General features: G+C 49.6%; 10 protein-coding genes across 25 annotated transcripts; 3 read left to right on the plus strand and 7 right to left on the minus strand.

Annotated features, from left to right (window-relative positions):
• Nucleotides 1–12,750: 12,750 nt before the first annotated feature.
• C1qtnf12 (C1q and TNF related 12) lies at nucleotides 12,751–20,584 on the minus strand. Of its 3 annotated transcripts, none has more exons than XM_055615307.1 (8): nucleotides 16,645–20,584; nucleotides 14,713–14,829; nucleotides 14,478–14,598; nucleotides 14,244–14,395; nucleotides 13,685–13,793; nucleotides 13,424–13,514; nucleotides 13,209–13,287; nucleotides 12,772–12,946 (listed from the first exon to the last, which is right to left on the minus strand). In XM_055615307.1, exons 1-8 carry the CDS (start codon nucleotides 16,801–16,803, stop codon nucleotides 12,848–12,850), a joined length of 927 nt encoding a protein of 308 aa, XP_055471282.1. In that variant the 5' UTR covers nucleotides 16,804–20,584; the 3' UTR covers nucleotides 12,772–12,847. The 3 variants fall into 3 exon arrangements, with proteins under 3 accessions (XP_055471283.1, XP_055471282.1, XP_055471281.1); XM_055615306.1 differs by having other exon boundaries at nucleotides 13,673–13,793; XM_055615308.1 differs by lacking the exons at nucleotides 13,209–13,287; nucleotides 13,685–13,793 and having other exon boundaries at nucleotides 12,751–12,946.
• A 358-nt stretch (nucleotides 20,585–20,942) lies between these two features.
• On the minus strand, nucleotides 20,943–34,240 carry Ube2j2 (ubiquitin conjugating enzyme E2 J2). Of its 6 annotated transcripts, none has more exons than XM_055615248.1 (8): nucleotides 33,909–34,240; nucleotides 31,765–31,930; nucleotides 29,129–29,259; nucleotides 26,883–26,923; nucleotides 23,440–23,542; nucleotides 23,211–23,334; nucleotides 22,291–22,371; nucleotides 20,943–21,571 (listed from the first exon to the last, which is right to left on the minus strand). In XM_055615248.1, the coding sequence occupies exons 3-8, from the start codon at nucleotides 29,257–29,259 to the stop codon at nucleotides 21,287–21,289; spliced, it is 765 nt and encodes a 254-aa protein (XP_055471223.1). In that variant the 5' UTR covers nucleotides 31,765–31,930; nucleotides 33,909–34,240; the 3' UTR covers nucleotides 20,943–21,286. The 6 variants fall into 6 exon arrangements, with proteins under 6 accessions (XP_055471223.1, XP_055471219.1, XP_055471218.1 ...); XM_055615244.1 differs by having other exon boundaries at nucleotides 23,216–23,354; nucleotides 34,068–34,235; XM_055615243.1 differs by having other exon boundaries at nucleotides 23,216–23,354; nucleotides 33,909–34,235.
• Nucleotides 34,241–53,464: 19,224 nt separating this feature from the next.
• Acap3 (ArfGAP with coiled-coil, ankyrin repeat and PH domains 3) lies at nucleotides 53,465–67,731 on the minus strand. Its single transcript, XM_055615041.1, has 24 exons — nucleotides 67,561–67,731; nucleotides 63,814–63,871; nucleotides 63,162–63,281; nucleotides 62,921–62,974; nucleotides 61,719–61,777; nucleotides 60,998–61,181; nucleotides 60,616–60,660; nucleotides 60,434–60,529; nucleotides 60,261–60,335; nucleotides 59,545–59,556; nucleotides 58,806–58,918; nucleotides 58,667–58,718; nucleotides 58,378–58,478; nucleotides 58,194–58,305; nucleotides 57,748–57,956; nucleotides 57,589–57,658; nucleotides 57,385–57,479; nucleotides 57,106–57,308; nucleotides 56,787–56,894; nucleotides 55,759–55,857; nucleotides 55,452–55,672; nucleotides 55,189–55,298; nucleotides 55,002–55,112; nucleotides 53,465–54,926 (listed from the first exon to the last, which is right to left on the minus strand). The coding sequence occupies exons 1-24, from the start codon at nucleotides 67,605–67,607 to the stop codon at nucleotides 54,779–54,781; spliced, it is 2,502 nt and encodes an 833-aa protein (XP_055471016.1). The 5' UTR covers nucleotides 67,608–67,731; the 3' UTR covers nucleotides 53,465–54,778.
• Nucleotides 67,732–67,881: 150 nt separating this feature from the next.
• Nucleotides 67,882–71,232, plus strand: Pusl1 (pseudouridine synthase like 1). The gene is made up of 8 exons (XM_055615044.1): nucleotides 67,882–68,405; nucleotides 68,633–68,690; nucleotides 68,821–69,008; nucleotides 69,204–69,353; nucleotides 69,434–69,604; nucleotides 70,374–70,428; nucleotides 70,499–70,661; nucleotides 70,910–71,232. Exons 1-8 carry the CDS (start codon nucleotides 68,329–68,331, stop codon nucleotides 70,948–70,950), a joined length of 903 nt encoding a protein of 300 aa, XP_055471019.1. The 5' UTR covers nucleotides 67,882–68,328; the 3' UTR covers nucleotides 70,951–71,232.
• A 4-nt stretch (nucleotides 71,233–71,236) lies between these two features.
• On the minus strand, nucleotides 71,237–86,472 carry Ints11 (integrator complex subunit 11). Of its 2 annotated transcripts, none has more exons than XM_055615043.1 (17): nucleotides 86,326–86,472; nucleotides 83,981–84,078; nucleotides 83,498–83,571; nucleotides 80,764–80,992; nucleotides 74,776–74,874; nucleotides 74,664–74,698; nucleotides 74,255–74,393; nucleotides 73,812–73,876; nucleotides 73,158–73,347; nucleotides 72,931–73,014; nucleotides 72,567–72,656; nucleotides 72,321–72,483; nucleotides 72,126–72,233; nucleotides 71,984–72,045; nucleotides 71,768–71,910; nucleotides 71,597–71,699; nucleotides 71,237–71,480 (listed from the first exon to the last, which is right to left on the minus strand). In XM_055615043.1, exons 1-17 carry the CDS (start codon nucleotides 86,351–86,353, stop codon nucleotides 71,415–71,417), a joined length of 1,776 nt encoding a protein of 591 aa, XP_055471018.1. In that variant the 5' UTR covers nucleotides 86,354–86,472; the 3' UTR covers nucleotides 71,237–71,414. The 2 variants fall into 2 exon arrangements, with proteins under 2 accessions (XP_055471018.1, XP_055471017.1); XM_055615042.1 differs by having other exon boundaries at nucleotides 71,570–71,699.
• A 113-nt stretch (nucleotides 86,473–86,585) lies between these two features.
• Nucleotides 86,586–90,108, plus strand: Cptp (ceramide-1-phosphate transfer protein). 3 transcript variants are annotated; one of them, XM_055615046.1, is made up of 4 exons: nucleotides 86,586–86,871; nucleotides 87,033–87,260; nucleotides 89,000–89,134; nucleotides 89,360–90,108. In XM_055615046.1, the coding sequence occupies exons 3-4, from the start codon at nucleotides 89,013–89,015 to the stop codon at nucleotides 89,886–89,888; spliced, it is 651 nt and encodes a 216-aa protein (XP_055471021.1). In that variant the 5' UTR covers nucleotides 86,586–86,871; nucleotides 87,033–87,260; nucleotides 89,000–89,012; the 3' UTR covers nucleotides 89,889–90,108. The 3 variants fall into 3 exon arrangements, with proteins under 3 accessions (XP_055471021.1, XP_055471020.1, XP_055471022.1); XM_055615045.1 differs by lacking the exon at nucleotides 87,033–87,260; XM_055615047.1 differs by lacking the exons at nucleotides 86,586–86,871; nucleotides 87,033–87,260 and adding an exon at nucleotides 87,267–87,441.
• Nucleotides 90,109–93,024: 2,916 nt separating this feature from the next.
• On the plus strand, nucleotides 93,025–96,150 carry Tas1r3 (taste 1 receptor member 3). Its single transcript, XM_055615048.1, has 6 exons — nucleotides 93,025–93,215; nucleotides 93,328–93,628; nucleotides 93,711–94,514; nucleotides 94,640–94,837; nucleotides 94,940–95,060; nucleotides 95,189–96,150. Exons 1-6 carry the CDS (start codon nucleotides 93,025–93,027, stop codon nucleotides 96,148–96,150), a joined length of 2,577 nt encoding a protein of 858 aa, XP_055471023.1.
• An 833-nt stretch (nucleotides 96,151–96,983) lies between these two features.
• Dvl1 (dishevelled segment polarity protein 1) lies at nucleotides 96,984–107,816 on the minus strand. Of its 5 annotated transcripts, XM_055615054.1 has the most exons (16): nucleotides 107,344–107,816; nucleotides 102,773–102,842; nucleotides 102,494–102,615; nucleotides 102,170–102,273; nucleotides 101,800–101,938; nucleotides 101,574–101,667; nucleotides 101,434–101,503; nucleotides 101,208–101,347; nucleotides 101,054–101,130; nucleotides 100,909–100,976; nucleotides 100,648–100,800; nucleotides 100,011–100,142; nucleotides 99,745–99,912; nucleotides 99,458–99,664; nucleotides 98,699–98,737; nucleotides 98,208–98,273 (listed from the first exon to the last, which is right to left on the minus strand). In XM_055615054.1, exons 1-15 carry the CDS (start codon nucleotides 107,511–107,513, stop codon nucleotides 98,727–98,729), a joined length of 1,725 nt encoding a protein of 574 aa, XP_055471029.1. In that variant the 5' UTR covers nucleotides 107,514–107,816; the 3' UTR covers nucleotides 98,208–98,273; nucleotides 98,699–98,726. The 5 variants fall into 5 exon arrangements, with proteins under 5 accessions (XP_055471026.1, XP_055471028.1, XP_055471027.1 ...); XM_055615051.1 differs by lacking the exon at nucleotides 98,699–98,737 and having other exon boundaries at nucleotides 96,984–98,273; nucleotides 101,800–101,935; nucleotides 107,344–107,815; XM_055615053.1 differs by lacking the exon at nucleotides 98,699–98,737 and having other exon boundaries at nucleotides 96,984–98,273; nucleotides 100,723–100,800; nucleotides 107,344–107,815.
• Nucleotides 107,817–111,183: 3,367 nt separating this feature from the next.
• Mxra8 (matrix remodeling associated 8) lies at nucleotides 111,184–115,786 on the minus strand. 2 transcript variants are annotated; one of them, XM_055615055.1, is made up of 10 exons: nucleotides 115,319–115,786; nucleotides 114,407–114,427; nucleotides 113,994–114,296; nucleotides 113,675–113,776; nucleotides 113,105–113,575; nucleotides 112,532–112,690; nucleotides 112,413–112,452; nucleotides 112,265–112,341; nucleotides 112,109–112,189; nucleotides 111,184–111,922 (listed from the first exon to the last, which is right to left on the minus strand). In XM_055615055.1, exons 1-10 carry the CDS (start codon nucleotides 115,524–115,526, stop codon nucleotides 111,897–111,899), a joined length of 1,488 nt encoding a protein of 495 aa, XP_055471030.1. In that variant the 5' UTR covers nucleotides 115,527–115,786; the 3' UTR covers nucleotides 111,184–111,896. The 2 variants fall into 2 exon arrangements, with proteins under 2 accessions (XP_055471030.1, XP_055471031.1); XM_055615056.1 differs by having other exon boundaries at nucleotides 113,994–114,089; nucleotides 115,319–115,784.
• Nucleotides 115,787–131,200: 15,414 nt separating this feature from the next.
• On the minus strand, nucleotides 131,201–132,741 carry Aurkaip1 (aurora kinase A interacting protein 1). The gene is made up of 4 exons (XM_055615181.1): nucleotides 132,591–132,741; nucleotides 132,242–132,326; nucleotides 131,635–132,083; nucleotides 131,201–131,546 (listed from the first exon to the last, which is right to left on the minus strand). The coding sequence occupies exons 2-4, from the start codon at nucleotides 132,291–132,293 to the stop codon at nucleotides 131,445–131,447; spliced, it is 603 nt and encodes a 200-aa protein (XP_055471156.1). The 5' UTR covers nucleotides 132,294–132,326; nucleotides 132,591–132,741; the 3' UTR covers nucleotides 131,201–131,444.
• Nucleotides 132,742–136,520: the final 3,779 nt, after the last annotated feature.

The raw sequence follows: 136,520 nt of genomic DNA on the forward strand, positions 1-136,520 counted from the left end.
AGAGTAGGGATGTGGGGAGAGGCCAGAGGTGTCAGGGGCCAGAGATGTCATCATAAAAGGAACAATTGTCTGTGGTCAGGACAACATCCATGGCAGTGAGGAGTTTTCAGTATCAGGGATGACCCCCATCTAGGAACACAGTCATTCGAGGGGAATACTCAAAGATATGAAGGGGCCATTGAATGTATGGGTGGGTCTCTCACTGGCAGTGTTGAGGGTTGCCCCAGGGGAAAGTTTAAAGAAGGGCAGATCTGCAGTCTTTAGCCCAATGATAACCTTTGCAGCATTGAGAGCATGGAGTGTGGGGATGGGGGCATGAGGCTCCCCTTGGGCAGGAGCAGTGGTAATGGCCCGGCTGGCCACACCCTCAGCATGATTTTGAGAAGGTTGTCTGTCAATAGCCAGGATCTGCAAAGAGGCCATAAGAGCCTCGAAGGGTGTTATCATGGGCTTAGTATCTTAGGCGGCAGTGATCCACTTATGAGTTTCTTCATTTCGGATGGCCGTGATGGCATTGTGGGCTGCAGTGGAGACTCCTTCTCAAGCAAGTTGTTGAATCAGAGCCTCTCTAGCTGGACAAGGAGGGGTTACATCAGTCCACTGACTCCATTACAAGAGTAAGGAAGTCAGTAAACCCTCTGGGGGTCTAAGCTAAGGGGATGAGAGGTGCTGGAGCCACTACGCAGACACCGGGAGTTGGATGAACACATTTTGAGGGTGAGTGTATGCAGACTCATTTATTCTGGAAGAGAGAACAGGTTCTATAGTTTGGGATGATCAATCAGGTTCCTCCATACCATCTCTGGGCCTGCCATTGGTTGTTCGTCTCTTGGCAAACTTTCCAATGTCAGGTCATTACTCTTGATCCGACTACTTCCATAGTCACGTCAGCAGAAGCTACCCCAGGCTGTGAGCCCTAATGGCTCTTTGCTGGGGATGGTCATACCAGGGGAGGCAGAAATAAGAATGTCCTGAGATTTACTGGCCAGTCTATCAGTGATACCCAGGTCCCAGTACAAGACCCTGTGTCAAAAACCAGGCAAGGTGGTCAGCTCCTGAGGAATACTCAAAGTTGATATTTATTTAGCCTCCACACATGTGTGTGCACACACACACACACAACAACAACAACAGAACCCCACACTTACTGTTGCTAGCTATTCAGGATGTTGTGTGATACTATTCCTAGGGAGATAGCTATTCACCCCAGAAAAACAACCAGAACTGGTGACAGACCAAAGTGAAATACACCCCCAAAATCTAATTTGGTGAACCAGTGAGTTACTGGGGTTGATTGCAAGGAATATGAGTGAGGGGTTATTTACAGAATCAGAAATCATTCCAAAGCAGCTGCCTCACCAACAGCTCACCTCAGCATGGGGGACACCTTATGAAAGCTGAAAATCTGAAGCATACTGCAAAACTTAGAGGTAGTTTAACAGGTTGGACAGTGTCTTCCAGGCATAGTTAATCTGAGGGCCACTCCCCCAGCCCCCAGCTCAGTTGGTCCCTGCCTCTTTATCTCTTCTAGGTGGCTCAGCTCGTCTGAGAATGATTTTCAGCAGTCCTTATACCTTACATATGTTTGGGGAAGGAAATCTGGTCAGAGGGACTTCCTAAAGCTTTGGAGTTGTTAACTTCCAGGGGTTGTTAACCAGGTTCCTTGCAAGTTGCCATGTTTTATCTCTCTCCAAAATATCCTGTATTTTAAAGAGCTTCCTTCCAAGATGGACTGCTTTAAATGTATAGAGAGAATCTATAATGGAAGTTTTGGTTTCTTTGTGTGCTATGTAAATATGCTTTTGTTTTAATCAAAAGTGTGGGATTTTAGTTGGGCTATAGTTTGTTCACACCTGTTAATTGTCACGTTTGGGGTGTGATCTTTGCCTGCTGGTAATGGACTTCCATATGCCACATAGAGAGGGGCGTGGTCTAGGACTCTGAGAGTACAAGTATGAAGCAGAGAAGGAGACCTTGTGGCGTTCAGTGGAGCGTTCAGTATGGTGTTCAGTGTTGGCGTGAGGCAGGGAGCAATTTGGAGAGACCAGAGACCAGAGATGGTGCAGCCATTTGGAATAGACAGATGGAGAGAAATGCTTCAGGTGCAGCATCGTGGAGGAGCCTGCTGGCTGCATCTACAGCTGAAGGAAATCGGCATACAGCCCTAAAAGAACCCCGTGACCCTAACTAGCTGGGAGAAGTAAAGGGGTCTGGGACCCCTCTTCTCACTAACTTTTCTCTCTCCTACTTAAGGTTGGGGGGTTGGTGGAAGGGAGGTAGAGGCCTAAACACCCCAAATAAAGTAGAGTTTTAAGGAAGAGCGCCACCGCTGGCTCTCCATACAAGAATCTCTTGTGTACAGTATGGAAGCACCACCCATCAATAAAAAGCTGATGGCCTATTAGCTGAGGCAGGAAATAGGTGGTGGGAGTTCCAGCAGAGGGAGATGAACTCTGGGAGGGAGGGGAGATTTGCCCTGGATTCTGAGGAAGACGGATACACGAAACTGAGGGGAGGTAACCATCCATGTGGCACACAGACTAGAATAAACAGGTAATATAAGTTATGAGTTAGTAGGGGAATCAGCCAAACCTCATCACTTAGGCATTTATTCGTAAATAATAAAACCTCAGAATCATTATTTCAGGAACTGGAGCAGGGGCTGTGTAAAAGCTGCAATTACATAAATGAGGAGAAACTGCAACTTAACACAGGGATAACATGTAAGCTGAGCCAGGGAGACAGCCAGTAAAAGTGCCAGCCATACAAGCCTAACAACCACCAGAACCCAAGCAGGAAGACAGATGTGGTAGTGCACATTTGTAACTGTGTCACGCTATAGCAAAAATGGAGGTCCTTAAGTGACCTATCTCTTAAGCTTTATTGTACACACAGGAGTGAGTTGTCAACAGGAAAATTTTTACTACGTTTTGCTGTCCCTGTCATAGTACTAGCCACAATCTCTTAAGACAAAATGTTACATACCTAGGAGATCATGGTTATCTGATTTAAGGTGGCCTGTCTTAGTGTTCTATTGTGTGACAAAACATCATGACCAGCCAGGCCTGGTGGCACATGCCTTTAATCCCAGCACTTAGGAGGCAGAGGCAGGCAAATCTCTGTGAGTTTGAAGCCAGCCTGGTCTACAGAGCCAGTCCAGGACAGCCAGGGCTACACAGAGAAACCTGGTCTCAGAAACAAAACAACAGCAATAAAAACAAAACAAAACAAACAAACAAAACCCCACCATGGCAAAGGACAAAAAAAGCATTTGGAGGAGGTCTTGCTTAAAGTCCTATTGTGTACTACCCCCCAAGAAAGCAGGAACAGTGGGTATTGTGGTTTGAATGCTCCTCCCTAAAAAACCTTGTATTTGGCCAGGTGGTGGTGATCCCAGCACTGAGGAGGCAGAGGCAGATGGATCTCTGTGTTTGAGGACAGTCTGGTCTACAGAGTGGCCAGGACAGCCAGGGCTACACAGCAAAACCATGGAAGGAAGGAAGAAAGGAAGGAAGGGAGGGAGGGAGGGGGGAGGGAAGGAGGAAAGGAGGAAGGGAGGAAGGGGAAGGGAGGGAGGAGAGGGAAGGGAGGAAGGGAGGAAAGAAGGATACTCATATTTAAATGCTTAGTCACCAGAGGATGGGCTTTGAGGTTTCAAAAGCTCATACAAGGCCAAAAGTCTCTCCCCAGCCTACAGATCAGGATGTGCAGTTCTCAGCTACCTCTTCAGCACACATTCACCTACACGTCACCATGCTCCCGACCATGATGCTAATGGATGAGCCTCTGATGCCGTAAGCCAGTCCCATTACATGCTTTCTTTTATAAGAGTTGACTTGGTCATGGTGTCTTTTCAGAGCAATAGAACGTGACTAAGACAGACTTCCTTTGGATTTTAAAATTCTAGATGGATGCCCCCAACTATGGGTAGCACTTTTCTCCTAGATCTAGTGTCACTCATCTGTGGTAACTGGGCCCACGCCATCATGTTGCAGGGCTCTACCGACATGCCAGTGCTTAGTGTAAAAAGTCCAAGCTCACTTCAGATTTTGAAAACCCACCAAGATCCAGTTCTCCCACAGCCCTTGAAGTGGGTCTCAGAAGTTCATGTAGGCGCGGCTGTGCAGTGCAGCTCTGTGACAGGTCAAGTGTCCCAAGTGCTTCCCACTCCAAGTGCCATACCATGGTGCCCAAGAGGAAGGTTAGCACGGATGGACTGGTGAAGGTGGAACACAGGCACAGCCCCATGAGGCTGTCAGCCAAGCCCATCCCTGCCAAGGTGGACACAAAGCTGAAAAATGTAAATCTTCAGACAAAAAAAAAAAAAAAGGCAAAAAAGGGAAGAGGGGAGCACAGGGCAAGCAGGCTGACGTGGCTGACCAGCAAACTACAAATCTGCCTGAAGAAAATGAAGAGACAGAAAATCAGAGGTCAGCCCCTGAAGTGGAAGAGAAAGAAGAAAAATCCCACAAACCATCCATCATGTCTGTCAGTGGTCCCTGCCCTCCCTTCTTGTGCAATACAGAACAACTATTAGTCAACTATTTTGTAAATGTAAGTTGTTTTAGTAGTAGCTCTAGAAACAGTTTTGGGGTTTTGTTTTGTTTGTTTTTTTGTTTGTTTGTTTTGTTTTTTGAGATGAGATAGGGTTTTTCTGTGTAGCCCTGGCTGTCCTGGACTCACTTTATAGACCAGGTTGGCCTCAAACTCACAGAGATCTGCCTGATTCTGAGTGCTGGGATTACAGGCGTGTGCCACTTCGCCCAGCTAGAGATATGTAGGCAGAAATTTCTGGCTCTAGTCATCCTACGTCAGACCACAAGTCTCAGATACAAATTTGCTAACAATGCCCAGGGTGGAGTTACACAGAATTAGGGGCTTTGCCATTTTTCTATTTTCTAGGTTCCCCATAGGAACAAAGGGAAGCCCATGAACACAGTCCAGCAAAAGCAATTTTCCTGGGTTTGGAAGGGGCTCAGCTCTATCTCCCTAACTTCCTCTAACACACTATCCAGTGGGCCACCATCGCTATCCCATAAAGTAAGGCATCAAGTGATGTGTCTTGAAGCTATAACTGCCTGCCTATGGCCCCAGATGTTATTGAGCAGTTTTTCATGGGGAGTAAAGAAAGTCCTTAGCGAATATGTATTGTTTGACATGGGCTTAGACATGTCAAAAACCCCAAGGCTTCAGACCCATGGGAAAATAAGCCTCCCCCTGAACTCCCATCCCAAGGGTGAAGCTCAGAGGCATGGCAAAGACTTACTCATGTGTGTATGTTGATAGTGTGTACAGACAATGTCCACCATAGCGTTTCCCCTGAGTGCTTACGGCCGAAAGGTTGCTCTACCATGGAGACTACTCCTACTGAGATTAGCTAAACCTACTTCCTTAATGCTGAGTTGTAGTGTGCGGCCACATCGGCTTCATACTGTAAATGCCATGGGTAGCAACTGCCTCTCTGAGGCCAGGCCTGGTGTGACAGCAGGCCATGTGAGCCTGAATCAAGCTCTGCCTCTCCACTAGGCCAGGCCCTGACCAAGCTCAGTGACCCAAAGAGAAGGAAACCTGAGACCTAGCTACTCCCCTCCTGTGCTGTCTGGGAGTGCTGGGCTGATCCAGCCTTTACTATGGACCATTCACAGCCTCCCACTTACTATCCTGGGAGGAAATGGTGGTCAGTGACCACCCTTGTGGTCTCTGTGGTGGTGGCAGGTCAGTCTTGACCCCCAGCATACTGAATGGGCTGTCTTCCAGCCCTGTCAGCCCTGCACTAGAGAAAGAATCCTGAATTATGCCCTATAAATGCTTTGAAGAGTCAGGCATCTGTGCATCCTGTGGCAGTGGCAGAGACAGGCCTATGGCAGCAAATTCCATTACCTCTTGGCCACTAGGGACTATCTAGAAAGGCCAAGGGATGGCCAGGGCTTGCCTGGGATTGAATGGTTGTTTGGGATACTTCAGTGGCAGAAATGGAGTTTGCTTCTTGTTTACTCCAGTTCTGGCTGCCACCTCCTATCACCGAGTCTCAGCAGGGTTGCTGTAGGGATGTGGGTGCAGGAGAAGCCGGAGTTTTGCCAGGGCTGGGCTCCATGCATGCATGCTGGCTGTTGCAAAACTGATGTTATCTCCTGGAATAACTTGTGAGTCACTGCCCCAGAGCATGGGGCTGTGCCCCAAATCCTTTCAAACAAAGACCCTTTGTTCCCGTCCAGGCACACCACAAGACACATAGGCAGAGAGACGTGCCAATAGAGGCAGCCAGCACAGGTAAAAATCAAGGCTATTTTTTCATACCTGAGTGTTTCTCAGCCCACCTGCCTCAGTTCTCAGAACTAGGCTATGAGAGATCTGGGCTGGCTGCAGGAGGCCCCAGCAGTAAGGTCCTTGGAAGGAGTAGAGCCATGAGGTCTTAGAGCCCAGAGTGGCCTCACTTGGTTGCCCAGGGGCAGACTGGCCAAGCCCAGTCAGTGAGCAGTGGTTCCAGGACACAGAACCTTGTGTTCTGCTCTAAGCTACAGACAGCCGTGGATTCTTCAGCTTGTCTGAAGCCAGTGCCATGGGGGCAAGACAGAGTGCACACTAGGCTTCCACTGCAACACAGGACTCTCTTCCCAGGCTAGGAACCCCTTTGGGGCTGAGAAGCCCCTTTCCCTTGACCTCTTTACCCACTTTTTCCACCCAGGGAGCCTCAGCTGCCAGGGATGTACTCACAGTAAGCTCATGCCAGGCCATGAGAAACCATATATCCCACCCTGGAGTTACTTGCTTGCTGCAGCAGCACTAATGCCACTGGGTGTTTCCGGCACCAAGTACAAGAACTATATCCACTCCTGAGTTTGGTCACTTACTTATGGAGAGCTCCAGTCAGCTGGACACTTAGCCCATGCCTCTTTCTGGATGCAGAGATCCCTGGAGACACAGATACCCTTCCCCTCCACTACAAACAAACGTGCACATTCAGGGTGCCTCGGTGGGAACATAGTAGGACACACCCACAGGCTCTTGACATCAGCTATATAGACATTAAGTTGCCCATATTGGAACTCAAGTAAACACAGATGGAGAAGCATCTCCAAAACCAGCCTCTACACACTAGCCAGGCACTCCTGGTTTTCTGCAGAATGTGTAGTCTGGGTATGATATACTGCTTGAGAACTCAGGGGCCCTAGAAGGGGACAGGAAACCCTTAGAGCAGACCCACTCAAAAGTCAAGACTACCTGGCTATAGTCTAAGGCCCCATGTATAGGCCAGCATGAACAGGCTTCTATATGTTGAACTCCCAAAGGGGAGCACAGGGTGGGTACATGTGGGGACTAGCACTGGCAAAGCTACACAGCACCAAAAATGGAGGTCTTGGAGGCTTGGCCCCTGTCCCTGCCTATTCCTTCCATCTCCTAGCTTGAGATGCACCCTAAAAGGTCTCTCCAGCCATTCCGGGCATGAAAACCACATTCTTGTTAGTGCTCAATCCCAGGACAGGGTGCCAAGGATTCCAATGGATCAATCTCTGACTGAATACTACAGCACACCCCCAACACCAAAGCAGACATTGCTTCTAGGAGGGGATGACCAGGTCTAACCAGGTGAGGGCCTAAAACCAAACTCAGGAAGGATTTTGGATCAAGTATTTCCATGTTGGATATGGCCTTCCAGGACAGTCAGGAGGTCTTGGCCATGGTTATACCCTACCTACCTCCAAGCCCTAGCCTGGCAGGCAGAAGGGTCAGGCTGACCCTGCTAGGAAGTCAACCTAGCAAAAGGGTTAGCAAGGCCAGCCAGCACCTTCAGCTGCCATAAAACAAGGGCTTGGGATCAGGAGCCAAACCAAGGCTGTCCAGCACTGCCAGTGCTTTCTCTGTCTCCAGCCAAGAACAGCAAGTATCTAGACCACTTCATAAACCAGCTTCAAAATGGGATGGTGTAGAAGAAACTTGCCTTCCCCTGAGGTCTCCCCACTCTTGGGATCCTCAAGCTAGCTGCCACCTGAATACTAGCAAGTCCAGCCTGTCTGCCTTCCGTAGCATGCCATGCTTAGGCTAGGTTAGCCATGCCAGGTGTCCTTCATGAACATATGGGGCATCAGAGCCTATGACCATGTGAGACTTGAGAAAACCACATGGTACAGCTGAGAACAAGCGAAAAGCCTGGCTGCTTTTCTTTTGGGCAGGTTGCATGGGTTTTTCTGTATCTGTGACCTGGACCCTCAGTTGGAACCTTCCACTCCACCCTAGACGCCCACTCCCTTGCTCCTGGGCCCCTAGCCACTAGGGCTCATCTGGAGACAGCACATTCCAAGGAAATTACATCTAAGTGGCTAATGACCTCCGATTAGGGGCAGGACGGGGAGGAAGAGCAGACAGACAGATGCAGGTAGAGTCAGGCACCCAGACAAGGCCCACCCTGATCTTGGCTATCTGCCCAGGCATTGCTCTGCCCCTGACCATGGTGTCTCCTCATCTCTCATCTCCTCATCTCCATCTGTCACTTTGTGGGGCCCTAAGTCCCATTCTCTGAGTCTCCAATCTTGGGGATTATAGCCCCTACAGCAGCCAATAAGACTGAGACCAAAGAACAAAGCTGAGAGACCCTTACCATGGGCAAGGAGGCCCTATATGTGGCTCGGGAGTCTGGTGGTACTGCCCACCATACTGGGTGGCTGGCTTCTAGCCTCAGCCCAATCTGCACAGGGTAATGCTGTCACTAGTAGAGCAGAGGAATCACGGGGCCGTGCAGAGAGAGCCCCGAAAATCCTAGTGAGGGTTGTTTATGGATCTGCAGGTGTAGACATTCAAGACATACTTCCGTGCCACCCCCTTCCTAGACCCTGCTCTGCCTTCTCATGGAAGCTTGGCCTTAATATCTCCACTGATAGGTCCTGAAAAGTTACCCCATATGTAAACTACTTTCCCTGCTATAGCGGGTGGAGGCCCTGGTCCCCCTGGGGTAAGAGTCCATTGATGCCACAGCCAAGGGGCCGGAGTGCTAGAAGGACCTGAGAGCTGCAGACCCAGTCCAGTAGGTAGGCTGCCCAACAAGGGTGTGGGGGCAGAAAGGGAGGCGGGGTCCCTAAGTGTGGATTTTAAAATCTGGCCTGGACTCTCTGTCAAGACCTCAGTAATTGGCAAGTGGGAAGCCAGTTACTCCTTCTTTGGGCTCCCTTTTATTTACTCAGTAGGGACCATGGTATGCTCCATATGGACCCTAGTAGGCTTTTCACCATCCCCCATTTAAAGTAGCTGACATTAAAGCTGCAGCCAAGTGAAATGCAGACCTCTCCAGACAGCCCCAGCCCCTGACGCCACAGTGGGGGCTGCGGGGGTGTCCAGAAGAAAGGTGGAGATGGGTCAGCGGCCAAGCTTACTACTACACAGACTGGCGCCACTCACACTAGCTCAGCGACTAGCTTGGTTGACCTGCCTCATTGCCCAGCAAGACCCTAGCGAGGAGCCCTCCTATGGCACCTCAAGGAGGGTCAAGGTTTTGGGTGAGGTAACAGCCCACATACTTTGGCCTCTTCCAGTTTCTACTGCCTCAGCTTACACACTGCCCACAGGCCTATGAGCAGACTCCTCACCTCTCTGCTGTATATTTCCCTTTGGGAGATCATTCCAGGGCAAGGGAGACCCCTGCTCAATCTTGAAAACAGAATTCTAAAGGCCTGTTGTGGTGAAAGAAGTCAGAGGTGTTGAGAAAGCTTACCAACACCTTTTGATGGCCCAGGTACCATCTAGAGATGGAATCTTAGCTCAGACGGCTGGGACATCCTTACGCTAATTTACATTCTTTGATTCAAGTTTGCCAAATAGTGTAGGGTTAGAGGGGTCTCACATTAGCCACTGCTCCTACCTTGAGGACTGCAGCGGATGGGCCAATAGGGCTACTCCACCCATCCTCTGATCTTTGGGGAGTGGTGGCCATTACTGAGGAAGGTAGCAAGAAGGGGAACTCCTGCCTCAGCCTGGGCAGGCTTCCCTAGCCTAAATCTTATCTCGCCACACCTTGGCCTGAAGGTGTTCTTCAGCTTGGCACAGCTGCCTAAGAAGTGGGCAGTCTTGTTTATTGCTCATATACACTTGAGCCCCCTTCTGGGACCCCTACTCACAGGGGACAGGCCTCACAGGGGCCCTGTGCTGACCAGTTTTGTTTGTTTGTTTTGTCAACTTGACACAAGCTAGAGTTATCTGGAAGGTGAGAACCTCAACTGAGAAAATGCCTCCAGAAGACTGGCCCGGCCATGTGTGGTGGCACACGCCTTTAATCTCAACACTTGGGAGGCAGAGGCAGGTGGATCTCTGAGTCTGAGACCTTGTCTGGTCTACACAATGAGTCCCATGACACTCAAGAGCTACAGAGTGAGATACTGTTTCAAACAACCCAACACAAAACCAAACCAACCAAACAAAAAGGCCTGTAATCTGTGGCATATTCTCCTGATTAATGATTGATGTGAGATGGCCCAGCTCACTGTGGGCAGTGTCATCCCTGGGAAAGTGGTTCTGGGCTGCATAAGAGTGGATTGACAGCCAGACGAGATGGCGCATGCCTATGATCCCAGCACTCTGGGAGGCAGAGGCAGGCAGATCACTGTGAGTTTGAGGCCAACCTGGTCTATAAAGTTGGTCCAGGACACAGAGAAACCCAGTCTTGAAACCTGCGACCCCGACCCCTCCCCCAAAAAAGTGGGCTGAGCTGGGCATAGTGGCATACATCTTTTAATTCCAACACTCAGGGGTCAGATCTCTCTGAGTTCAAGGCCAGCTTGGGCTGCACAAAGAGTTCTAGGACAGGTCAGTCAGGACTATAGAAAGATCCTGCCCAAAGGAAAAAAGAAAAGAGGGGTGGGGAGAGGAAGAGGGGGAGAGAGAGAGAGAGAGATGCAGGCTGGGCAAGCCACAAGGAGCATTTCTCTGTGGCCTCTGCTTCACTTTCTGCCTCCACGTTTCTGCCTTGAGTTCCTGCCCCAACTTCCCTTTGGTGATGGAATGTGATCTGAGAATTGTAAGCTGAAATAAACCATTTCCTCCCCAAGTTTTTGATTATGTTTTATGATAGCAATAGAAGCCCCGAGACAGAAATTGGTACCAGGAGTAGAATATTACTGTGACAGACCTGACCATGTGCTTTGGGGAGGATTGTGAAAGGATTTTGGAGCGTGGGGCTAGAAAAGCCATTGAGTGCTCGGAACTTAATGAGCTATCATAACTTACAAAATAATGCAGAGCAGAAGAGAAGATGAAGGCCTTGTTTGTGAAGTTTCAGGGGGATGTTTGAGTGTCCCTTAAATCCTATTATCAGGGCTATTTGTTATTTTGAATTAAGAATCTGTGGTTCTGGTCAGCTAGGGCTGAAGAATTGGCTGTTATTGACAAGAGAGTAGAACCACTAAATTGAAATCTTGGCTGGGGATGAAGAGTCAGATGAAGACTCATGGTGATGATGAGACCAACGTCACTGGGTCTCAGAAAGACTGAACCAACCAAAGAGCTTGCATGGGCCAGATCTAGACCCCTACACATGTGTAACAGATGTGCAGCATGGTCAGCATGTGGGTCAGTGGGAGAGGATGTGTTTAGTCTTGCTGTGACAAGAAGGGCCAGGGTGGGTTAGTATCCCTTAGTGGCCCCTTCTCTGAGAAGAAGGGAGAGTGGCAGGAGGGCAAGACTGGGAGAAGAGGGGAGAAGAAAGCGAAGGGGCTGGGATCAGGCTGTAAGGTGATTAAAACAAACAAACAAACAAACAAACAAACACATACATACATACATACATACATACATACATACATACATACATACAAAAAAGGAAGAAAAAAAAGAAAGGGGAGAAAGAGACAACCATTATTGAGGGAAAATCTTCTGGAAAGCATTTTCTCAGGGTCAGCACCTAGAATCTATTATTTAGAAAATAGCCAAGGCTGAACCTTATACTAGCAGCTGAACTTGGTAATATGTAGGAGGTTTCCCCAGGTGATACTGATTTTGAAGGCATGAAGGGTCACGGAAAGCAACAAGATCTGACACTCTGAGACCAGTAGAGGCCATTGATGATGGTACAGACTCAGCTGTGGTAAAAGCTGCACAACTAATAGGGCTGTGGAGAGAAGTTGAGGACCAAAGAGAGCCCAGCATTTTGGAGATGCCTGTACCATAGGATAATCACCAAGGACAGCAAGACGTGTGGAAGCCATCCTGCATGTGCTGTGATGGCAAAACCACAGAAGTGGAACTGACCCCAGACACAAAGCACTCAACTTTTTATACTCTTGGACTTTGGTTTTGCTTTGATTGTGACTGTACCCTGGTTCTTTTCTCTTGAAATAATAATTATTTAACTTGTTTTTTGATTTTACAGAAACCCACAGGTATGAGGTCTTGGCTATTTTAGAGAACTTTTGAACTTTAAAAGAGACTTTGGATTTTTGTTTTGTTTTTCGAGACAGGGTTTCTGTTGGCTGTCCTGGAACTCACTGTAGAGACCAAGCTGGCCTCAAACTCAGAGATCTGCCTGCCTCTGCCTCAGGGTTGACTCAGTCCCCAGCAGGTAGAGAAACCATTTTCCTGGTTCCCTGCTCCTTCCCTTACTGGCTGGAAGTCTATCTGGAGACCTTGTGAGAGGACTTCATTCTGCTCTGGGATCATGTGGACAGTCTTCTGCTTGCTGTGCATCTTTGTTCAAATCTTGGCCACTCAGTTGCCACTTCTACCAACACAATAACCACATAGCACTCAAGAGAGATGGAGAAGTCTAGAGCTCTTTATTGCCATGAAAACTATTAACTGGAGAACAGTCCTTCCCAGCTCCTCTAAGAAGCATGGTGTTGGTTCCTCAATCATTTCTTCAGCTCCTCTACGTACCCAAAAGCAGTCCAGAGAAGCTGGAGCTGGTCTGGATGGTGAGGACTGTCCCAGAACTGTTGTCCACAAACACGGAGACATACTGTCCAGACTAAAGGCATCACACAGTGAGCATTATCATTAGTGGGTGGCCCCAATGTAGAAGCCTACCCACCCACAGGGATAGCATTTGCAGCCAGTACGCCCCAACAGTTGATACACTGTCCACACAGATCTAAAAACATCCTGATCAGGCAGCACCCTCCTAGGTACAAGGGTTCAGAGGTCCTGAGCAACTATTTACACTAGGCCGTGAGGCCCTCCCACACTAGAGAAACCCACCCACCTGTTGCCTGAGCCTGTAATACCCTTACCTGTAGCTGCAGCAGCCCCTGAACCTGCACTGTGAAGACCCTGCTGTTGCTCTCCAGGCCTGAGACAGCCTCCAGGGACCTGGGCACAGCACCACAGGACGACAGTGTTGAGGCCGCCTGGCCCATGGTGCCCAGACACCCCTCAGGTGGCTACTTATGATCTCAGTCCAAGGACAAACCCCAGAGGACTGTGGCAGGCAGCAGGACTCACTCACGTGTGGCGATGACACAGGGACTCAATACAGATGAGGACACGGACTGTGTCCCGGGTACGCAACCGGCCTCTGCCCTGCAGTTCACTATGGTCTGTGGAGAAAGCAGCAGGTACGGGGGCTTTAGGACACTGCCCAGAACAGGCTCAAGTGTCTGCCAGGGCTGAGGGTAGTTAGCCCCAAGCAAAGTAGATGGCATCTCTGAGGTACAACCTCAAGGGATAACCTACCCACCACCCATATGGCACATACATGCTGGCTCACCCACGTGCAGGCTGGCAGAAAACTGGAAGATGGCAGAGACTGGGGCTGTGAATCGGCCCAAGGCCAGGCTCAGGCCAGACCCCCGCAGGAAGGCACCCTGGGTAGTAGGCTGTGAAGATTAGGAGGTGACTGGCTGGATTCGGGCCTGGACCCTCACCACATACACTCTAGCCAAGAGAGGTATCCATAGACCAACCCCAAACAGGTTTTTCATGAGCCTCATTTTTTTTTTTTTTTTTGTGGAAAGGACAGGGCTTACCTATGTGCCTGCATCCAAGGGCGACCTAGGGCAAAGATGCCAGGTTCCCGTGGGTGGACAGGACCCTAAAAGCTACCATAGGGGATGGCAATTCTAGGCCCCATTTTTGTTTTAGTATAAGGTGAGACACACCAGAGCTCCTAACAAAGGCTGGCCCTTACCCTCTACAAATAGTATCTCTAGGGCCCAATGGAGGCATGTGTCTTGCAACTGTCTTGCCAATAAGGACCACCCCTTTATCCTGTCCCCTTGGTATATAAGCACAAAGGATAGATTATTTTGGCTTGTGTCCTCACTCACGGCCTGGAATCCTTTCAGTTCCACCAGTGTCTTCTTGTCCACTAGCACAGGGCCTTTCAAACGGCAGTGGAAGGCCTCAACCACCAGCCGATGGCTGCGTTCCTGGGGTGACAATATGTCCAGTGGCCCAGAGAATCGAAGTTCTGTCGCCTCTGTGGGGAAAGCCACTTGGAGTCAGGCCCCTGAACGCTTTCTGGGCTTCTGAAAGAGGCTGGGTGCAGGGTACAATCTTACCTTTCAGCATCTCCTGAAATTCCTGCAACAAGGCCTCTGGGGTGACTTCCACACCAGGGGAACCAGGGGGGCCGGGAGGGCCAGGAGGGCCTGGGGGCCCTGGGAGACCTGAGAGGCCTCGCTGGAAGAGGTAAAAGAAAGTGAATCTGAGTAGGAGCTTCAGTCACCCTCTTCCCTAGGCTCAGAAGCTGAAAACAACCCCTAAGAGCTGGTCCCACACAGCTCAGGGCCTCACCGAATTCTTGTCTCGGCCACGACACCGTTTTCTTGAGGGCCCATCATCTGGCCGGCGGACAAAGTTCAGCCATGTCATGTGGGCATCTGAGAGGTCAGGTCCAGAGGCCTCTGCTGTCTGGAAAGCCAGAGAAGCAAGGCTAATATACTGACCACCAGGCCCCTGGCCTCTGTCCTAGTATACCCCATAGATACATGTGAACTTCTGGTTAGTGGGAAATTCAGGTACACAGTAAAATGTCACAGGGATAGCTCATGGCCCAAAGGGACAATCCCCGGTGATCAGAACCTATTATGTCCCCATGGGTGTGTGTGCTGGGGATTGGGGAGGGAACAGGCAAGGTGAGGTCTGGGGCCTCGTGAAAGCAAGAACCTGATACTAAAGCACCTTGGACCTTTGTGAAAATGACCTTATTCCTCTGGTCCTGCTCCCATGAAAGTATAATGGACTCATGGGGAAAACCTGATTTAGCCTTAAATGAGCCAAAGTTGGCTGTAGATACATGGATATGGCTGGTAGAGTATGCCTGGTAAGGGCCAAGCCTGTCTCTGGGGACAATTAGGATGGGGTGATGGGAGGTATCAGGTTGGCAGTATGCGGAATGGATAGGAGTATAGCAGCCACTAGCCTAGCTATGACCGTCTGGTTGTTTCAAGATGCTTGCTCCTGCCTTCACTGACCATAGTAAGCCAAGGGTCCCAGCACAAGGTCAGTCCTGAATGGATACTGGAGCTCCTAATCGGAAACAAGGATGCTCTCCTCCAGACAGGTCATTGAGCTAGGAAGGACTGGCAAAACTGCTTCCCGCCTGGGTCCTACCCAGAGACAGACACAATTTTGGTACATCTGAATGTACCAAAATTCTCCACCCAGTATCTATCTGTTTGAGTCCTTAGCACTGAGGGCACCAGACACAGCTGAGCCAAGGACAAAGGCTGCAGGGAGATGTAGAGCAAGACTACCCCAGCATTAAGAGCAGGAACACCTGGAGAGTAAGTTCATAGAAGCCCTACCCCTGCTAACATCTTCCCAAACTGTCTGAAAAGACAACCTAGGCAGGACACCATTCAACTGGGTGGGCACCACTGACCTTCCCTAGCACCTCAGGAGGATTACTCGGGATCCAACACTTGCAGGATCTCCCACTATGAGTGGTCATGCTCTCCCTTCTGCCTGCCCAGGAACCAGCCCACAGCTTACATTCCCTCGGCTCCACTCATTCTATCTATCAGGAAAATGGGACCTCACATCGCTTGAGGTGGATTGATTTGGGCTGAGAGGCAACTAAGCTGGCCGATGCAGTGACAGGCTACAAAGGAGAGATGCAAAGGTCAAAGGTTCAGAGCCGGGGGGGGGGGGGGGGGGGGTCCTGTTTGGAAAACAGTTGCTTCCCTTCCTGTCCTGGGGACCCCTAGAATGGCTTTAAGACAAGTGACTGGGAGAGATTTCTGTCTCTGGAGGACTCTTAACAGGGTACTCGACATGCAAGATGCCACAGTAGATGAGACTACCACAGGGCCCCTGGAAAGCACAGGAGTCAGGCTAGTCAGATGATTGCCTGCTTCAGGAGTTGTCGTACACAGAATGACACAGTCATTCACCAGTCTGCCCAAAGTCCTTCCCCACCTAAAATAGCAAGTATACCCAGTGGCATCAGACTGCTGAAAAGCACACTGAGGCTTCAAACGGTTAGCTGTTGCCCCACCAGGAGTACTGCTTCTTCTCAGACCCAGCAGGCATGGCAGAGGGAAACTCCCCCAACAGGTCAGGCCCTGTCCTGGCGGCAGCAAACTCCACAAAAAAAAAGTAATTAAGGTCTCAGGCAGTTTGACCGGGAAATAGGGGAACAGAGCCGTCGGGGCAGGAAGACCCTCTGAGCTTGGAGGCTGTGCCTCGCATTGCGCTCGCACACGCTCCCCGGCCGGCGCATACCTTGAAGGAGCCCAGCAATCCCTCGTGGTTGGAGGTTGTAATATTGGAGGGCTCCACACGCGCAGCCGGCTGCCAAGGCTTCTTGTGTTCCTGCCGTGCCCCGACTCCAGTAATCTGCAGCCAGAAAAGAGCTGCAGCAGCCCAGGTCCAGACCCACATGGCTCAGTCTCCGCAAGCAGAGGCTTAGGGACAGGACCTCCGGCCAGTGTTCTCATGGGGGCGGCGGCATTCAGAGCCCCTGCGCGGGGGCGAGGCCCAGGGATGAGCCCAGCCGCCGCTGGCGCCAAGTCTACAGGGCGAGCCAGAGTGCAGCAAAGAGCTGCTGTCTTCGCCGGCCTCCCCTCCTGCTCAGTGCCCTTGCAGGCAACCCCCTCCTCCCGCCACTAATTGAGCCCTCCCTCCTTCCTAGGCCTCTCAGGCTCCAAGGGGAGGACTCACCAGGAGCCCTTCCATCTCCTGGAAGGTAAGGCGGGGCGGGGCGGGGTGGGGCGGGACCCCTATGACCTTGGATTTCGCTTTCTAAGGAGTAGGGAGGAGCTGGGAGACATCTTCCCTGCCCCAACAGCCCCTAGTCTCTTCTCAGCAGAATTCCTGTTAGTTAAGCTGGAGGTAGGGGGTGGAGGCTGTTAACACCAACTCTCTGTGGTATCTTTCATACCTACACCTTCAGGGCAGTGAATCCCAAGTGATTCATTCCACGTTAGGAAGCTGTGTACAAATCTCTCAGACCTTCCCACACACCTCATTCCGGCCCAGAAGCAGGTCCCAACCTCAGCCCCCAACACAGGGCACTGGAAAAGTAGAACATCTTCATCACTTGGTTGCTGGAACCCCCTTCCCCCACACACACCAGCGATCCTCCTCTGCTTACATGAAGTCTGCCAAGCTAACCTCTTTGAAAACAGGAGAGCATGGAGAGGCTGGCGGTCTATCTACTCTTCAACAGGCACAGGGCCAACTCCTACATTCTACCCTCCTCTACTGTCAGTCTCCTGGACCTGCCTCCTATGAGTTTACAACAGGCCCAAGCTACACAGCGAGGAGGAGTTTGCTGACCAATATAACTTTCCCCTCCAGTACCCGGGATACGGTGGCAAGACCTTTCCCCCAGAGAAAGGGCCTGAATCACCTTCAGGCTGCAAGTTGGTTAGCTGAGGCCAAGCCAATGAATACCCTGGGCTCAGTGACTATGAGGTAGTGGCCCTTCTGAGACTAGGCCAGGGCTCCCAATAGCCAGATGATCTCCAACTAGTAAATGCTGTGGCTAAGAACAGCCAGCCAGTGGTTCCAACTGTTCTATAAATGTTCAGGAGCTGCATCCCCGACACACACTGGATCCAGTGGATATGGGTCCTTGGTAAACAAAAGAGAATATTCTAGAATCGAGCCCCCTCAACTCCCACACCAGAAGAGTGAAAGGTGGCCAAGCAAGCCATCCCAGCTTTAGGCCACATCCAGTCAGAGAAGCCTAACAAAGCTGGAATGGGGGAAAATGTAAGGGAAGTGCCCATTCCTCTTGTTCCTGGCTCCCACCCAAGCAAACTGTCCTCTCCAGCAGACCTGACTCTTGGGAGTGTTTCACACAGTTGTCAAGGCCTCAAGTGCTCATGTCTTTGTCCTTGTTTACTGGTGAGAGCACTCTGTCCCAGCATTTGGCCCCTGATGGCGACCTGTACTCAACTAATATACAATATGTATATTATATACATGGTGTGTCAAAAGACAACCTCTATGCCCCAAGTTCAAGACGCAGGGTTGCATCAACCCAGAGCCCGCCTTTACACAGATGCAGCATGTGTTCCTCTGTCTACCTCTATCCTGGCGGTCTAACCTTCTTAGGTGTCTGGTAATGGGTTTTCCCAGCTCTGTCTTGCACTTCGTAAGCAGGCAGGCTAGGAGGCTAGACTTGGCCTGTCACAGGGAGAGACTCAAGTTACCAGTTTTCCAGCTTCACCATCTCTCTGCCACAAACAACCTGAAAAATAATCAAAGGTATCCGACTTTGGTTCACAAGAACCCTGACCACGCTGACCAAGGCAGCTCCCAGGAAAATCAGGTCCAACATCTATCTGGCTCCCATTCCCTAAGCCCTGGAGAAAACAGTTTCACAGGACCCTACTGGCTTACTATGCAAGGAGACTCCTCCCTCTCACTTACTCTATAATGAAATTCACAAGGCCAAAATCCCAGCACCTAGGAGGCAGACAGAGGAGAATTCAAGGCCAGCCCCAGCTAAATAGTAAGTTCAGGCTAGCCTGAGCTACATGAGGCCCTGTTTTTAAAAAAAAAATCCCAAAGGCAAAGGCTACCTGGGAGCTGTTTTGTCTCAGGAGAGGAACAAGAAGTGGCAGAGATGGAGAAATTTCCTTCCAAGGTGTTCCTTTCTTTAAATAACAATAAAAGCCAGGAGGTGGTGGTGTCTTTAATCCCAGCATTCCAGAGAAGAGGCAGATGTATCTCTGAGTTTGAGGCCAGCCTGGTCTATAGATCGAGTTCCAGAACAGCCAAGGCTACACACAGATACCCTGTCTTGAAGAACAAACAACAGAATATGAGCTTTGGGAAGGAAGCTCTAATGAAGGGCAGTCTAGCATCCCAACTGCCCTCTCAGCGACTTCTCCCAAGAAGGGCAACACACAAAGTCAAGCATGCTTGATCCAGTCAAAAAACAGTTACCTTTTCTTTGGGGTTAATACAAGTACTGTGGGTACTAAGCACTCAAAGGAGCTGGAAGAGGGGAGGAGTACTGGGGCTAACCTGGCAAGCCATCTCAGCTGCTAAACTAAGTGCGACACCGTGTGGTCAGACAGCAGGCTGGTTTTTTACTTGTACCTTAAGAACAAGCACTTCGTAAGATTTTCTTTCTTTCTGAGCTCTTAAAGAGTTGAGATTTCCGGTGGGAAGTGGTGACATACACCTTGAATCCCGGCCCTTGGGAGGCAGAGGCAGGGGGCTGAGTTGAGGACAGCCTGGTCTACAAAGAGTTCCAGGACAGCCAGGGATATACAGAGAAAGCCTGTCTTGAAACCCCCTACCTCCCCAAAGGGGGCAGCATGAAAGAGTTGAGATTTCACAGAGAACACTCTAAACCTGGTAACATTCTGTCTTAAGAGAACTTCAGGAAACAAGAATTTGGAACTAAGGCTAAACAGTTACCTAAATGCAACAGACCACTCCTGGACCAGGGAAGAACTAATGTCTGGTGCCAGAAGGCATGAGTGTGAAGGGCTGACACCTCTAGGTCCAAAGTGGCACAGGCCCAGCCATGGGTTGTCAAGCCACCTTTTGGCAGCATACCCTCCCCTAGGCATGACCCTTGCTCACAGCCTAGCAGGGAAGGATATTAACACAGACAGCATGGTGTTTAAGAACAAAGGTATTCATAATTAAAGACTTTTCAGAAGAAGACTACACGGTTGATACTAGTTGTAAATCACAGAGCTAAACTGAGGATGATCACACACTGCCCTTCAGCCTTAACACTGCTCTCTGAAACAAGGCTAGTTTAGAAGCCTCTTGCCAACACGGTATCACTGCCTCCCCCTGGTGCTTTACAGATGTCAGCTTTCCCAAACAACTACTGCAGCTACTTTAAACGCAAACACTAAAATGGTGACGGCTGTAAGGGAGTAAAGCACCGAAAAACTTGAGAACTTGCCAGATTAGATGATTAAACCTCATGTGTGTTCTGGGCAATTTCCCTTCCCATAATCTGTAGCAATCACCATCTCACACAGGTCACCCGGAAAGGATGGTATAGGCCTACCTTAAGACAAACAAAAGACCTTGGAGAAGCCTCAAAATACAAAGACCCAGTCCACTGGGACTTGAGGTCTCTGCTGTCCACCAACACAGAAGGAATGCAGGTTTCTGGCCAACTAGACATAAGGAATTCACTAGGCACCCAGGGATCCTGCTTCTCTATCACTCAAAGGAGGTGGAAAAGGGAAGAGGGATTAGGCTGACAGCAATTCCAGGGATATCCCCCTCCCCAACCCCCACCCCGGCAAAGCCTTCACTGAAGTCTTCACCCACTGTTCTAAGTGTAATACTATGAGGCCAGAGAGCAAGTTCACTCTTCCACCTTAACAAAAAAACAAACAAAAACTAGAATAAGCACTTCCTAGAAGTATTTTCTCTCATTCATAAGCACAGTTTTACAATGAGGCCCAATCAGTCCTCTTCTAGACACCCCCTTTACAGGTGTTAGCAGCTAGCCCACTCAGCCCACTGGAGGTTTGCAGCACTGGCCCCACCATGAGGACTTCAGGTCCTCCACTAAGAACACACACAGAATATCTGATAGGCATTAAAGTTTTATATTTTTAAGTGACCAAATCTAATAAAATGAAAAACAACAAAAACAAAAAAACAGCTTTACTAAACAGGTCCGAGAGACAACACAGGAGATAAGCAATAAAACCAAAGCGTGAGTGACCTTGTCCACGTCAGCCTCAAGAGGAAGAACCTCCAATCTCCTCCAAATCACAATTTTGGTTTTTGCTTTCTTTTTAAGGTTTTTAAAAAGTGAAGCCTAGGAGTCCAGCAGGCCACCCGTGCTCAGCAGCATGTCCATCGTGCCTGCATCAAGCTCTGGCCCCTGCGTCCCTCAGCAGCAACTGTAGGTTGTGGCCCTCGAGCCTCATTCCTGTGCTATGCTTCTCAGCACGTACTTGACCGTGTAGGCAAAGGCTGCAAACCCAACTATAACAAACAAGTTCGCCAGAGCGCCGCCCAGGAGTCCATGATGCCTGTTGGCCTGAGGGAGCCCAGCAAGGTTTGGGCCGGCAGCAGGTGCATGCCCATTGAGGAGCTGGATCCCGTTCTGGCCACGGTGCATCTCCCCATCAGGAACCACGTCTGGCAAGGGAAGATTCTGGGGCCTGTTACTTAGTTCATCTTGTGCTTTCTGTTTCTGTTTAATTTCCTGAGAGAAAAACACAAAAACCCTCAGTTGTCTTAACAAACCTGTTTCTTTGGGAACAGAACACCCAGAGCTACCATCCAGAACACAGTTCTCCATTCCCCTGCATCCCCTAACCCAAGAGGATAGCTCTTCATTCCACTTGACAGGTGAAGAAACCAAGCAAGATGTCAAAATTACTATTCTGTGCCTGAGCCAAGCGGCATCAACGAGCCGTCAAGGACTACACTACTGTCCAGCCTGGTGCTTCTGTCCACTGTCATGGTCTCAACTCCAGCTCAGAACAGGGAACACTTGTGGCTAGTGGCACAGTACATGCCCAGCCCTTGCTGTAGGAGGCAACTAACGTATCTCCTGGCCACTGCTGGTGGAACCCTTGAGGGATGGCCACTGATTGGCAAGCTTCATGCCTCTGCAAGGACAGACTCTGTCCCTAACACTTGGACATGTTCCTCAGAGCCTCCCCCAGCCCTGGGCTCTGTCTTGCACTGTAGAGTCCTGGAGAAGAGTCATCTCTGTCACCCAATAGTGTGTGTCCATCTAGAGACATGCCCAGTACAGAGCCCTCTATGTCTTCCAGGAGGGCCTGCAATCCCTCTACAGCATCTTCAGGAACATAACGATAGGCACACAAACACAGTTTCTCCTTGGAAATAATCAAATCTCAAAGTGTTTTTAACATAAGGGAAGACAAAACTAAGTTCCAACTTTTGCTTTCTTACCTCCACAACTTCAGGAAATAATTCACAAAAGACTTTATCTTTTAAATTAAACACTAAACTCTGTGCTGCCAGCTGTCTTTTCTAGGAAGAAAGAGAAGGGAAATATCAGTCAGAAAGCTAATTTTGGTTTTTTGTTTTTGTTTTTTTGAGACAGGGCTTCTCTATGTAGTCCTGGCTGCCCTGGAACTCACTCTGTAGACTAGGCTGTCCTCAAATTCAGAGATCCCCCTGCCTCTGCCTCCTGAGTGTTGAGATTAAAGGCATGTGCCACCACTGGCCAGCTAATTTTATTTTATTTTTTAATTCTAAAAAGACACAGGTAGATATGGTGGTACACACCTGTAATCCCAGCATACAGGGGGCTGAGATAAGAGAGTCAATGCCAGCCTGCCCTACACAGTGAATTCCAGACCACCCTAATCGTGAAATCCTAATAGCAAAACAAAATCTCAAATCTCAAAACAGACTCCTGTAAAGTCAATGATTATAGAAAGCACCTAAAATGCTTCCTCTTCTCAAATTAGTCTTATGAGGGCTTATGTTTTTGTTATCAATTAATATTAAACATGATTCCTACATAAACACTAAGGAAATAAAACATGCAGGGAACAGATGTTGTGTGCCCCCTCCTCAAGCCTTACAAAGTCTCCTGAGGAGTACAGGAGTGTCAGTGATGCTTAGCAAAGACAAAAGCAGAGTTGGAGACAGGATGTACAGTGAGGTCAAGAGCAGTATTCTGAGGCAGCCAAAGCAGACAGATTCTATAATGCGGCCAGGAACAGGGAACTGGTTGGTGGGAGACCCACACAGCCTCCACCTGCTCAACAGAAAAGCTGTCTCATGTCTCAGGACAGAATCAGCCCAGGATGAAAGGTTGGAGGCCACGGTGCCACAAGGCCCCGGGCGAGGCGCTGCCACACCTCACCGTGAAGTCCGATGTCTCTATGCTGCCCAGGGTGGGACCCTTTTCCACCATGAAGCTCAGGAGCCCTGTTAGAATGGTGGAGACAGACCACGCTGGATTCCATGTGTCTGGGTGGAAATCTGTGATGGAGAGACACAGCCTGAAAGAAAGTGACTTTATGAGCAAGAATGCACATTTCTCATGACCACAGATAGCTCAAAGCATTACATCATCTGGAAGCTTACCTTGTGTTGCATTTAAATCTTCCATTGGGGGTTATCATGTAAATACTAGGAGGCTTAAATGGAAATTCTCTGGGAAAAATTAGTTTTCCATGATAATAGCCACCTACATTAAAAGGAAAATAGTCTTATTAGCCTTATCTACATCCAATGCAACTTCCCAACTTCTCACCTCCCACCAAACTCGCCTAATTTTTAGCTGGCTTCCCAAACCCGTGCTGTCCCACTGCCCTCTCCCTGTGCTGGCTCACAGGCTTAACACATTACTAATGTTATTCTCCAGGGCTCACGCTACTCCAAGACCAGTTCCTGACTCCCCATCTATTACACCTATGCACACAGGAATCTGTAACTATCATTTGCCCCACTATGGCTACAAAACATCCCTTCTCTCTCCCAACAATTCTTGTTCCTCCCTTACTGAGAAATGAGTGGTCAGAAGGCAAGTTGCTATGATCCCTGCCTCTTCCACTACTTTATTTGGCTCCTAGAAAATATATTCCTGGCACTAGCATTTGTCTGCAGGAATGAAAAATAGGAAGCATCCACTTGTATTTCCAAGAAAAGGTCAGAGAATGGATGTCAGGCATGAGCTTGGTTAAAGAGGATCTATATGGAACCTACCGTGCAAATTAGGTAAGAGAACGAGCTAGTGGACATCAGTTAGCTATCTGCGCTAAAGAGCACATAAATGAGGGCTGGAGACGGGTCAGCAATCAGGAGCTAGCTCTGCAACACAAGTCAGTTTGGAGTCTAGAGCCCACGCAACAAGACGGCTACGGTTCCATGCATGCCTCAGCTCCAGCTGCAGGTGATGGAGACAGCTGGATTGCTAGAACCTGCTAGCTGCTAGTCTAGCAGAAAAATAAGAGCTCCAGGTTCAGGGAGACACTGCCTCAATGGAACAGAAGACCCAACACCCTCATCTCACTTCCTCACATAAGTGCATACTAGCATACATATGTATATCCACACACACTAAAATGTGATTCTTTGTGTATAAATAGACACTATTTGTTGATTGGTTATTCTGTGAATTAGACCTAAAGCCTTGCACATGCTAAGCAAGTACTGTACCACTGAGCTACACCCCTAACTTAAATACTCAGTGTTTATGGATAACCAAAGGTCTCACCCTCAAAGCATGAGGATGTACCAGAGTAATACTTTTACCAAAAAGATCACAGCAAGACGACCCAACCCCCCTGAAATCAAAGTACAGCACTTGCCATGGGACACAGTTAACAAAAGTTCCTCTACAAGCCCACCCAGTAAGAGCACAGAGGGATGGGCCACAAGCATAAAGTCTAGGAAGAGAAACTCAGAGAACACAGCAGAATTATAGAAGCCCAGACATTTCTAGACAATCTTGTCAGGTTATGCTTCCTTACTGATGGCTTGTGCTTTGTGAACATAAACTGGCCTGGTGATATGGCACTGTTTCTGTTCCACATTATGCTTCATAATCTAGTTTCCTGAACCACTGCTTGGTCCTCACTGTTACAGTCACACAATATATGGCTCTTCCACATAATTCTCATTTCATGTAAATTTTAGAGTAAGCCTTAACATTCATAAAACACAAACAGGATCACATTAAATTCACAATGTAAATTTTTAGCAAATTTTTCATAGGAAGTCAATTTTGAACTCTTGGGATGGGGTATGGCCAAGAGCACTGCAAATAGTAAAGAGCTCAGGACAAAGATGTGGAGTAGCAGAGGAGCCACCAGAAACGTGGAAGGGCCAGAATACCTCAAACACAAAGAAGAAAGAGTTCATCAACAATGTAGTCATCAACAGCAACATATACCAGAGGACAAGAAACTGAGGAAAGCTCTTGGCCAAGACAAGGATCCCTTTTACACCCTGGGAGAATGCTGTCTGCAGCTACCAAAGGTTAGCCCATTGAGTAGGGACTGCTGAGGAGAGGCAGTAAAGAGGAGATGACAAGGGTTGAGTAAACTGGCAGCCTAACAGACAGTACCCACAGAGAACTACATAAAAGAGGGTAAGGAGATGGAAGAACAGGAGGTACCAGCATTGACAGCTAACACACAAGAGTTAAGGGTTAGAAAACTGCCTAGGTAGAAGCACAGTGGCAAGGCCAGGGCTGAGTTGGCAATATCCAGTAATCTCCAAAGCTCTGCTCATACATCCTTCAGGGCTACCCTCTTTTCTCCCTGTGACCAGCCCATACCCACATCAACAAACCTTGGTTGGACTGGTGCTAGGAGAGGTCTTGTCATAGAATGCTTAAGTGCTATTTACTTTAAAATTTAAAAGCTGGAAAGATAGTTCAGCAGTTAAGAGTACCTGCTCTTTTTGCAGAGGATCTGGGGTTTGGTTCCAAGCACCCATAAGGTTGTTGGTTTAACTCTAGTTACAGGGGATCTAACCCTGTACTGACCTCTACAAGCTCCTGCATACACATGCAGGTGCCACATACATATACTTACCTATGTGTGCATACATAACTATACACAAAGATTTAAAAATTAAAAACAAATAGCAAAACTAAAATGACTTCAAAATTCAAAGTAGTACCCATAGTATCCCACTAGAAATAACATGACTCATTTCTATATATTCAAGCATGTCAAACACATCAAGTGTTCATGTGTGTGTGTGTGTGTGTGTGTGTGTGTGTGTGTGTGTGTGTGTACACACACACACACACACACACACACACTGTTTAGAAGCCTATCTGTCATATCTGTTAGGAACTGAACAAAAGAAATTTCAAGGACTCCTCAAGACACATGGCCTATATGCCTCCCTCATTTCACCCACAGCCTGCTGTTATCGGCCTCAGGCAAATTCTGGTGTCAGCACTATCCTTTAATCCCAGCATTTGGGAGGCAGAGCCAGGTGGATCTCTATGAGTTTGAGGCCAGCCTGGTCTACAGAGTGAGCTCCAGGACAGCCAGGGCTACACAGAAAAACAAACAAACAAACAAGAAACAGAAGAATGCTTTACAATTCATTTCAATTAGTTTTCCCCCAAGGCTGGAGAGATGGCTCAGCAGTGAAAAGCACTTCCTGATCTTCCAAGAGGACCCAGATTTAATTCCCAGAAATTACATGGTAGATCACAATCATCTAGAACTCCAGCCTCTGACCTCCTCTTCTGTGGGCACCAGGCATAAAGGTGGTACAACAGACATATATGCAAGCAAACACCCATACACATTAAAACACACACACACACACACACACACACACACACACACACACACACTCTTACTACCTGCAACCAACATGAGGCTGAGGAAATGCAGATGGTTACAAACAATCCAACAAAACCAAAATGAGTAAACATTTCTAGGACTTAGAAAAATATTAGGATGAGATTCAAGTAACTATTATTTAACTACTATATAATCAAACTAGAAAGACTATTATTTAGATTGATAGGAATGATTTAGATTTTTTTTTCTACTAACCTTCATAAGGAGTCATCTCAGGGCCTCGGACAACATAATGCCTGAGAGAGAGAGGGAGAGGGGGAGGGGAGGAGGAGAGAGGGAGAGGGAGAGAAGAGAGATTATTTGATCTGTGTAGTGAGAATTTTGGTTTCTTTTAAAAAAGAAAAAACAAAAATATTATAATTATGTTTTCATTTTAATCCCAGGTGTAGGGATTATGTGGCTGCTTTGTAGCAACTATGATTTGCCTTGTGTTCTAGCAGAGGCATGATTTTGCCAGCTGCCAATAGTTTTTGCAATTATGTGATGTTTGGAATTCTGGGGACTTTTGAGAGGATATATAAATGCTAGAATCCCCAAGAGGTAGGCTGTTGGTTGCTGTTGGTTGAAATTTGCTTAAGGAGTCGTGCAAAAAGAAACAAGAACTTAGATACCCTGATGGGAAAGATCGAACTTGCCCCAAGAAACTCAAAGCCCCTCATCAGCAGGAAGCAGTCTCACAGTAACGTAGCCCCCTTTTGGATCCCTCATTGTATTCAGGGATCTCTTTTTCTTTCCTATTTTTTCTCTCTTATCTAGTGTTAGGGGGTTGAAAGAATGGAAGAAAAAGGGTAGGGGAGGGTGGAAGAAAGAAGAACCCACAAAGTAGCTAACACTAGCCACAGATCTGTGTACCATGAATTCTCTAAATCAAAACTCTCACATTGATACTCTCAGCCTGACACTGCTGTTTGAGGGCAATACCCACCACCCTAAGCAAGAAGAGGACAAACACACATCACGGTTCATGCTGAACCCTTCTTTCCTAGGACTTTGGTGTTTTAGTGAGTGGCAGGCACTAATGGCCACCAAGTGTCTGTTGAGCTTCTTCAGTGACTTGTCACATGTGCTGTCTAAGTTCACTGTTACGGAGCTAAGTGTACTTTGAGCAAATGCCCGGAGCCAGGTATCCAGATGCTTCTGTCCACATTCCCAAGGACTTCACCTCATACACCTCTTCCCTTCCTTGTTCTTTTGGTTTTTTGCTCTAACAAACCTTAAGTGAGAGCTGGTAAGATGGAATAGTGGGTACAGGCACATACTGCCAATCTGATGACCTGAGTTCAAGTGCCAGGATTCCATACGGTAAAGAAGAGAACTGACTCCTTTTGACCTCCACATATATACAGAGTGGCCCGTGTGTACCCATACCACAAACACAATAAATGCAATAAAACAAACTGCTTTAATTTAAATCTCAAGCAAATCCTTTCTAGCACATAAGCACGTCAGAGTAAACTTAGAGAGCTCTAACCAGCACGTGAAGAGGAGTTCCACACACAACAAAGATATTCCCACAAACTAGGTAAGAAGCAAACCATCAATGAAACTTGTTCCCCTATCAGCCAACTCTCACCTAGGGACCACATGATTTTTACTCCTGGAACAGGGTTGGTTCTAGTGCCACCGAAGAGGATCCTCACACATTTCTTTTATCAACAATATCCAATCTGCAAAATACTTAACTCAGAAAACAAATTTTCTCTGTATTTGGAAAATTCTAAAAGTATTGAAGTTTTTTTGTTTTGTTTTGTTTTGTTTTTAAGATCAAATCCATCAGAGCAATCGAAATGTCTTAAAAAACAAAAACAAAACAAAACAAAAAACAGAGCCTCACAACACAGTTCTAGCTGACCTGGAACACAAGAGACCCACCAGCCCTTTCTGTTTTTTTTTTTCAGACAGGGTTTCTCCGTTCTATGTGTGGTGTAGTTTTGGCTGTTATGGACTGTAGACCAGGCTGGCCTTGAACTCAGAGATTCAAAGATCAGCCTGCCTCTGCCTCCCCATGTGCTGGGATTACAGATGTATGCTACCATACTCAGCGACTCCACACTCTTAACACAGCAAAAGAGCTTCCATGAAATAAATGTTTTCCAAAGGCTCTATCACTGTCAGCTCAAGAGTTAGGAGCACTTGGCCTAGGGTGCTAATTCCTAAGGTCAGGAATTAATGTCAAGACTTTGCCACCAATGTCCCCTAGACAGCTAAACTCCCAGTGTTAGGAAACAACCTGCAGTCTAACCCTAATGCACACAAGAACACCTGAGAAGCTTACAATGAGAGCTACCCCAGAAGATTTCTCCTTTTAGCCCTAAACCAAGGAAAGCAGCACTCTAGTTACTAGACTGCCTCTGCCATGACCAGGCCCCACCAGCTAGACCACTACCAAATCTGCAAGAGAGTGACTATGATGTAGAGTGAGCAGGAATGCAGAATCTTACCACTCAAGAATATTTGAAGGCAGGGGCTCCGCACAGATGTAAGGCACCGGGTCTTTCTTAATTCGAAGGTAGTCCTGTTTCAACCTTTGTGTTGCTGTTGTTGGAGCTCTCTTATTGCTGTTATTGCTCATCTATTTAAAAAAAAAAAAAAAAAAGCATCTTTATTTTTCAGAGAACAGGAGACACATGCTTTTCTTACTATAAACAACTTCAGCAGATAAATACCTCTGCTTTCCTTTCTGCAGCCTCCCAACCATCAAGTCAGTCCCTCAGCTCTCTTCTTCTATGTGTCCCTACCACCACCACCACCTTCATTTATGCAACACGACACCAAGGGCCTAACACAGACAAAAGGTAAAAAGAACCACGCACCTCCACTGCTGTGCTCAAAGAGTTTACATGGGACACTTCATTCAAGTGGGACCTGAGCAGGCATGCTGAAGTCAGCTTGAACCAGCTCCAAAGAGCAACTATACACAATTTCTAACTCTGTTCAGCAACACCTCAATGACAGATGTTTTACAACAGAAAATTAGTGAGTACCACAGCACTTCTCCCAGCCCAGGAAGTCTGTTATACATTTATCATTGGTCACAAGAACAGCAGCAGAGGTGGAGACAATGTGAAGTTAAAGAAATGAGAACTTTCAGAGATCTAGATACATGTACTAGGCAGAGGATAAAGCATGTTTAGGGGACCACATTGGCCACCATGTCAGGCAGGAGCAGAAAGAAAGAAAAGAAAGAAAAGAAAAGAAAAGGAAAGAAAGAAAGAAAGAAAGAAAGAAAGAAAGAAAGAAAGAAAGAAAAAAAAAAAAAAAAAAGAGCAGCCTGAGAGGCAAGGCCAAACTTCCAGAATCCCAAGAGTTTTAGGCCACTGTGGGGCCTCAATATAGGGTAGCCTTGAAAGATACATACATGGAATGAAAACATGACAATGCTGAAGAGAAGGGACTAGGGCTTTTTCAGTAAGCAGGTTAAAAGTGCTTGCCAGACAAGACTAATGAAAAGAGTTTGAGCCTCACAACCCACACAGAGGAAGGAAAAGAATTAATTGTTGCAAGTTGTCCTCTGACCTTCACACACATGCCCACAGACATGCACACTCATGCACAAACACACATGTATCCATACACACTAAATATAACTTTAAAACTTTTCAAGAGAAGAGACCAACTGGATGTGGTGGTGTACATCTTTAATCACAGCATTTGGGAGACAGGCAGATCTGAGTTTGAGGCCAGCCCAGTCTATAATGAGACTGCCTCAAAAAGAGAGAGGAGATTAATCAGGGACTCAGATCTCTCAGCTATACTCTAGAAAATGAGAAAAAGGCAGTGATGCAGGGAACAGGGCTCCCACCACCACTGATGTCAGAAGGGCCCCTACCTGTTCTTTTTTCTCATAATTTAAAACAGAGACACACACACACACACACACACACACAAATTCTACAACCAGACTAGTGAGTCTAAAATACGACTGAGGGGCTGGCTATTTGGGGATATACAAATTAGAGAGGAGAGGACAGGCTGGTGGGATGGCTTAGTGGGTAAAGATACTTGTTAACAAGTGTGGTAACCTGAATTCAAGTCCCAAGATCCATATGACAGAAGGAGAGAGAACTGAATATCACAAGCTGTTCTCTGACCTCTATGCACATGCACTGGCACATACCTCCCCATTGCTAAAAATAAATACATTTAAATTTAAATGTACACACATACATACATACACACATACATACATATATATATATTTAAATCTATGACAGAGTAGTTTAGACACGGGCAGTCACAAACGGCCATACCTTGTGACACTGAAAGCCCAGATCTGCCCACTGCAGCCTCTTCCCGCTATCACTTGGCTACTCTATCCCTACTAACCTGTCTCACACAGTGCTGTCTGCTCACTTTAACCATGATTCTAGACATCAGCAAATATCACTAATCTTCCAGACTAGATAAACCTGCCTTATCCTAGCCTTTATATGAATTATTTCCAGCAGACAGCCACAAGTTCTTTCACTCTCTTCAATACTTGCTTATACATACTGTTTGAGAATTAACAACTTTTAACCCTTTGGCCTGAGTAATTTCTTGGTAGATACCATCACCACAGACTGCATATCTGCTTCCTCTACCAGTACTGAAACCTCAGGACAACCAGGACTTGGTATGTGCTTCCTCTTCACTCTCAGGGCCTACAGTGGAAATGGCTCAGCCAGGGTATCTACCACAATCAGTCTCAAAAAAACATGCCCATGTGGCTTCTCAATTGGAGGGGATGAGTGAGCCACAATCCATGCATTACTTATTCACTTCCTTCCAATCCCAATAATCATAACGCAAGAACATCCAATCTCTTCACACTTCATCTTATGTACTAAAGTCAATGCAGTTTAAAAGACAATTCCCTACCAAAGACAGCAGATAAATGACAACAGCTTTTTTTATCTGCCAATCCCTTCCTAGCCCAATTTGGACTGGTGGAGAATACACTGACATCCCTCCCTTCCTATTCTGAGCTCCATCTATCAGGGGCTTCCCTGATTTTCCTAGTCCAGTGCCTCCTTTTCTGTCCTTCACAACCACACCAACCCAACCCCCGTGGTCTAAGAGTATAGCGCACAAGAACCTTTCTGGCAGAATCAAGAAGGGCTTTTGCCTGATGCTTCCAAGAATGCTCACACCAGGAACAAGGTTACAGTCCAGCATGGCCAAGAAATGCTTCCAGAAAGCATTGTCCCCAAGTTCTTGGCTTCAGAAGCCATGTGAGCCAGAGAGCTCAACTTGCCCAGCACCTAGTAAGAAACAAAGCAATATCCAATGATCCACAAGCAAAACCACAAAACTTGTTGTTTCTCTTATGTTCACCCCTGAAGTTAAATATTCCAACATGCAAAAAAAAAAAAAAAAATTGTAACTCCAACACAACTGTATTTGGGTTTAGCTAAGTGACCAGCTGGGATATATAATCAAAGTTACACACACACAGAAAATCAGCAGTTAGTTGTAACACCGTTGGTTAAGTGCTTGCCTAGCATGCATGAAGCCCTGGGTTTGATCCCTGGCACCACAGAAGCAGAGCATGGTGGTGCATATTTGTAACTCCAGTAGGTAGAGACAAAAGATCATAGTTCAAAGTCATCCTAAGCTAAGAGCCTAATAACCTGGAATACATCTTTCTGACTTAAAAAAAAGGTCCAGTTTTGTGGCAGCCTTTAATCCTGGCACTTGAGAGAGAGAGACAGAGACAGGCAAATCTCTGTGACTTCAAGGCTAAGGTCCAAGACAGAGCTACACAGAGAAACCCTGTCTCAAAAAACAAACGAACAAAATAACAATCTCACCTAGTCAGTCACAGGGCAAAAGCCCCTCTCATAATTGCTTTTAATATTTTTTTTGAGACAAGGTATCACTGCACAGCCCTGGCTGTCCTGGAATTCAAATTCAGACTGGCCTCAAACTCACAGATTCTCCTGCCTCTGCCTCCCAAGTGCTGATATTAAAGGCATCCAACACTATGACAAGCTTTGCTTTAACTTTTTTCCTTTCAGCACTAGAAATTAAACCTAGAGCCTCACACATGGTAGGTGTTCTATCACTAAGCTGCATCTCCAGCCTCAAACTCGCTGTTAAATACATAAAAATCATATTTCTAATTCAACTACCCAGTTGCTCTAACTGCCCTTCCTTTACCTCACTCAGAACAGCAATTTTTTTTTTTTTTTTTATGAAGTGAAAAAAAAATTTTTTTTTTTTTTACAAGTGAAAGGAAGCAGCCCATCACTAGCAGAATCTTTCATCACTGTGCCAAGGTGGTAGTTCCTTTTCTTTTGGACATCACTCTCCCACACCGGTTTAGACAGGTCAGGTGACAGTGTGGGGTAAGACCTTAGCCTGACTGATAAGAGTCCTTGACACATCCAAGGCCAGGATTTTCAGGAGTTTTACCTTCTCCAGGATTACTTCACAGTTGGAGGAAGCCAGAGGCTCATAAGGGCAGCCACAACACGACTTTCTCACACACACCTGAGAATGGAGCTGACACTGAGTTCAGGAACACCATGATATGCAGACTAATGATTCCAAGTTCTTAGACCTAGCTCTGCCTGAAGTTCATACACAGGACTGTCCAATTAAATACAATCCTAAAATTCTTTTTTTCCTGAAGCTAAATTACCATTACACAGAGCTGGAATGAATAAAGCTTTGTACCACTACTTACAAAAAGGCATATTTTATGCACTTGTTAGCTGACAATGAACTATGGCCTAGTCCTCTGTCTGGATCCGATAAAATGTTGGAAACTTGACTTGGGTTAAACATATACCTACTAAGTGATGTACACTGAAAAGGAAGTGAGGTCATTGGTTGGGAGCCTGCAGTTAGTAAAGATGAATAATCATCTGCCGTCCTCACTGCGCTCCCCAAAAAGGGCAGGGTCTTGTTCGGGGCCCAAGTCCCACTCTTCCTGTCAAATGTTCTATTACCCCCAAGGGCATAACTGTGGACACGCTCGTTTCTGTTGCGGTTTATTAAGTAGCCTAAGTTTCTAACTGCTCAGGATGAGAGGGGGGCAGTCAACGGCTGCTACCCCACAACACAAACTCACCCGATACGGTTTTAAAGATCAACCCTGGCTCCTTCTGGAAGTATTTCAAGCGCACCAACCAACAGGCCTCCTCGCGGGAGATTCTGCCGCTTAGCAAACCAAATCTTTACCCTGCCCAAAGGACCAACCCCAGCCAGGAACCCCAAGCGCCCGCAGTAACCGACCTCGGGTCCGCGCAGGGACGCTCCGGGTCGGGGCACAGCCGGCGACGTAACGAACGGGGTCCGGACGTGCGGAGTCCCGGAGTCCCCGCCCGCCGCTGAGGCCGGCTCCGGCGGGGCGAACGAGCGGCCCAAGGCCCCGCGCAGCCCGCGAGCGCTCACCTCTCCCTGAGGCCGCCGCCGCGTTCAGGCTCGCCGTGGTCGAGGCCGGAGCAGGGTGCGGAAGAGTGGGGCCCGCGCCGTGAGCCGAACCCGCGCTGGGACTGAGCCCACCGCACCCGCCGCAGCGTCTCCACTGCTACCGCCGTTCAGGTTCCAAGATGGCCGTTCAGGGGCTGGCCTAGGCAGCGCTTCCGCTTCCGGTGCGCTGCTTGCGGGTGGAAGCACTTCTCCAGGAAGCTTGTCTCTACTTTCGGTCCCAAGGTGTCTGGTCTATGTGGGTGTAGTTGCGTCCCGCTACTGCGCAAATGGCAGCTGGCGCGTGCGCGCTGGAGAATAGCTCCGAGGGCGTCGTGCCTCCTGTCTGACCTTTCTAGGACGCTCCGAGACTGAATACTGATTTCTCCACGATTTAGGACCATCGCCGACCACCTTCTGGCCCAGGATCCACTCTTGTTTGCTCTGCTCTTAACGCGAGGGTTCCGGACCTGGAGGAGGGGGTCATTAAGCCCGCCCTCGCTGCCCCTCTAGCCATGAAGACCCCGAGTATAGCACAAGTGATGAGCATGGGCATATGCCGCTCTCCAACCCCGCGACAGCCCCCAGACCCTGGGGACAGCCGTTCTTTTTTTAAAAATAGTTTCTGTGTTTCTGGACCAAGTTTTCCACCCGGTTCATGAATACCATCATTATGCTCTAAGAAGGGTTTTCCTCTCCCACGGCTTCCTTTCTGGCCCCGGGGAGGGGAGGGGAGGCATCACCGCTTGGTCACTTGACCAGACCATCTGGCTGAGGCTGAGACAGGACACTGCCAGTGGGGATGCTCTGGGGTACTAATTTGGATCCTGACAGCTGGAGAAGCTGGCTGAGGAGGCTGATTCCATACTCACACTCCCCTCTCTCTCTCTCTCTCTCTCTCTCTCTCTCTCTCTCTCTCTCTGTCTGTCAGATACACACACACACACACACACACACGCGCGCGCGCCCATGCCCTTGACCCATCGCCTTCCCTTTTCATTTGCCTGTGCGCTCAGTGTGTATAGGCTCCTGGAAGCTGCATGTGGCAAGTGTCAGTGTTCTGGGTTACATTGGATGATGGAAGAAAGGGAGACACTGCGAATGAATTTAGGCTTCTCAGCATCTGGGGGATCAGCCTCTGCAGGACTGAACCCCGAATCTATTTTGCAGAGCCTGTTTATTGTTACACAAAAGGCACTTGTGGCAAGTCGATTTGTACTTACCAAAATCTTATCTGATCTAGGAGTTGTCTGAAGGAACCATTACCTAAGCAGTTCTCAGTCATAAGAAACTACTTGGTTTGCCAGGTCAATCTCAGGACTAAATCCTTTTGAAGAGCAACCCCATAAACCTCAGATAACAACCATTCACTATTTACAACAGGCTTCTTCAAAGCCTTGGTACCATCACTCTGGAATTCATGCCAGATACAATGGCTCTACTAAACTTGCCACAGGCAAGTGTTGGGGCTCCACCTTGCGTGGCAAATAGGACTGGGATCTGGACAAGAGAAGACCTAGACAGTCTCACATCCTCTACGGTCACTTTAGAGGCACCTGGAGACTGAACCAAGAGGGGCTTAGAGTGTCCCAGGCTACTCCAGGGAAGAGGTATGCATCATTATTCACAGCCCAATACAAAATTATACATGGCCCAAAAGAAGCCTTCACTGGTTTGTTTGGTTCTTGCAAAGACTGACTTTAGCTGTAAATAGAATAGTATCAAATTCAGAAGTCAGACAAATATTAATTGAATTGTTAGCCTTTGAAATGTTAATTCAAGGGCTAGAGAGATGGCTCAGTGGTTAAGGGCACTGTCTGCACACTAGAGAAATCGCATCCCATATTTACAGATTATTATAAAAAGCTTCTATAGAGTTACTAGAAAGACAGCTAGTTTCCAGCGGGAACAGCTTTTGTGACTGCTGGTCAGCTCATCCCTGTGCGTGCAACCCTGACCAGTATTGAACCAGATGACACCCTGTTGGGATCAGTGAGCAGGCATCTCTACGGCCAGCTCCAAGGGACCTGACAAACCAGTTATCAGGCATTTGTGAAGCCACCAAGAAGACCACCTGCTGACCACCTGGAACCACCTGCGCATGCCCTGGGTCACCTTATAAGAGAACTCCTGGAGCTCCTCCTCTCTCTCTTTCTCTTCGGCCTCATCTCTCTGCGACCCTCTTTCCCTTCCCCTATAAACCTCCCATGTGGAACCGGTCTCGTGGTGTGATTTGTGAACCGTCGTGTAACCCTCACAGCCGCATGTTTCCTAACATTGGTGCATTTTGGCTGGGATAGGTTCCCTCCAGCGGGCACACTGAGTGGGAAGTGCCGGCACCCTGCCGGGGCTGCTGGAGACCTATTTTGCTCCAAATCCACCCGAGATCTCCACTTTCCGGCTATCAGATTGCTACCAAGGCATGCAACACCGGCTGGATTGGTGAGTTTCCCTGTTGGTCAGCATAAACCAAGGGAAGAGTGACCGTTGAGAGTCCAGCACCTTCTCACTGCTCTTTGAAGCAGGGGAGCCCCCAACCACGGCCTTTACTGGCTATGGTTGATCCCTATTGCTAGACCTCCATCTCTATTAGGGCCTCAGTTTCATCTGGAGTTTTCCCAGTCGCACACAGTCTCTTCTCCCTTCCTCTCGCTTGTGGGAAGACCTAGCTGGGCAGCCGTGCGCCCCGGACCCTGGCCAAAAGCTGACGAACTATTGGATCAGGTAGCACCTCTTGCACCCGGCTCCCTCGCCTCCCAATGGGGCACACCCAAATGTCCGTCCCTCCAGTGTCCCCACTGGGATGTCTTCTGGAGAATTTTAAGACTTTACGTTTGGAACCACAGTTAAAAGCTTCTAAACTCATACGCCTCTGTAATAAGACTTGGTCTACATACTCTTTAGGTAAGGGTCCAAATTGGCCTATTAACGGCATGTTAAATACCAATATTTTACGGGATCTTCTTAATTATTGTCAGCAATCTGGTAAATGGAAGTAGGTACCCTACATTCAAGTTTTCTCTCTTCACTCTAAACTTCCTCCCTGCTCTTCCTGTTCTCCTACTCAACTTCTCCTGAACATAAAATCTCAACATGAGGAGTTCTCTACCTTTGACCCAGCGGATGAAGCTCCACCCCCCCACCCCCGCCCTCAACCTCCAGTTTCTCTGGAATCCTCACAACCTCTGGCGTCTTCCCCCTCCCCTTCTACTCCCTCCTCTTCTCCTTCAGTTTCTCCAAAACCCTCGCTCCCTTCTCCAGCAGTATCTTCTCCAGACTATCCTAGTCGCCTCACTCTGGCACCCACTTTCACCCCACCAACTATCAGCCCACCCACAACCCGTTCGCATTCTATAGCAAAGACCAGTCCCTCTACTCAGCATAAGCCAGCCCCTATCCTTCCTTTGTGGGAAGTAGCAGGTATAGATGGCTTAATTAGGGTGCACGTTCCCTTCTCATTAACTGAACTTTCTCAAGTAAAAAAGAGATTAGGATTCTATACCTCTAATCCTTCTACTTTCATTAAAGAATTTCAATATCTCACTCAATCTTATAGTCTTACCTTCCATGATATTTATATGATCCTTACCAATAACCTATTACCTGAGGAACGCAGGCGAGTTTGGGAACAGGCTAGAAAGCATGCAGATGAGGTTCACCAAACAAATACTTAACACCCTGTCGGAACCAGGATCCACAGTGGAATTACAATACTCCCGGAGGCATTTTAGCCAGAGATCAATTCGCAACCTGCCTTCTGGCTAGTCTCTGCAAGGCTGCCCTTAAGCCAGTTAATTATGAAAAGCTCCAGGAGGTCATTCAGGACAAAAATGAAAACCCGTCTCAATTCCTAGAGCGCCTTACAAAGGCTCTCTTACAACACACTAATCTAGACCCTGAAAGTACAGAGGGCAGACAACTCCTGATGACCTATTTCTTCACCCAAAGTTACCCCAACATCAGGGCTAAGCTTAAATCCTTGGAGAAGGGACCTCTGACTCCTCAGAAGTCTTAGCGCTGGCCTTTAAGGTGTTCCACGGGAGAGATGAAAAAGCCCGCAGACAAAAATACCAAATGCTGGCGGAGGCCATCCGACCAGCCTCAGCCACTACCTAGGCTCCCTTGCCTTCTAAGGCTCAAGGACCACCGGGTCCCTGTTTCACATGTGGTCAAACGAGTCATTGGGCCCGGGGTTGTCCCACGCAGAGACCACCATGCCCCTGCCCCCAAATGTGGTCAGAAGGATCACTGGGCCAGGGCTTGCCCTAACCCCTGAAAGCCACTGGGGCCATGTCCAAAATGCCACTAAGAGGGACATTGGGGTTGATTGCCACCCTTTCTCCCATGATATCACTCCCAGATCGCCCTCCGGCCAATATCCTAGGCCTGGCTACATACAACTGAGGGTGCCTCTGTTCCCTCGACCCGACCACTGTCACCACTGACAGGGAACCTGTTAGGAAACGTGCGAGTGTGAAGATTACACTCGGGTTACACGTGGGTTCACAAATCACGCCACAAGATTGGTTCCACCTGGGAGGTTTACTAGGGGAAGGGGGAGAAGGGAGCAGAGACAGAGAAAGGAAGAGAGAGAGAGAGAGGAGAAGAGGGAGAGGAGAGAGAGAATCAGGGAGCAGAAGAGGAAGAAGAGAGAGGGGGGAGGGTTCCAGTTCTCTTATAGGGTGATCAAGGGCATGCGCAGGTAATTCCAGGTGGTCAGGGTGTCTTCACAAATGCCTGATAACCGGTCTATCAAGTCCCTTGGAGCTGGCCATAGAAGTGCCTGCTTACTGATCCCAACAGAACCACGGGTAATTATCATGGTATCAGGGCGGGCCATCTCCTTCCTTGTGGACACCAGAGCCACTTACTCAGTCCTAAGGGAGTACTGGGGATCAACCTCTCCTGTTAGTTCCTCTATTGTTGGGGTAGGGGGACAGCCTTGCCAGCCTTGCCAGACTCCACCACTTAATTGTATTTTTAGGGGAGTTCCTTTGACTCATTCCTTTTCAGTAATGCCAGCCTGTCCAGTCCCCTAATGGGAAGGGACTTTTTAGCCAAAGTAGGAGCCTGTACTCCACCCATGCGCTTGACCCCAAGCTCGCCAGCATCCTCTCTCCTCCTCCTCCTAGCCACCTCACCTACCAGTTCTAGCACGTAACTTCCCTTACCAGCCTCTCAAGTGGACCCCCAAGTCTGGGATATCCAAACCCCTCTGTGGCTAGGCACCATTCCCCTGTAACCATTTAGCTACGGGACCCCACCCAGTATATTGTTCAGGCTCAATACCCTCTTCCTCTTAAGAGTCTTAGGGGACTTAAGCCTATTATCTCTGACCTTCTAAGAAAAAAACTCCTCCGCCCCACTTCCTCTCCTTTTAACACCCCCATCCTCTCGGTTAAAAAGCCCAATGGAACCTTTCACCTGGTTCAGGATCCAGCTACTAAATTCTGCAGTCGTTCCTCTCCACCCCGTGGTAGCTAACCCATACACCCTCCTCTCCACCATCCCCTCAGGCACTTCCCATTTCTCAGTTCTGGACCTCAAGGATGCATTTTTCTCTATTCCCTTAGACGCCCAGTCACAAAATATCTTTGCCTTCACCCGGACTGACCCTGACACCCTGGTCTCTACTCAGCTTACCTGGTCTGTTTTACTTCAGGGATTCTGGGACAGCCCACACCTTTTTGGCCAGGCCCTAGCCTCTGATGACTCTCCTTATCTCTCCCTAAATCTAAACTTACACAGTATGTAGATGACCTTCTCCCCTGCAGCCCCTCCCTACAAGTTAGCCAAACTAACACTTCTGCTCTCCTAAATTTCCTATCCAGCAGGGGCTATCGGGTCTCACTCTCCAAGGTCCAGTTATCCACTTCTGAGGTCACTTACCTGGGCCTAACAATAACCCCAACCCACAAGGGCATCACCCTAGACAGAAAAGCCCTAATACAGTCTCTGGAAGTTCCCTCTAATAAAGAAGAAATCTTATCGTTTCTGGGAACGGCCGGTTTCTTAAGGTCCTGAGTCCCCTCCTTTTCCCTTCTTGCCCGCCCCTTATATGAGGCAGCCTTAGGTCCTTTGCATGAACCCCTTCTAAAACCTGTTACAAAGCCCTTTCGGAGGCTCCAACAGGCTCTTCTTGAGGCCCCAGCCTTACATCTTCCAGACCTAACCTGTCCCTTCTCCCTCTATGTAACAGAAAAAGAGGGATATGACCTTGGAGCCCTAGGCCACCAATTGGGACCCTCCTTTGCACCCGTAGCATATCTATCAAAAAAATTAGACCTGACAATCCAGGGATGGGCCCCTGTATTCGTGCCCTAGTGACTGCAGAGCTCCTTATTTGAGAATCAAAAAAACTAACTTTCGGGTCACCTATTACTGTCTTCTCTTCTCACAATCTGTCTCACCTTTTAACATACAAAGGCTTACAAACTTTACCTCCTTCCAGGGTTCTTTCCCTCCAGGTGTAGCTAATAGAAGACTCTACCCTCATTTTCCAACCGTGCCCACCTCTTAATATTTCAAGCCTTCTTCCTCGACCTAACTCTGACTATTCCCCATCTCACTCTTGCACTGAAACTTTAGAGGAACTATTGCCCCACCCCTCACACATACTGGAGGGCACATTGCCTCATGCTACCTATACCTGGTACACAGATGGCAGCTCCTTTGTACACGAGGGAGCTCGAAAAGCAGGTTATGCCATAATGTCGGATACTGAAGTGGTTGAGGCACAAGCCCTCCCTGGCCACACCACTAATCAACAGGCCGAACTAATAGCTCTTACCCGAGCTTTCCAATTAGCCCAGGACAATCCCTTAATACTTATACAGACTCTAAATATGCTTTTCATATTCTTCTCTCCCATGCTGCCATCTGGAGAGAGTGTGGGTTGCTTACAGCAAAGGGAGGATCAGTAACCAATGCAGGCCAAATTATGGCCGCGCTAGAAGCTTCCCACCTTCCCACAGCCATTGGAATAATCCACTGCCGGTCCCACCGGACGGACATTCCGTAGTTTCCAAAGGGAATAGCCGGGCTGACGAGGCAGCTAAGGCTGCGGTCCTAAAAGGCCCAGATTCCTCCCTCCCACCACAAAATATCCTTACACTACAACCCACATCTCCCCTGCCCTCTCCTGACGCTCATCAGATCCTGTCCTATCTACACCAGCTCTTTCAGTCAAGCTTGCCTAACTTCGTCAGAGCTCACCTGCAGCCTACCTCCGAGGACTTGCGCTTCCTAAGGACCATTATTGCTTCTTGTAAGATCTGCCAGACCTCAGATCCCAACTCAGGATATCATAGCCCCCCTTTTCCTACCCACCAGGCTAGAGGCTCTCTCCCTGGGACTGACTGGAAACTTGATTTTACCCACATGCTAGAAGTCAAACGTGTCTGGTACCTCCTGGTCTTGGTGGACACATTTTCGGGATGGGTGGAGGCTTTTCCTACTACTAACAAAAGAGCTCAGACAGTTTCTGATCTCCTTCTCCGTGAGATTATCCCACATTTTGGAATTTCTACCTCCCTTCAGTCAGATAATGGCCCTGAGTTCACTTCTCAGATTTCTCAAACCTTATCTAAAGCCCTTAACGTTCCTTGGTATTTTCATATCCCATACCGTCCTCAGTCTTCAGTAAAGATAGAACGAATTAAACGATCCCTAAAGAACATTCTCGTTAAACTATCACAAGAGCTTCACCTTGATTGGGTAAAACTCCTCCCTCTGGCTCTTTTCAGGCTGTGAGCTCTCCCCCAAAAACCTCTGTCTATTTCACCTTTTGATCTCATGTATGGGAGACCGGTCCTAACTCCTGGTCTTTCAGCTAAATCCTCTCCTCTCCCTGACTACCTACTTACTCCCTTACTCTGTCATCTCCGTTCCCTTCTATGGGTCTTTACCGACCACTATTTACCACGGCCACACACTAACCCCTGTCCATCTCTTATTAACATTGGGGACCAGGTCCTTCTCTCCCCTCCAAACCAAAGTACCCCAACTCTTTCTCCTAAATGGCAGGGCCCTTTCAAGGTGATTCTTGTGACCCCCACAGCTGCTAAACTTGAGGGCTTCCCTCACTGGATTCATCTATCCCAGCATAAGCCTTTCACCCCCTCTCCTTGAGCTAATGCCCCTTCCTACATATCAACTCCAACAGGACCTTGCTCCCTCAAGCTCCAAAAGACGCCAAGATCAACCACCCTGTCTCCAGTTCCAGAAGAATGAGGCCTCACCACAGGAGTGGTGTTCGACCCTACTGGGTTGGATATGTATTTTTCCTCCTCTCCTTCTTGCCTATTTCTGTTAAAGGTAATCCCTACGTATGGAGATTTGAGGTTCAAGAAACCATCATTGATAATAAACAATTTCTCCAAATAGGGTCAACAAATTGTTCTATGGGAGGCTGTTGGGAGACGATTGAAATAGCTATCGCCCCCACTTCTATCCCTCCCCTCTTATTTGATAGAATTTTTGTTTGCTTTCTCTTTGATCAAACAAAGGATTATTGCAAAAAATGGCCGGACAGGTATGGAGGCTGCCCATACTGGTCTTGCCAAATCCACTCACCAGCACAGAAGAAGCTCCTTCACCTGTATAAAAAGACCCTCTACTTATACATCCAAGACCCGTGGGATGCCAGATGGAAAGCAGGCATCGTTGGAAAACTCTACCGCCGCTACACACCTGATCTACCGATAAGTACTATCCATATCCAGAGAAAATATGTCCCAATTACCCAAAATCTGGGAATGGGAGAAGTAGAAAAGATAATTAAACACTCCTCTAAGGTCAATACCTCTCTAACATCCCCTCTTATGAATAACACAAACCTGTCATTTCATCTTCTACTCCAGACTCTGACCGTGGCCTACAAGCTCCTTAATGTGACCCAACCGGGCCATTTTAAAGCTTGCTGGCTGTGTGTTCCACAGGGGACCAAGTCAGAGGTACCACTGACAGCCTCTGCAGTGACTGTCAAGCAACCTTACCTCACCATTTACTAACTGCCCCGACTCTACTGTTGCCACAACCCCCTACCTTTCTCATATCACCCTCTTTGGCGTGGCAAGCTGTTTCAAGGCATCCGGGACACACTCTGTAGGAATGCTAAGTTCCCTAGACTGTAATAAAACTGTAATCCTCGATACCTCATCTCAACCCTAATGCCCTACTGCTAATAATATCTCGATTCTTTGTGGCACTCAGGTCTACCGTCGTCTGCCTGCTCGTTGGTCAGGAGTTTGTGCTCTGGTACTCCTCTTCCCTGAGCTGGGGGTGATAAACGAAAGAGAGCCCCTACCAATCCCGGTCATGGACTCAAAAGCTGCCCAGCAGAAGAGAGAAATTCAAATCCTACCCCTGCTGCAGGAATCACGGCAGCTCTAGGGACTGGAACAGCAGACTAGCCACCTCACTAACTTTGTATTATCAGCTTTCTTCCCAGTTCATCCAGGACCTTCAGAAAGTGGCTCAGACAATACCAACCCTCCAAGGACAGATTGACTGACTGGCAGCAGTAGTACTTCAAAACCAATGTGGATTGGATCTCCTCACAGCTGAAGAAGGTGGCCTTTGCCTCTTCCTCCAGGAGGAATGCTGTTTTTATGTCAATCAGTCGGGTATAGTAAAGGACAAAATCCAACAACTCCAGACAGATTTACAAAGACGAAAGGAAGAGCTTGAGGCCTCTAGCTCTTGGGCCTTTCAGAATCCCATATGGAAATGGATTCTGCCCCTTGTCTCACCTCTCATGGTAGTCTTTCTGCTTTTGCTTTTTGCACCCTGCTTAATTAACTTCCTCTCTACATTCTTCCAACAACAAATGCAAAAAAATCTCTAACCAAACCATTAATCAGTTACTCCTACAAGATTATCAACCTCGGCCCACAGAGCCAGATGACTATGACCCCGATGGTGGGGACCAGCTATACCCCAAGGATAACGCTCCTAATCAGCAGGAAGTAGCTTGAAGAGCAAAAGTCGTCCCTGTGCCCTTCCCCCACCATCACCCCTTCCTGGCTTCTCACTTTTTAACGAAACAAAAAGGGAGGAATGTTGGGATCAGTAAGCAGGCCAGCTCCAAGGGACCTGACAAACCGGTTATCAGGCATTTGTGAAGCCACCAAAAAGACCACCTGCTGATCCCCTGGAACCACCTGCACATGCCCTGGTCACCTCATATGAGAACTCCTGGAGCCCTTTCCCTCTCTCTCTTTCTCTTCCGTCTCTCTGTGACCCCCTCTCCCTTCCCCTAATAAACCTCCCACGTGGAATGGTCTCGTGGTGTGATTTGTGAACCATCATGTAACCCTCACAGCCGCATGTTTCCTAGCACATCCTAATTATGGATATTGAATTTATTGGTGAATTGGCAACTGGGGACTCTTCATAAAGCAAAAAAGGAGTCCACCAACATTTGCCTGTTGGCTTCTATTGCAAACACTTTCTATATATGGAGAACAAATATTCTGTCTTTGAAAAAAATCTGGATATTTTACCAGGCATGGGGAACCTTATACTCTGTCATTGTCAACCACCCTATGGTCATAAAGGTGCCCTTACAATGGTGGATTGGATCCACTGGAAGGCAGAGTCCTTTGCAAACTTAGCCATGGAAGGAAAGGTATTACAATGGAGCTGGCACCTATTTGAATTCCTTTGTGACCAGGATGTGGTAGCAAAGGGGTTTGTGCCTTCCTGCTCAGTTGCCTAAACTGCTCAACTCTCCCCTAAGAGAGGCACCTAATGAAGTGTGGGGATGGATAGAATGGTCACAACATTTGGCTTATGTGGTTTACTGATGGATTATCAATTACTGATGAAACCAAAACTAACGGAAAACAGCAGCCTATAGTCCAGGGGATGGACTGGCCAGTACTGAGGAAGGAACCACAAAATCAGCATAGCACTGTTGGCCATGAGACAAACAACTAGAAAAGTAAAAGGAAAATCTCTTCTCCAATTCATGGTACGTGTGCAATGGTATAGCTAAATGGTCATCAAAATGGAAAACCACCAGCTGGCAGGAAAATGACAAAGATACCATGGGAGGCATGAATGGAAATGGCAACACCCAGTAAAATTTAGCAAAGACATCAAGCTATGTAGCTCATACCGGCAAGACAGACAAAACATCTGAAAATAATGAAATCATGAACAAATTGACATCATGTTTAATTAAGACTAGAATATTAAAATTTTCCAGGGAACAAATTCAGAATAAATCAGAAAGAATGATAGATTATACACTCTAAAAACATGAACGTTTACCCCTAACTCTGAAAAAAAAAGGGGGGGGGGAGGGAATGGAGAACCAAATTAAACCAGGACAACTCTGAGAATAACTACTATAAGGAATCCACAGCTGGCCAGTGGTTCACACCTTTAATCCCAGCACCTGGGAAGCACACACAGTTAATCCTAACAACTGGCAGAGGCAGGCACATAAGAATTACATCGGTTTAAATTTAAAAGCCCCTTGCAAAAGGCTGAAATTCAAAGTGAGTATCCTTTGTGACCTAAAAATAAACACACTTAAACCTTGAATTTACAAATAAGGAGAATGCAGACTATAGGTACATTTATCCACACATACTAAGATATATTTAGTTTCAAATTTTCAAAAAAAATTTTTTTTAATTTCAATTGAAAGATGACAAAAGACATTTTGCCCGAGGGAAGATATAACCTGCCAAAAAAGGAATCCCACAGAGTCAGGGTTGGGGCAAGGTTTTGTTTTTATCTTTCCAGGAGAATAAAAGCATCCAATTAAGGAATCCAGACATCACTGGACCAGTGAAACATCTGAAGAAAAATAATAGATCATCAAGAGAGAATATCCTCTCAAAAAGAGTAAATTAGCAAAGTGGTATCGATTATCTCCAGGTGACTAGCCTGAAATCCCAGCTCGGAGGCCCAGACTAGTGCCAGCACCCAGGCCACACTAGACAACCAGCTAGACATGAAGCTGGCCAGCTCACAACGGATTCCTGTGCTTCCGGGCACCGCTGCACACCAGGCTGGGAAGGATAGAGTGGAGCCAGAATGAGTGAGTCACTGGATCCTGGTCCAGAAGGGAGTGTGTGTGTGTGTGTGTGTGTGTGTGTGTGTGTGTGTGTGTGTGTGTGTGTGTGTGTGTTGGTGGGGGGGCTTTCTCTTGGAGCGTCCAGGCACTGGAGAGTGTAGGCACCAGCCAACGGCACGGAGTCCAGCCAAGCAGGGCAGGTCGGGGTCCCCAGTCTGGCAGTGTAAGTCCAAAGAGAGGAAAGCCTTTTCCAAAGCAGCTCTTCAAGTATTACAGCCTTTTAGCTCGGAGCTCTCACAGAGAAACAGCAACTCTGGTAAAGCAGTTGTGTCAGTTTTGGGGTGATCAGGGGCTATGTGAACCTAGGGTGAATTCACATCATTGGTTACGGCTGGGATGCTGACAGTGCTTTATTTACATGGAATGGAATTCCAGGCGCCGTGCCTCATGTCTATTCCGAGAATTTCGGAGGTAGGTGATCGAGACTACGTGCGCTAGGGCGTCCTGGCACAGAATAGGGAGGGAGCGAGCCTTACCCAAGCTGATCTCAAGACTGCGATTTCTGGGGTTTAGACAGTCTCCACCTCGCTCTAGCTCCACGCTGGCTTCCCCGTTTGCATAGTCCCTGCGCCTCACAGATTCCCCAATGCTTGTCTCTGCTGCCCTCTACAGACATAAGTGGCAAAAGATCTTTTTGTGGTCCCAATTCAGTTAAAAATTAAAACTGGTTTCGGGGTTGGAACATGGCTCTCCTTTTCTAAACTTGTTAAAGAAAAACCCAAAATCTCTGTCTCATATCAAAAGAGCTATCTGGTATGGGATAGAGGAAAACAAAAAGTAAAGGACTATTTTATCACCACTAATCTCATAATCTTTTGGTTTTCATTTGACTCCCTAAAACTTTTCTCTCGTTTGTTTGTTTGTTTGTTTGTGACAGGGTTTCTCTGTGTAACAGTTCTGGCTGTCCTAAAACTTACTCTGTAGTCAATGCATGGTCTCTGCAGAAATACCAAGAAGAACCCGCTCCAGTCTAGGCCCAGGAACCTCAGATAAACCAGCCCTGTCTCTCCCTACCAGGAATCTTGTGTGCTTCACATAAGCTGCCTAAGACTTTCCCAGGGTGCACCTTGGGTTGTACCCAGGTTTGAAGAATCCTGGGGGAAGAACCGAGCCTGGAGTCCTATGAAATGCTGGGTACCTGTAGCCCCAAGGCATCCCTGTCCTTGGACTGAGTGGACACTGCCCGTTCCTAGTTCCTGATTACCTTTGTGGCTGGATACCTATAAGGCCTGGGGTGGAAGTAAATGGAGTGTCTTTTCTGAGACGGCAGAGGGCCTGTACTAAGAGGGTCCAGGAACATATATTTGTCCTTTCTCCCTCCCTCTCTCTCTCTCTCCCATTCACCACATTTTTTTTTTCCAAGACGGGTTTTTCTGTGTAGCCTTGGCTGGCCAGCCTTGGCTGGCCTACACTTTGTAGACCAGGCTGGCCTCAAACTAACAGCGATTCTCCTGCCTCTGCCTTCCTGAATGCTGGATTAAAGGCCTGCACCACCGCACCAGGGTATGTGTATGTGTATTTTCCCTGAAACACCATATATTTGAATGTCTGTGCACCGTGTGCCTGCCTTATGCCTGTGGAATCCAGAAACACAGTGGATCACCTAGAACTGGAGTTAAAATTGGTTGTAAGCGACTATATAGGTGCTGGCTCCTCTGAAAGCTTAGCCAGGGCTCTTAACCACTGAGTCATCTCTCCAGCCCCTTTCCATATTTTTCAGCATGTAGTGAGTAGTGACCACAGGGCCGGTGTATCAGTAACTGGAGACACCCTTACCCTACCCCCAGCTCCCCTTCACAGAACCAGGAGCACCTGGGGAAGCAAGTGTGAAACAGGCCAGGAAGAAGGATGAACCGCTTACTCTGGGGCCTGGATCAGGGTAAAACAGAAAGCTGACCCTCTTTGTGCCTTCTCTGCACTCCAGTGTCCCATGAGGGTTTCCCAGGAGGAAGTGAGGAGGGCTAAAGAGAGGACAGTGTTTCTTCATTCTTTTTTTTTCACTCTTTTGTTCTTTCAACTCTTCGTGGTTTTCTTTCTTTCTTCTTATATTCCTTCCTTCCTTCTTTCCTTCTTTCCTTCCTTTTTCCAGCCCCAGCAACACTTGGAGATTAGAGTTGTCCTAGTTCAGACAACTTAGCCCAGGCTCTTCCTCTTCTGCCGCTAGATGTAACATAGCAACAAGCCCATTCCCATTCCTCCAAAGGAACAGTGCTCAGATGTGGAAAGACTCCACAGGGCCTGTGCTGTGTCTGGGAGTCCCTCACCAGCCATATTAAATAGTACTATTTCTGAACCTCAGGCTTGAAGAGTGCCTTAGTCATGTTTTACACTTAAGGAAACGGGCTCAGAAAGGTTGAATCATTTTGGGAAGACTGCAAAGCTGGTGAGTGACAAACTGTGATTCCCAAACTGATTGGCTATTCTACTTCAGCCTAACTTCCTTCTCCTGGGCTGTCATCAGTGGCTGCTGCCTGCTTCCAGGGGGCTGGTGACCTCATTCATTTAGGCAGTCAGAGTTCAGCTGGATGTAGTGCGAGTGGGCACTTTCTCATTCCGTCTAACCCAGGTCCTTAGAACTGATTAGTCAGGAATGCAGAATCTGTCCTAGGAAAGGGATGGTAAGGCTTGTGCTCACCTCTCAAACCAAGCTAGAAGGTGGGGTAAGAATAGTTGGTCATTCTAAGGCATGTAAGGCTCCTCAGAAGAGACAAAAATAGGGGTTCTGGCATCTGACTAGCCTGTTTTTGGTTTTACACATCAACTACCTGATTTGGTCTCTGAATGTGGAGTGGGATCTTGGTGTGTGTGTGGCTTTCATGTGTGCTTTAGCATGCCCCAGTGGATAGTATGACTGATGCACTAGAGAGGGTGACTCCCCACCCACTCAGGGCACCTGGTACCATCTGCACACCCAGGCCCCAGGTTGTTCCTACAATTAGTTCCCATCCCAGCAGCTGTGTGGCTGATCTCAAGGAACACCTGTGTTCTGGGAGAGGCGGGCCCACCCAGTGTCTCTCAACCACAAACACCTGTGGTTAGTGCTGCTCCAAGAGCCAAGCAGATGGAGATAGAGCAGAAGTCCCTTCTAGCTTAGTGGAAGCTCTGAGCTTCAGAGGCTCCCAAGTGGGTCCTAGTCAAAAACAGGTCTCTTTCCCCTCCAAAACCTGCTACGTTATCACCAAAACTAGGGAAAGTTTCTTCTGCTAGGCTCAGGGTGAAAAGGCTCAACTGGAAGGATCCTATATCTCTGCCTCCCCAAGAATTCCCCTTCTTTGGCCAGAGCAGGTGAGGCTACTGCCACCCCAGCTGGGCCCCTTCCCTCTCACCCGGCCGACTCCCAGTGGCCTGTTATAAAGAGAAGGCTTTCCAGTCAGCCTCAGGGCACCTCCTGGTTTATGACCCGCTAGAGTTGTCACCATCTCCGTTGCCCACCACACTCTCAGCAGAGGAATGGAGGCATCTGAGCAAGAGCCCACCTTCAAGGTACTAAGACGTGAGTGCATGAGCTCTGCTTTCAGAGCTGGCTCCTGGGTTTGAATGGGGATCTCTTCAAGATAGTCTGGGCAGGGTGTTTTTTTAGATCTGCTGGTCTAAGGTGGCAATTAGCATGTCTCCCCTGATGGGATATAGTACATGTTGGATTGAACCTCAAAAAACATTTCAGATGGGCTATAGCATTGGCTCAGTGGTTAAGAACATGTATTGTTCTCGCAGAGGACCTGGGTTCAACTCCCAGCATCCACAACAGGCAGCTTACAACTGCTTGTATACTCCAGCTTCAAGGGATGTCCCTAACCTCAGGCACATGCACAGATATAGACATACACACATGTACATGTAAAAAATACTAAAATACTAAAAATACGACACCAGACACTGTGTGGCGGGCTAGCACCACTGTATGTCCAGGTGCCACACATGCTGTGTAGGATGCCCAAGCGTAAACTATGCATATTGGCCACACCATGAATACACGAAACCAGGCAAGAAAGAGCACAGCACGCCTGTACTCACGTCTGCCCCACGGCTCTCAGGATCTGGGATTTTCATTTTCTTCTGTGTTGATGCCACCGTTGGCAGCAGCATCTGTGGGAGGCTGCTTCGGGGCCTCCAGCCTTGGCTGGCAGCTTGTTAGAGCAGTGTCGGAGCTTCCCAGGCATCATGGCAGTGTCCATTAGTGCAAATTCGTCCCATCTGTCACTCTATGTGACATGAACCCAGGTCAGTGAGAGTCTGGGAGTTGTCAACCTTAGGTATGAGCTCCCCAACATTTCTGTCAGCCTGGAATATCTCACTGGGTGCGGTCTTAGATGATACCTTATGATCCCATTTCTCCCAACACCACTACCTAGTCAGGACTTCTCAGAGCTCTCAGCTTCCTCCTGAAGGAACAGCCAGACAATACTGGGAGGCCAGGGTTATGAAGGGAAAGGGAACTTTATAGGTCAGTCTGAGCTGGGTTGCAACTGTAGGGTGTTGCAGGATATTTGATCCCATTGTGAACCTCAAGATTGTGAACTGTAAAAACATGTTTATTACCCAGGCTCGGTGGTGTAATCCCAGCACTCTGAGAGGCAGAGGCAGGAGGATCTCTGTGAGTTCAAGGCTAGCCTGGTCTAAAAAGTGAGTCCAGGACAGTCAATGCTACACAGAGAAACCTGTCTCAAAACAAAACAACAACAAAAACAAATAGATAAACCTACCTGTTTCTTGTTTGGTGTGGCTTAGCCCTAGCATATATCTTTAATCCAATAACTTTATTTTTATTGTAAACAGGTGATTATGGTGTGGCTCAGCCTTAACACACACCTTTAATCCAAGAACTTTCTATACACAGGATTCCATAACGCTAACCATAGGTCAAGAAGTGGAGCAAGTAACCAACTGACAGGAATTAACAGAAAGCAGGGACATGAGAAAAGGGTATTTAAGATGGCATGGAGAAGAAGGAGCTCTTGGTTTTTTGGGTTTTTCCTTTGGAACATGAGCTGAGGTCACCTGGGTGCTTTCTCTGCCTCTCTGAGCTAGCAAGTTTTCACCTCAGCGTCTGGTTTCCGAGTCTTCTTTGGTAATATCAAACGATTTGGAATTTTCGTTTTTTTAAAACAACAGTAAAGCACCTCAGGAGGAAGGACCAAGTAAAATTCCAGGTTAGGAGTGGATATGAGGCTGCCAAAAGGGCAGGTGGCCCTGGAAATGACCAGGCTGGGAGCCTGACCTCAACTCTGAAGTCATGAGAGTGCAGAGGCTCAGATCCTAATTCAAAACTTCTCTCTCAAGTTGAGAAGGGGGATGGGCTGCTGTTCTCATTTGAACACATAGGGACACTGAAGCCACACAGTGCTGGATCACCCTGTTCTGTGCCATGGGAAACTCCACAAAACTCTCCACAGGAATATTGACCATGTCTCCAGGCCAAACCTCATTTGCCAACATGTGGAAGTACTTGATGCCTTTGCCTGGGAGAACTTCTATGCTCTCCACACATTCAACTTTAGCGGAAGCTGGGACACCCTCTTTGCTGAAGTCCCTAACCATAAACTCCACTTCCAGTTGGACCATGGAATTTGTCTGCAGCAGCTGAGTCATCTGGGCAGCCAGTAAAAAGTGGGCTTCAGACTGGTCAGTTCTGAGACTCAGAGAGGTGAGGAGCTGGTGAGCTGCTGCCCCTGCGAAGGCGTTTCTGGCAGGGACAATGGGCTGTAGCTGACCTAACCATGTGTAAGAGCATCGGTGGCAACTGCCTCTCCTGGGCCTGCTCCTCAGGCATGCCAGCTGCAGGGTATTGCTTTTACCACTTGGACATTTTGGCTGGGAAGATAAGTCACCAGAGACATGCTGACTACTCTGTTTTGTCCTGTCACTATGACCGGATTGCCAAGGTGTGTAAACAGGGCAGAACTAGTGGGCTGATCGCCTTCTTGTAATGGAAGTTTTGGTTTCTTTGTATGTTATATAAATATGTTTTTGTTCTAATTCCAAGTGTGGGATTTTAGTTGGGCTATAGTTTGTCACACCTGTTAACTGTCACATGTGGGGCATGATCTTTGCCAGCTGGTAATGGCCTTCTACATGCTGCATGGAGAGGGGCGTGGTCCAGGACTCAGAGAATATAAATATGAGAGCTGAGAAAGAGAAAGGGTGGCATTCAGTGTTGGAGTGTGGTGTGTAGCAGCTTGGAGAGACCAGAGACCAGAGATGGTGTTGCAGTTTGGAGCAGACAGATGGAGAGAAATGCTGGCCCAACTGAACTAACCAGAGCAGAGCCATCCAACCCCTCAGCCTATTTTCGGCTCCCTAGTTGCCCAGAGCGGGCCAGACGAGAAATTTGAGGGCCCAGGATGCATTCAGAAACCAAGTATTTCCAACACACCAGGGACTCTTTTTACCTACCTACCTCACCAGGTGGTGATCCCTTGGATTGAGGGGGATCCCAAGACAGGGCTGAGAAGTATCCCCTCTCTACACCCCTAAACTCTGGATATGAGCATGTGTCCATTCATGTTCATGCATCTAGAGGTACTAGTGGAGCCTGTGTGGTGTCACATTTGTCTGCCTGTGCATGTCACACTCACATACAAATATACGCACATCAGACAGAGCCTGCATTGGCTTTGAGGAAGCCCTATGTAAGCAGGGGTAAAAAAGTAAATCCAGGCCAGACATCTACTGACCTTGGGCTACTCTGCAAATAAAATCAGCCATTCCATATATATGTACATACATGTGTGTCCCCAATCGCCTACATCAGGGTGAGCTACAGACCTCAGAATGCACCTCAGCACCACCCTGGAGCAGAGCACAGCAGACACACTGCAGGTGAGGACACTGGGTGCAGATCAGGGACACGAATGGAACCCGTTGTTTGTTTGTTTTTTGAGACAGGATTTCTCTGTGTAGCCTGGGCTATCCTTGACTAGCTTTGTAGACTAGGCTGGCCTCAAATTCACAGAGATCGGCCTGCCTCTGCCTCTGCCTCCCGAAGTGCCGGGATTACAGGCATGTATCACTGTGTCCAGTTTGAGCTCCAGCTATTCTGATAGTGTTCATCTGTATCCTCACCAAGGGATACAGTCTAATTCAGAGAAAGGCAGAGAGGAGAGGCCAGCGAACAGGGGTTAAGGGTGTCAGGTGTCAGTTTTTCTCAAAGCATCAGGCCCCTGTTGCTTGTTTGGGATATAGCCTCCTTGGAAGGGACAATGTTGGGACTCTGCTTCCAGCTGCTCCCAGACAAACTTCCAGCTGAGACAGAGCCAAGCAAGGCTTGGTACGGCAATGAGCAGGCCGTGGGTGCAAGCGGCAGAGATTTATTAAGTGAGTGTGATCAGGGCAGGAAGGAGTGGGGTCCTGCCAGCCCAAAGGTGGCAGGGTAGGTGGTGGACAGAGCTCAAGCAGGAAGAAGCTGATTCTGCTTTTTAGGGCCACAGTCATGAAGCAAGGGAGTCAGAGGCCCTGACCCAGTGCCTACCTTACTGCCCATGGATGCTCCAGGGCAGTGTTTGCATAGTGACCAGCTGAGAGCCCTTGACCTAACCAAGGGCCCCATAGTATGCAGAGGGGGCCAGCCTCTATCCTGGGACTCCTCCAGAAAAAGAGAAATTGAAGGCATTTGTGGGCCCTCCCCCCCAAATAAGGGACCACTGGACCTATCAGAGGCCCAGCCCAAGGAGTAAAGCCTGGAGGCAGAGCAGGGCGGATCTATGTGGGCCTCCCCAGCAGCAGGCAGAGCTGGGATCAGGATGGTCCTTGAGCGTCCACAGAAAAAAGACGCAGACAAAGTCAGAATGAGGTCATTGTAGAAAATCCTCTCAGTCAGTAACAAAGAACATTGGGCATGGGGTGGAAAGTACCAGTTGCTTTAGGCATGGACTCTGGCCCAGGTAAACCAGGCAGTGCCTCTGGAGGAGGCAAGGACAGACTAGGGCCCTCAGGCACATGGACCCAAGTGGCCAGCCACATAGCCTTGGGACGCCGGCGTCCAGCCTGGGTGGAAGACCTGGGCCAAAGTTCCACCTCCCAGCACCATCAAAGCCCAACCCGGATGCTGGGGTCACTGAGCGAGGTACTCAGGTTGATTCCCTGGGTGGGCTGCCACTCCTGCCAGGGAAGGGGCTGGTGGCCAGCCACCAGCCCCAGGCTGGAGGAAGGGCTCTGGGGATATGTAGGAGGACCTAGCTAGCAGGTCAGTGTTCTGGGGTAGTAAACATCGGGGCACAAGGTGAAATAGGCCCTGAGGGCAGAGGGGCACAAGGTGACATGGACCACAAGAGTACTTTGTGCCATGAACAGCCCAGACCCCTGAAGGACCACCTGAAGGTGACATGAGGGGCACCCGATGCCCCCAAATGTGGGGCTTCAAAAGATTCAGTGCTTGGGTCCCTGTCCTCTGGCTCAGCATCGAAGTGGCCAGAAGGAGAGAAGCACAAGAGAGTAGGGACTCCAGCCAGAAACACCAGGGTACTGGGCTGTTAGGGTGGGCCCACAGTTGTCACAGGCAGGTCTGTGGCTAGATGAGGGGCTAGGGTCTTCAGGGACATGCAGGGTTTCTGGGCCGGGTAGGCTGGGGTCAGAGTAGGGATCCCTCAGCTGCCCGGCCAGCCAGGCCCTAGCTTTCCTCCAGATGGAGGCCAATGAAGTCCTGGATGCACCTGCGGTATTGCAGCTCTGTAGGACTGCTGCCTGGCAGGGGGCCTGGCTGACCAGGGGGTGCCTCAGCTTCTCTCATCTCCTCAGCCATGCGGGCCAAGCGAAGCCTGGGGGAGGGGAACAGTGTAAGGTGGCTCTGTCCCCACATAGGCCCTACACCCCCAGAACCCTGCTTGACTCACAATGTGACAATGTCAGCATTCGCTGCCTGGACTGCGATGGCCAATGGGTCCTGCTGCTCCTGGTCCAGGGCATGCTGGTCAGCCCCCCGCTTCAGGAATAGACAGACCTGGCTGGGGAGTGGAGGAGCTTATTGAGATGGGTGGAAGGTGAGGGGCTGGTAGCACAAGAGAGACCCACAGAACTCACCCAGTGTGGCCCAGGAGTGTGGCATGGTGCAAGGGTGCCCGGCCAAGGCTGTCTCTTTGGTTCACATCAGCTCCATTTTGCAGAAGGAACTCACAGACAATCAAGGAACCCTGGAGATCCACAGAAATCAGACTGAACACTGTACTCTGACCTCCTGCCATGAGCACCCCCAAACAGGATCAAGCCTGGTCTGTATCTAGGACAGCAGAATGCACATGCAGACATGCAGTCTTGCTCTTCACATAGGTCCCGCCTGTGCTCACCCCCAGCACGGCCTGCACTAGCGGCGTCTTGCCCTCATCTGCTGCATCAGCCCAGTTGACTTCCGCTCCATGGGCCAGCGCTGCAGCCAGGGCAGGGAGGTCCCGAGCACGTGCTGCCTGGTGTGCCAGTAGCCCAGGGTGCAGCTCACGCACGTCTGCCAGGCTCCAGGCCTCTGCTTCTCCATCTACCTCACTGCTGGATTCCTCAGACTCAGCACCCTCTGTGGGAGGGGGAAGGGCAGGGAGCTGACACCCTCAAGGGTGCTGGGATGATGAGCTAGGTGGAGACAGAGAGGCACACACCCACCTTCCTCAGTGACGCTGTCCACCACAGAGCCTGTGCTGAAGGCCAGAACATCTGAACTGCCATCAGAGCTACCCCCCAGACCACTGTCACTGCTTAGACCTAGAGGACCACAAGAGAGTGAACCCTCAGCTTTGGGGTCCCAGAGCACAGGGGAGAAGCCGAAGCCCCACCCGCCCTCTAGTGGACTCTTCTCTCCAGGGGCAGGACTAGCCCTGTACTAGGGAACACCATGGAGAGCGCTGCCTAGGCTGAAAGGAGAGAAAACCAAACAATAGCCCCCCCTGTTCAGTACAACACAGAGTGGCCCCTCCCAGCCCTCTAGGCTTTAGAGCCAGGTCTTCACCCTGAAGTCACAGCCCAGGCAACAAGGGAAGAAGCTGTAGAGCCTGGCTTAAGGTGGTATCCAGCGCCCTCTGCTGTTACCACTCAAGTCCCATTAATGCAGGCACATGCAATTGCTCCTTACGCATACTTCTGTGTGCTCGCAGTTCACACGCTACACTCCCTGAGAGAGGGTCTTACAAATGTACCCAGGATGGCTTTGAATCCATTACAATCCTCCTACCTCAGTGTCTGAGTGCTGGGGTTATAGGTGTAAACCACCATGCCCAGCTTCCACACATTACGCTTGACAGTTGTGTGGTCAGCCTGAAATTGGTGGTCAAGATAACTCTAGCCCAGATGCTTCCTAATGCTGCGATCCTTTAGTACAATTCCTCATGTTGTGGGGACCCCCAACTATAAAAATATTTCATTGCTACTTCATAATTGTAATTTCGCTACTGTTATAAATTGTAATGTAAAAAATCTGACATGCAACCCCTGGAGGGGTCGCGACCCACAGGTTGAGAACGTCTGCTCTCTAAACACTGGTGGCATCACCACCCTGCCCAGTCTCTTCAAGTTCTTGAGCTAGTGTCATGCACATTTGTATGGAGGAGCCTCAACTGTTCCTCTTGTGTTACTTTGGCTGGGGGTGGAGTATGTCCCTTGAGGGACACAGTGTGGGAAAATCTCCCAGGACTCACTGCGTGGACCAGCCCCAGCAGCCCCCGCATCAAAATAGGAGAACAGGGAATCCAGCTCATCAGGGCAGAAGAGAGAGTCTCGGCGGAATTTTCGCTCCACAGTGCCAGCTGCAAGGGATAGGACGCACGTTCAGATGGTGAAACTGAGGGGATGGGGAATGCCACAGGTCATGCCAGGACAGGCAGAGCCCTGCCTCCATCCTACCCAACCCCAGCACAACACTGGGGGTTTGGTGGCTCTTCCCAGGGCTGCGCTGAGCCTGTCCCCAGACCTGCCCAGGTACACGAGCTCAGGTGCAGCTGCTGGCAGACCTCCCACCTGAGGACAAAGCAGCGACGGAGGGCAGGACAGGCTCGAGCCGGACCTTGCGGCGGGTAGTTGGGGCATGGGGGGAGCTGTGAGGGCGCTGGCACTTCTGTGCTCTCCAACGTCTTGGGGCTTCTCGGGCTGGTGCAGAGGCCAATTTTCGCAGAAACTTCTTTTCAACGTATTTGTCTTTAATCCATGCCTCTTTGTCCTGCCTGGATTGGAGGTGGACATGAGACTGTGCCCACAGGCTGGGGCTCCCATGGCCAAGCTGGCTGCCTACCATCTCACCTGGAGCTACTGGCTGTGGGCTTTCTAATGCCTGGGCCCTCACACTGGGCCTCATAGATCTGGTTCATGGTGCTATTTCCAAGCTCACACATCAGCTGTGGGGCACAGTGTATGTGGGTGTTAGTTCAAGTTCAAAGACCTAAATCCCACCCCTGATTCCTTGGGGCTCCAATGGGCCTTGTCATCAAGAGCCCTTTCACACACCTTTAGCAGCTCTGGCTCCCAGGAGTCCAGTGTCAGGGACCGCACCTTAGAGCAGTGGACACCCAAGCTCCTGGACAGAAAGAGGAGAGAAACGGACCAAGGTATTGGTCTATTCAGAATCCCAACCAGCCCTCTCCAGCCAGAGTCAAGAAGGTCTACCTGTGGATGCCCGAGCACTCAATACAGAGCAGCACACCCAGGTTGATGCTGGCCCAGCGGGGGTCTGACTGGCCACAGTCGCCACACTGGCTGTTGCCGGCCACACTCTGCACACGCTGCAGCACGCTCTCGCCCTTGACTCCACGTTCCCGAGAGTCCGTGGTGGAATCAATGCTACTTGTTGATGGTGACGCTGTCCGGTCCAGCCTCTGGTGGACGGTGTGAGGAACCACTCAGCCCTTCAGGAGCTTGTTTCAACTCCCCAAAGATCCCCAGTTAGAAGGATCAGTACAGGCTAGGGCCCTCAAACACAAATCTGCATGCATGTGTACCTGCAAGCACTGCACACACACATATGTACAAACTGCCTGCACAAGCACGAATGCAGCCCACAGGAGCTGTTTTTGAGGTACATATACTCATGTGGAAGGAGAGAAGCAGTGCACCTCACTATAGCAGCTGTCTGGACTTTCCCGGTAAGCAGAGGCGATGCTAGCCTGCACAGCTTGAACCCAAGCCTGTCGAAGCTTCTCAGAGTCAGCCTGCAGCATACAGCTCCTGTAGGGAGGGCCTGGTCAGCCTGGATAAGCAGGGCTTTCCTCAACCCTTCCTGGGGCCAGGCCTCCTCACTTGGTAGGTGATACAACTTCAAAGCAGAACCTCCGTTCAATGTCCTCACATGGCTTCACAGAGCACAAGCGAAGGTCGTCCACCACCACAGTCAGTACGTCCTGTGGGCAGTACACGCTCACCACTCTCATGCCCACTTCCTCCTTTACCTTAGACCCAAGCTACGTGTTTCTAATTCCCTTTGATGTCTGTCTGTGTCCCCAGCCCTGTGCCAACACTCTGTAAGCAGCCCAACCCATAATCTAAATGAGGAGGGGTCTGGCCAAAGGTGACCCTCTCCCCAGCATACCTTGAGTTTCTTCTGGTAGACTAGCTGGCTGTTCTGAATGGAGAACCATCGTCTGGGTAAGGAAAATGGAAGACAGGGGTCAGGCAGAGCTGGCTCCACATCCGCTTTGCCCTCAGCCCTGCCTGAGGAAGACCCTTACCGGTTCCATGTCTTGAAGGCATTGCTGGCTCTCTTAAAGAGGTAGCCCTCCATTACTACCCCACTCGGTGCATCCACATCAAACTCCACTTTTGGCTCATCATAGGAAAAGTCCTAAGGAGGACAGAGCTGGCCCTTGGGGAGTGCCCATCCTTGAAGGAACCCATGCCCTCCCAGGCTTACCCCAAACAAAAGCTAAGGTAAGGTGCATGCTCAGGGAACCTCTGCCCACCACAACCATTTCCTGACCAAGCAAGGCCCTTGTCCAAAGACACTGTGGGAAGATCCCTGGTGTTTACAGCTGGTCCTGAGTACTCCAGCCCCCTCTACTAGGCTTGCAGGAACAAGCAGGCTATGATTAGGAAGGAAGCTGAACTCCCTCCCCCCACCCCCCTGCCATCCTGAATGTTTCATGCATTTTGCCAGCTGGACCTTTTCCAGCTGCCTGACAGAGCTCCATTCAGAAGCCAGGGAGCCTTGGGTGTCCTGTGTGTCCTGTTGTCTGACAGGCCAGGCCAGGCCAGCAGAGGGATGACCTTATCACCTGCTCTCAGCCTGAGCAGGGGAAGGAAGATACAGCTGCCACCACTCCTGTAGTGGGACTGGCTAGATTCATCTTGCTGGTGCCAGCAACTGGCCTACAGGCTCCTCCCAAAGTGCAGCAGGAGCACTGAGGTAGGGAGGTGTCCTCGGTGCTGAAAGGGAGGGTCTGCAGACAACCGAGAGTGTAGCTCTCTTACCTGCAGCAGGGTCTGAGGTCCAAGCAAGAGGGAAAAGAGAAAAGAGAGAGGCAGTGAATGACAGCTCTGCTCCTAAACACTGCCAGATTCTTTTATCCCATCTTCAGCCAATCTCTGCTCCAGGCAGGGAGGGTAGATGGGACCACTGTCCAGCATTCAGCAAAGGCCCCAGAAAGAGCCCACAACTAGTTATAGAGGCACCTCACAACCAATGAGGTTGTGAGAACCAATAAGGCAATGGTTCTCAACCTGTGGGTCATGACCCCTCAAGTCACTTATCAGATATGTTGCCTATCATATATTTACAATTTAGAACAAAATCATAGTTATAAAGTAGCAACAGAATAATTGTGTGGTTGGGAGGCACTACAACATGAAGAACTGTATTCAAGTGTTGCAGCATTAGCAAGGCTGAGAACCACTGCTCTAAGGAGTGAGGTTCAGGCTCCAGCTGTAACCCTTCCATAGATCAGGCTCACTGTATTTATGCCCTTAAAGATAGGGCTCTTCCTTCTGCTGTATATCAAGAGTAGAGCAGATTCAGATGGCAATTGCTGCAAGGCCTAATGGGTAGGAAGTGGACAGTTTTGGGAAGAAGGGCAGCACTGTGGTGTGTCCTTGGTGCCCCAGATCAGAGTTGTGGAGTGGTGACGAGGAAGAAAGGGCTTTTAGCAACATTCTCCTGCATTCGGGGAGATGGGGCTGCAGGGCCTCACCCGTTGCTGGATGGCAGCATGCTTGCGCTCCATCTCACGCTTTTCCACTGCAGAGTCAATCACAAGCTGGTCCAACTGTGGGGAGGGCATCACAGGAGGGCAGTAAACCCCTTCCCAGGACCTTGACCAGGAGCCCCCAAGGCTCAGGCACGGAGCCGCTCCTGTAGACTCACCTCAGCCACCAGCTTCTTCATATAGGGGTCCAGCTGGTGTAGAAGGCTATATCCCTGCTGAAAGAAGCTGTACTGCGCATGCATGAAGGACAGCATCTGAAGGGGAGGGTAGAGGTCCAAGTGAGGTCCCGCCCCTATTGTTCAAACCATGCCCATAGGTACCTTCCAACATAAGCACTCACAGAATCTAAGATCTCAAACTTCTTCTTGGCCTGGAGGACATTGATCTGCCAGAGGAAGAGCAAACAGATGAGGTGTCAGGGCCTAGAAGCCCATGGCCTGTGTTTTTCCAGAATCTACTTGGACCACTTATAGTTCCAAAACCCCATGTAGTTCTTAGGTCTCTGCATGCTATCAGCTTCATCCTCCCATTGCTCTACAATCTTCCCCGTCTGAATGTGAGGTCGCATCTGGATGAATGCAGATTATTCTTGCCCGTATCCCAGGAGGCCTCCTGTATAAGATCAAAGCAGCCACCCCCTAATGCTTACCCTAGTTCCAGGCCCTTGCTGGGTATCATCCCACCCATTGGACAAGACAAATTTCTACTGTCCCACAGCTAACCTGGAGCACATAGTCCAGGGCCAAGTGGCGGAAGCACTTCCGGGTGAGAGTGAGAGCACCAGTGGCCTCTTCTACTTCATGGGGCCGGTGTCGTGGGGCTTGGGCATTCCTCACCAAGGACAACTCCATGTCCTCCCGCACTTTGTCAAACTGCTTCTTTGTCTCTTTGAATTTCCGCACATCCCTGGGTGGCAGCCAGTGTAGGTGCCAAGAATCAGAGGTCAGAAAAGCAGTGAGTACATAGTAGGCTTTATATATCCTGAGCTCTCTCACTTTCTCTACCATCCCCCAATGGCTCCTAAGAAGGGTCCTTTTTCTTGCCTCCCTATCCTGGACTCTATCAAGTGTTTTCCTCCCTCTTCCCTCCTCTAGGACTTCCCAGCCCTTCACCAGCTTACCCTAGACCTGTCTAGTCTAGACCCCAGACTAGACTACACTAGTCTTTATCCTTGACTCCAGACCCATGTGCCAAACATCAGCCTGCATCTCCTCTAGGGTATGGGGGATAAACTACAACTCCATCCTGCCCTGTCTATCGTATCTCCTAGCCTTTGCTCCTGTTGGTTGAACCTCCTATCAGAGGGCAAAGGCCTCTCACAGGCTGAAGCCTTGGCCAAGGACATGCTGCCTTCTTATCCTGAAGATGGAACTTGGAATTCAGCTTTCACCATGGCTCTTAGCTATGGGGCTGGGGGCTTGGCTGGTTGTTCTGGTCACTCACTCTTTGACAAAGTTGTGGAGCTGTTGCCGCACAGATCTCTGGGCCTGGTCAAATAGGATCTGAGATAGAGGCAGGGTGGAGGTTTATTAGGGTCACTACCAACAAGACCCCCAAAGACAAAGTCCCATCCCCTACCAGGAGAGAAATAGGACCCTGCCCATCTCTTCCTGGGCTCCAGTTCTCTGTAGAGAACACTAGCTACAGAGCTTGCCCTGTACCAGCGAAATGTGAGGGATGTTTCCAGGGGGAGCTGCCTATACCTGGCCCACTCTTGGGGGCCAGGGGAACAGCTGTAGCCACTTGTGCATCTTCCCACCTGGCTCTTAGCCACTCTGGAGGTCAAAGTGATGTCAGGCAGGCCTCTAAACTCCACCTTCAACATCTGCATGGGTGGCACATATGGGCTGCCTCAAGGCTGATTACCAGCAACAAGAAGGACTAAGTCAGAGCAGAGAGCTCCCATAGGAACTACCCTGGGGAAGGTGGTAGCTGATTGCTGGGGACTGAAGTGGTTTCATATCACCACAAACACATACTCCTGACCCACAGTAACACACAGAAGAGGGCTGAGCTATGACAGGGGGTGGGGTGGGGATAAACAGACTGGCAGCCACCAGGATGGGCCATCCCATGCTGGTTTATTTCTGGGCTTCCCCTGGTCTGGCCAAATGGAGACCCCTTGTTTAGTCTGGGGTGCTAGTTTCCAGGCCATGGTCTACCCCCACCCCACAGTGATTTGGCCTGTTCTACTGTGGCTACTCATATTAATGAGTAGCTTATGAGGCTACCATGCCCTGCCAGGGTGGCAGTGAGGTTGTCACCCAGAATCAAGTTGGCCTGGGATGGAAAGCTCTGCCTAGCTTGGGGTAGAGAAGAACCTTCCAAGGTCTCCTCATCCCAAGACACTGTTGCCCTTAGGCCTGAGATGTGTGCTGCCTCCTTGCTCTAGGATCTGGACTGGCCATGGTTGGGGACATGGCAGCTCCCCCTGGAAACATCCCTCACATTTCACTGACTCATAGACTCTGAGTGGCTACCGTTCCTAGAAATTAAAGGAGCAGAACATGGTCTTTCTCACTCACGGTCACCAAGTTCAGCTACCTAAGAACCAGTCAGCTTTGTTGTGGTCTAGGTAGGGCTTTCAAAAGTCATGATGTAGGCTCAAATGGAAGTAGAGACCCCACATACCCCATGGGGCTCACCGTGTGGTAGTTGACCATCTCCTGCAAGCTGTCTCCAAACCTCTGCAGACATTCCTGAAGAAAAGTATGGGGAAGACCACACTGGAATGAGCAGGGGGCTAAGACCAGACTGGCCATATAGGTAGTGTCTCCTTCAAGTCACTCAAGACTCCTCCCTGCCCATAAGTTAGGGTTAGGTGTACTGAATCAGAACGCAGACACCCTTTAGAGGGCTTCTCCCACCCCCACATTGGCTCCTCACCGAAATTACGGTGTCCCCCTGGCACTGCTGGGACAGGTCTCGGACACCGCTCACGAAAAGCCTGTTGGTAGTAACATAGGCTTTGCCAGCTTCAATCATGCCACTGCACAGTTTGACCAGCTGCAAGTGGGATAGAGTGGGCAAAATGAGGGTCTGACAGTTTCTCCAAGCTACAAGTCAGATCTGCCACAGGGCCAGGTTGCTTTCAGCCAAAATTCAAGTAAGGCCCATTAGCAGTTCAGGACAAGGGACAGACTAGAGCACCTGCCATATGATTCCAAGGAATCATACAGAAGGAGAGGTTGGTGCTATCTGAGCCTCAGCTCTGGACTGAAAGGCTGGCAGGACATAAAAACTTCAAGTAGGGGACACAGGGCTGGAGTGTGAATATGTCCCCATAGGGTCACAGGGCCACACAGCACATAGTTCCTGTCTCTCCTGGCTCTGAAGCCTGCTCCCTCTCCCCTTCCCTACCCTTATCCTTGGCCCCGCCCTCTCACCCTAGGCACAGCAAGCACTTCAGCTGTTTCCCATCCGATAGGCCTCTCAGACATAGGCAGATATACCTGGAGTCACCCCATAGCTCCAAGCTGGGCTTGGAGTGGGTGCAGTAATGCTGGGCCCTCTATATACCACCACGCCTGTCTCTTACCTTGTCCAGTTTAGCCTCCATCTCAACCACATCTGTTTCTACCTCCTCAATAGTTGCCCTACAATGAGAATTGTAGGATTAGATCAGCTGGAGTTTCATCTCCTGTTGCATCTCCCCAGGGGTTTTGCTGCCAGAAGGGAGCTACGGCTGGGGCTCAGAGACGCAAACACCCTGCCTGATGGACATAACTGGGGCCCAGGTCCAGCATTTTGGAGCTGCCCATAGCCCACCAGGCAGCCTGAAGCCACCTAGCTGTACCACATTGGCTATCACACCTCTCTGTCTTACACACACACACACACACACACACTCACACACACACACACACACACACACACACTCACACACCCTACAGTGTAGATATGCTCTATGAACCAAGGTTAAGCAAGTCCTTATTTCCTAAGCATAATAATGCTGAAGTCTCATGGTGTGGTGTTGGTGCCCATGACAACCCTCTTTGGGGGTCACTCTCCTCACTTCTTTGCCTCAACTGAAGACCACTAAAGTAGGCTAAAGTAGGCTGGTCATGAACCATCAGCTAAGGGACAGTGTCTCAAACCCATGAAGAAAATGCCCTTCATTTCCCTCAACCTCAACACTCCAAACAGTATAGTCCAGCCAGAAGGAGAGATGGGTCAGGTCTCTTTAGAGTCCATTCCCACCAATACAGCCTGCTAAAGAAGATGCCCTGGGGAGGGAGGAGTTAATGATGACATCACCAGGAGAAGCGGCGGGGGGGGGGGGGGGGGGGGGGAGGGGGAAAAAACCGGGAGGGGAAGGGCGGAGGGACCACCCCCCCCCCCCCCCCCCCCCCCCCCCCAACTCCAACTTGGGAACAGGAAATAAGGAAACAAGGGCAGGCTCCCAGCAGTCCCCAACCTCATACAATTAACTAGCTGGTGAGCTAGGCCCATCTGGCCTGGGTAGGAAGAGGTACCTTGGGAACATAATAGGGCAAAGGCAGCCCTCTAGGAACAAGCCTTACACTGGCTGGGGGTGGGGTATCAGAGGGGAACCAATGGAGTTCTAGCAGCTCCTTAATTCCCTTCTGCCCTATTCTCTAGCAGGCCAAGGAGAAAGAGCTGTCCTAGGGTTTCTCCTGGGCAAGGGGCATGAGAAACAGATGACATAGTTTAGTGTGTCCTCAATTAGGATCTAGGGCTGAAATGGCGAGGCTGTCCTAGCCACGAACCCTGAAAGGTTCTAGCCATCAGCATCATCATGGGCTAAAGCACCATAAATCCTAAAGTAGAGAAGGGACAGGAGGAGACTGCAGCTTCTGACTGAACCGTTGGCAGCCATGCCTTTGAAGGATGCTGCACAGCCTGTCCTGCTTGGGAAAAATGCCTTTTAGCTCTGAGCCCTAAAACAGTCCACCACAGGAGGCTCTGTTCTGGGACTCTGGCCACTATGAGAGCCAGCAGTTCCCAGAACACAGAGGTAACTATCTGCCCAGGAAAGAAAGATTCAGGGCTTCCCCAAGCAGGCCCAACAGCCCGGACAGCTGCATAGAGAGCTGCAGCTGGCCAGGGAGCCAGGAACTGGGAGGGGCTGCACCAGGAGCGGACATTTGTATCCACTGGGACATGAGAACATGGTGGGCACTTGGTGTAGGTCCAGCACTCTGTCCTAGCGCTCCCTTCTTCAGTCAAGGACCAGAGGGCATCCTCCTGCCCTAGGCCTATTTTGCTAGCCAGGGACTTCCTCAGCAACTTAGAGGTTGGGGAGGAGCCCCCTCACCAAAGCCATGATTCAGCACTTGAAGCCCCACCCAGGGCAGGGCTTGCAGCCCCGGCTGGGCTGGCTTCTCCAGCCTTCTCTTCCGGGGCTCCCCTGCACCCCCACCCACAGCTTCAGGGACTATGAGACATTCCTAAGGCTGTCACAGGCCCTCATCCTAGGCCAAGAGCCCCAAAGCAAAACCCTTTCCAGGTTACAGTCTAGGCTCCACCTCACTTCCACACACATCCTTCTGCCAGCCCCACCCTGCCCCACCTGAAGGTTCTAGGCTGGAAATATCAAGTTATAACTTCAGGAATACCTCAGAGTGAACAAGGTACTCTTCAAAACCACCAAAAACTACTGAGCTAGGTTTCCATGACCCCAAGAGCAAGGTCTGGGGAGTTATCCTCAGCGCAGACCCCAACACCCACCTCTGCCTACCAAAAGAAGAAATGTTAAGCTCAGGCAGCCGCCACACCTATTGGGACCCCACAGGTCCAAGTGGCTGACTGTGGCAAAGAAGGCCCAGAGGGGAATGGATTTCTGCTTAGGCCCAAATCCCTCCATATGGCAGGGTGGAGCCAGAGCTTCTCAGAAAGGGGTCAGGACAAAGATAAGAGTGCTTCAGTTGAGGCCAAGTTCCCAGCACCGAGATCCTGGCCATGATTCCCACCAAGCCTGGATGTAGAATTGTGGGGTATCAGAGGCTCTTAGAACACTCCTCTCAGTCACTCAGCAATAGAAATCAGAAAAGCACTGATGACTACCACAAGCCTCCTGCCTACGGTCAGTGGACACTCTTGGCTAACTGTAATGTTCCCAGGCTCCTGAGGTGTTTCTCACTGACTCTCTTGTATGGTGGTTTTACCCAGAGCTGGACTGCTGAGGAAGTCCCTCAGAAACCCAGCTTGCATGTATATAAGTGGCCAAACATATATACCTATGTCCAAAGGAATGATCCCTGCTTATCCATAAACACATGCATGCATGTAGTAGCACAGGGCACACAGACGTGTGTTCCAGGGACCCGGTGCAGACATGTGCAGACATGTGCACCCATGCTAAAACATACATCCGCACACATTAACGCGTGTCTAGCAGCATGGCAAACATGGCTCACGAATCCCAGAGAAGTGGCACATGCACACGTGTGCACCCTCACCAGGCTACGTGAATTCATCAGGTACACCAACCCAATGTCGCAGCTCACCCACACATTCATGTGCGCGGTCTGGCCTCCTCAAAGGAGGTGCAGAGCAGCGGAACACGTTTCACTGTGTGTGTATATACAGAGGTAGGAGACCTCATGAAGGTGCGCAATTTCAAATGACACACAGGAGGTCCTCCATTACTGTCTGCCAAATGTCACCCAGTTAAACAGATGTGTATCTGTGTGGTCTTACGGTTCACCCAGATGTGCATGACTATGTGTCCAGGAACAATAAAAGAAACAAACTCAGAAGTGAACAGGGCCCACACCCTCACACCTAAACCTGACTTTCTTATCCCCTCAACCCCTACCCCTCCAGGCTTCTGGGTCACTCACAACAAGGTGTCCATCTCAGGCCTTGATGGCTTCAGATGGTTGCACCTATACAGTGCTCTGGTCATATGGACCAAAAGAGAGACCAGGGACAGATGAAGCAGTGTGACAGACAATCCTAGCCAGAACTGAACTACAGGGCCCACAAAAGCACACACACAAAGGAGGGTGGGCAGTTCTAGAGATGGCACTGCACGCAAATGCCCAGTGGTATACGGCTGCCCAAGGCAGTCTGACCACTCACCCCCACGCGCGAGGTGATCAGTACAGGGGCGTCTTTTGTTCCGGTCCCCCGAGGCCGGAGGCGGAGCTGCGCAGCTAGGGGACCGCGGCTCCGGCTCCAGACGGTTTGTTAAGGCCAGGTCTTCTGCTCCGTCCAGGTGGACTCCGGAACGGTCACTATGCTGGGCGCCCCTGCCCGGCCTCCGGCACAAAGGCGGCTCCCCATCCCGCCCGCACCCTACCCAAGGCCCACGGCACACCTGAAGCGAGGCGAATCCTTGATGCACTCCTCGAACTCTACCGTCATGGCTGCGGTGAGCGGCGCTCACTGTACCGAGGACCAAGGCGCGTCGAGCGGCATCCCCGGCCGGTAGACCGTCCGTCGCGCCCGAGCAGGGCTCCCCGCCCGCCAGCTCGCCCGCCTCGGAATGAGGCCGGCGCGCCGAGGCCCCGCCCCGCCTGTCACCGCTGGGGAGCGTCGCTAAAGTCCGCCGACGCCTGCACCACCCGTCGTCCCCTCCGGGGGAGCCGCGGGAAGCGCGGCTGCACTCCCTTGCCTGTCACTGCCCCTGGGCTCAGCCACCGCGGTCTGGGAGCCGGGCGGGCCGCGGCAGCTGGACTCCGGAGTGCCCGGCCGCGGGAAAGGGAAGGACACGGCTCTCTACTTCAGGCTTCCCTGACGTGGTTAAACTCAGGGAGTTTACAAAAACTACATTTGAGCGCGCTCGGCTAGAACGCGGCGGGCACGACACATTCCGGGAGGGCGGGACGGCGGCGGGGAGACCGGGATGGAAGGAGCGAAGGGGCGAACGCACTAGGGAGGACGGTTGTGCAAAAGCAACCCGTCACCGCGCCCCTGTGAGACAGAGGAAGGCACTTCGCAACCGCTCCCTAAACTGGGTCCCGCCTCCGTTTCTCGGGCTCAGAGGCCGGGCGGGGTGGGCCGAGTGAGTGCGCAGGCGCCGTCCCAGCTGGGCAGGGCCGACCGCCGGCCACGTGCAACCTCCCCGCCCGCCGACCACTCAAACATGGGTTCCTGCGGGCTGGTGGAGTGCGTGCGTGCGCGCTACCTAGTGTTCTTCCAGTACCTGGGCACTGACTTCAAGTACGTTTCCCCGCTCCTACCTCCGGTTGCTCCACTCGGGCTCGGGGGAAGGTCTGTAAGATGGCCAGGAGAGGCCCGACAGGCATCCTGGGAGTCCGGCCTCAGGAGGCTGGATTTTAGGAGCCTAGGAACCTTGCCCTGGGCTTCACGAACGCGCCTGGAGGCCGAGACCCCGGGCAGGACGGCTCCCACGGACGTAGATAACTCCCTCCGGTCTCTCTCCGCAGCGGGGTCGCAGCCGTGAGGGGTAATCCTCGCGCTGTTGGGGTGCAGAACTTCCTGGAGGTAAGCTTCTATCTTTCGGCTACAGCGATGGTCGGTTCCGGGCGGGAGAAGCAGCCAGCAGCTCCAGCCCCTGCCCGCGCGCACTCCTTGTGCTGTCCCACGGGTTGTGGCTGGCTGCCTGTCCCTGCAGGAGGCTGCTGAACGGCTGAATTCGGTCGAACCGGTCAGGTTTACGATCTCCAGTCGCACTGATGCCGGAGTGCATGCCCTGAGCAACGCGGCGCACCTGGACATACAGCGCCGCTCAGGCCTCCCGCCCTTCTCCCCGGAGGCCGTGACCCGCGCCCTCAACAAGCACCTGAAGCACCCGGCCATTCGGTGAGCCCGGGGATTGAGTGTGGTTCTGTCCTTTGTCCGTTACTGATGCACCCCACGCCCCACCGTGGAGGGAGGTTGAGGCCCAGAAAGACGTTGTACTCTGGGCTACTTGAAGGTGAGCGGGAGATTTCCAGAGTACTGTGCGTACAAGTGGGTAGACTCATTGCTGGGATGAACCGGATCTGCTTGCCACAGTGTACTGAAGACCTTCAGAGTGCCCAACGACTTCCACGCTCGCTATGCAGCCACCTCCAGAATCTACTTGTACCGCCTGGCCACCGGCTGCCCCCGACCTCATCAGCTCAATGTCTTTGAACAAAATGCATGCTGGGCTCTGCGGACAGAGTGAGTGAGCTAAGAATGGGAAGGAAAGGGCTCACCATCCTTCTCGCTGGGCCCTCCTCAGTGCTTATTTGGCTCTGTAGGTGTCTAGATGTGGCTGCCATGCAGGAAGCTGCCCAGCACCTCCTCGGGACACACAATTTTAGTGCCTTCCAGTCTGCTGGCAGCCCAGCCACAAATGCTGTGCGCACATTGCAAAGAGTCTGTGTGTCTCCAGGTCCGGCCAGCCCGTTTGCCCTCCCGGAGGAGAGCAGGTGAGGAGAGCAGCCTGACTCTGTGGCCCCGTGCTGGTCTAGGGGCCACCAGGTTAAATTAGTGCTTCTAATAGCTCAATAAAAGTGGGTGATGTTGAACTGCTATACTGGTCATCACTGGCCTGGAGGACAGAAGGTGCTGGCCACCTAGGAGTGAGCCTTAAATACCTTTTTCCTGTTGGGCTGGGGTCCCTGCCAGGCTGAGGAGCACAGGGTAGAAATTGCCTTCTAGTTCTTTGTAGCAGATTGGTTCTGGCAGTTACCGAAAAAGTTTCTTTGGAGCTAGCAGTTCCAGTCCAGTTTGACAAACGAAATTCTCTGCCTTAAGCACTGCCTAGTTGGCTCACCACCAGGAACCAGCTGCTGACCATGAGAACATCACATCTGGAACAAGCCCCAAGGGGAGGAGGGACATAAGTGTGACCAGGCACAAGCGTAGATGGCCAGGGCTCCATCTCGATGGTTGGGCTGGCCATGCCCTGCTTCAGCACACTGCAGCCTGCCACGTGAAGGCCCAAAGCAGATGCTCTCTCCTGTGCACAGACTAACTAATGCTGTTATACAGTTGTTTCCTTACATGTATGTACAGGTGCCAGGAAGTCATACAGACCTCTTACCCTCTGCAACTGGTAGTCAGTGAGGCAAGAGCCCACCCTGTATGAGCCTTTAAACCAGCACTTCAATCTTTGTTTTGTCTGAGGCCACATGGTGGGCTAGGGTGGCTGAGGCTGGTTTATAGCTTGGACCTCAAAGCTGTCTGTGTTCCTAGGAGGCTGCAGTTCTGGACCTTGGAGTTTGAAAGCCAGTCTTTCCTTTATCGACAGGTAGGTTATCCTAGACTCTCCCAGGTGGGCTCAGGTAGACACCTGTGACAACCTGAGCTCTCTGCTGCAGGTGCGGAGGATGACAGCTGTGCTGGTGGCTGTGGGACTAGGGACTCTGACACCCACACAGGTGAAAGTGATTCTGGAGAGTCAAGATCCCTTGGGCAAGTATCAGGCTCAAGTTGCCCCAGCCTGTGGCCTGTTCTTGAAGTCAGTGCTATATGACAACTTCGGTAAGAGGTGGTGGGATGGGGAAGAATCTTTCCCAAAGCAGGGTCCTCACTAAGGGGAGGGAGCTTTTGGAGGCAGTCAAAACCCTCTTGTACTAGATGAGAATCCAAGCACCTGGTGGGGAAGCCAGTGGCAGAGGGAGAAAGGACTTCAGTTAAGGATCAGTGATCAAAGCATGGTGGCATGGGTTGAGCAGTCCACAGGGGCAGTTGGAGGAGGATTTGTATTCTGACGTAGGGTCTCCCCATAGGTCCTGAACCCTGTGGGGTCCACAGTGTGGAAATCAGCTGACTGTACACTCAGTGGAGGTGAGGAGCCGCACAGCACACTAAGTCTGGCTGTCAGCCTTATCCAACATGCACTGCACCCAGCAAAGATTAAGCCACAACTGTATTGTGCTCTGGCAGTCTTGCCTACCTTCCAGCACCTCCCACCTTCTCAGTCTGGACATCCTTTTATCACTAAAGGGACCGGCATAGGGTACCTGTCGGTTAACAGTTGTAAGCACCAAAGGAGCCTCTGGTTCTGCTTTTCTGGGAGCCCCGTCTTCTTGGGGAAAGAATAAGAATAAAAGGCATAGAGAACAAAAGAAGCCTGTTTATTGCTTTAGCCAGAAACAGCTACAGCCTCTCTCATCGCTAGGATAGTCTGTGAACAGCCATGGTCTCCATTTACCCAGGGCACCCACCTTCCAAAAGCAAAGCTCTGGTCCTGAGTAAATGGGGAGACAAGAATGGTGGGTGACTGGTTACGTGTCAGCTGGGAGCCTGGGGAAGGCCGTTTTTGAGTAGTGCTGTGAGAAAGCTTCCCAGCTCCTCATCCTGTAAAGAAAGGGGAGCACAGTCACTGCGAACAGCAGCACACCAAGGAAAAGAGGCCTCAGGGTGCACTAGTGATGCCCGCCCCTCACCTGGTAGGTCCAGGAAACCAGTAGCACCTTGGTCCCAGGGTCCTCTGAGTGGGCAGCGGCCTGAATAAGGATGGACTCCACGGTCACAGAGCCATCTGGGAGGTGCTGTACACAGTGGTCCTTGAGGGTGCTATGGAGAGACATAATGAGAGCTCTGCCTTACCCTGCCTATAGGGGTGGGGCAAGGCCAGGACGAACCTCTTGAGGTGGCTGTACACACGGAGGGCTGTTTCTTGCTCTTTGCGTGTGTCCTGCAGGTGCACACGACAGGTGAAGCGCAGCTGGTGCTCTGCCAGGCCCAGCTCCTTGAGGGCTTGCTCTGAGGACACCAGCCGGAAACTCTGTAGGGCAAAGGCCAACAAGTCAGAGGAAGTAATGAATGCTACCCCACCCCACCACTGTTTATACACCTACATTGTCCTTCATAATTAGGGTGCCATGCAAGAGCCTAGGCTTTTTGGCCTCAGGGAGCAGTCCTGTGAGGAAAGGCATGATGCAGTTGGCATAAGCCACCCATTAACTGCCTCCCTTGACCCAGGCCCCAGGGTGCACTTACCCTGCACCATCTCCCGCTTCAGCAGCCCCAGAGAGATGCCTACAGGGATGCCGGGACTCGTGGGCAGCGTCACTGTCTCACCATTGGCTGGCATGTAGCAGTTGACCCCTGAGGAAAGTGGTGCGGAACCTTAGTCTAGGCTGCCAGCCTTGCCTGTCCCATCCCACAGGTCATCCCTGCCCACCAGTTGCCTACGGAATTCCTGCTCAATCTTCTGCCTCAGGAACTCCATCTTCTTGGCCTCGCCATGCACCAGCAGCACACTCTCTGGCTCTGCTTGTCCCACCAGCTGCATGATGCCTTTGGCATCAGCATGAGCACTGAATGACATGTATTCCACTTGCATCTTTACCTCCAGCTGTGGCATCACAAGATGCAGGCAGAGTTAGCAGCAGCAAGAGCCTGGAAGGCCTGCTGAGCCCAGGACAGGGAAACACTCACCATCTGACGTCCCTCCATCTCCAGCTTGCGTTGCCCACTAAGAATCTTGTGGCCTACAGTGCCTTGCACACAGTAGCCAGGCATGATGACCTGCGAGCAGAGGCGAGATTCAACTGCATTGCCTCCCACCGCAGACACCGCCTTCTGGGACAGCCCCTGACCTGAATGCCTCAGCCATCCACTGTGGCAGTTGCTCGGGAGACTAAGGGCCTCTCTGTGTTGAAAGGGCCATTGCTCAGTCTGGGCTGCTGGTGGCAGGACGCAGCAGCAGCAGGGTCATCATGGGGTCAGGATACAAAAAATTCAAGGGCTAGTCCTTCTGTACCCCAGTTCCCTAAAGCTAAAAGGAGCCCCAAGGCCTCACCATGTTCTTCTCATTTCCTGCCCACTTTCGGAAGATCTGCAGGGATTGGCCAGCATGCAGCATCCCAGGTGTAGCAAATACAACCTGCAGGGTTGATAAGGATCAGAAGAGTAGACCTACCTAGGGCTACAATAAGCACCAGGCCTTTGGCCACCAGTTTTTCCCAGACCCCCACTGGCAGGGATCTTGGCAGGCCAGATAGGGAAGCTACATTGCCAGGGCCTTACCATGGGACCTGGGTTGTCGGCAAATGTCCGGTCAAAGGCTTTGATGTGCTTGAACTCAAACATGTTCCTCTGGACAAATGTCTTCCGGATCTTCTGGTTGGTCCAGGTGATGAAAAGCTTGTAGTAGTGGTTGGCCTTCTCTGTCAGGCCCGTAGAGAAGTAGATGGGCACCTTCAGGTTCATGCGCTCCCTGTGTGTCCACCAGCCCAGTCAATACAAGATGGCCAGATTTAGCCTGTAACATATGCCCTGTGCCCCCTACAGCACAGCTCAGTAGCTATGGCCAGGGTTGAGTCCAGTTTTCCTTGACCTGAACCCTGTGCTGTCTCTACACTGATAACCACCAGGCCAGACCTCTCAGCTTGTGACCTATAAACATGGGATAAGGGCCCCCACAGCTTGTGTGAGGAGGGTTGGTATTCATGTGGCAATACAGCCAGCAAATGATGGTTCAAGTGTGATGTCCCAACACATGCACAGCTCTAGCCAAGATAGCAGGTCCAACGGTACTGTATCCTAGACACAGAGCACCCAGTGGTAGTCAGTGCTACCTTGACTTCTTAACTGTGCCCAGCAGTGTGAGGCTTACTGTCCTATGTAGAGGCTGTTCCATCTTTTTCTCCCGACCTGTGGAATATTCCTGTTTGCACCTACCAGAAGGTCTCCAGCAGGATGCAGAGCTCTTGTGCTCGGCCCAGCGCAAACACGGGGATCAGCACCTAAGGGTAGGTGAGGCTGGTTCAGACAGGAGCCACTGGCCACTCTATTGTTCCCTGAACACAGCAGGTAGCAAAACACTCAATGTACCCTTGCTGGCAAGTTAAACCATCAGACAGCATTACTGTAAAGAAATAACCAGATATCTAAGAACTATAGTTTTGTGTGTATGCTAGTCACATCAAGAGACAGCAGAAACTGTGGGAGGTTCTTGAGATAGGGCTGAATGAGGGAATGAAAGACTCTGGAATCTGTCTTCTCAGTGCCAAATAGCAGCCTCACACCCAGAGACTGGACCCCATGTAGGACAGCAAAGCCTGCTGGGAGGCCTACAGAGCGTACCAGGGTGGGCACAAACCAAGCCAGCCTACAGTCACTACCTTCCCGCCACGCTCCACAGTCTCGTGAACTTTCTTTAGGAAATCTCGCTCTCTGCAGCGTTTGGAATCTCGGATGGTTGTGGCATATGTGGACTCTGTGATGAGCAAGTTGGGGCGACACTTGTCGATCCATGCAGCCCTAGAACAGAGGTAGGAATGGTGATGGATTGCTTGTGGCTACAGAACTGGGAGTGACAACATGGACTCTAGCCCCTGGAGCTTCTCTATATGGCCTGTCAAATATCATGGCAGCGTACTCTGGAGGAAGTACAGGGAAGATGAACCTGTAGCCCAGACTTCCGAAGGTACCTCCACACAGCATGGGAGTATTTATTTAGTTACCTGCCATGATGCCTCTTAGATTTACCAACTCCCAGGAAGCTCCCACAGGAAACACAGGCCAACTTACCCTAAATGCCGGTCTGGGGTCATGTTATAATCACCCTAGCAAAGAAAGTGGCAATAAGGAAGGTGTCTTTCCACCCCTAGTAATTTCACTCAAGCCAAATACTTCCACTGACCGTGTAGACCACAGACTCTGAGCCCACTTTAATCTGGAACATGGCTGCCCCCAGCACATGGCCTGCATAGTATGCCTTGATTTCCAGCTCATCATCCACCTGCAGAAGAAAGAATGCTCTCAGGCCTATAGCGCAGGGAGGCAGCACAACATAGGTGATTACCAAGCCTGTCCAGTCAATTCCTGTTTCTCCCAAGAAGTCTAGGGCTTAAGGGGTAAGAACAAACAAACAAAACCAGATTATATAAGGATCTAGAAGCCATACTTCTAGACTAGACTAAGACTACAAATAAACCCCAAATACTACAGAAAAAGAAATTCTAAAACTAGGAACTACAGTAACCCAAATTAAGAATTCAATAGGTAAAGCCGGGTATGGTGGTAATCCCAGCACTCTGGAAGCTAAGCAAGAGGAGGATCACTGGGTTCAGGGCCAGCCTGGGCTACACAGTAAAGTCCTACCTCAAAACAAACAAACACCCAACAAAAAAACTGAGTAGAATTTAGCACAGTGAATAAAGAGTGTGACTGCTGAATGACTAAAATGTTGAAAAACTGCACATAGCAATATGCAGCTATTATCTCAGTTCTTGAGTTCTTGAAAGGCGGAAGCAGGAGGATGGAGAGTTTGAGGCGAGCCTGGGCTATGCAGTGACTCTGCCTTAAGCAAACTTTTTTTTTTTTAATCCAGTATGAAAAAGATGATGGAAGGCTTACAATGAAAAGATCTAATGCTAAGCTACTCAGAGGCTAGAGAACATAGGCAGCAAGAATTAAAGACATCAAGCCCTACTACAAACCAGTTAGACTCAAGTAGACCAAAATCCACTGCAGCCCAACCTGCCAAGGCCAGAGGGAAAGAAAGGGAGAAGACAATATTCCAAATGATATGGGTAAGATAACTATCATCCTAGAACTCTCCATCTCATGAAAAGTGACCATGAGAGCACTTCAAGGGGGGCTAGAGAGACAGCTCAGTGGCCAAGAGCACTGTCTGCTCTTCCAGAGATCCTGAGTTCCATTCTCAGCACCCACATGGGTGGCTCACAACCATCTATCATGGGATCTGATACCCTCTTCTGTCACACAGGTGTGTGCTCATCTGTATGTATGTATGTATAAATAAATTATATATATATGGAAGAAAAGGAAGCTTCAAAAAAGAAAAGTCCACAGGAAGTAAAGGAAAGGGCCTATGCTATATGGCATGTTCTTTGGAACTGGAACATTCCCTCCAAATTGAAACATTTGCCTCAGGAAAGATGGGGAGGCTCAGAGCCTTGGATAGTAAAGAGGAGGTAAATGAAAAATCACATTCTGGAAGAACACAAGCTTGGAAGGTTCTTCAGAGTCCCTAGGTGCTGAGCTTAGAAACTCCGATCAGCCAAATTGTGGGAAAAAAGAAATGAGAGATGAGTGGTGCTGTGGTGGCACAGGCCTTTAAGCTCGGCAACTCAGGAGGCAGAGCCAGGTAGATTTCTGAGTTCAGAGCAACCTGGTGAATTCCAGGACAGGCAGGGCTGTTACTCAGAGAAACCCTATCTCAAAAAAACAGACAAAAAAGATATCAGAGATGAGAAGTGATCTGACTGTGGAGTGTTAGAAGCCAGACAGGTCCAAGGCTTTATCAGAGGCCCTGAAGAAAGGGATAAAAATAACTACTCTGTGTCCTTGCATAGGGACAGATTTGGTAAGGCCCATATGGGGCTGGAACCTGGGCCTCAAAGAAGTTAGTTTCAGGACCTAGGAACTTGGCTTTTCCCCCTGAAAAGACGCAGCACCAAGGCTGCTGTGTGCTCAGTCTATAATGTTCTTGAGGTATCTATCCTGTGCTCCCTTTGTACAACACTGCTTGACTATCTTCCTGCTGACTTCTTCTAATTGTATGATAATTTATGCTCACTCTATTTATATATACTCTAAGAAGAGTATATATAAGCTGCTATACTTTTGAATAAGCTTGCTTAGCATAAGACAGCTTATGGAAGATCTCCTGATCCCAAACTTTTCTATCTCCTCATCTTCTGATTTCCAAATACTCTCTCTCAGACCTTGTCATTGAATGGCCTGTTGGTCCAGGTTGGTGGAGCTGCCTCCACACTGGATAGAAACCTCCACGGAAGAGTCATACATGCTTTGTGATATAGCCATTTTTTAGTTATGCCCTGAGGGGCAAGTAACCCCTCAGCCATACTCCTGTTAGTAACCCTAATAAAAAATATCATTGGATCAATAAATTGTACATTGGTGCAACTTTTATTATAGCTCCTTTTCTACGACACATAGATGTAGTAGGAATTCTAATAGAATCATTGTATTTAGGGTAAACATCCAAATGAACAGTTGTTTTATAAAAGAAATTTTTGTGGAAAACAGTGACTGGTTTTTGTGATTTTTTTTTAAGATTTATTTATTTATTATATATACAATGTTTTGTCTGCATGTACCCTGCACACCAGAAGAGAACACCAGATCTCATTATAGATGGTTATGAACCACCATGTGGTTGCTGGGAATTGAACTCAGGACCTCTGGAAGAGCAGCCAGTGCTCTTAACCTCTGAGCCATCTCTCTAGCCCTGGTTTTTGTGATGTTGTTTTTCTGAAGAAACTTTACAGCCTTTGCATGACTTTGATCACAAAACAATTCTGGCACATCTGGAATGTCTTGCACTACTGGGTACTGCAAACAGCGCACAGTAAGAACTAAGGCTGCAGGGCTGTGGTGTATTCCTTTAGGAAACATATAGATTAGATCAGGGGCTTTGCTACGAGTAACTTGTTTTATCCAAAAAACAATTTTTGTTTAATAGTCAATAAATATGCTTTTGTGCGGTGGTTGGAACCTTCAGTCCACAGCGGCTGGATCTCCCTGCTGCCAGCAAGGCCTCAGCTCACCCCCAAGTGACCTCGCTTTCATCGTCCTGCACTACTAGAATACCAACATGTAGACGTGCTTCTTTTTAAACTTATTTTACTTGGTGTATTTACATCTCTACTTCCCTTCCATCAACCTTTAGCCCTCTACGAGAGATTGGTTCAGAAGGGCTGAAGACCCTTTTACTTCTCCTGGCTGTTTAAGTTCTTTTGGGGGATAAATCAATCTTCATCAAGAGCAAAAACAGCAAGCGAGCAGTCTCCAAGCCGCTGCACCAGGAACCATTTCTCCTGTTTCTCTTCAAACTTCCAAACCATCCATCCCTGGTCTCTCCAAACCGCCACACTTCTCCGCCCCCCCCCTCCCATTTATATCCCTCCCAGTCCTAGACCACGCCCCTCTCCATGCTGCAGGCCTTTACTAGCTGGCAAAGACCACACCCTGCACAAGGCAATTATCAGCTGTGAACAAACTAAAATTCCACACTTGGGATTGAAACAAAAACATATTTACATAACATACTGAGTTTTTAGAGAAGCCAAAACTTCATTACATAGACATGTGTGTTGTATCTCCCTAGGAAAGTCTGCCATACAAAGGCTGGTAAAAGGAATGTAAGATTCCTGCACACTGTAATATGTAGTCTTCCATAGGCCTGAGATCACAGGTATTCCTCACCAGCTGACCAGGCCTCCCTCACTTTTCTTATTTAAAATGGACCCTTGTAAACCTAGGCCTTCCCACCAAGACTGAAAAAAAAAAAAAAAAAAAAAAAATCCAGATGGATGAAACAACAGAATCCAGTTTCTAAAAGCCCAGCTGGCCAGCCCTTCTGAAGGTAAAACTCCTTGACCCTTAGCAACACGCAGCTAGCTTAATCCTAGGCTGGCTTGGCTCCCGTAAAGTCAGCAGCAGGAACAACTCAGCATTACCAGTAGGTCTAGACTTGGGGCAGTGGTTAGAACATATGCTCCTAGAAGGGATAACTCAAAGAATGACAGGATTGGGACCAGTTCCTGGTCTGTGGGATCCAGTAAAACCTCTGTCCTTACCAGACACCCTGGGAAACATCCTGGCAGTAGACCAGAAAAACAAGGTATGTATCTTCAAGCCCCCTCTCTAGGACTGTCAGAGAACTTACAGCAAGGTTACCATAGAAAGCAGTGTCTATTAGGCAGATTAGAATAAGGAGAGTCAACTTGGCATGGTAGAAACCTAAAGTCCCAACACCCAAGAGACTAATGCAGGAAGGAGTATCAACCTCAACAACAGCAAAACGTGGTCCGCAAAAGCCAACAGGACACACATACACAGACACACTCCCTTCCTCTCCTGCCCTCTCCCTATCAACAAAATCAACACACATCACACAGACATAATAATAAAGAGCCAGGCTTGGTGACACATGCCTTTAATCCCTGCACCAGGAGACAGAGGCAGGTGGATCCCTGTGAGCTCAAAGCTAGCCTGCTCTACATAGCAAGCTGCATGCCAGCCAGGCTACATAAATGAGACCCTATCTCAAAAATAAATAATAAACCAGGGAAGCTGTTTCTTTAAAAGACTTTTGTGTTGTCCTGGGGAAAAAAAAAAAAAAAATGTTCCAAGTAATTCTAATTGTAAGAGTATATAGTCACAGAGAAAACAAAAGGAAAAAAAAAAAAAAAAAGGCAAAACAAAACTTGGTGGTGGTGGTAGCATATGTCTTCTTCAATTCCAGTACTCTGGAGGCAGAGGCAGGTGGGTCTTTGTGAGTTTGAGGCCAGCCTAGTGCGAGTTCCAGGACAGCCAAAGCTACATGGAGAAACGGAGAAACCAACCCTGTTTTGAAAAACAACATCAAAACAAAAACAAAAACGAGACAAACAGTAAAATAATCTATACAAATCCACAGTAATCTTAGTTAACCAAGTTAAGTTCAAAACAAAACAAACTGGAAAAGCCATATACTTCTTAAAAGACTGCATTTAAAAATACTATGTGTGGGGGCTAGACAGATAGCTCTAGTTATAAGCACTGACTGCTCTTCCAGAGGACCCAGGTTCAATTTCTAGCACCCACATGGCAGCTCACAACTGTCTGTAATTCCAAGATCGGACACTCTCACACAGACATATATGTAGGCAAACCACCAATGCACACAAAATAAAAATTATTAAAAAAAAAAAATGGTGGGGCTGGAGAGATGGCTTAGAAGTTAAGAGCAGTGGCTGTTCTTCCAGGGGTCCTGAGTTCAGTTCCCAGCAACTACCTGGTGGTTCATAACCATTTATAATAAGGTCTGGTGTCCTCTTTTGGTGTGCAGGCATACATGCAGGCAGAATATTGTATAAATAATAAATAACTTAATTTAAAAAAATACTGTGTATGGCCAGGTGTGATGGCACATATATTACATGCCTTTAATCCCATCATTTGGGAGACAGAAGCAGGCAGATCTCTATGATTCTGAGACCACCCTAGTCTCCAAAGCTAGTTCCAGGACAGCCAGGGCTACACAGAGAAACTCTGTCTAAAAAAAAAACAAATAAATAAGTGAAATAATAATAATGATACGGCTGGGAGCTGGGCATAAGGCATGCACATGGTGAAGACATTCAGGACAGCCAGGGATACACAGTGAAACCCTGTGTGTTTAAAAACTAAAAGGGTAGGTGGGAGGAAGTAAAAAAGCAAGACAGACAATTCCATAATCTCTGGAAAAGTTTGCTGAATTTAACCAGACCTTCCTTGACCTATATTATCATGGCCTGGCACTGGGTACTCACCCAGTCTGGTCCATTCTGCTGTCTGGACTCTGCCTCCTTACCAAATTAACAGACCAAGATGTCCAACAAGCTGCATATACTTCAGATCCCTTCTCTCCCTTGGGAGGGGAGAAGGCAGCCAGGATTATGGAAATGCTGCTTGGGCAGAGCCAGGTGGAAAAGAGCCTTGATTAGGTAAGTGTGAACACAAACATACAGACACACCACATATGTTCTCCCAAGATAGCTGCCATGTGGCTGAACACTCACTCGGCCCCACAGCAGCAGACAGAAGAGTGAGATGAGGTGGCCTGAGACCAAGACCCCACAGACTTCCAGACTATGTGCAGAGTGGGGATCCTGACCTGGACTGTCTGGTGCAGGTGAACAGCCACCACCTTCTTCATACAGTCTTTGATCATCTGAGAAGTGAAGAAATTGGCCTCGCCCTTCTTGTCCACCGCAATCTTTCGGTAGTCTTCCAACAGGATGGGGCAGATGGCCTGGGTGGGGTGGGTCATATAGATGGGCCCATCGTAGCCCACCATTTCACTGAAGTAGGGGAGTGCCCCACAATGGTCCAGGTGGAAGTGGCTGGGAAAATGTAACACCAGTCAGCCTGGAGCCACCCTCTCCCAGCCATCCCACTCAGCCCTGTGCTCATTCATTTATTGAAACCTAGTATCTATCACTATCATAGATTCTAAAGAATAAAAAAATGAACAAAACACAAAAGCTACAGACTTTCCCAAATGGACAGTCTAGATACTCAGCAAAACAACATGCAATTAATAATTAAAGCTGAATTAGAACAGGGCATGGTGGCATAGGATTAGGCACGGGATTAGGAGTTCAAGCCAGCCTGTGCTACATGAGACTCTGTCATAAAACAAAACAAAAAGAAAAACAGGGTTTTTCTTTCTCTCTCTCTTCTAGAGAATCCTGTTTCAGTTCATGAGTTCAGTTTCCATCACCCATGTGAGCATCCATAGCAGAGCCAAAGTCTTGGGCCTCCGTGGGCTCACCACACACAGACACACACACACTAATTTTAAAAGGAAAATGGGCTAGAGATGGCTTAGCAGTTAGAAACACTGCCTGCTCTTCCAAAGAACCTTGTTCAATTCCCAGTACCCACATGGCGGCTCACAATCGTCATGTTACTCTAGTTCCTCTTCTGGCCTCTGGGGACACTGAATCCAAGTGGTACACAGAAATACATGCAGGCAAAACACCCATACAGATAAAATAAAAATAAATAAATTTCAAAAATAAAAAATAAAGCCAGGTGCAGTGGCACATGCCTATAATTCCCGCACTCTGGGAAGCAGAGGTAGGACAGATCTCTGTGAGGCCAGCCTGGCTTCACAGAGAAACCCTGTCTTGAAAAACAAAAACAAAAACAAAACATAGATAGATAGATAGATAGATAGATAGATAGATAGATAGATAGATAGATAGATAAATGTAGGGCAAAGTTTAAGGGACTGGAGATATGACTTAGCAGTTAAGAACACTTGCTGTGCTTGCAGAGGCACTGGTTCAGTTTTAAGGATCCACGTGATAGCTCACAAACATCCATAATTCCAGTTCTAGGAGAGCCAACACCCACTTCTGGCCACCATGGGCACCAGGCATGCATGCTTGTGGTACCCTTATATACATGCAGACAAACTACTCATACACACAGAATAAAATAAATATTTTTTTGTTTTGTTTTGTTTTGTTTTTTAGTCTTAAACAGCCAGGCATATAGTGAAACATGCCTTTAAACACAAGAGTCAGAGGCAGGATGGATTTCTGTGAGTTCAAGGCCAACCTGGTCTACAGAGCAAGTTCCCGGACAACCAAGGCTGCACAAAGAAACTCTGTCTTGGAAACAAAACAAAATAAAACAAAAATCCACAAGGGAACATGATGACTAAAAAGGGATAACACCTGAGGTTGTCTATGGCCTCCTACAAATACATACAAAACACACCATCTGAATCAGAGGGTGACAAGCTGGAGAGGAAATATAAGGCAGGCCAGGGAACACCATACTAGAAAAAGAGCCACTATCTGCCAGGAAGTCAAGAAGTCTTCCTGGTGGAGGTAAGAGAGAATAGAGACAGCTCAGTACAAAGCCTGAGAATACCCTAGAGCAGAAAGAATAGGGCCAGCCAACCCAAAAGCCAAAAGTGGGAGATCCATGTCCAGAAGGAACCAACACACCACAGCCTGAGCTACTGAAGGCTTATCAAGATGGGCTGCTTAGCTGGGTGTGGTGGTGCATGCCTGTAATCCCAGCACTCTGGGAGGCAGGGGCAGGTGGATCTCTGAGAGTTTAAGTCCAGTCTGGTCTACAAAGTGAGTCCAGGACAGCCTACACGGAGAAACACAGTCATGAAACAAAACAAAACATAAAAATGACAGGCTGCTTTAGGCCTAAAGGACCACTCTAGCTAACAGCGGCAGGGTAGGTGTTGAGAGTAAGTGCTGCAGTCAGAGGGGGACTAACTCAACTAGGAGGTGACAGCAGGAATTGTGAGAGGGTATGGGCAGCCTATCTGGAGAGAACATAAGAATGGGAGCCAAAGAGGAAAAATAGGTGCCATCCCTTTGTTTAGCTCTACCAGGCTACGGTAGTGGCAGCTGGAGGCTAGACCATGAACTGAATTCAGACATCAGGAAGGTCCAGTGCGCAACAGGACTTAGCACTCTTGATACAGCAAAGGAGTAAGAGAAAGTGAGGCTTGGGGGCAGAGTTAGAGGAAAGAGGAAGCACAGCAGAGACACAGACTTAGTTAGCTAGTATAATGGGAAGGAATTGGTAAAAGAGTACAATCCCTGTTGCCAAGTGGTAGCGGAAAAGGATCTCAAGGAGTCGTCTAGGCTGGAGTGGCCCTGCACTTGGCAAGGTGAAGGGCACACCTTAGTGCTGGCTACCTTGGCTAGGTCTCTACTTCCTGGGGAACCCATTAGAGAGTACAGTCTGGCTCTGAGGGGATAATGGCTATTCTGAAGAGTGACCCATAATGGAGCTTGAATGGTACACATGGCCTTTGGCCTCTATAACAGGGTGTAAAGGAAGGACCATCAAAACCCTGACAAACCTACCTGATGATTACACAGTCCAAAAAGTCAGTCAGACGGCCACTCTGGGTGATGTAGGAAAAGTCAGGAAAGCGCCTCTGATGAGGAGACAAGAGAAATGTTGGAACGCAGCAGGCTACCCAGGGTCTCCTGAAAGCAAGAGTGGTGTACCCCAGGAAGTAGGCCCAGCAAGGGATTAAAAAACCCTGTATTGGTGGGTGTCACTAGCTGACCTCACAAACTACTATTTGAGCAAGTACCTAAACACAAGGGGTATAATCATGACCAGCATCAAGGACCCTCAAGAAGCTCATCTCAGACGGGATGTAACAGGGCTACCTGTCCCCACTCTCATGGATACAGCTGTCCAGGCATGCCCCTATGGCCCACTTGTCCCACTTGTCCCCTAAGGGCCCAGGATTCACATAGCTAGACAGAAAGAACTAGAAAGCAAATCATAAATCGTGGCCCTTGCCACCCTCTGGACCACCCACACAAAGTACTCACATCATCATTGTAGCCCATGTGCATCCCACAGTCCAACATGACATTTTTGCCAGATATGGAGACCAAGATGCAGCTGCGGCCGACATCCTGGCCAGCCCCTGTTCAAAGAGAAGAACAAGTGAGTGACAAGGTTATGCCTCTTTTCTTTTCCCCAATTTTCCTTCCCTTACTACTCCAAGGGCTGGCTTCCACTGCATTATTTACTACTTTCAGCTCTGCAGGCCCTCAGACTGTTGGGTGGACAGAAGCATGGACTAGCAAACAGCTGCCTTCACATGCAGATAAGGGAAATGTGCAACAGGAAGCCAAGGTACTATGCTAGGGTCATGTGCTTTCCTGCACATCTCAAAGCTGCAACAGAGTGCTAGCAGAGCATTGAGCCACTGCTCTGTGGAACATTACTGCTGTTTTCCCAGACCTTAAATTACTCCTTGCCCTCTATGGGGCTGCAATCCAATGAGATTTTCTTCCCTCAGGTTTCTTCCTGAAGAGGCTGAGCACGGACCCTGAGTTTTAGTGTTGAGTGGTACCATATGCATGTAGCCTCAGTCCAGCCATAAAGAAACATGACTCTGACCAATAACTATCTGCAACACAGTGGGCAGCACAGGACCCACAGCACTGAATCCCTAGTTCAGCCTCAATGGGAGTGCCTCCCATGCTCCTGATGACTAAGCAACCCTCCCAGCTGTTCAGCCCAAGATAATGACCACACAGGACAGACCTATCTCCTCCATTTAACTAGCCTATGTGGACATAGAAAACAAAACTGAGGAGAAAGCAAAGGACACTACCTCATCCATACATCTCCCCTGGGATATGGGTCCATAAGAAGACATGGTTCAAACCTCAACAGAGGTCTGAGAACAACAAACAGCCTTGTTTCCATCTTGGATCCTACAGTTTCCACCTGCCAACTGCAGGCACCAGCCATTATTAGTACCACAAACATCATGGTGACCAGCCCAGTCTGTTCTCCTTATGCAGCCAGTCACAGTGAGGCTGGGGAGGAGTTCTCCTGCAGGCCTGTTGCTGGCTGTTCAAGATGTGTGCCCCTGAGGGAAAGGTCTTAGCATCCCTCCCCATAGTATTTCTAGCTCTGAAGTCGTGCTAGGACCTGATGGGGAATGGCTGCACCCTTACAAAGGAGGACATGGCCAAACAGACACCCAGAGTCACACAACTACCAAGAATGGTGTCAAAGTCTGCTTTTCTGAATTACAAAGCCCGTTCTTGGGCACTGGCAAACATTCTTCCCAATGAGACTTACAATTCTAGGAAACAAGGTCAGAAGCCTACACTATGCAGAAATGTGGACACAGAAGACAAAACTGAGGAGAAAGCAAAGGCCACTGCCTCACCCATACATCTCTGCACAGGCAGATTCACTCCCTAGGGATGTGGGGAAATTAGACGTTGAGTGCATCAGCTGGAGATTCAACAATGGCGCCAGAGTTCTCTGAACTGTGGCAGAAAACAAAACTTTCCAAGTTCAGGTAGCACTGAGGAGCCAGATCTATGAATATGCTTGATCTTGTAAGCTAATTATGGGAGGTGAGGGTGGTCAGTTTGGGAAGTTGGTCCTGCTAAGGTCCTGTGATGCAGTGAGTTGCGAAGACTCAGTTCTAGCCAAGATGACCTAAAGACCTACATGAATGCAGAGGTGCTTCCAACACCCTGGTAACGCATGCACGAAGAAAAGCCCAGGAGGGGAGGTTGGAACTCCAGATTTCAAATGGTTGTTTCCATCTACACACCATACTATGCTGTTAGAGCTTATAAAAGTTTAGATCTATGTTTTCTACGATGAACAAGTACAGTTTTTAAAGTTCGGGATATACCAGACGCAAAGACTGAACTGAGGTGTGATAGCAAGCAACCTGGGCAAGGGAAGCGCAGGGGGAGAGGGTGGAGACACCAAAAGTGAGGAAGATGCCCAAATATAGGGGTCTTGAAGCAGCAGTCCACATGCAGGATGGAAGAGTCGCAAGGACGAGCTCTGTACCGGATTCAAAACCAATGACAGGCTAAGCACAGAGGTGACACCTGCCCAAAACCCATTTCACCTCACAGCCACCTTGAGCTTCAGGGTCTCGTTCTCGTCTCGCTGTTAAACAGCTTGGGTACAGAAGCTGGGCCTCAATAACTCACCGAGCACTAGAGCCCGGAATCAACTCCACATCTCTTCGACCCCCGGGCCAGGCAGAGATAAGGAAGCACTAGCTCCGAAAAGTTCTACCACGGCTTCCGCTCCTTCAGGCGCACAGCTGGTAGACAGCTATGGAAATGAAGTGACCGGCCGGGCTCGCCGGACGCCGCGGAAAACCCTTCAGACACGGACTCACCCAAGGGAGTGACTCTAATTTCAGGCATCGTCAGGGAGGCAGTCTGGAACCAGGACTCGCGTGCACCGCCCGCATGCACGCCTTAGTCCTCGCGAGCGGCAGCCCCCACACCTAGCGACGGCCACTCTCACACACTGAGCAGGCGCAACCGCCAACACGCCCCCTTCCTGTCCTCGCGCCGGAAACGCGAGCCGATACGTCGAGTTCTAATTGGATGACCAGCAACCAATTGGGATGGCGTGGCAGCGAAGGGCGGGGCAGGGGCTGAGCATTGGGCTGCAATTCAAGGCTTCTGTCCAACCGCAGGCTCCGAGCAAGCTCCGAGTTTGGGGCAAGGGATGGGGACGCCTAGCTGACGTGATCCAGGCAGAGGAGTCGAGTCTCTGCAAACAGAGGAACACACTGGCGAAGATTCGGCTCCCACAGCAACCTAATTGTAGCTTTGATCAACACTCCCCATCACTGGCCTCTGTTGCACCCTTTGCCGTCCGCCGGAGTAGTTCCCACTACAGCCAGCCAGTTCCGCACTACAGGAAACCGTCCCAGGTGAGATTTGCAGATTTCCCTGCACCGTCCTGGCTCCCTGCTGTGTGCCAACTTCTGTCGGCTGTCCATCCTGTTTGGCTTGATCTTCTGTGGGAGGGTTAGAGGTGTCTGCATCGCCTTCCAGGAGCTGGTGAACTCTCCTCCCTTCCTGTTCTTTCCAGTTTACCGCGGAACAGCTCTAAGAGGCTACTTGGCTTCTGGCTCAGGCTCTGGGCAGGAAGGCCTGGCCGCCAGAATGTTAGGTGGCCAAAATGAACCGTAGGGGGCCTCAGAGAGTATTTGCCCACTGGACAGCACACAGGTCCTGAAAAGGGGGCGTTTTGCAAGACTCTGGCTGTCGCCATCTTTCTGAGGCCCAGGTAGGACTGTCCTTGACACCTGAACAGAAGGTAAGCCTATCTCCAGAAGGTCTGGAACGTCTTACAAGTATCCAGTCCAACCTATGGGGCCCTATCATCACTCTGGCAGCCTCAGTCATGGACTAGGAGACATGCAGACCAGTTTGCCAGAGCTGAAGAACTGAGTCATAAAACTGTGTGAAGGAAAGAAAGAACTTGCACACAGATCCAGGTACACTGGATGGGGATGGGTTTTTGACACCCTCATGGTACAGAGGTTAGGGCAGGCATCCAGCACTAAGGAACACTAAGAACCTCCAAAACTGGTTTTAAGTGTTGGACATAAGTGAGATACAGCCCCGCCCCACAGGGTTGGTCCCAGATAACAAGGCTCTTAGGATACTAGGGAAGGTGGGGGCTGGGTGCTTAGAGTTATCCATTCAAGATACTAGCACAAGAGGAGCCTTGTTCTAGCTACTCAGGAAGCAAAGATTGAAAGTTAAAGGCGTGATGACACATGTCTCTAATCTAAGCACTCAGAAGTTGGAGGCAGGAGAATCTCTGATTTCGAGGCCAAGTCTGGTCTACAGAATGAGTTCCAGGACAGCCAGGGCTACTCAGAGAAACCCTGTCTCAAAAAAAAAAAAAAAAAAAAAAGAAAAAAGAAAGAAAGAAAGAACATTAAAGGCCTGCCTAGGCTATTCCCTGCCCAGCATACAAGAGGCCCTTAAGTTCAGTCCCCACAACTGAAAACAAATTAATAAATGTGGGAACTAGACTGTTTGTGGAGTGACTGTAAAGATGCCTACAGAATCCAGAGTCCAGCCTTACCTTGAGGCCTCTCTCCTAGACCACATTCAAAGTGTTCCCTGGAGCTGGTGGAAGGACTTGCAGCAATCCTTTGTAAGTGATAAAACGTTTGGTCCAGATACCCTGTTGTTTGGGCATGCATACCATTTCAACAACAGGAGTATCTGCCTGTCTGTCTAGCAGGTGCCAGCCCACAGCCTCTGCTTTAATTTGGGGCCTACAGCTATGATAAAGGAAGAAAAAGCCTGTCTAGCCACCCTCTCCACCCTTCCCTGTGTGAGAATCACTTGCTATTTTACAGTCCCCATTTTTGTTTTGGTACACCTTCCCATCAGAATGCTTCCATGATACAGTGAAGTCTAGGTCCAGGTGTGGTCAGGGTCCAGGACTATGCCTGCCTTTTAGAAACATTCCCCTGAGCTGAGCTCAGTGGCACATACCTATAATCCTAGCACACAGGGAAACAGAGGCAGAGGCAGGCAGATTTCTGTGAGTTCAAAACCAGCCTGTTAAACAAAGTTAGTCCAGGACAGCCAAGGCTACACAGAGAAACCCTGTCTCTAAAAACAAAGAAAGAGAAAGAGAGAGAAAGAGAAGAAATATTCCCCTAATGTGTGAAAGAGATGCTCTGGGAAGAAAAGAAACAGGAAAGCAAGAAGCAAGAGCAGATGCAAACAGTTCACCATGGAATCTCAGATCAGGAAGAGATTGCTAGCCTGAAGGGCAAGGAGCAGCTATGTCAAGGCTGTGGGTACAGAATCCATCAAGGGCACAGCTGGGTAAATTGGCTTGTGGAATTGCTCATAGCTCCTGATGACGGCACTTAGGTAGAGGGATGGAACTTCACTGTGATTCTCAGCTGGCAGTTTTAGCACCCCACTATTTCTTTCAAACCTTTCCCAATCCCTTCCTGAGAAAATGAACCACAGAATGAGCTGATCCAGCATGCTGACTACAAATTCTATGTGAAACTCTTTCAGCTCATGTTGGAGGATGGATGACTCAGAGACAGATTTCAACCTTAAGGTCGTCCTGGTCAGCTTCAAGCAATGTCTCAGTGAGGACGGAGAGGTGCTGCTGGACCACTATATCGCCAGCTGGAAGGGACTAGTCAGGTGCGTTTACTGGGGAGGCTTTGCTAGTCAGAGTCCACACTGGAATGCCTGCGTCCCACATGGCACAGGGGCATGGGACCAGCTAGCAGACTGTTTCCACCCAGCCTTTCTGCCCCTGCCTCCAGACAGACAACTCCAGACAGACAGCAGGTTCAAGGTCGTGTTCCCTGTGCTACAAGATGGCTGCAGGTCTGGGTAGCACCTCAGATTTATACCCTTTCACAGGTTTCTGAACACTCTGGGCGCTGTCTTCTCATTCATTTCCAAGGATGTGGTCTCCAAGTTGCAGGTAATGGAGCATCTGAGAAACAGCCCACAGTGTGAGCACTACACTAGCTTGCAGTCCATGGTAGCTTACGAGGTGGGCAACAAACTGGTGGACATAGATCGCCGCTCCCGTTCTCGGTACCCTAACTCAGGCTGCCGGACGGTGCTGCGCCTGCATCGTGCTCTGCACTGGCTCCAGCTGTTCCTGGAAGGCCTGCGCACCAGCCCTGAGGATGCGCGCACCTCCACAGTCTGCAGCGACGCCTACAATACCACGCTGGCTGCCTATCACTCCTGGATCATACGTCAAGCCGTCACTGTGGCCTTCTGTGCCTTGCCCACACGCAAGGTCTTTCTGGAGGCCATGAATGTGGGGTCTTCTGAGCAGGCAGTGGAGATGCTGGGGGAGGCCCTGCCCTTCATTGAGAATGTGTATGATATCTCCCAGAAGCTCTATGCCGAGCACTCCCTGTTAGACTTGCCGTAATGGTGGTGGCCACACTGTATGGGCTTCCCCTGCTCAGAACTGGGTTTGGGTAACCTGGGACTACTTCCACAGCATTGCTTTCTGGATGTCCCTGTAACCCCTGAGCTTGTTAGAGCCACAGTCTGTGAAAAGAAAGGTGGTGGGCAGCTGAACCAAGAGAGGTGGGTGCTAGTTGACCTCCCGGTCCAGGACGAGACCATTGAACTCCAGTTTTGCCCTCCGCTTTAGTTATGTGTGTGTTCAGTAGGCCTTCCTGAAGTGCAGATGGCACATGGAGGAGATAAGGGAGGAGGGTAACGTATCTGCAACAACCCTGGGTTGCTTCACCTTCTGTGTGTGGAATCTGAAGTTGTGTAAGGGCACAGAACCCTGGAGCTCAGGTTCTGTCTTCTCTACAGCCAAGATGCTCAGCCAGTCTGCACCCTCCTGTGCCCATCCTGAGCCTGAGACATGACATCAATGCCAGACAAACAGCCCCAGGCCTACATGCCTGGAGCCCCTTCATATTCCAAAAGCTGTTCTTTTGGAATATGGTAAGATGAGGTTCCTATGGCAGTGGTTTGAATATTACAGGCTCTTTCCCTGCCCTTCTCCAGCTTCTCTGTTAGTCTCTCTGCACACTGAACAGGCCCTTGTCTCCTTGGAAATTGAAAGTGTCTGAGACTGCTAGCTGAGGCTTCCCTGAGAAAGCCTACGTTGATCAGCACAGCAGCTTCGCAGCCTCTTCAGGACAGGAGCATCAGTCTTCTGAAGGTGGCCTCCTGCCCTAGTGCTCTTGCAGCACATGCACCCAAGATTTTAATATGTCAATACTAACTGGCCAAACCATGCCTCTCTCTAGGCAGCCCTGCTGCTCCTGTCACTATGGTACCCAGGTGACTTAGGACATGACTTGTGGAAGGAGTCTAGCTCCCTTGTCTAGATGGCCTTGACAGATGGCCATACACAGCATGGCACCCAGTACATAAGGCCCTCACCTTTCCCACTGGGTCTTAGTGTTAAGCCCTAGGGACAGTGCCCCCAGTATAGCCGATGTGTATAAACGCAAACATTGGGGCACATCTCTTTCCTCAAAAACTATAATATATGTGGTGTTTCCAACATAAATAAATTAGACTTACATGGCTGGGTATGGCATTCTGGGATGGGCCACAGGTGTGTCGGGTGCCTGATTTTGTAGGGGAAGAACATAAAAGTACTAATATGGGTGGGGAGGGAGCTAACCCTAGGGACAAGGCTGAACCATGTGGCCCCAATCCTGAAGACTCACCGGACAATATGAACCTTGAAACATGCCCTGCCAGCAGCCAGAACTGAAGAAGTTACCATATGTCTGCCCTTGATGTATATTAACTTGATCACACACATACACTATGAGGTCTGCAGTATCTCCATTTTTCAGCTGAGAACACACCTGAGTCACCAATCTTGAGGGTTGGAAGATAGGTCTGAAGACACCCAGGTACTGTGTAACAAAGCTGGAGGAAAACTAGAATTACTTTCTGCATGGCATCGACCTAAACAGAGGATAAATAATGAGCGGTATCTCCTTGGCACTCTACCACACACACCTCGTCTGCTTGGGCTGTCCTGTTGTCTAGCCGTGCCTATGCCCAGCTGAGAACCAGAGGCCACACAGTGCTAGCTGAAGCTGATGACTTCAAGGCACTGGCCAGAAAATAGGGATGCGATAGCAGATATGTGTGCCAGATACAGATTCCTGTTGTACACGTGTAAGCATGTGAGTGCGCCTTGTGGACACTCTCACCGAGCAGCAGGGACGTACCGTGGACATTTCCATAACACCTGCTGGGTGCCATATGACACTGCAGTTTTACCCAGGCATCCATTCCAAAAAGTCAACAGCGTCCACCATGTTTAGGTGCCAGAAACCTGCTGTGTTAGTAACAGCTCCCTCACACCAAGGCTAAGAGTGGATGTCTTAGCTAAGCTTACTGTTGCTCTGATGAACCACTATGACCAAAGCAACTTACACTCCCCTATCACTGTTCATTATCAAAGGAAGTCGGAACAGGAATTCAACAGGGTAGGAACATGGTGGCAGGAGCTGATGCAGAGGCCATGGAAGGGTATTGCTTACTGGCTTGCTCACTCTGCTTTCTTTCTTAATAAAACCAAGGCCCAAGGCCCACCAGCTCAGGGATGGCACCACAATGGGCCGGGCCTTCCCCACCCCCCCATCAATCACTAATTTAAAAAATGCCCTACAGCCAGATATTATGGAGGCATTTTCTCAGTGAGGTTCCCTCCTTTCAGATAACTTAGTTTGTGTCAGGTTGACATAAAATTCACCAGAAGCAGGAAAGAGGAACTGTCATCTGCAGCAGGCACACACCTGGCTCTAGCAGCTGCAGGAACCTATTTGTTTACAGCCTTTTCTCATTTTCATGGACCAGCTTGAATACTGCAGAGAGAGGTGCCTGCATGCCTGCCAAGGTAGGGGTGCTTACACTGAGGATCAGCAGAATGGCCAAAGGTCTCCACAGCTGGAGTGTCAGAACTCCAGAAGGACAGCTGGGCCTCTCAAGGAGTCTGCCTTGCCCCAGGGCCCAAGGCCGGTTGGGAAGCCCAAGAAACTCAGCCTGACCTCTCCCTATTCCATCTGAAGGTTAGGGCCCTGGCTAGCCACCTGTCTATTGTCATTGTTTTGAGGGACCAGCTTTACAGCCTCTTCTTATTGACGGTACTGTTATAAATCAGAAGCCAGAAGATAAAAAGTGTCTCTGTGACTATAAGTATGGTCCTGATGTTCCCTAACCCCCAGTCAAGGGAAACCCTGAAACCCTGGATGCTTCTCCTCCATCCTTTTTATGGTCTGTCAAGCTGCTCTAGGAATAAAGGGTGTTGAGGGGCTTGGGAATAGGCAGGTGACAGGACCACAGTCAATAGTCACAGTTGGCTTGGTGAGTCACTCTTAGACAGAGCTTATCAATGGAATCACTGTACACAAGCCATCAGGCTTGAGCTATTGCATATATCACCGGAGGCCCTTAGGGCTTGGCAGCCAAGCATGGCAGTGGTTTTGCTAAACAAATCCTCTGCTCCCTCCCTTAGACATCTGGGGCTCCAGCCCAGCATACCCATCTGTTGTCTCTGCTGGAAGCTTCTGCCTACCATGCTAGGCCTGGCTGTCCTGGGCCTCAGCCTGGCTGCTCTCCTGGACCTTGGGATGGGGGCCTCCTTGTGCTTATCACAGCAATTTAAGGCACAAGGGGACTACATACTGGGTGGGCTATTTCCATTGGGCTCAACTGAGGAGTCCACTCTCTACCAGAGAACACAACCCAACGGCATCCTGTGTACCAGGTATGGAGGCTAGCAGCTGGGTTTGAGGGTGGGCTGAAGCTTGGCAGCCTTGGATCTGTGGTGCTCCTGAGCTGGGAATGTGGTGATCACCTGCAGTTCCATGTGGTCTCAGGTTCTCGCCACTTGGTTTATACCTGGCCATGGCTATGAAGATGGCTGTAGAGGAGATTAACAATGGATCTGCCTTGCTCCCTGGGCTGCGACTGGGCTATGACCTGTTTGACACTTGCTCAGAGCCAGTGGTCACTATGAAGCCCAGCCTCATGTTCCTAGCCAAGGTGGGCAGTCAAAGCATTGCTGCCTACTGCAACTATACCCAGTACCAGCCTCGTGTGCTGGCTGTCATCGGGCCCCACTCATCAGAGCTTGCTCTTATTACAGGCAAGTTCTTCAGCTTCTTCCTCATGCCACAGGTGAGCCCACTTCCTTTGTGTTCCCTCAGCCAATTGTGCCCATTGAGCTCTTATATCAGAAAGTGCTTCTTGATAACCACAGGTCAGCTATAGTGCCAGCATGGAGCGGCTAAGTGACCGGGAAACATTTCCATCCTTCTTTCGCACGGTGCCCAATGACCGGGTGCAGCTGGAGGCTGTTGTGACTCTGTTGCAGAATTTCAGGTGGAACTGGGTGGCTGCCCTAGGCAGTGATGATGACTATGGCCGGGAAGGTCTGAGCATCCTTTCTGGCTTGGCCAACACACGAGGTATTTGTATTGCACATGAGGCCCTGGTGCCACTATATGGCAGTACTGACCAGCAACTGGGCAAGGTGTTGGATATGCTACAACAGGCAAACCAAAGCAAAGTCCATGTGGTGGTACTGTTTGCCTCCGCCCGAGCGGTCTACTCCCTTTTCAGCTACAGCATCCGACATAGCCTCTCACCCAAGGTATGGGTGGCCAGTGAGTCCTGGTTGACCTCTGACTTGGTCATGACACTGCCCAATGTTGCCCGGGTAGGCACTGTGCTTGGGTTTCTGCAGCGGGGCGCCCTGCTGCCTGAATTTTCCCATTATGTGGAGACCCGCCTTGCCTTGGCTGCTGACCCAACGTTCTGTGCCTCACTGAATGCTGAGTTGGACTTGGAGGAGCACGTGATGGGGCAACGCTGCCCACAGTGTGACTCCATCATGCTGCAGAACCTGTCCTCGGGGCTGCTGCAGAACCTGTCCTCGGGGCAGCTGCACCACCAGATTTTTGCAACGTATGCAGCTGTGTATAGTGTAGCCCAGGCCCTCCACACCACCTTACGCTGCAACGTCTCAGCTTGCCCCACATCACAGCCTGTTCAGCCCTGGCAGGTAAGGGTAGGGGTTTTGCTGGGTTTTGCCCGCTCCTGCAGGAACACTGAACCATCAGGCAGAGCCAATCTTGTCTTGACTGGGAGAGGCTCGTGGGTCAGCCTTAACCACATCCCACCCCACAGCTCCTGGAGAACATGTACAACATGAGTTTCCGTGCTCGAGACTTGACCCTGCAGTTTGATGGTAAAGGCAATGTAGAGATGGAGTATGATCTGAAGATGTGGGTGTGGCAAGGCCCTACACCTGCATTACATACGGTAGGCACCTTCAATGGCACCCTTCAGCTACAGTACTCCAAGATGCACTGGCCAGACAACCAGGTAAGGACAAAGCAGGCACAAGCCATGGTGGGTATGAGCTTGTGGGTCTGGTCTGGGGCCAGTGCTGGCCAAGCAAAGCCTAACACAAGGCTCTGTGTCCAGATGCCAGTCTCCCAGTGTTCCCGGCAGTGCAAAGATGGCCAGGTGCGCAGAGTAAAGGGCTTTCATTCCTGCTGCTATGACTGTGTGGACTGCCAGGCAGGCAGCTACCGGAAGCATCGAGGTGAACCATCTTCTCCAGACACTCTACACATTTGGGGCTAGAGGGCTAATGCTGAGGCAAGCCCTAGGGGAGCTTGCTGAGCTGTCTCCATCACCAGCCCCACATCGCTTTCTCTTTCACCACTACAGATGACTTCTCCTGTACTCCATGTAACCAGTATCAGTGGTCTCCAGAGAAAAGCACAAGCTGCTTACCTCGAAGGTCAAGGTTCCTGGCCTGGGGGGAGCCTGTCGTGCTGTCACTACTCCTGCTGCTCTGCCTGGTGCTAGGCCTAGCAATGGCTGCTCTAGGGCTCTTTGTCCACCACTGGGACAGCCCTCTTGTTCAGGCCTCGGGTGGGTCACTGTTCTGCTTTGGCCTGGTCTGCCTAGGCCTTTTCTGCCTCAGTGTCCTTCTGTTCCCAGGATGGCCACATCCTGCCAGCTGCTTTGCCCAACAGCCACTGGCTCACCTCCCTCTCACAGGCTGCTTGAGCACACTCTTCCTGAAAGCAGCTGAAACCTTTGTGGAGTCTGAGCTGCCACTGAGTTGGGCAAATTGGCTATGCAACTACCTTCGGGGACCCTGGGCTTGGCTGGTTGTATTGCTGGCCATTCTTGTGGAGGCAGCACTATGTGCCTGGTACTTGATAGCTTTTCCACCAAAGGTGGTGAGAGACTGGAAGATACTGCCCACAGAGGTACTAGAGCACTGCCGTATGCATTCCTGGGTCAGCCTGGGCTTGGTGCACCTCATCAATGCAATACTGGCCTTCCTCTGTTTCCTGGGCACTTTCCTGGTACAGAGCCAGCCTGGTCGCTACAACCAAGCACGTGGTCTCACCTTTGCTATGCTGGCTTATTTCATCACTTGGGTCTCTTTTGTTCCCCTCCTGGCCAATGTGCATGTGGCCTACCAGCCCGCTGTGCAGATGGGTGCCATTCTGTTGTGTGCCATGGGCATCCTGGTCACCTTCCACCTGCCCAAGTGCTATGTGCTTCTGTGGCTGCCAAAGCTCAACACCCAGGAGTTCTTCCTGGGAGAAAGCCCCAAGGAAGCAGCAGATGGGAGCAACAGTGGCAGGGGAGCAACTCAGGAACACAATGAATGACCGCTGACCCAATGGCCTCACCTCTAGTGAGCCCAGCCCTAGTAGAGATATTCCAGGCCAACAAACCCCAAACAGTACCTCAACTTGAGACACTTAACTATAGATGCTGACTCCAAATTGTCCACTGACCTTAGCTCCAGTGATCTCCAGGCCTGCGGTGTGCAAGACAGACCGTATGACCGTCTCGCCTATCCCTCAAAAGCAACACTGTCCTTGATCCTGTTATGCCCACCTAAGGCCTGCCCAGGTGACTGAGCCCCATTATCTTAGGAAGGAGGCCACTAAGGGTTCTTTGGGACTCCATCGACATACTTTGAATTCAGGAATGTCCCAGGCAGACCCTGGAAGGCTAGAAGGTACTTGCCTGAATATGCCCAACCTGGGGCCCTCCACCCTGTCCAGGCATCCCAGGAATAAAAGGCTGGACATATGTATATGTCAGGACACAGCAAGAAAGCCAGCAGGTAGAGGACCACACAGGAGGTAGGCAACATCCAGCCTCCTCCATTCTTGGCCAAGCCCTAGCCTGTAGGAGAGAACCAGATTACCGCCAGCACCTTGGACAGAGCATGTGCAGGGGTATACGTCAGCACCAAGGCCAGCACTGGAGGGGGGTGGTCCTGGGCATCAGCCTCTAGTACCAAGGACAGAAAAGTTGCCTGCAAGGCCCCCGTTACTGGCCAGCACCAGGGACAGAGACACATGACTAAGCAGAAAGGGACACCATCTTCCATCTCCAGGCAGGATCAGACCTAGGTCAGTTCTGGACTGGCCCCCACACCTGAATCCGGAAGCAGCTTAGCTGGAGGAAAAAGAAACAAGCCACACATGAGTCCCATAAAATTAAACGTTTTTTAGTGTTTAAAATAGCATTTACACAGAAGCAGCTCTATATGAACTACCCAGTCACTCAGACTTTGACACCGCATCTACAGTGTAGATGCAGGATGGGGCTACTGTGCCAGGATGGCACTGGCACATGCTGATGGGCAGCCTCCAGGACAGCAGTGACAGGACACGACTTCATCGCTGTAGCTCTTGTGTTCACTACCACCCCTCCATTGAGGCTGAGACAGTGTATAGGTGCCAGGCCTCTCTCCTGTCTCCCTTACTAGCCACCTTCCAGACTTTCAATACAAACTGTTGTCATGTGCTGAGTACCAGGTGGGGAAAGGGACATGCAAACTGCCCCCACTGGGTAACCAGCCGCCACCCCCAGAGCAGGCAGGCTAGTAATAAATAAATAAGTTAGACCCTACCTGGGCAGTTTGAGGGCTCTGTCTAACCCTGCAAGAACCTCACCTTAGGCTGACAGGTGAGGCCCATGAACTCAGTGAGGGTCAGCCTGTGCCCCTGAGCACAGTTCTGAGAGAGTTTGGAGAGGGGAAAACAGAGCCCAAGAGAGCCTTTCTTGTCCTAAATGGAGGTCACTTCCAAAAGAGGAACCAGGAGTGGTCCCTGAGATTTGTGCTGAGGACTTAAAGACAGATATGCCCCCTTACAAGACTCTACAGATACTTGAGCTGTACCACCATCAGCAGCCCCAATAGCAGGCAGAATGTCAAGCCAATATCCTTGGCTGAATGGCTGCCCTCAGCCCCTTCTCTGCAACTTGTCCCCTCTGCCCTGGCCAAAACCCCACAGCTCATCTATTCTGGCTGGCCACCACTAAGGCAAGCCCACAGAGCTCCTGGCATAGCAGGACCACAGACTCTTGCCACAGGCAGCACTGAAGACACTGGTTGATCATCACATGATGTCCACAAAGAACTCACAGGGGTTTCCCATGGCCTTTTGGAAGGACTGGCGGCTACCTGTAAGTTCTGGAGGAACAGCAGCCAGCTCCCGGACAGGTGGCCCTCCGGGTGGCCCACCCACTACTGCATAGGCTTTTGTAAAGGGGTGCAGTGGGGGGAGCCCTGGGGCTACAGCTGAGGCCTGACTTCGGGGACTACTGCCACGGCTAAGCTGGCTGACAGGACGCTCCCACCAGCTGGTGCTACCAGACCCACTTGGTATTGTGGGGTCTGATTCACTGCCACTACCCCCGGCTCCAGCTGCCCGGCGCTCCTCTCGGCCTGGGGTCCGATGGCTGCTCCTCGTGGACCCACTGCTCTTGCTCCCTGGGAGGCGGGAAGAGACAACAGTCAGCAGTAGGCCTGGCCACTTCCAGGAGCACCAGCTGTTCCCAGACAGCCAGGGCAGGACATGAGGAGCCTGGGGGTGGGGGAAATGGCAGCCATGCAGATACCAGGCGAGAAGCTAGGGGCAGTGGCGGGCAGCAGGGATTATGGGGACCAGCTTGGCACCCCACAGCTAACCCCAATGCTCGAACCAAGGGCTGATGTTACAGCTGAAAAAGTGAAAGCCCTGTGTGCCCAGCATTCCAGTTAGCCATCTTAGGTTCATGACCCAAAGGTCCATTTTCCACCCAACCCAGGGCCCTGGTCAGCTAATTTGCTTATCCCCTGTCCTGAAAGTAGTGGGAACCTGAGAACACGTGCTGGCTGGGGACATGCTGAGAGGGACACAGGGGGACCTGGCTTACCGGCCCGAGGGTCCACTCTGCTAGTCCTTCAGTCTAAGGCTTGCTCAGCACAAAGCAAGGGATAGCACAAGTCACATACCAGTCCAGTGCTCACCAATTGCTAATTAGGACTATTGTGGGCCAAGCTGAGCCAGGGTACATGCAAGGGCCTGTCTAGGGTCTGTAATCACTCAATAGCTTCCCCTTAGGCATCGCCACCCTCAAGCCCAACCTCTCCTCTCTCCCATCCTATGTCCCAAAGCTGGCTGTGTGAATCTTTCTCCAGACCCTGTAGCTGTGCCTCACTCTGCCTAAGACCTCTGCTTCAGCCTATCTGCTCCTCAGGGACACCCACCCTCCAGGGTCTTCAATATTCCTGGGATATATACTTCCATGACAGTGTCTGATGTTCTTGTCTGGCACTCTGTTGGGCTGCAGATATCATAAATGATAAAGCCCATTCTCCCCTTGACTTGGGGTCTAGAGAGTAACCCTACTTGATACCCTTGGAAACTCGCCCTCATTCTTGCTACATCATGTCCTGATCTCTTGCCTCTGCCACCTGGACAGAACACTAGGCTTGTTCCCACCAAGCAGTCTTTCTATTCCCAAGGCCTCTACCCACAGAACCAAAGTGAGTCCTCACACAAGTCCTCTCCCCGCCCTACACACACGGTAGGACCCACCAGGCCCAAAACACACAGCAGGAGCACAAAGGGCAGCGTCAGGGCCAGGCGGAGCCAAGGAATGGGAGTGGAGGAGGGGTAGCAGGCCTCTCACCTTCACTCTGCTGACTCCCAGCACTGCCACTGCCATAGCTGAAGCCAGGGTCCTGGTAAGCAGGCGGGAAGCAGGGCGGGGGTCCTGGGTACTGGTAGGGGTAGCCTTGACCCAAGGGCCAGGGTACAGATGGGTGGGGCAACGGGGCCAGTGTATCCTGGTCTGAGGCCCCACTGGAGCCACTGTTGAGGTTCAGGGATGCGAGGTCTGACAGGAAGGAGGGGAGGGTGAGTGAGGGCAGATGGATGATCCTCATAACAACCCCTCCCCCATGACCCCCTACTCACTACTGCACAGGTCACCAAAGACATAGTAGCACTGTTCAGAGAAGGTGATCTTGTTGACCGTGTGCCGCAGGAAGCCGTGCTTGAGCAGACTGCTGGCATACTTCCTCGCCTCCCTTCGTTCCTTGAAGCCCTCCACGTGTGTGTACAGCCAGTCCACTACATCGGCCCCTGGCCATAGGCCCATGAGAGTCAGGGGAGCCAAGCCCTGGGAAGCTACACCAGAATGAAGAACAGACTGGGTCCTCCCCACACAGCCAAGGACTCACCAATGACAGCATTGGCAATTGTGATCTTAAGCCACATTCGGTCCCGGATCTCCAGTCCTGAGTCTGGCAACTGCATGACCCGGACGATGGCACTCATGTCACTCTTCACGGTCAGCGGTGCCTCCTCAAGCTCTGCAAAGCACCCTTCTCTGAGCCCAGGCAAGCAACCAACAGGCAGAGGCTGGACACCCATGGAGTTGGGAGCAGGGGACAGGATCAAACCTCAATCTCCTACCCTTGAGAGGGATCTCTCATCAAAATTTTGAGCTAAAACTGGGATATTCTCCCCAATCCCAGTCTAAGCACACATGGGCAAGCCAGCCCCTTTCCCTTCCCCACTGAGCACCTCCCTGGAGAGCTCAAGGTGTTAGTTATGTTAGGCAGCAGAAAAGCAAAGCAGCGGCTACCACGTCCTCCCAACCCTTCACAGAGGCCTAGTAGGACCCTTCAATGCATCAAGACGGCCAGTATGGCTGGGCTATGAGAGACGTATACATGTATCTTTGTGAACACGTTTGTGAAGGTACTGAGGACAGACAGGAATAATTCTGATGAGCACCAAGGCTCAGAGTTGGAGCTGACCCTTGTCCTTTGGCCTCAGTTTCCTGGGGGGGGTCTCTTGTGAGCTGCCACTTACGTGGGGCACCAGGCACTGAGCTGGTTAGTGAGGAAGAGCTGGTGCGTGTGATGGCACTGGAGCAGGGACTCGTACCATAGCGGGGCAGAGCACCCGTCAGGGCTGCCGTGTGGGACAGCCAGGCAGCTGGGTCGATGGGTCGCACTGGGTCAGCTGGAAAGTCACCACACAGCAACGGATGACAGGTGATAGTAAGTAGGGACAGTACAGAGGCAGAGAAGAAAGACCCCACCTGTACCACCCCTCCGTGGGGTCACTCACCCCTTGGGATGGTGAAGTAGCTCCGAGGGGTTGGGTCCCAGCACTTGGCCACTGTGAGACTGATGGGCCTACACAGATCACATGGGTGAGGCACACACAGCCCCTCTACCCCGTGCCCCTCCTACCTCACATGGGCCCTACTTACCCTGTCTGGGACACAATCTCCCGAAGCACACGCACAGCGTCATCGTTGCTCATGTTCTCAAAGTTGACATCATTCACCTACAGGGTATGTGGGGTCAGGGATTGGTGGTGGGATAGGGCGCATCTTGTCCCCACAGTCCCCACATGGCTCCCACCTGCAGCAACATGTCGCCTGGCTCAATGCGGCCATCAGCAGCCACAGCCCCGCCCTTCATGATGGATCCAATGTAGATGCCGCCATCACCCCGGTCGTTGCTCTGGCCCACGATGCTGATGCCCAGGAAGTGGTGCCTCTCTGCAGGAGGGGCCATGAGCAGGCCCCAAAGGTTCCTAGGCCTGTACCCACCCCCACCAAGCACCCACCAGCATCCAAGGCCTCACCCATGTTGAGAGTGACGGTGATAATGTTCAGGGACATGGTGGAGTCGGTGATGCTGCTGAAGGAGGATGCCTGCGGAGAGACCCAATGAGGGGCTGTGTGGCACCACTCAAAGCAGACATCCCACCCACCTGCTGCCTACCCGATCTGTCTGCCTCAAGCGCTGCTTCCGCCGACGACATTTGTGCTTGCGAATTAGCCGAGAGGAGGTGCTCTGCTCTGTAGAGCTGCTCAGTCTGGGGTAGGAGACCAGAGTCAGAATCAAGAAACCAGAAGTCAGAAAAGTACAAGGCACAAACATGTACAGCCTGACAGCACTCATGAGCATCAATCTCCAGCACACACTGACATATGCTCATGCCACCCACCTACTTGTGTTATCCTCCTCATCTGAGTCAATAAAGCTGCTAGATTCAAGCTCACTGCTCAGCACAGTGGATGCACTGTCTGGAGGTAGTCCTAGGTCCCGGCGTCGGTCCCCTCTCAGGTGCCCGTTGGTCCGGGCTGCTGTGGGGACAGTGGGGTGGGAACTGACTGTCACAGAATGAGGGTGGCCTGTGCACTTCAAAGCTTATGCAGCAACTCTGAGGCCACAGGGGCTAGGAGTAACAAGCTGGGGCCTCTACCCAAGGATCACTGATTGAAAGAAAATGTTCAGTATTTCCAGGATTAGGAGTGTATCAAAGGGATGCCAAGGGAAGTCTGGGGTTCTGATTTGAGCAGACACAGCCATAGTACCCTCATCACGGTTTCGACGCCTGGCTCGCTCCCGCCGGTGACTGACCATGGACTCTGTGCCTGTCTCATTGTCCATTCCATCACGGCTACTGGCGACATTTGGACTGTGTAGATAAGAAGTAGGTGGAATTGGGCAGACCAGGTTGCTGGCAACCAGCACCTCAAATTCCTAGCCCCCAACCCACAAGGTAGGGCCCCAGTTATAGAAAAGGCCTCCCACCCAACTGCAGGCCCCTCCTCTATTGTCAGTTTCTCTCTTCCCAGGTGGGTCTTGGGTGGCAAGTACCCAGCAGTGGCAGATCTCTGCCCTGGTAGGGACCTTACTGGAAGGAGGGGGGTCTGGAGTCCCCAATGCCGCCTGTCCTCTCAAGGGGTGGGGGCAGGTCCGTGTGGCTGTCAGTGCCCTGGGACCCTGCATCCGAGTGAGCGCCCTCAGCCAGGACCAGCTGTGAAGGGAGAGTGAGGCCTTGGATGCCATCTGCTTCAAGACTGCCCACACACCCAGGACGGACGGCACCCCCTGCCCTACCTTTGTCCAGTTACTGTACTTCTCCCAGGAAGACCCCACCTGCATCATCCTGCTGGAACCAGACATGGACTCACCCAGGAAACCACCCGGCCATTGAAGCAGGGCAACTTGGCGTTGTCATCAAAGATCTCCTCCTTCACCACCCTGTGATCAAGCAAGGCCCTGCGGTTATCACCTGGGTCCACCAAGGGCACAAAGAGACATCTCCTGCCCTCGGACCTCAAAATGGGATACCTGTCAGGCACAGATGTTATCACTGAGGGCTTACCTAACACATTCTCTTCTTAGGGGCTCTGCTGCTCTCCACTGCCCTCAGGCCCCCAACCCTCAGCACTGGGGTAGACAGATGTAGGGGGTTCATGAAAGGACAACCTAGGACTCCTGTTCACTTCCAGAGGCAGCCTCTAGCCCTTGGAGAGTCAGACAAAGTTAAGGATTCCCGGGAAAGACCCTGACTCTTCAGCTTCCTTGGCTCCAAGATTTATATTAGACCTGTCTCTAGCTATGTATGCCTGTTTGTGGGGACCCAACAGCTGCCTCACTACAACATGTGACAGTTGAGGCTCCTTTGAGTCTCTTCTTAGCCTCCTTATTTTTGGAAGAGTAGCTCCACCCATCCAGGTGCCCGGGGTAGCCTATGGCTCTTCTCTGCCCCTCCCCCCAAATCCCACCATATACCACATAAGCTCCAATTTCAACTAGTTCCTGAAGGGCCTCCCAACCCCTCATCCTGACTGGGCTGCATAGAAGCAGTATGCACCCTCTTGCAGGCAGCCCATCTGCTTAAAGCAGGCCCACTGACCCCTGTCCTCACCTTTCCAGCACACACATACCCTCTGTGCCTCTCCGGGGCATTCACAGCCCTAGTCATAAGATGGTGCTCCATGTCTGTGGAACCCTCAACATTCCCCCAGCCCAGAGCAGGACCTGGACTACCTGGTACAAGGTATAAGGACTGCCAACATCTTCTATAAATGTCAGAGGGCCAGAAGGATGGTTGGCCTGTTGCCATTGAAGCCCATCTACCCAGCTAGAAAGACAAGGTGGACCTCCTGCACAGGATCAGTCCCAGCTATCAGGGGCTTGGTGGGCCTCTGTCTGAGGATGTGGAAGGGTATTCAGGGACAGAGCTAGCCAGACCCTGGCTGTACCCACTGACCATACCCATCCCTGCCTGTCTTAATGCTGCTTCCCTGGTCAGATGGGCTAGAAAAGAGCCAAGCTCGCCCACGCAGGATACAAAGGGTCAGGAAAGGAAGCCAGAAAGCCTGAGGTCAGTGTTCAAAAAGGCATGGACAGCAGCCAGGACAGGTCAAAAGGGGCAGCTGGGAAGGGGCAGGTCTCCACCTATCTCCTTAGTCCCTAGATTCTCCACTCTCACCCTCACCCCAGCATTCAGCTCCACCTAGCATAGTGGGATTTTCCACACCCAAAACTTGAGTTGAGTGGAGCTAAAAATCCAGACTGGTCTTGGAAGTACACCTGGCAGGAAGTAGGCTTGTGGCCTAATGGGCCCAATGCCAGAGGCAGGGCCACCTCTGCCTGCTGCTCCAGGACCACTGGGCAACAGTAGAAAGCAGGAAGCCCTAGCACAGTGACATCCCATCCTATCTAGGGAATATGGCCTTTGTCCATCCACTTGCTGGACAGAGACCTGGGGCTGATGTAGTAGTAGAAGTAGGGCTGTCTGAAAGTGAAAGTATATCCCAACCACTTTTCTGATCTTACTGCTGCTTCAATGTGCCTATGAGGGCTCTGAAGCAATGAAGGAGGACCCCAACTGAGCAGATAGAACCACTTCTCAGAGCCCCGTAAAAAAATCCTCAAACATAAGTCACAGCCTGTGGCTTGCTCCACTTACAAGCCTGGGCCAAGGCAGCCTCAAGAGAGGCTCTCATCACAGGAAGACCTGGAGCTGCCCAGGGTGAAGTTTCTTTTGAGAATGACTAGGCTCTGCCATGGCAGCTGGTGCACCAGGGCCTGCAGACAGCTTGCTATCTCTGAGTAACCCAACAGCAACAGAAACCCAGACAGGAATCCTCACTTAGCCCCTAACCTTGGCCCCAAGTGGACCCACCAACAGCCTTCCCCCTGGCACACCCAAGCTCCAACCCTCTCTGACTCACCCATGGAGAGACATATGAGCAATTCCTAGCACCCACAATAGGGCCTGCCTGGCTCCCCAGTAGGCACTGTATCCATCCAAAACAGCTAGAGCCTACTCAGACAGACCCTTACAGTGGTGTGGCCAGTCTGAGGCCTCTGTGCCTCCCAACTCCTACCAAGACACTCCTCTAGGGTCCAAAGGCTCTGCTCCTTAGTACTCACTCCTCCCTGCCATGGACTAGACCCTCACTGTCACCGATAAAACATCAGACACCTCCATGAGACCCACCAAAACCCCAGAAGTCCTGCTACTAAGCCTTGGGGTCCAGAGTCAGAACAAACACAAGCTGCACATAAGTGGGCATGGAACCTTTACCTTTTCGGCTAGAGATACATGTTGAGAATTGAGCCCAGCCCAGGGCAGACTCTACAAAGTAGCCAGCTTTGGTTTAGAGTAGTGTAAGAAAACTAGACCTACAGATTCTATATAGTCTGAGGCCACATGCTCAGATCAGCCAACCCTGGTGAGCTTCCCTTCCCCTAACATTAAGCTACTTTTTCTTGGTATCCTTAAAGCTCTGTAGGTAGAACCCAGGCAAGGAAAGGAAGGATTCTGTTGGGGCTGGGGTGGGGACTCCTTTTCCAGGCTCCCAAGGCCACTAGACCATCAGAGTGCCAAGGCAGAGTCAGAGTGAGGCCCACGGACATGCTGCTTCTGTCTTTCCTGTGTCATCCTAGCCCAGACTCGACTCTAAGCTGCTCTGCCTCCTAGTTCTTCTACACACCCAAGACACCCATCCATCTTGTACCTCTGAACTCTCTGCTAGCTCCCATACCACATGCCCCAGCCATTCCCAATCCACCTACTCTTGTTTCAAGACCCAGATCCTGCCACCTCAGCTCCTTAGCCAGGGCACCTGCAGGTTCTCCAAAGCTTCCACAAACACAGCTTAGTGGGGACCCATGTGAGCTGAAGCTAGGTTACTGCTCTTGGCACACCCTATCCAACATGGCTATCAGAGCTGAGGGACAGATACCCTCAGGAAACACCCATGATGTACAGTGGAAAGCAACCCAGGTCCGGGTCTGCTCTCCACTTACATCCTAGGGCACAAGTTTGTGAGAACATTTGTGACTTTGGTGATTTTCTGCTAAAATGATACACTTAAACAAAATGCACCAATACTTGGATCCAAGATGCCCTGTCCCTGAGAGCAGACACCACAGAGGTGGCCCAACCAGGAAAGACAGTGAAGAGCAACCTCCAGGCTAATGGGGAACACCAACCCTCAAGTTCTGGGAACACACTCTCCAGTGCTTTTTCCTGGTGGCTGAGGCACAGGGACTGGATAGGCAAGAGAGTTTAGTTATCCAAGCCAGGATCAGCCCTGCCTATATGCCCAGGGTCAGAAAGAGATCCAGACTTGACCTGAACCACAGGCTGCCCAAGGACCCTTGCAACCATGGAATCCAGGAAATAGTCTCAATGTCAAGGCCCTGAGATTTGGCCACACACAAGGGCACCAAGCACACCTGCTCCACCCACAGGGACTGAGCGTACTTCCCCCAACCCCCAGCCCCTGCCAAGCCGTGTACTCAGGTTTCTGTGGCTATGTCCTGTCAGGCCTCTCTTGCACTGCCAGTCCCTGGCTCACTGTCCCAGAGGCCCAGCTTAGCTCAAGTAGGAAGTCCCTTCTCCTGAGACAGCCACCACAACAGTGCAGCTAGGAAACACACCTTAGCTAGCTCACATCAGCAGATATCCTGAGCACCTCTCAGGAATGCAAATGTCCTGTGGTTCAGAAAGGACAGAGAGGCAGGAACCAAGGGGGCAGGGAACACTGAGTGAAGCTTCTAGGTCTCCAGTGACCCTTGACCTCTGCCTTGCCACAGAGACTCTAGCAGGGCCAGGAAGAGTCTTCTGGCTTCAGAAACTTTTCTAAGCTCCAGAAAACAGATGGGTACCTAAGACCCATTCATTTCACACTACCCCATCTCAACTGGAGGATCCCCTGGGTGCTGGGAGTCAGAAACCCCCAACCTTTTTCCTACCCCTATAAGCTGCACACCCTCCAGGGCAGTCCTAGCCCCGGGTTCCCACCTATAGAGGAGGAAGGCAAAAGGCCCTGTGCTTAACCAAAGAGAAGGGGGTTAGCTTTGAGGGTGGCCCTCGGCACCCAACCTGGACCAGCTGAGCACAGGAGCACTACCGGGTGGCGGTCAGAAAGCCTTCGCCTGTCCATCAAAACGAACTCTCTGGCCTACCTAGAAGGTGGGCGAGGGCTCGGATCCCCAGCTTGCCATGACAGATAAGTATATACATACATCAAAGGTCACCAAGGCGCAGAGACTCTACCAACACCTGCTGTAGATGCGCAAAAGGGTTGCTGGCGCGGGGGGCGCTCTCTGACGTCCCCAGACCCGAAAGCCCTGTCGGCGCAGACAGGTGCCAGCTCGTGCCCGCGTTGGGGACCCGGGAGCCACCGCACGCGCGCGGGAAAGGGCCGGCACTCACGCCCAGGCCGCGCGGCCCACTGACCCGAAGTCCTGGTCCATAGACTTGAAGAAGAATTTGTAGGCGTGCACCGGCCGGTTGCTGAGCACGTTCTTGAAGTCTGCCAGCGTGACGCGCTCGGGAGCTACGGGCAGCTTGACCAGGTACGGCGTCTCCTCCTCGTCCATGTGGTAGATGATTTTGGTCTCCGCCATGGCGCGGCAGCGGCGACGCGGAACCCGCCCAGCGTCAGGGCCCGGCTCACCTCTCGGACGCGGGGCGCCCTCCCAAACCGCCGGCCCGCGCCCCGCCCGGCCGCCCCGCGGCCCCTTTGCGCGCCCGCCCCGCCCGGCCCCGGCTCGCACCCGTCCCCCGCCTGTTGCCCCGCGGCCCGCGGCCGCCCATCCGCTGCCGGCCCCGGAGCGGGCGCTAGGGAGGCAGCTCAGAGGGCTCCTGCGGCCCACCGCCCCCTCGGGCTGTTCAAGAACCGCCTGGTGGGGCTGAGCGCTCGGCCGCCGGAGGGCGCTCCAGGGCCGGTGACGTCACTGGCCGCCCGCAGCGCGGGTGGGGCGGGACTGCGCACGCGCAGAACAGGTCCGTGGGGCCGCTACGGCTTGGGCACGGGCGGGGCAGCCGGGGTGGGACTTGACGGGTTCAGGAGGCCTGGCTAGTTGGGTCTCTCTGAGCACTGGTTTGGGGCGGGGCTCTGAGGTCCCTTAGCCAGGAGCCAAAGCCCTACCCTGAGCTCGCCCAGATTACCTACAGGCAGAAGTCTGCAGCGTTTGGGTTTGAGGTTTGTGAGCAGGTGGGCACACTCGAACTCAGACAGAGGGACCGTGAAGAGGTCTCTCCCCTTGAGCTAAGATCTGCCAGGAAGCAGAGGAGCGTCATCCGGCTAGGCCGGTCGTGGTTCTCCTCCCCAATCCCAGAGCCTCCTAAATCTCCAGAATCCGGAGTCACTGGCCACTCTGGCGCCTAAAAGAATTTGAAGATACCTAAGTCTAGCCCAAGACAACGAGAGCTTCACTGTGTCCCACGCTGATCCTGAGCTCAGAAACTCGAGTGAATTCAAGTGGTGACACAGGTATACCCACAGATGTCCGGGCAAGGCCCAGGCTGCAATTAAAGCCAAAGGGATTTTTGCACTGGACTTTGTAGATCAAATCAACCAGGTGTCCTCTCCAGACCAAGGAAGAGCTCCCGGGACGCCTCTCACTCCAGGATGACCTAAGGTCATTAGAGGGAGTCCTTAGCTGGCCAGTAAGAATGGAGAAAGGCATTGGATACTGGCCAGTGATGGGAAAAGGGAGGCCTATTGTGACCTTCAACCATTCCCAGACACTAGGCCAGAACAAGGAAAGACCCCACAACTGCCTGGAGGACCCAGAGGTTAGACAGAAAGCATTGAATGCATCGTGAAGGCTGCCGAAGTCAGCCTAAGCAGTTCTCCCCCTACTCCCAACAGTGACCTGCTGTCCTGGGAACCCGTGCTCCCTTTGCCAGCAGTTGGCCTACTTCCTTGAGTCTCTACAACAGTAACCCAAAGAAGACAGGCAGGATGGCCTCAGAGGGTCTGCTCAAGGGAGAACGAAGACAGTACCTTTTCTGAGTGCCCCTCAGATCAAACACAAGCTGGTTCATTGGTCAGAAGCACTCAGGTGAAACGGTCCCCACAGCCCAGCTGCCCTTCATTTCCACCTGAAGCCCAAATCATAGGAGGAACTAGAAGGCAGAGGCCTGATAGGAGTCATGGTACTGATGCTAATGAGGGCGGGTTGGACCACTGTGGAAGAGGTGGTTGTGATGCCAGAGCCTGTGCCTTTCCAACAGTGACCTTGTCCAGTACCACTGTGACCTCTGATGGGGCCAGAGGCCACTAGTTTGAGAGGTACATCCTCAAGCCACACCTCAACAGGTCACTGTCCTTGTAACTGCCATCCTTTCTTTTCCTCACTATTCTTGGAGAGCATCGGAGTGAAGAAACAGGACCAGTGAGATGACTCCACTATTGAAGGCACCTGCTGCCATGTCTGCTGACTTGAGTTTGAACCCCAGGACCCAAATAGTGCAGGCTGAAGGCCACCTGAGGAAGGAGAGAACAGAGTCTTTTTTTTTTTTAATAATTTATTTAATTTTATTCTCTACACATTGGTGTGAAGGTGTCAGAATCTGTGGAACTGGAGTTATAGACAGTTGTGAGCAGCCATGTGGGATTGAACCTGGGTCCTTTGGAAGAGCAGATAGTGCTCTTAACCACTGAACCATCTCTCTAGACCCCAAGAATGGATTATTGCAAGTTCTCCTCTGACCTCCACATTCATATATCTACAAACATTCATACAATGTAAATGAAAATATTAACAAAGCAGGATGTGATGACACATGCCTTTAATTCAATTCCAGTACTAGGGAAACAGAGGCAAGTGGATCTCTATGAGTTCAAGGCCAGCTGTGGCTATATAGTGTACGTAATGAGACCTTGTTTCAAAACAGAAATACTCCTTTGAAAAAAATGGGTCAAGTCAGGTGTGGTGGTGCATACTTTTGAACCCAGCACTCAGGGAGGCAGAGGCACGGGGATCACTGTGAGTTCAAGGCCAGCCTGGTCTACAAAGTAAGTCCAGAACAGCCAAGGCTACACAGAGAACCCTGTCTTTAAAAACAAAATGGGGGGGGGGAGGTTCAGTAAAGATGTTTGCTGCCCATATGGTTTAAGAAGAGAAGCAGCTCCTGAAAGATTCCCTGTTGTTGTTTCTCAGGACAGGGTTTCTCTTGGCTGTCCTTGGAACGCTCTCTGTAGACCAGGCTGGTCTTGAACTAACCTCCATACATGCTGTAATATGCCTATCCAGAAAAGCACACGCATATAAATAAGTTAAGAAGCAGGTCAAAGATGTGTGTGGAGGGCTAAACAGATGACTCAATGGCTAAGAACATCGGCTTCTCTCCCACAGGATCCAGGTTCAGTTCCCAGCACCCACATGACTGCTCCCAACCATCTGTAACTCTAGTTCTAGGGAATCCATCACCCTCATCTGGCCTCTGTAGGCACTGTACTCATGTGGAATATACACATACATGCAGGCAAAACACCCACACACATAAAACAATAAAATTTTCAATTTTCAAAGGCTTTTTATAGAATTGATTTACTTTTTATTTTATGTGCATAGGTGTTTTGCCTACATGTATGTCTGTATGAGGGTCCTAGGTGTTAACTCTGGGACTGGAGTTGCAGATAGTTGTGAGCTGCAATGTGGGTGCTGGGAATTGAACCCAGGTCCTCTGTTAGAGCAGCCAGTGCTTTTAACTGCTGTGCCATCTCTCCAGCCCCAGATTTTTAAATTTCTTAAAGAGTGAGGAAAGAGGTCTGTGGCCTCTCTTAGCTGCCTTTTGACCTCTGAGTCTGCTGAGATCACACAGCCAGTGTCCAGTTTTGACTAGTCCTAAGGGACCAGTATGTGAAAACCAATACCTGGTCCTGCCTCTTGGGGCTCTTTCTGCCCAAATCTCCTTAGACCTGTATCCTTGGGGGAACCTACCTGCCTATCTTTGCTTCTTCCTTTTACTCCACCTTGGTCTCTGCTTCTCAAAGAACTGAGCTAACACCATTTCCTTCTGTGGCCTATATCCCCCCTGTCACTGTATTTCCCCTCCTTCCTACACACACACACACAGTCAGAAAATGAACTGAAAGCCCTTCATCATGGAAAATGGGCTCCTGTGTCAAAAGACATCTGATCCTAGAAGGACCTAGACATAGACCTTCCTCTCAAAGGAGTAGGAAAGGAGAGTTGAACTTAAATGAAGGTTAGAAGATCCTCTAGGGGTCCCAAGATCCAGACATGTCTTCCCTGAACAGAAGGGGAGCAGCAGGGCCAAGGCTGAAAGTTAGATGTATCTTTTATTATTACATGAAAACTTCCCCAGTGGGAGCAAACAATAGCTGTTTGATGTGGCAGCACAGGCCCCTCAGAACCCTCTTTATCCTCTTCAGCCAAAACAGAGGACAAACGGGACCCCAATCCCAGACTCCAGCCAAGGCCAAGAGTCACATGGTACTCAGTAACTGCTGGTGCAACTCTTGGGATGCATTCTTCAGAAAGAAATCAGAAGCAGAGAAAGGGCCATGGGCCAGCCCCAAGTGGCCAAAATAGCAAGGAGGGCCCAAAGTTAGCACACATGGCAGTAGGGCTCTGAGCAAGGCATAGGCATCATGTGGTCCAGGAAGACCCCCACCATAATGGCTAATGTGTTGAATTAGTGGCTAGGAGTTGTGACAGGGACCCTCACGTGTCTTTCTGACCAGAGCAGGAAGAAGCCATGAAGGACTTTGCATTTGATGGACATTAACAAGGTATCTTTGTTGTGTCCAAGCTGGGTACAGCCAATCACACTACACCAGAGTCCCTGCGGAACCCACAGTTGCTCACCAAGATGAGGATGATGATGCTTGGAAGAGCAAAGCGCAGGCAGCTGCTCTGCCAAGTTTCTAGGAAAGCCGGACCAGCCGCTGAGAAGCCGGGAATACCGCAGAAGGGTCAGGGAGATGTCCTTTGATACAGAGCTGCTGGCCCAGCCAGAAGCTCAGGGTCCATTTATTTGCAATACTCCTTTCTGAACTCTGGAAGCCGAGAAAATGGCTAGTGTCTGTTCTTTCCCATAGACCAGTGGAAAAGTCAGCGAAGACATTTGGCATAACTTCCCAAGGCCTTCTCAGAAAAGATGGCAGGGGTCTCCTCTCCATAGGGTCGTGGGAACAGGTTGAGTCTCATATGGGATGGCAGGGGATGTTGGGGTCAGTACTCACCTTTATCCAGATCCACATTCTTGGCAGGCAGGGGACTGTGGGCCAGCTCAGCCCTCTCCTTCAGGATGTTGTTTTTATAATCTGGTTGAGAGAAAAGAATAAGTGCCACCCCCCAAAAATGCACTTCCCCTGAACCCCTGTGGCCCCCACTCCTACCTAGTGGGATGTCCTCAGTCCTATCAGGAGCCTGGTCCCTTGTGGCCACAGCAAACTCCACCATGTTCACATCTTTCCTAAAGGGAGATGGCAGTTTAGGGGGCTGGGCAGGGCAGGTCTGGGAGGAGAGCTGGGAGGGTAAACTTACCCCTTTGATTTCCCAGACTTTTTGTTTGAGGTCTCACATCCTGTGAAGAGAGAGTTATTGAGTCGGCCTCACTGTCCTCCGTTAATCTGAGCCCCTCTATCCCACAGGTCCAGACTCACCTCCATGGCGACGATGGCGTGTAGCCAGGACTACGGTGATGAGCAGCAAGATGAAAAGCAGCAGCGTGGCCAACACATAGCCCAGTTGCTGGAAAAAATGTGAACGGTCCTCTGGGACAATGACGTTGATGATGCTGTGGCCTCGGGCTATCGTGGGATCTACAGACAAGCAGCAGGCATCAGAAACCCAAGCCTGGCGGCAGTGCACACGCCTTTAATCTCATTGCTCAGAAGGCAGAGGCCAGCCTGATCTACAGAGACACTTCCAGGATAGCCAAGGCTACAAAAAGAAACCCGTCTCGAAAAACAAAAGCAAAAATGAAGACGAAGAAGAAAAAGAAGAAAGGGAAGGAAAAAAAGGAAAAAAAGGAAAGAAAGAAAGAAAGAGAGAGAGAGAGAGAGAGAGAAAGAAAGAAAGAGAAAGAAAGAAAGAAAGAAAGAAAGAAAGAAAGAAAGAAAGAAAGAAAGAAAGAAAGAAAGAAAGAAATCCTCCACAATATCTTTAGCACTCTAGGTCACACCAGAGCCCCTTCTTGGAGCCTGCAGGCTGCGCGCGTGCACACACACACACACCTGGCCTAGGAGCACTACTGTGGCCAGACCCATTGCCGGGAGAGGCCCGAGATGGCGCCTCGAAGGCAGGCTCGGTGACCTGCAGGTGGAACACTCGGCGCTCGTGCAGGCCGCAGTAGTGGTGGTGCAGGTGGCAGGAGTATATGCCCTCATCAGCCGGCTCCAACGCGTCTATGCGTAGGGAGAAGTCGCCGCGTGCGAAAGCATCGGCGTTCACGGCCACGCGGTCACGCAGGAAGGGTGGCCCATAGGCACGACGCTCTCCGGATGCATACAGGTCAAGCAGGCGGTCCGCGCGGTCGTGTGGCACCCCAGGTAACTGGCGGTCCCAATGGACCACCTGCTGCGCCTCCTCTAAGTGGCGGTCAGTCCACAAGTGCCCACGGTTCACACAGGCCATCAGGGCCGGTGCGCCGCGGGCCGCCACCACCACTTCCTTCTCACCGTCCCAGTACGCGCGAGTTACCAGGGCTGCGGATGCATTGAGAGAGGCAGTCAGATCACTGCGGTGAGAAAGGGGAAGATGGGCAGGAGGGGCAGGAGGATAGGAATAGGTAAGGGCGCACTCACGATCGTCGGTGACCTTGAGGCGCACGGCCACGCTCTCGTAGAGGTGGCAGTAGTGGTGGTGCAGGTTACAGGTGTACACCCCTTCGTCGCCCTCCTCCACAGCTGCTTCACAGAAGATAGCCTCAGAATGTGGGTCACATCCTCCTCAGTGGCCAGTCCCCTAAAATGGTTCCGTCCCCTCCGTGGCCCCGCCCCCTAGGCTCCACCCTTGCAAAGGCTGAAGTTGTCCATCAAAGCTACGTTTTCACCCCTCCCCGCACCCCCGCCAAGGTTTCAACTTCTGCCAGAGTTTCAGCCCCACCACCATTCCGTGGCGTACCGCCGATGAGCAGAGAGAAGTTGCCGTCGTGGAAGGCAGAAGGCGACAGCAGGAGACGGCCGTGATCCCGCGGCTCGTACACGCGCTGTTCACCCGCTGAGTACATATCCACCAGTCGGCGCCCTTGGCTGCCAGGGCTACCGCTGAAGTCCCAGTGGACCACGCGCTGGCGGTCGTGCAGCCGATCTTGGGTCCACACCATGCGCGGACTCTGACAGCGCAGTACCGCCTGGGTTCCGGCTGCCCAACTCACCACAGACTCGGACACCACAGCGCTGCTGGCGGCAGCAGTCCCTAAGGGCCCTTGTCGGAACGGGGAGTCAGTAGCAGAAGTCAAGATGCAGGCAAGGATAGATTAGGAGAGGAGCAGACCCTGAAGGGGCCTGGCTCACAGTTGGGTAGAGGATACTAACCTGAGGACAGGACTGCAGGGCCTGGAAAGAGAGGAGGGATAAAGCTGCAGGCATTTTTCATCTTTGCACCCTAGGACCCACCGGCCTCTTGTAGTCATGGCAGTTTGCTGCCATGATGCCCACTTAACAGGTTCTGGCAGGGAAGCTGCAGCAGGCAGGGCTGACTCTCAGTGTCACCTTCCTGGCTATGGAGACAGCTCTGGTGAGCAACAGGAAGGGATGTGACTCTTGGCTTGTTCTGAAGTGTGAACTTGAAGCAGCCATTGCTGTATCATAGCAACAAGCCCACCCAAGCTGTGCTAGTGTGACACTGAGGCAACCAGAAGTGAGGTGTATATCTGTGCTGAGCCTTTGGGAACTTTCAGACATCCACAGCCCAGTTTTACCCCCACCCTGGGTACAGCGTTGACCTCTGTTGGCCCTCCCCAAGAGCAGAGGCCCACAGTCCCAACACAGCATGGGGAGTGAGTCCTGATCTCCCACCACTGGTCCAAGATACTTCGGTGGAGAAGTCGCTCAGGGCCCAGAATTCTAAGCAAAATCTATGTGGTCAGCAGGCCAGAGCCGGCAAGCCTGGGACCCTGAAGAAGGGCTTGGAACAGACTCTATTAGCCCCTTAGTTGTCAACCCACGGACTCTCCTCCATACATCTGGAAGGACTACCCTGAGCAGCTGGCCCTGGAGCCACACAAAGTGTGGGTACAGGAGGCACCCTGGCTGCATCCTCCCCATTGAGGCTATCTGGGATTTCTTTCCGAGTATCTGAAGGTTTTGGCCCCCTAGGTGAACTGCTCTTTTGAGGCACCCAGCCCAGCCCTTTTCTTGGATGAGGGCTCTCCACCCCTCCCAGCCTTAACAGGGACAGTTTACTCACTCACTGTCCCACACCCAGTCCCACTCTCTCACACTCACTCTGAAGAAGCACCAGTTTCCACAGCAAGACACAGGACAGCAGTTCCATGGCGCCTGCAGGGACGACGCTGTGCTTTGTCTTACTCAGCTCTAACTCTCCAGAAAAACAGCCGACCCCCTCTCCCTGCCAGCGCCCGCTGACATCACGGAGCCCTGGGCCGGGTCTTGCCCCGCCCACTGAGCTGCTCCACTGCTTGGCTTCCCCCATCCCTGGCTGGTCGGTAAGGCTGCAGCCGCCCTGTCCAGGCCCAGCTGGGAGGAGGGGCTCTGCCAGTTACTGGTCAGTCCTGGGGAGGGGCAGCAGTTCAGTCCTTGGGCAGATGAGGAGGCGTGGATGTGAGAATTCCTGAGGCCATGTGGATGGTAAACTTTCTGAGCTTCAGCAGCACTGGAATTGGAGGGTCAAGGATCAGCGTCCCCTGCTTTGACATTCTCCCATGTGTTCAGCCAGGCCAGAGGGCCTGGGCTGCTTTCTCCATTCTTGTACTCTCCCTGCTAGATCCGGTGGCTCTTTTACTTTAGCTGATGGTGTCTTTACTATGGCCTTCTCGAGGACCATAGTGGGCTTCTTGAGAACAACATGATGGCATTGTGGACCAGTTATCTTTAGGATCAAGAATAGCCAATCATCCAGGCAGGCATGTTGGCCCATTAATTCTGGCATTTGGAGGCAGAGGCCAGTGAATCTGAGTTTGAGTCAAACCTGGTCTTCATAGTGAGTTCCAGACCAGCCACAGCTATATATAGTGAGATCCTGTCTCAAACAAAACAAAGAACAGCCAGCCAGGGAGGTGGGTGATTGGAACTCTGGGCAATGAGGACAGAGTGGGAATGTGGTCACTTTCCTCATGGCCTGACCACTGGGCTATCCACCTTCATATGGCAAACCCTAGAGTCCTGAAACTAGGACTGGATTACTGTGATCTGGGAAACCTCCACTTGGAGGAAAGGGGAGTAAAACTCTCTCAGCAGAAAGCACAAATTTGAAGCCCTGGGAAAAGAAAGTCATATAAACAAATGGGAAATAACAGAGCAGCGCTGTGTACCAGCTAGTTAAGCAAACCTCAGAACAAAAAGGAAAAGAATCAAAAAAACAAAACAAAACCACAGAAGCTCTTAACCAGCCTAGGCCACCTCTTTGGATACTAATAGGTACAGGCCCTATGGGTTTGGGGTGGAGTCTCCAAGTCCTCAGACAAGCCAGAACCTCAGCCTTGCTGGCTCTTAGAGGGAGGGGACAAAAGGGAGGGCCAGCTGTGAGGCTATAGAAAACTCCTCAGGACCTACGGGAGCCATCTCCTCTCCAGTATCTGGGCCAGGCCGAGCATGAACTTGGCCCCCAGATCCTCCCTGGGCCTTTCATTCTGAAAAAACAAGTTCCACCCAGCAGGCCATCCCCCCAGCCCTCCCTTTCTGGCCTTCCTTCTGTTTTTCCAAATGGTGTTGATGCCTTACTTGTTACAGTGTCTGTCTCTATCCCACACTCTGGGGGCTTGACCTCTGCTATTTCTGCCTCTCTTCTTCCCTCTCCCATAGTTGTCCTAGGCTGTCCTTTATTCTGCTTCTTCCCATGGAGGGAAAACGTTCAGAAGTGATGGAAGGATACAGAGGTGGCTCATGCCTGATCCTAAATATGAGAGGGGTCATGGTTCTAGGTAGAGGACTGAGGAAGAGGATACTAGGAGTCTGAGATACCTATTCCATACCTCTGCTTAAGGACTTCCCTTTGCAAACTCCCTGACCTCAGAGCTCCACTTGAGGTCTGAGGAACTCTTAAACTGCAAATCCCAATAGCCCACTTTCAGGTCACAAGCCAGATGCTGATACCTATGCAAGACTCCTCAGAGACACACAAGGGGAGCTTTGGCCAGCACCTTCTCCCCTCATCCTCTGCTTGAAGCAAGAGGAGTCATTATGAACAGCAGAGGTCTGTTGCCCTCCTCCCAGCCCTCCCTTCACCCCACCACATCCTTAAGCAGGAAATAGCCAGAAATGAAAACTGGAGCCAGGCAGGCAGCCTGGGCTGCTAACCAAGCCACCTGCCCCTCCCACACTCAAAAGGCCTGAGCTACTCCGGCTCCTTTCCAGTCTGTACTGTGAACCCTCTGGCTCCCTGCCGCTTACCCCTTGCTTCCCAGCCCCACCTAGAATCTTTGTCCCTCTAGGAAGAGAACAAACCAGGACAAAGCAAAACCACTGACCTCATGGTTGCCCTCAGCAAACCCAGAGCCCTAGACCTTCCTCCCCTTCTCCTAGGGGTGTGGCCAGACAAGGGGTATCAGCCAGCCCACTAGGCACAAAGACTAAGAATCTGATGTTGGCTCCTCTTCCTGGTGACTCGGACATTCCAGGCAGCCCGGCTCATTGGATAAAAAAACCACAGGACCAGAGATTCATTCAGGCCCAACTCCCCCACCACAGGCTTCTTATGGTCCCAAGAAATATCATCAGACCAGACACAGGGAAAAACTTAAAGTTGCTTATGTATCCACTGTTATTCTGCCATAAAGACCTACACTGATCTCTGTTTTCATTCAACAGTTACAGAACACCCACTGTACACCAAGCACTCAAGATTCAATGCTAACCTAGATGGATGCTCCCAGTCCCTGTCCTATTGGTAGACTGACATCTTACCGTTTATGATCTGTCTATCTCTCTCTCTATCTATCTATCTGCCTGTCTATCTATCTACCTATCTGTCTATCTATCTATCTATCTATCTATCTATCTATCTACCTATCTATCTATTTTGGGATAGGGTCTCTCTACACAGCCCTGGCTGTTGTGGAACTCACTATATGAGGACAGGACTTCAACTCTGCCTTCCAAGTGCTAAGATTAAAGATGTGCACCACACCAGGTGCCCCTCCCATAGTCAAAGGCCTGAGCTACTCCAGCTCCTTTCCAGTCAGTACTGTGGAACCCCTGCACACAGGAGGCAGAGGCTGGCAGATCTCTGAGAGTTCAAGGCCAGCCTAGCCTACAGAGTGAGTCTAGGACAGCTAGGGCTACACACACACACACAAAACCCACAAAAACAAAAAAAAATGTGCACCACTACACCTGGCTTATGATCATTTAAAATATTTACATACATATTGTGTGTGTGTGTCTCATCTACATGCATGCCTGTGTACTACATGCAGTGCACTCAGAGGTCAGAAGAGGGAGTCAGATCCCCTGTAACTGGAGCTGCAGGTAATTGCTAGCCACCTTTAGGTGCTGGAAATCAAACCTGGGTCCTCTGGAAGAGCAACAAATGGTCTTACCACTAGACCATCTCTCTAACCCCTTATGATCATTTCTAAATGACAGAGGTGTGTACTTGGTGTTTGCTACTTTGTGGGTCCTTTCTACTCCACCCTTCTTCACCCCCTTTTTTCCACCCTTTTAACCCTGTAGCACTAGATAAGGGGTGTGGGGGAATAGAGAAAAAGATCCCTGAATAAAGTTGGGGATTGCAAACAGCATGACATTATTGTTAGACTACATCCTGGTGATTGGGGGAAGCTCCTTGGGGCAAGCTTGATCTTTGTTGCCAAGATATCTTTCTTCTTGTTTCTTCTTTGCACACAACCACTTAACAAACCACAACCAACCAACAATCCACCCCACCTCTCCGGACCCTAGCATTTATATACTCTCTAAAAAGTCCCCAGAATTCCAAACATCACACAATTACAGAAACTGTCTGCAGCTGGCAAAATCACGCCCCTGCTAGAGCATGATGCAAATTATAGCCAGCTGCTATGAGGCAGCCCCATATCCCCACACCTGGGGTTAAAACAAAAACAAACCTTGTAATATTTCTATGGGGTTTTTGTTTGTTTTTTTATGTTTTTCTTTGTTGTTGTTTTGTTTTTTTATGAGACAGGATTTCTCTGTGTAGCCTTGGCTGTCCTGGATTCTCTTTATAGATCAGGCTGGCTAACAAACTTACAGAGATCTGTCTGCCTTTGCCTCCTGGAGTGCTGGGATTACAGGCTTGAGCCACCACGCCCATCTTATTTCTGTGTTTTTTAAAGAAACCAAAATTACAAAGTTCTCACTATATTTCCTTCTTTCTGTTTTAAGCCACTCATTATGCTGTGTTTAGAAGGAAATTATAAACTGAGGCATTTTCAATGCATTAAGCACTTTCTTGGCCAAGGTTTTCAGGAAACCTCTCTTGCTTAGTTCTAATCTTCATTAGTTTTGATGGTCTCTACAACTTTTCATTTCCTGTGAAAATATAAACAAATCTGCATTCTTTTTTTTTTTAAAGATTTATCTATTTCTTATGTATACAATGTTCTGTGTGCATGTACCGAAGAGGGCACCAGATCTCATTATAGATGGTTATAAGCCACCATGTAGTTGCTGGGAATTGAACTCAGGACCTCTATGGAAGAGCAACCAGTGCTCTTAACCTCTAAGCCATCTCTCCAGCCCCCAAATCTGCATTCTTAACACAAAACTTTTGCAGGTTTCCATTCCGATGTTAACACATTCTTATGGTATATAGGTTGGTTTAATTCCACAGGTGTGTTTTGTTTTGTTTTGTTTTTCTATAACCTGGTAACTCTTGGTTGCCCTAGTCTGAAATGGCTCGTAATTTTTGCTGAGGGGCCTTTAGCCAGACTCCCAAGGCCATTACTCAATCATCAGAAATTACCTTGAGTATCTCTCTTGGAGTTGCACTCATTGGTCCAAGGGCAGCCCTTGCCATATCATCTGCACGCCTATGGAAGCCTAGGCCTTCTTTCTTGTTTATATTTAGAAAAACCATTGCCCTTAGATATGCATTATTCACAATATTGTTGCAAATGACAGATTTTCCCACAGTTAAAACACCAAGCATCTTGATAACTGAGACCTTTAGGGGCTTGGTCACAGTCTCTTTGCAAATGACCATAGTTCCTGCAATTGAAGCACTGGACATTTTGATATTGGAGACCTCTAGCTATAGCTTGACCTATGATGATATTAGCATGGTATACGGTCGTAACCAATATCAGTTGTATTCCTTATCCACTGGTCTATAGGCACTGCCTTTGCCTGTAATGGTCTAATGACTTTTTACATTTGGTATTTGTATTTTCATAAGTCAAGGTCTCTATCAACACCTATCTTGCATCAGAGTCTGATACAGCTTTGTTCATAGCTGAGATTAATCATTGTTAATACAAAACAAAACAACAACAAAAACATGAAAAGTTCTCCAGACACTTGTGTAATCTTTTTAAACAAGGCGGACCTTTTCCCGGGCTTCTCAACTTTGTCCCAAGTTCTTAAAGCCAGTAAGTGACATTGTTCTATAGAAGTGTCATCAAATTGAATCTACTCTTGGATATCAGAGTACTGCCCTTTACCAAGCAACTGATCTTTATAGCCATTTCCCTCACTCTACTTCGCTGTTCGATAATCACAGCTTCTTCCCTCCGCCATGTTAATCACTGCAATTGCATACAGGCCTCTGGTACAGCTGTCACCAACCCTTTCCAGTCTTCCAGAATAATTCTATTTTGAGTAGCCCGGTTATTTAGAATTTGTTTCACATAAGTCGAGTACATCCCATATGAAATCATGGCCTACTTAAAAAGCCTTAGATCTCTCAGATCTCTCGTTTCTGTAGGACACCACCCTGTCTGGTCATGACCTCCTTCCCCACCATGTGCTCTATGAAGACTGAGAAAGCTGGTGGTCTCCCAACCCAGGCTGTTCATCCTCTGGCACTACAGCTGCCTCAAGAGTAACTCTCTCGAAACGGGCTGTTTCAACAGACTATCCTCCTGCCTTTTCAGCTTTTTTCTAACCCAACCCCCATCCACTTTCTTTCCCTTTCCTTTTGTGAGAAACTACCTCTCTCTTGCTCAGTCCTGGTGACTGAGCCTTTTTCTTTTTTCTTTTCCAGTGCTCCTCATTTCCTGAGTGCTTCACTTCCACCTGAAACTTTTCTAGTTGCTCTGCCAATTCTATAACCCTTTCAGAAGACAGAGAAAGTAAAGTGTAATGAAAGTTTTGGTTTCTTTGTATTTATGTAAATATGTTTTTGTTTTAATCCCAAGCATGGGATTTTAGTTGGACTATAGTTTGTCCACACCAGTTAATTGTCTTGTGAAGAGCCTGGCTCTTGCAAGCTGGTAATGGCCTTCCATACGAAGCATGGGGCGTGGTCTAGGACTCTGAAAGTAGAAAAATGAGAGCCAAGAAGGAGAGAAAGAGAAGGTGTGGTGTTCGGTGTTGGTGTGTAGCATTTTGGAGCAGGCAGAGGAAGAGAAACACTTCAGGTGCAGCAGAGAAGTATGGGAGGCAGAGCAGGCCAAAAGAGCTCTGGAGCCAAGTGCTCCACTAAAAGAGTTGCTTTAGACTACACAGGCAGCATCAAAATACCCAGTCTTTGTACAACATACGCTAATGAGCAGGCTGAGGCTGACAATGAGATGACGTGGAGTCCAGGAGAAATGCCAGATCTAAAGCATTTTAAAGAGACTATCGTAAGGTATGGAATGCATTCAAATTTCGTTAAACAAATATTAACTGGGCTATGCAAAATAAACTTATTCCTTAAGACTGGAAAGGGTTGGTGCCAGCTGTTCAGCAGTTACAATGGTTATCGTGGCAGGGTAATGAAGCCATGAAACTAGAACAGCAAAATATAACAAAGGGGATAATGTTGATAAAGATCAACTGCGAAGGGCATTATGCTGACCAAAAAGGCGTTGACAGAGATCATCGCTTATGAGAATGTAAATACTGAATGTAAGAGAGTACTTAGACCATTAAAAGCAAGGAGCCCCAAAAGACAAATGAATAGGAGAGACTACTGATACTGGCTCTCGGGAGCACCATGCCAATGTCATAGGACAGGGCATAGCTTGTAGTGTTAGAAATAAAAATGTCCGGTCCTTTAACTATGGTGAAATTGACCATTTCCTAAGAAATTGTAAGGCTAGAGGCTTCAAAGCTCAAAATGGCAGGTGCGTTAACTTAGAGAAATACGGTAATTTCACTTGTAGTTATAAACAAGTGTCTTCTGTCCTCAATGTTCAAATGCCCAGATTCCCTGGAATTTGTAGGCATTGTAAGAAGGGAAAGCATTGGCGTAATGAGTGTATATCTACATGGGATTTAAAAGTTAACCTCTTGCCACCGAAGCCTGTCAGCTCAAGGCCTTGCAGCAAAAACAAAACAACAACCAAAAAAGCCAGCTTTTGGTCAGCTAGGAGGTGACAAGCAGAGAGGAAAATCAAAACTAAAAATTGCTGATCTCATCCATGCCACTGAAGGCAGTGTGGCTTTGGATCTGGCCACAGATATGTTCCTTACACTATTCCCAAGAGTTGGATGTTACAAAATAACCACAGGTGTTTATGATCCTTTGCCTTCACAGAGAATAGGGATGATCTTGAGAAGTATATTCTCAAGGATTTATTGCCCAAATTAATGCAAGGAATAGAATTGTTCAGCTGTTACTATTTCCTTACATCAAGGGCAAAACTGCTCCAGTAGAAAGAACAGGTGCATTTGGGAGTACTGGAAAATGTATGTTCTGGCAAACAGTTTATGAACAAATACCAAAACTAATGGTACAAATGAATGGTGTTGAAATACAAGTTTTGGAAGATACAAGAGCTGACATCAGTATCCTCTTCCAAAAGTCTTGGAAACCAGAATGGCTACTTCAGAAAGTTTATACAGTTTATAGGAATTGGTAAATTATCTCAAGTAAAACAAAGTGTATGGTGGATTAAATGTGTGGGACCAGAAGGGCAGACAGGGAAGTTGAGACCTCTTACTGCTCACATACCCATAAATTTATGGGGAAGAGACCTTTTATAACAATGGGGTACTCAAATTAATATGTCTGCAATCCCAGAGACAGCCAATGATGTAACTAGGGATGAAGTGATAGATAATCCTGAGAAAGGTATTGATATGTGTAATCAAGAACAATCGCAAGCTGTGCCACTGTCCAAGCTCTGGACAACATAAGGACAGAGTTTCCAAATTTATAATAGGGGCCACTGCTGAAATACCAACAGCCTTGCCCCTAAAGTGGTTATCAAACAGACCTGTGTGGCAAGAGCAGTGGCCCATAACAAAAGAAAAACTGCAGGCACTTCAACAACTGGCACAAGAACAGCTGGAGGCTCAACATATAGAGGAGTCTACCAGCCCATGGAATTACCCTGTGCTTGTTGTAAAAAAGAAATTGGGGAAAATGGAGGATGATAACGGATTTAAGAGCAGTGAATAGAATAATTCAACCAACGGGTCCTTTACAGCCTGGAATTCCTTTACCTTATTTGTTTCGTAGGTCAAGGCCTATAATAGTAACTGATTTAAAAGATTGCTTTTTCACAATCCCTTGCATGAGCAGGACAGGGAAAGGTTTGCTTTCTCAGTACCCACTCTGAACAATAATGGTCCAATAAAGAGAAACCATTGGAAAGTACTTCCCCTGGGACTGTTAAGTAGTCCAACGTTATGTCAATATTTTGTGTGACAACAGCTAGAAATAATTCATAGGCAATTTCCTCAATCTATTATTTATTGTGGGGCCCCAAAAGAAGTTGATGGCTCATTTGAGCCCCCGCTGGAGCCTGGATTTACTCCATGACAGACCTCAGTTCTCTGTCAAAGGAGCAGGTCTAAGTTCCCATTTCTCAGAATAGATCAGCATTTACTAGAAAAAAACACAGAAAATAGGCAGCCAATCAGAGGCCTCCTAATCATCTGCTGGACCCTCTGCTGAACCATCTGGCAGGAAAAATAAGGTTGCTTAACTGTCAGGTTAGAAATAGCCTGTCTTGATAAAACAGGGTCAAATGAAAGGGGAGGAGGTCCTCCCCTATCAGTGGACTTGGAAAGGGGCAGGGAGGAGACCAGGGAGGGAGTGTGGGGTTGGGGAGGGAATGAGGGAGCGGGATACAGCTGGGACACAGAGTTAACAAAATGTAACTAAAAAGAAAAATAAAATTAATAAAAAAAAAAAAAAAAGAAATAGCCTGTCTTAATGCTGACAAGCCCAAAAGTTGTCCATGTACCCCCACCGCAGCTTTTAAGTTTGAATACTCCAATCATAATAAAGATTACCTAACCCACCCTGAAATCCCCGAGCACCTGTAGAAGAAGCATGCAAGCTCAATTTGGGGTTCTTCGACATTTTGCTTTGCATAAGTGAGGACACCAGTGGACTGGACTTCTGCAGAATAAAACATTCTCTGCTGTTTGCATACTATTTGAGCCTGGGGTGTTTTCTTCAGCGAGTTCTAGACCCTAATATTATTATTACATGGATAATATTTTTACATATTATTACATGGCTGATTCTGATGATGATACTTTAGAGAAAATATTTAAAGAAACACAAAGAATTTTGCCATACTGGGGATTACAGAGTGCTCCAGAAAAAAATACAGAGAGGAGATTCTATTGGCTATCTGGGTTATAAAATAAGTCAACAAAAAACTCAACCACAAAAGGTACAGGGATCAATTGCAAAATCTTAACGACTTTCAAAAATGAATGGGAGATATTAACTGGTTGAAGCCTACAACTGAATTAAGTACTTATGAGCTGAGTAATTTGTTTCAAACATTACAAGGAGACTTAGATTTAAACAGGCCAAGATGTCTAACAGCTGAAACAGAAAAAGAGTTAATTCTGGTAGAACACAGACTGCAAGATGCATGTGTGGATTGAATTGATCCTACACTTGACTGTATTTTGGTTATTTTGCCTTCAACTCATTCTCCTACTGGGCTCATTATGCAAAGGGGAGATAGTATTATGGAATGCATTTTCTTAGCACATAAACAAAGTAAAAAATTAAAGGTGTACATAGAAAAGATTGCTGAATTATAAGAGGTAGAGTGAGACCACGTCAACTGTGAGGGACAGCCTGAGATTGCAGTGCCTCTGACTAACGCTGAGGTTATGCCACTGGGTAATCAATGAAGACTAGCAAAGAGCTTGTAGTAACTATACCTGGAAGAAATTAATGAGAATAAATGTTCTAAAAGCAAACGTATACAGTTTATAAAAAGAATTAATTGGATTCTTCCACATATTGTAAAGGGAACACCAATTCTGGAAGCACCAACATTCTATACTGCTGCAAACAAGGTGGGAATGGCAGGTTATAAATCAGACAAAACAAGCAAGGTGATCAAAAGCCCATATTCAGTTCAAAAGTCGTAATTGCATGCAATTTTTATGAGTTCTTTTTTCAAATAGAAACTGCTAAATTTATTTCTGACAGCTCAAAATTAACTTTGTTATTTATGCAATTGCAACAGGCCATCGGAACTGTCCATTATATATTACTAATATTCGGTTTCATACAAGTTTGCCAGGTCCATTGGCATAAGGAAATGAGGAAATTGACCAATTACTAATAGAAAATGTGTTAGAAGCCTCAATTTTTCATGAAAAATACTAAGTTAACAGTAAAGGTTTAAAGAAAAAGATTTCTATCACTTGGCAACAAGCCAGAGAAATAATTTTAAAAATATCCTACATGTTCTCAGTATAACCAAACTCCATCACCTGCTGGTAGTAACCCTAGGGGTACCAAAGGAAATAACATATGGCAGATGGAAGTGTTTCATTTTGCAGAATCTGGAAAACAAAGGCATGTACATCATACCATTGACACATACTCAGGGTTCCCATGGGCAACTGCTTTTTGTTCTAAAAAGGCTCATTGTATATTTACACGTTTGTTGGAAATAATAGCAATTACGGGGATACCTGCACAAATTAAGACTAATAATGACTCCACATGTGCCCAGTAAGATGAAACAATTCTTTGTCTATTTTTTTTTAAAGATTTTATTTATTTATTATATGTACAATGTTTTATCTGTATGTAGACCTGCATGCCAGAAGAGGGCACCAGATCTCATTATAGATGGTTGTGAGCCACCATGTGGTTGCTGGGAATTGAACTCATGACCTCTGGAAGAACAGCCAGTGCTCTTAACCTCTGAGCCATCTCTCCAGCCCAATTCTTTGTCTATTATATAAAACACATTACTGGTATATCATATAATCCTACAGGACAAGTTATAGTAGAACGAACTAATTGTACTTTAAAAGAGATGCTTGTTAAACAAAAAGAGAAAGTAAAGACCCTCAGGGACAGGCTAACTAATGCTTTGTTAATTCTAAATTTCCTTAACATTGGTGAAAAAGGAACAGCAGCTGAGAGACACTGGATCATAGAAAAAACTGCAGAACTAAATTAGCACATTTACTATAAGGACGTGTTGCAGAGCGGAAGCCTCCAATAGTTTTGATAGGGACATGGTTATGCTTAAGTATCTACAGGGAATGAAAAAAATATAGTTACCAACAAAACTTTTAAAGATTAGATTTGACCAGAAAAGACCTCCTACTAGCTGAAACTTGAAATTCTTTGCATGGCAAATTAATCTTGATCTGGGATTCTGTAGCCCTACACTTTGGACTGTTCAGTTTTCCTATTAAAAGTAGGTTGGAGAAAGAACACCTAGGTAACCTCAGTCCTAGACACAGGAATATTTTCTGAACTCCCAGTCTGACCTCTAATCCATATCCTTGCCAGAACAACCCAAGCCATGGACTAACTCAATGGGACCATCCTCCTTCTCCTAGGCTCTGCTCTACATTGGACATATTGTTCTTGCGCCTCACAAATACCCCTGACATTAGGAAGGAAGAGCCATTGGGGGTTCAGCTTTCTTCTGACAGCTGTGCTGCATCACACAGGAGCTTCTGAGCTGGCAGTGACCTGGCTGAAGTTCTTCAGCAGAACTTAGAATTCATGTATGTGAAGACCCTGCTTCTTACTGGTTAGGAGATACACTAGGTAATCAAATATGCTGGCTGCACAGGCATGTGGTGGGGATAAGCTCACAAAAGGCCACACTGAGGTAGCTATTAGCTTTTAGTCTTAGCACAAGAGATGGGATACCCAACATGGCTTGAAGACTACTCTTCTCAACCCTGGCCTGGCTGAAATCTAAACTCTGACTATTCTAGGAGGGATCACATTGAACAATTTGGAGAACCAAATTATAGGTCTCCCCTCATAGCATCTTCCCAGAATAGGGAGGAAACAACAAGTGGTTACGTATCCCACAAGGTAGAAGGCGGGGTGGAGGTTGCAGAGGAAAGGACAGCTACTTGTGACCTGTGAGGAGCTACAAAAAATCTAATTGTCAAATTGTCTGCTGAGATATTGGCTGGGTAAAGTCTTCCAAGCCACAGGAATAGTGGAGATTGGACAAGGCTGGCTCACACATTGATGCACATCAGGAGAGGTGACATGGAGAACAAGAATCTCATCCTCAGCACTGACTGTGTGCTAGTAGTGTGTTCTTATCTTGTAGGAATTCAGAGTACCTCTTGCTCTAACCCCCATTCTAACAACCAAAAATGTCTCTAAATATAATTCAGGCCACATTAGGAACTACAGCCCGTGGGCAGGCACAGTTGGGCACAGCTTTAATCCCAGCACTTGGGAGGCAGAGGCATGAGGATCTCTGTGAGTTTAGTGTGATTTATTTTGTGTTCCTGGCCCTTTAAAGGATCCCCAGTTGACTCCATGATCTTCACTGTTGATTGTCTCTAGGACTTCTGGGAACAGGAGAGGATATAATAAACCAGCAGAGGCTGAGAGAGTAGGGTCCAGCTGGCAGAATACGGTTAGAGAAGGCAGTTGGCACAGGAAGATTGAGTAGGGCTAGGGAAGAAGAGATTGAGCAGAGTGAAAACAGGAAACAGTTAAAAGTGAACTAGGGGCTGGGTGGAGGTGGTGCATGTCTGTAATCCCAGCACTCAGGAGGCAGAGGCAGTTCAAGGCCAGCCTGGTCTACAGAGCTAGTTCCAGGACAGCCAAGGCTACACAGAGAAACAAGGTCTCAAACAACAACAACAACAAACAAACAGAACAAAAAAAAAAAAAAAAAAAAAGAAAAGAAAAGTGAATTAGGCTAGCAGTGAGAAGAGAAGGCAGTTGGTGGAACAGATATTGTTAGGAGATGGTTGAGCCAGAGGAAGCTAAGCAAATAGGCTAGAACAGCTGTTGTAGTTTGGAGCTGGTAGGATTGGGAAAACTGGGAGAAGGGACTGTTTAGGCTCACAGTTGTGGGAACTGAGGAAGGAACAGTTCAGAGAAGCCTTTGAAGGGGCTGGGCTGGAAACTGAGGAAGAAGGGCTGACTTGGAGTTAAGAGAACTGGTTACTTTGTAGGAAAAGAAAACATTGCTGGAAGATGCCTCAGTGGTTTCACAACTATCTGTACTAGATCTGATGCCCTTTTCTGGTGTGCAGGTGTACACAGAGATATGTAAACTAAATAAATAAATCTTAAAAAAAAAAAAAACGAAAAAGAGCTGGAGAGGTGGCTCAGTGGTTAAAGCACTGGCTACTCTTCTAGAGGACCAGGGTTCAATCCCCAGCATCCACATGGCAGCTCACAACGGTCTGTAACTCCAATATCTGACACCCTTACACACATACATACAGGCAAACACTAATGCACATAAAATAAAAATCGATGGTTTAAAAGAAAAACACCCCGCACATTTACAAGCCTGATCTACATAGTTAGTTTCAGGTCAGCCAAAACTACACAAAGACCATTTCAACAAACAAACAAACATATACAGACAAAAACAACCCCCCCACACACATTAAAACAAAACAAAACAAAAACACAACAAAAACCAACCAAAAACACACACACACACACAAAAATCTAGCAAAGATTCCGTAGGAACCATTAGGTGAAGTAGCCCAGGGCCTCTTCTTTCCCGCTGGCACACTGGTAGAAACCAGCATGATTGCTGAACCACCTGAATCTGCTGCCATATAGTCCCCCAAGTTCTGGAAGCTTAGCTTCAGACAGGATAATCAAAACCTCGTTTTTTTCCTCTAAAAGGAAGTGTGGGGTGAGCCACCGGGCAGCTTCTGGGCAGGGCTGAAAGGAAATACCAGGAGCAGCTGTGGACAGCCAGAAGTGCCAGCACAAGGCAGGGGCTGCAGGGTTAGGCTTGGTCACAACTCGCCCAGAGAGGGCAGGTTCCACGTGACCAAGCCCTAAGGCCCTGGCCAGAGGACCCCTGTTCCACTCGCCACAGGATTAGCGTTAGGACCCAGACTCAGGAAAAGTACCAGAGCTAGGGAGCCCTGAAAAGAGCTTTCAGGAGCTGCTCTGGTCCTCAGCCAGGATTCATGGGATGCCAAAAGCCCGGCTGCTGCCCCCTTGTGGTCACTAGTAAAAGCACAATGACAGTAGAGGTTTTTAGCCCTTCATCCAAACAGCTTCAATCTCTCAGCAGAGAGCACAAGGCCCTTTTCAGACCATGTCTTTGGAAAACTTTTACTGGTTCACATTTATTGGCAGGGGCCCACCTGGACCTCAAGGGACATCTTGTAGTGTTTGTTTTTAAAACTCTGCTTTATTTGTGGGTAGTTATGCCTCCACCAACCAACCAACTGATGGTGAGTGGGGAGGAAGGGCACAGATCCCTTTACTTCTCTGGGCTGTTTGGCATCAAGGGGTTCTTTTAGGGCAATATCAATCTCCATCAACAGCAAACACGGCTAGCAGACTCCTCCAAGCCGCTGTGCCTGTGTTTCTCTCCGTCTGTCTGCTCCAAACCACCACACCATCTGTTTCTGGTCTCTCCATACTGCTACATGACACAGGCCACCATCACATGCAACACTTTCTCTTTCTGGGCTCTGATATGTATATCCTCAGAGCCCTAGACCACGCCCCTCTTCATGCTGCATGTGGTAGGCCCTTACCAGCTCGCAAAAACAACAAAAACTAAAGTCCCACACCTGGGATTAAAACAAACATATCTTCCTAGTAAGGGGAACAGGAACTATTTCTGACATGAACTCAATGACTGGCTCCTTTACCTCCCCCAACCCCAGGGAGGAACAGTCTTGCTAGGCCACAGAGGAGGACATGGCAGCTAGTCCTGAAGATACCTGATAAGCTAGGGTCAGATGGAAGGGGAGGGGGACCTCCCCTAGCAGTGGACTTGGAAAGGGGCAGGGAGGAGATGAGGGAGGGAGGGTGGGATTGGGAAGGATTAAGGGAGGGGGCTACAGCTGGGATAAAGTAAATAACCTGTTATTAATATAAAAAAATAAAAATTAATAATAAAAATGGGAGAAAAAAATTAAAAAAATAAATATATCAAGCAAACATATTTCTATAACATACCTGAGTTTACAAAGAACCCAAAAGTTCATTACAACATCTGGTTATCAACATCACCTAGTTTCCACCAGAGAGGAGGACACATGAAGACCCACATGTGATAACAGAGGCATGCTCAGGTGCCCTGCTTATACTTAGCTCCTCACACCTTGGTGCACAGGCCCTCCAGGCCCTCAACGGTTCAGAGCATACATTCCTCTTGATACAGGGATACTGGAATCATGAGGGTCTCTACCTGAAGCTAAGACTCTTCCTCAGTAAGTCCTCAACACTGAACTTTACCAAAACACCTTCCTGACTAGTGCTCCCACCCAATGAGGACTACAGAACACAGCAGAGGCTGAGGAGCCAAGAGGAGCTGGGGCATCTGGGAAAGCTGGTACCCATGCCAATACCCTGTCCCTGTGGTCAGATGAGAACCTACCAGGCAACAGGGCAACTTAAAGGGCTCATTACCAATAGGATACCATGTGCCTTCTCTTGGGCAACCAACCCAGCCTTTCCTTTTCTGCTTCCCTACTGAGTCCTCCCAGAGCATCTCTTACCTCATAACCTAATCACCACTCCCCTTAACCCAGGTACCCCTCAGTTCCTATGCCCTCACTGTCTAATCTACCATCATTGAAGCCCACCGTCCTGGAGGCGCTCACAGTGACTCCACAGCACACATCTCTAAACAATGCTGTATTTTCAGAAGGCAGATTAGTCAGGCTGGAGGACAAGGACCAGCCGGAACATGGGCACCCATTAGGCATCCCGGGGCCCTGGGTTCCTGGGATGGAAGTCTCCTTCTACTTGAAGAGAGTTCACACCAGGCCAAAAAAAAGCTCTAGGCCAGCCTAAAATTGAGTCCTTCCAACATTTATTATAATGGGTCAGCAGCAGCACGACGGCCAGAGGAATAGGGTTCCAGGCTTATTTGTTCTTCATGTAGATCTTTGGGGTTTGCCAGTTCCCAGGGGCTTCCTTTAGGCCTGCCTTCAGCCAGATGCGCTTCAAGTCTTTCTCAAACTTGATCTGCAAGTGCAGAAGGAGTAGCCAATTCATTCATAGCAAAGCAAAGGCAAGCACTCTCAACTACTGCCAATCTAGGTCCAACATTCACCTGCTTCTTTTTCAGACGTCCTTCCCGGACTTTACGCCGTTGAAACCGCGTCCTCTTGATCAGTTTACGGTACTTGTGGTGGTTCATCTTCCGTCTTCGGATCTTCAGCACATTTTTGCACTGCAGCGGAGTGGCACCACAGGCATCCCTGACTCCCTCCTGCTCAGCTCCCTCCCTCCCATGAGTAGGTGGACATTTGTAGAACTGGGAGGGAGCCAGAGTCACTGGGCCCTCAGCATGCAGTCTGGGCAGTAGGTACTGAGCAGTCAGCCAGCTCTCCAGCGGACTGATGGCCATCTTCCTAGGGACGAGAAACTCCTCAAGATCTAACTGGGCCCCCTTACCAGGGAGGGAGGCAGCCCGACTTGGGCTTGCAGGCTGCGAACTGTAAAGGGGTCGAAAAACATGGCTGCCAATCACCCCTGATCCAGGCCAGGAACGACTCAAACCTGGGGAAACAACACAGTCGCTACTTATGAGATCACATCAAGTCAGAACACTATTACTACCCAGGCTTGGACAACACGTACACCCTCCTGAAGGCGAACCGGGGCGCTGATTTTCATCTCCAACCTAGGCGCAGATTCCGTGTGCACGGGCCTCTTACCTGTCCGGGGCACAGCCCTGAGAAGCTGTGAAGTCAGGCGAGCGAGGAACATGGTGAGTTGACGGCCAGGCCACAGTGCTCAAAGCTGGAATACAGGTGCCGGTTGAGGTCACACAGCGGCGGTTGGCAGCGCTCTCAGCCAGCGCTGACTGACTCGCCAGGCCCAACGCTCACATCCCACCACCCTGGAAGCCCCTGACCAGCAATGAGGATACATCTTCAAATGTCGCTCTTGGCTTAAATCCCGTCTCTACTTCTCACCACCAGCGCGATCCCTGCAAGCCATCCACCCACGAGTGCTCAGACACCCGAACCCACAGCGCGGGCCAGTACTGACGCTCAAACGCACCAAACAGACGCAGACCACCAGAGTCCCCAAGTGTCTCATCTTTCAAGCTCCCCTATAGCTTGCGACCGGCCGACTCCACTCCGGAAGTTAGGACTGACCATTTCGCGCCTGCTCTTAGGGACTTCCTGTCAGTAAGGGAGAAGGTTCCTCCCCAGCCCAGCGTCCTCTGGCGCCCGATTCTTACGTCAACACGTTCCTTGGGCACCTGCACGCAATCGCTTCCGGTTAGAGGGACCACTCCCTCAGCCCCAGTTCTTCAGCAGCACGTCAGTTCCGGATGAAAAGCAACCAAACCGCTACATCTGCCCACAATCCCGGATAGAGCTCTCTGCGCAAACGTAGCCTTTAACACTATGTTGCTTTGTGGTTGTTGTTGTTTTTCCCGTTGTTTTGTCCTTCCCGGGCCATGTAGCCCCCGGGTACCTCCACCGCCGGTAAGACTGCGGAAGTGACGTTGGAGCCCTCCTGTTAGGGCAGGAAATGGTTTAGAAATAGTCCTGTGGCGATGCTGGCGGCCGAATTGGTCGCGCATAGCTTCCTGAGGCCTCAGGAACCCCGTGCTGTTCCTATCCTTGTACCTCACAGCCACTTCTTCTCCCTAGTCTCAAGTGAAAGAGGACCTAAATTCTATACGGACCTTTCCTAAAGCAAACAAGACCATGCCTTGGGGGAAAAAATAAAAAGGTTCTCACACGTTAGTTTTTATCCGAAAACCTAAAGCACCTTTCGCACAAGAACCTAGTCAACATACCGTACCTTTCTCCCAGAAAAGCCTGTTGGCTCAGATGGACAGGGGCGCCTGCATTAGGAAAGCTCCGTGAAAGGCTACGTATGGATCTCCTTCGTTTGAGGAACTGCTTATGCCGTGCGTGACGAATTTCTGGGTACTCTTAACAAGGCACGCACCTACCTAAAAGTTAGTGGTAGGAGCATAAACAAATATGAGAATACGCAGGCTCTCTTGTCCCAGCTCTGGAACTGAGGTCTCCAGGTGATGCTGTGCGGACCCTACCTTCCAGAGGGGATGCCTGAGATTTCCAAACAGGAAGGGCTTAAGTCTTTCCTAATGGTGGTGTGAGAGGCACAGTGAGCACACATTAGAGGTCAGAGAACAACTCTGGGGAGTCAGTTCTCTTCCATCTTCAGGGTTCTGATTCATGTTGTTAGGCTTATGTGGTGAGGTGAGCCATCTCCAGTCGCACTATCCCAAACAGGAAGATTGATGCACATTAGAGTATCTTAAAGTTTACACACTCTCCCACTGGGTTTAGCCACAAAAGGCGAAATGGTTCCCTCTAGACTCCAGCCTTCACCTTGGTGCTCCCAGTCCTCAACATGGTCAGCTGTTATTTCCAGTTTCTGGTCTTCTTCAGGAAGGTGAGAAAAGCCATTCTTGTTAAGATCCCTATACCTTGCTGGGCCATGGCAAGCAAGTGCCTTTAATCCCAGCACTTGGGAGACAGAGGCAGGTAGATATGTGAGTTTGAGGCCAGCCTGGTCTACAGAGGAACTGTCTCAAAACAAACAAACCTGTATCTCAACAGGCCCCAGGCCAAATCAGAGAAGTGCCCAACTAGGGCAGGGCAGCTGCTTAGCCATGGTAGTAATGAAACATGGGCACATAGCTGTGACACGGACATTTGCACTGCTAGTCTGAGCCAACCTTGCCAAGGCAGACTGGAACTACAAAAGTCAGTCCTTCATAAAAACCTGAAGAAAAAGCACTGGTGGGGCTGAAGAGATAGCTCAGCAGTTAAGAGTACTTCCAACTCTTACCAGCACTTGGGAAGTAGGGTCAGGCAGAGCTCTGAGTTCAGGGCCAGCCTGGTCTACAGAGTGAGTTCCAGCATAGCCAGGGCTGCACAGAGTAAGTCTAAAATAAAATAATAAAATAAAATAAAATAAAAAATTAAAAAAATAAAATAAATAAAATAAAATATATAATAAAATAAAATAAGAGTACTTCCCACTCTTCCACAGGATTTTAGTTTGTTTTCAATACCCATAGACCATGGTGTGCTTCCTCAGGGAGCAGAGGAAGGTGATCTCCAAGTTCAAGACTAGCATGGTCTACATAGCAAAACCCTGAGTAGATTTGGGGGAAGGATAAAGGAACATGCAAGGGTGGCCAAAGGAAGGCCCACACTGGAGCCTGTCTGTATTGCAGCATATGTTGAAGAGCTCTAGTACTGGGTCACAGAAGCCAAATACTGACTGGTTTATACCAGGCAGGGTACCTGTCTTAAGCCTAATGGCAGAGTGCTGGCGACAGCACATCTTATCCTAAAACAATTAATTGTGAAGATTGTCTATTTTTAAATTATTATTTTTAATTTACAAAATGTATGCATTGTATGTTTTGCCTGCATTTATGTACATACACCACCAAGTTCATATTTGGTGTCAATAAAGGCCTGGAAAGGGCATTGGATCCCCTGAAATGAGAGTTACAGGTGGTTGTGAGCCTCCCATTGTGGGTGTTGCAAACTAAACTTGGGTCCTCTGGGGAAGAGAGACACCAAGCCATCTCTCTAGCTTTTATTATTTTGCTTTATAAGATTTTTAAGGAGCCCAGTCTGCCTGAAACTGTGTAGCTCAGGATGACCTTAAACTATTGCTCCTCCTGCCTCTGGAGTACTAGAATGGGAAACATGTCCCACTAGACCTGGCTTAGGCAGGGATTAAACCTGGCTTTGTGCATGCTAAGCAAGCATTCAACTGCAGCTGAACATATATATAGGACCATGTTATGTTCCTGGCGTAAACTCCAAGTGATTGCCTACCTAGGCTTTGAAGTAATCTTTTGTAACTAATCAGTGATTGTTATCGAGATTTATGGAATTGGTTTCCCTATAGGAGCTTAAGGCAAACCAGGTAGTCTCGTAATGGCTGAGGAATTCTTAGGTAATTAAAAGTTCCTGTATGTAGAGTGACTTGTTAAAAGACACATTTGTGTAACAATCAATAAAAACACTTCTGCGATGCTGTGATTCTGACCATTCATTACATCCTCCTTTTACCAGCATCTGGCACCCAATGGGGTCAGATGCTCCAGAACTGAGGAGCATACTCACAGGTTAAGTGAGTTTGCAGGATTTGGTAGAACTATGGGGAATATGGGGAATTTCTCATCTCAGGGATTGGCAACATGTGCAGTTGCTAAAATGCTTGCTAAGCCAGGTGTAGTGGCACACACCTTTAATCCCAGAGCCTGGTAAGCAGAGGCAGAAGGAGTGCTGTGAGTTAGAGGCCAGCCTGGTCTTCAGAGCCAATCCAGGACAGCCAAGGCTATGCAGAAAAACTCTGTCTCAGAAAAAAAAGGAAGAAAAATGTTTGTCAAAAGGAAATGGAGTAAAGTGAAATACAGAAAAAAATGTATCTAGCTTTTAGTACTAATTAAACAGCATTACTATTGGTTTTAGGCAACTCTTCATGTTCAATTAAAATTGAAGTATGAAAGCTTTGAGGTAAGCTCACACGGAAGAAGCTATACCATTAAAGATTGGTCTTTATATGTATTAATTTCCAATGCTCTGGGGCTGCTGTGAAGAGTCAGAGAAGGCCCTGTGGGCTCTCCTAAAAATATCTTCTGCCCCAACTGTCTTCTCTAACTTTACTAGCCCAATTCTCTATCAACTGCCTTTTTTCTCACTTTACTCAATCTTTCTTCTCCGTACCTGCTGGCATTTTATATCCTCTCCTGTTCCCAGAAATCCAAGAGGCAATCAAGCAGTTCTAAGGGCTAAGAATTCCCAAAGGCCAGTTGACTTGCAACTGGGCATCCTTAAAAGGGCCAGGCACACAAAATAAATCACACTACATCTATTAGATGTGGGACAAAGAAATAGGAAGGAGGGCATTCTGGCCAGGAATTGTCAGTGTGCAGAAAAGAATATTGTCTTGTAGGAAGATGAAAATGTTGTTTCAGAG

This window comes from Psammomys obesus, unplaced genomic scaffold (assembly GCF_907164565.1).
Source record: "Psammomys obesus unplaced genomic scaffold, mPsaObe1.curated_primary_1811, whole genome shotgun sequence".
NCBI lineage: Eukaryota > Metazoa > Chordata > Mammalia > Rodentia > Muridae > Psammomys > Psammomys obesus.

Bases quoted from the DNA above. Each gene is read 5' to 3' on its own strand.
- C1qtnf12 (XM_055615306.1), bottom strand. From the start codon at position 16,803: ATGTGGGTCTGGACCTGGGCTGCTGCAGCTCTTTTCTGGCTGCAGATT. The intron at 14,396-14,477 runs GTAAGATTGTAC...CTTTCCCCACAG, and splicing joins ATTTCAGGAGATGCTGAAAG to AGGCGACAGAACTTCGATTC. The intron at 13,288-13,423 runs GTGAGTGAGTCC...TGCTGTGCCCAG, and splicing joins TCCCTGTGTCATCGCCACAC to GTCCCTGGAGGCTGTCTCAG.
- Dvl1 (XM_055615050.1), bottom strand. From the start codon at position 107,513: ATGGCGGAGACCAAAATCATCTACCACATGGACGAGGAGGAGACGCCG. The intron at 102,616-102,772 runs GTGAGTCCATGT...CTCCCTTCACAG, and splicing joins ATGGCCGGGTGGTTTCCTGG to CTGGTCCTGGCTGAGGGCGC. The intron at 100,977-101,053 runs GTAAGTAGGGCC...TGATCTGTGTAG, and splicing joins GAGATTGTGTCCCAGACAGG to GCCCATCAGTCTCACAGTGG.
- Pusl1 (XM_055615044.1), top strand. From the start codon at position 68,329: ATGGGTTCCTGCGGGCTGGTGGAGTGCGTGCGTGCGCGCTACCTAGTG. The intron at 68,406-68,632 runs GTACGTTTCCCC...CTCTCTCCGCAG, and splicing joins TACCTGGGCACTGACTTCAA to CGGGGTCGCAGCCGTGAGGG. The intron at 70,662-70,909 runs GTAAGAGGTGGT...GTCTCCCCATAG, and splicing joins AGTGCTATATGACAACTTCG to GTCCTGAACCCTGTGGGGTC.
- Mxra8 (XM_055615055.1), bottom strand. From the start codon at position 115,526: ATGGGGGAAGCCAAGCAGTGGAGCAGCTCAGTGGGCGGGGCAAGACCC. The intron at 113,777-113,993 runs GTACGCCACGGA...TCTGTGAAGCAG, and splicing joins CTTCTCTCTGCTCATCGGCG to CTGTGGAGGAGGGCGACGAA. The intron at 112,453-112,531 runs GTGAGTCTGGAC...CTCTCTTCACAG, and splicing joins ACGCCATCGTCGCCATGGAG to GATGTGAGACCTCAAACAAA.
- Ube2j2 (XM_055615247.1), bottom strand. From the start codon at position 29,259: ATGAGCAATAACAGCAATAAGAGAGCTCCAACAACAGCAACACAAAGG. The intron at 23,355-23,439 runs GTAAGCTTCCAG...ACTTTCTTTCAG, and splicing joins AGATTTAAATGCAACACAAG to GCTGTGTCTCTCCATCACAG. The intron at 22,372-23,215 runs GTGAGGTGTGGC...CTTTCTTCCTAG, and splicing joins TAGAGACATCGGACTTCACG to AAAAGACAGCTGGCAGCACA.
- Ints11 (XM_055615042.1), bottom strand. From the start codon at position 86,353: ATGCCTGAAATTAGAGTCACTCCCTTGG. The intron at 72,657-72,930 runs GTGAGGCCTTGG...CTCTGCTCGCAG, and splicing joins CAGGAAATGAGAAGAACATG to GTCATCATGCCTGGCTACTG. The intron at 72,046-72,125 runs GTAAGTGCACCC...CTTTCCTCACAG, and splicing joins GAAGCGGGAGATGGTGCAGG to GACTGCTCCCTGAGGCCAAA.
- Acap3 (XM_055615041.1), bottom strand. From the start codon at position 67,607: ATGACGGTAGAGTTCGAGGAGTGCATCAAGGATTCGCCTCGCTTCAG. The intron at 62,975-63,161 runs GTGAGGAGCCAA...ACTTTTCTTCAG, and splicing joins AGGGGGACACCGTAATTTCG to GAATGTCTGCAGAGGTTTGG. The intron at 58,719-58,805 runs GTAAGGGTCTTC...TTCCTTACCCAG, and splicing joins GCCTTCAAGACATGGAACCG to ACGATGGTTCTCCATTCAGA.
- Tas1r3 (XM_055615048.1), top strand. From the start codon at position 93,025: ATGCTAGGCCTGGCTGTCCTGGGCCTCAGCCTGGCTGCTCTCCTGGAC. The intron at 93,216-93,327 runs GTATGGAGGCTA...ATGTGGTCTCAG, and splicing joins AACGGCATCCTGTGTACCAG to GTTCTCGCCACTTGGTTTAT. The intron at 94,515-94,639 runs GTAAGGGTAGGG...CCCACCCCACAG, and splicing joins AGCCTGTTCAGCCCTGGCAG to CTCCTGGAGAACATGTACAA.
- Aurkaip1 (XM_055615181.1), bottom strand. From the start codon at position 132,293: ATGTTCCTCGCTCGCCTGACTTCACAGCTTCTCAGGGCTGTGCCCCGG. The intron at 132,084-132,241 runs GTAAGAGGCCCG...TTGTTTCCCCAG, and splicing joins CAGGGCTGTGCCCCGGACAG to GTTTGAGTCGTTCCTGGCCT. The intron at 131,547-131,634 runs GTGAATGTTGGA...CTGCACTTGCAG, and splicing joins GACGTCTGAAAAAGAAGCAG to ATCAAGTTTGAGAAAGACTT.
- Cptp (XM_055615046.1), top strand. From the start codon at position 89,013: ATGGATGACTCAGAGACAGATTTCAACCTTAAGGTCGTCCTGGTCAGC. The intron at 89,135-89,359 runs GTGCGTTTACTG...ACCCTTTCACAG, and splicing joins AGCTGGAAGGGACTAGTCAG to GTTTCTGAACACTCTGGGCG.